The sequence below is a fragment of the Pectinophora gossypiella genome, chromosome 4 (genome assembly GCF_024362695.1).
Source record: "Pectinophora gossypiella chromosome 4, ilPecGoss1.1, whole genome shotgun sequence".
Classification (NCBI taxonomy): Eukaryota; Metazoa; Arthropoda; class Insecta; order Lepidoptera; family Gelechiidae; genus Pectinophora; species Pectinophora gossypiella.
This window is the reverse complement of record NC_065407.1, coordinates 10,247,782-10,391,960: the sequence shown is the minus strand read 5'-3', so window position 1 is coordinate 10,391,960 and position 144,179 is coordinate 10,247,782. Positions and strand designations below refer to the sequence as shown.

The following is a 144,179-nucleotide window of genomic DNA, read 5'->3' as shown; positions in this document are numbered from 1 at the left end:
GAGCCACAAGTAATCAAAGACGACTTGCAGCCACTATTTATACGATATTGTAAGCTGGATATGATACACCGTAAAGTGATAAGGGATCAGCCGATCGCCCATAACATTAGTCCATCATGTATGTGTATTTAGTATATAAATAGTTTTTGTTTTTATTAGGAAACCATAAATAACTGAGTTAGAACCCTGCCGAAATCCTTTTCTTTCCTCACCGAAAACTTTTGAGTGCGATGGAGTAGGCTACGGCTAGGCTACCCTCTCGATTCGATGTGAATTTATGTTAAGTATGAATATAGAGACTATTTCATAATGATATGTATGACCTACTTTACACACATAATTATATAAGCAGCTATCTTTTGAAGTGAAATTTTGTCGTTTTGCAATACAGTTTTTAATGTAGTTAGTCATATTGCTATCTAGACTACCTGAGTCCAACACAGTCATTTGAATTTGAATTTTCCTTTTCCAACTTTATCATTATCTTTCTACATACAAACATCTTGCGACTCCGGAGAATATTTTATTTCATACGAACCGAGCTTGATACGTCCAAAGAATGTTTTAATAAAGCTCCCAGTTGAATATAACGTTTATGTTCTTAGTAAAATTTCATAGCAATACGTACGAGTAACTTCGTTTCAGTTGAAGTTTAGAGTAGTTTTTTCCTAACATATAATACAGTAATGATAATCTAAGTTTTTATGTCTTCAGTACGAGTTCCGAGAACTAGGTAACTTAAAAGGAAAATAAGACAAACTAAGAGAATACCAACTTCTCAAGAACAAGTTGTCTTAACGTGCATTTATGAATACTTACGTAATTACGTTCCTATTGTGTTATACTATACTTCCAAAAATAAATGTTCTGCAGATTTTTTTTTTTCTAGAAAATTATAATATTCGAATTTCAACAAGTTAGGGAGGAACTTAGAACATACCATTTACAAATAAGCCCTATTATATATAGCTAGCCTATTATAAATAGCCCCATTGATGCAATCGTCTAAGGAATTAAATATATATACAGGTGTTAGTGACATCGTAACGAAAACTTTGAGGGATGATTCAGGCCATGAGTCTGAGTTAATATCAAGTGGGATTTTCCGTCGCAAAAATATGGAACTGAAAATAATTAAAAAAAAACGTAAAAGTCATGAATTTTCCGACAGAAAATTCCACTTGATATCAACTCAGGATCATGGTCTGAATCATCCCCCTCAGTATTCGTTACGGTGTCACTAACACCCATACCTACTTGTATGGCTACAGTGTGTACTTGTGCGGGGTGTAAGTGACATCGTAACGATTACTGAAAGGGATGATTCAGCTGATTACTCTGAGTTAATATCAAGTGGAATTTTCTATCGCAAAAGTATAGGTAGAATTGAAAATATTTAATAAAAACTAAAAAAAACATGAATTTTGCGACGGAAAATTCCATTTGATATTAACTCTGAATCATGGTCTGAAACATCCCCCTCAGTATTCGTTACGATGTCACTAACACCCTGTATATATTATAACACATACCCAAAAAATCAACATTAATCTGGGTATGTATGTGCCCATCACACACTTGACTCTACGACATTGTATTCAATAATTTATAGAAACATATTACATATTCAATGATTTCCTGCTACGATACATCCTGCCCGCTTTCCCACGCACTCTGATAAGGATACTGTCACGTGCGACACGTGTCCAATTACATATTTTGATAAAAATAATCTTTAATTTTTTACCTAATTGACAATTGAAATAATAAAAAATAGATAATTTAACCGAATAACGAAACATTCCGACAGGAAGATAGACAGTGAGTTTTCACGGAAGAAACCTTTTTTCGCTAATTAGATTGGGAACAAAAATACTTACCGAAAATTTTCCTCTTCTCAGAGGCGAAGCATTGTAAAATCATCTCAATTAATTTCGCTGAAACTTAATCATTTGAATCACGTAAAAGTTTCCTTACAACTTTTTCTTTCATTTAATTAAAGTTTCATAATCCAGGCTAGTGAGTATCATTAATTCAACAATATCCATTATTGGACAGCGAAGTTTGCAGCATTCCGGGAACAAGGAGGAAGACAAACTTGGTGTACAATAGGTAATCTGCCGGGAACAGAAGCCGTGGAGGCTGCATTCCCATTGCCGGCGGTACCTTGGCCAGGACAAATGAATTGGACAATAAAGCGGCAGACATTCGTCAACTTTTCCCAACTTTTTGTTAATAAAACAGAATGAGGGCACTGGAAACTTTTATGCTTTGTCTTTGATCAGTTGCGATTCTTTCAGTAGGAATTTTAACCGAGTAACAAAGGGCCGGACAACAATGGCGCTGCCACGCGCAAAGCGGCGCTCGCGTCGTGCATAGTTAGATTTTTATGGTTCCGTAGGCAACAGCGGAAACTATTACTGTGGTATCCTCATAGCTCGCGAGTGGAGCTTGCTAAACGAAACCAGACAATAAAATCTTCTTGGCAGAAAATGGGCACTGTTGTATGGGCAGGTTTGTTTAGTGTCCCGTACGGATTATTGTAGTAAATAAAGCAATTGCTAATACGTATTAATAATAATATTCAAGATTTAAAAAAATCCTAATCATGTTAATCCTGTTACGTTTTATCCCCCATCACTTACCTACTGATTTATCCATATTGACCAAAAAGGGTATGAGACATATGCCACCAGCACAACCAGTTTTTATTACTTATAAAATCACCCAGACCCATACAGTACGTTAGTTTCCAACTAATCAAATCAGTTACTTTTTACTAAACGTCAAAACACGAAATTACTATGGATTTTTTATGAAAAGCAACCTGGGACGTCATTTAAAAACAAACGTAAAACTTAAGGAACTCGGATTTGACGATCAATGTAACACTGCACTGGAGAGGTCATTTAGATTATTTTCAAAATATCATAAAGCAATAAAGTAAGCCAAGGTACTAACAATTCGACCGTTATTTATTCTAAAGACATGCATAATCAGCCACAAACATATATTAAATTCTGACACATATAAAGAACTGTTAAAAAACGCATTTACAGTGTGCCTTTGCCGACTGTTAACACGGTTTTTGCGAGTAGATTTGGAGAGTTTGTGAGATCTCGCACTTACAATGCAGTAACTAAGTCCTGCTGTATTATAGACTGCTTTATTCCGGTAGCAAAGGCCTTGTTAACAGACTGGTTACTCACCCTGGACTATTCCACTACTGAAGACCTCGTAAAATAAATGTTATACTTACCTCTTCCTCAATTTATACCTATGCTACAGTTTATTTTGTAATGCTTATTTTTGTTTACTTTTCTTTTTATGTTATAATTTTAGATTGTAAGTAAAATTAAGGCTAGTTTCTAATAAAAAAAATATCTGGTTCCCCAAGATTCAGGCATTGCCTAGTTTGGGGACCCCTGTACAACTCCTGAATTCTAATTAGTTTATAAGCACACCTTTAGTTTTAAGTAAACGTATATTTTTGTATTTCTCTTATTTTGTGCAATAAAGTTATTATTAGTTATTATTAAGCAAATAATACAAACATTAAAGTAATGCTCGAACAAGCAAAGCTAGAATAAGAAAAGGCACAAAACGTACTCGTCTCCTCTATAATTTCCAACATTCAAAACTACGGCAGTATCTAGTTCCAAACATTTCTTCGACTTAAAAATAGTGATTCACTGTAATTGGACGGAAAATTTGAAGTCTATTCAAAAAGTATGGCACATTTATAAATGGGTAATCCGAGACGAAGTTAGAAGGTTTAAAAGCGCCATTAATCTGATTTCTTGTTTTTGATGTGCCCAAAATATTGTCTATTTGAATAATTTAGTTATATGTTTATAATGGATTTGTCGTGATACCATCTAACTACTGCGAGGTGTTGTTAAAATTATTTATGATCTACTTACATAAGTTTACATCAAGTAGTTAATGTAGATCATGTTTTTTTAATGTTAAAAAAGAAATTCGACGCCACAGTAACAATACAATAACATCAAAAAAATAACTTACCCAAAATGGTGATAAAAACAAAAAGGAATGAAAATAATCACAATATGGTGGCGGCGGATGCTCCCAATAAATGGGCCTCATACCTACGCTGGTATACTATTGGCCCTGGTGATATTCAAGACGACAAGTCCAGAAACCTGCTAACTTAAGGGTTTACCCGTATTCGAAGCTATGATATCCGGCCAAGTAGCGAAAGCTAAGATTGCTAAGGCAACAAGACATACAATAGTAGATATAACAATTTTATTATGGTCAGTGGTTGGTAAGTAGGTAGATATTTTTGAGTCCAAAAACATAATTTGTGATTAAGCTTCTGGGGCAATCGTCAATTAAATAACCGCTCTCTTCTTCTTTTCGTGTCGATGGCAAAAAAATACTACTTAGATAGTTAACAAACGCTCTATGTCACACGAAGGCTTGAAACTTCTGTTTGTCAGTTCTCGTACCCATACTATTCATTACTTTGGTCAATTTTGCCTTTTCCCAGCGAATCACGGAGAAGCTCAAACGAAGTGTCATCAATGCCACTAAACTGTCAACCGCTGACTGACCGCGGCGAGAATTGCCCAACTTTTACGAGTTTTCCAATCGACAAGCGGAACTGTGCTACAAACTAGTCATATGTCTACAAAGGTTGTGAGAAGCTGCGGTAGTTATAGGAGGATGAGACATTCGTTATGTAAAAAATGACGATTCAAAGTATAACTATGTTACCTACTGAAATAAAAGTTTAAACGTTTCTTATGCTATGTTCCATATCAACACTGACTTGGACTATGATCATCTGTGCCATAAACTTCATCTCTTACCACTAAGTCTGCGTCGGTCGATTGCTGATTTATCATTTCTGCTGAAAATAGCCCAAAGTAAGTCTGACTGTCCTGATCTCCTCAGTATGATCCATCTTAGAGTTCCTAATAGAATTTTGCGACATAATAATTTACTTCACGCCCCTCTCAGTCACACTAATTATAGAAACAATAGCTTCTTTCCTAGAACATTAAGATTAGTTAATAAGCTCAATACTGATTCTCGCTTTGACCTGTTCTACAGTAGTACTCAAAGTTTAAAAACCTTGCTGAACAAGGAACCTTATTTAATTTTAGGTTAGGTAACTGAGCCCGTTTGACATGTAATATGTTTTAAGTTCACCTGTGGTAGCTTTATAATTGGCGTTTGTTTACACATATAAATATTTACTTTGTAAAAGGGGCTGTAAGCTACCCGAATAAAATAAAATAAAATAAAATGAATAAAGATATTTTTGAATTTGAATTTGAAAAGAATCTAAATCCTACAACATCAACAGCCTACATTTGTCCCACTGCTGGCACACCCAGCAGTGGATGCACCGGACACTTCATAAAAACAACCTCATTTCACACAGACACTACACATTCACATTATCAACACACAGAACTGTACGTGTGACGTCTGATGGCAGCCAATTACATTACCTAATCTAACCGTCATTACTTACTTAGGTAAATAGTACTATTTATTTATTTATCAGTTAATATTTATTTATTTATTTACCACAAAAATCAGAAACAAGAAATTTTGAACAAAGAAGGTTCACAATATTTTTACATTAAACACTTAGCCTAGGTTAATTTTTATTGCAAATTATTAGCATGTTTTGATGAACAAGATCTATGAAAAAAAAAATTTACTAAAGAACGTCGGAGACAATTTCAAAATTCGAACATAATCAGCGAGCAGCCTTCACGAAACTTATGTCCGAGGCGGGGTGAGGTAAACGTAGCTCAGACGCTGCGCTGGTGGGGAGCGGAGAGTTGCCGTTTCATACGTAGTTATTATTCCTTATTCTATGGCACAGGGGGGTTAAAAAGGCCACATCGAAGCAATTCATCTAAAAAAGTAATATTGCAATTTGACATTTGTTTGCGATGCGCACTTACTTTAATATGCACAAATGTCAAGTTGCAATATTGCTTTTAGAATTGAGTGTTTTGTGAATTGAGTCACAGGGGCTGTAACCGGACAGAGGGCAGGAGTAACTGTCAGTACTATTCAGAGGCAGAGGACAGGAGTCCTAGTATGGCTTTCTAATAGACTACTCTGGGCGCCATACCACTTGCGTCAGACAACTCAGACTGCGGGGCGGAAGGCAAGAGGGGAACCACTGCCCTATTTTTCCCTAAAAAAGTAGCAAGGATAATGCTACACCGACAAGAGCGTGGCTCTTAAATTGATGATGATGAGATGAATTGCTTCGATGTGGCCATTTTATCCCCCCACGTCTCGACTCAATCAACCGAAGTGGGTATGGAGCATCACCACCACACTGCTCCACTGCGGGTTGTTTAATCCTACTAAGTACTCTACTAAAATTATAAACGCGAAAGTTTGTGCGGATGTATTGCACTGAATAAATTTAATATTTTGCAAAACTTTGCTTATTGTTTACAAAACAGAGTGACTACGAAAATTTGTATCACTAAGTAACAAAACTGTTTCGTAATATTTTATCAAAGTTTATTGTTTGTTAACTAAACAATTACGTTACTTAGTGTTGCAAAGTTTAGTGGACCCTCTGTTTTGTAAATAATAAACAAAGCTCTGCTAAATATATTTTTTCAGTGTGCATGTATGTTTGTTAAGTCTTCCACGCAAAACCTACTAAACAGACTTTGATGAAACTTCTCGGCAAAATAACTTATATATCAGAATCTATAAAAATTTAAGTCGCAAGTGGCCGCTAGTATTATTGATTAAAATTCGATCATTTATTTCAGACTATGCGTCCGTATTTCGAGGCTGTAGCAGAACTAGAATTCAAAATAAAAAATAATAAGATAAAATCAAACAAACGAATAACGACGAAGACGAAGTCGCAGGCCGCTTGCCTTTTATTATAAAACTACTTACTCTTACTAAAACAAATATACTGTCGCTAATGAGATCGGAACGTGATCAAACTAAACTTGTTCAAAGACTGCTAGATTTTTTATTCCTTTAAAACAAGTTTTGACTAAAGAATGCACTTTGGAAGTCGTTAAGCCAATTCAGGGGTCCTTGGCTACTTACAAAACTTTTATAACTAGGTTAGCAACTACCCCAAAGGTCTACCTGGCTGCAATAGAGTGCTTTCCAGCTGGTAATTAGCCCAGTGCTGGGATTATCAGCTACACTACGCCACTGTTCAGATGTCCAAACTTATGGCACAGAATAAAGAAGTACGTTTAGTAAGGAGACTCTCCGTCCCGCACCAACATAGAGCGCGCGCGGACTGTCTGTCTCTCTTGCACGCACGGGTTAAGGTGGCACATGGTAATATCAAGATTTTTGTATCATCTGGGTACTTATGGCTCTACCAACAGTTCTTGATATAAATTATTGGCGTTAGTTGTGAGTACCCGTGGTCAGTCTGAAGAGATATAAATGTGTATTTTCTATACCGCTTTATCATAGAAACCTAGGTACCAATACAAACTCTCCACAAATCTAGTCTCGACGTTAAATGAAAACAAATTTCGACTTGTCTATCAGAGAGGCTGCATCGATGCAATCCTTTGCCTCCCGGAACGGAACGGAAAGACGGAACGTCTGCACTTTTTTTCTGTAACTATATAACTTCATCACGCCAACGTAAATCCGGGCGTAAATCAAATAACTTTCCACTTTTTGCAAAACGTAATCAAGGAAGTAAGTTTACTTTACGGCTTTTTAATCGTTACTTTTAATCTTTACTTACGTAAAATAAATTAAAATATTTATTGAATTAAAATGAAAAGTTTGAAGAAATTTGTCTTATTAATTCTTTTGAAAAACTTTGCATAACAAATCTGACACATAACATTATGACTAATTCTTTACATTAGCTAATTTGATACCAACACAAAATATATCGTCATACCCACAAAACTAAATTATGTTTCCATTCGACGTAAAAAATAATTATAAATATAAATTATGTACCCGAGTAATCACAAAATAGGTAATTATCACGTTAAAGCTATACAACGCCATCTATATTGTTTTTGGTGAACGTAAGTACACTTATTTCTTCTTATTTCGTTTCACCATGATTGCTACGGAACTCTAACAAGCGTCCATTTTTACGACGTCCTTTCATCTGATAGAAAATTAATAACATTCTTCATATTTTACGAGGATAAACTCTACACATGAATACTTAATAACAAATCCTACGCAAAATAGGTTACTATGCGCAAATTTTATCCACTTTTAAACCGGAAATTACCACGGGATTCCTTAGTAGCTTTACAGGAAAATATTTGAAGTTATATCTTTAAAGAGAGATTTTAGAAAACCAGAAATGAATAGAGGCATAGCTACTAGAAAATTTTATTGCATAATATAGTCACAATACTTTCTTTCACAGTATCTTATCTGTTGATCCGCCATCTTTGCCAGTAGGTGAGACGGAGACTGCTGACACCGCAGTTATAATTTAGAACCGGTACTGTCTTACAGAGACTCTCTTCTGAGATTCTCTTCTTCTTTTTCTCTCTTTCTTAAATAAAGAGAAAGCGAACGTCGTATCTGATAACGAACTCAAAGAATTGGCCTTTGATAGACAAGAATGGAGAATTTATTTCTGTAAATACAAGCAGATAAGCTATTGCAGACATGCCAATCGTCACACAATATTTTTGAAAGTTCACTGCCTAGTGTGTCGAGACCACTGGATTCAACAAAAACGTACTGTCAGTAATATATTTTTGTTTTAAAATTGAACGTAGAAAATACAAATTTAATGAAAATAAAATACAAACCAATAAGCCAATTGTATAAAATATATTTATTTAATACTAGTAGATGATATTACGAAATTCACAAGACGTGAAAAATAATGTTTGCTTACTATGTACTGAAAGCACATCAGCATTATTCTGAATCGTGTGCTATAACAATTTTAATTTTTGTATGGAATTATAGTTTACAAATCGACTTCATAGATTTTTATTTCGTTTACTTAGTAAAAAAATGAAAGTCACGCAGTGCGCGGTATTTAACATTACGCGCCGAATTTCCGAGCCAATTAATATTTGCGATGGAAATGTGAATTTTCATAAATGGAACTCGTGTCGAAGTATTACTGACTCTTCAAAGTCCTAATTGATGTTTACCTTCTTCAACCCCTAACAGGAAACCGTGACCAATACAAAATTATATCTGACATACTTTTTCCCTTAGCAGCGTCAACCAACAAACATCTATATTTGCTGAATAACCAACACGTACATGAATTATGATACAATCACGTAGTTTCTCGTGTATTTTCTCCGAAGTAGAGATATTGCTTGACAAGATTCAAGAGGATGTATCGAGATGTGCCGGCGAATCACGCGCGACCCGTGAGCACGTAACCTCACCCTCATCACTCACAACTAGTCGAGCCTTGCACTATTCTCAATACTTATCGGCCCGCGTCAGACAAAATTGAGGTAAACAGGAAGTCACATTGAAAAAATATTTTTTGCTCCAAAATAATTATAAGTTTATTTAACTTCCGATTTAAGTTTAACGTTCCATTGGCAAAGCAGTACTTAGGTATTTAATAAGTTTACAAACTCAAAGCAACTAGCTCAGTCCCTTAGCGGACTTTTCTCCGATTCAAATCAATGCATCCAATTACCACACGCTAAATCAACTGATAGCCATCTACTTATATATGTAGATCTGGACAGCGAAGCTCCCAAACTCTCATCAGTATACAACCAAATCAAATGGGTTTACGAAAGGAAGCGCTGACTGGAAGGGCCACAGGACCTTTAATATGGCCCTGTACAGAATCAGTTCACGCTCTATCAGAGAACAAAGGAATAATGTATACGCGAGGATATTGTCAATTCTCTGTAATGATATAGAACGTCCCGAAGCAATTTACTAACGCTATTTGGCTCCCAATACAATCTGAATCAACGAAACTATTGAAATAAAATGGAAATCCACTTACCCAGAAACGAAACGCTAAGGCGTCACTTGCTTAAATATTTTATTTAAGCTGAGAACTGCTTGAAATTACTGCCCCTGATTCTCTTTCAGGCGGCGAAAGGAACTTCTCACCTAAAATTCCTTAACCACCCAGAGTCTGTCGTTCAGTTGTACAGAGATGGTTTATAAATTTGCAAATATAAAACGTTATTTTTCACGCCTGCAACTGAAAACTTGACGACGCTAAATATAAATATCAGAGATTTATGACCGGTAAGAAACGTAACACCGGGGGAAGTAACGGGGAACTCTTTTGTCTCGTATTCACGATAGCAAACAATGGAATAAGGTTCTTAAACATGTCCCAAAACAAGTAATAAACACTATGTTTTCGTGCTGTTAGGAAAAGTTTGGACATTTTTACTGTCTATTGGAATCCTTTGAGGCGTTGGAGCGAGAGTGGTGGTATCGCGTAGATCTTGACAAACGGCCTGCGAGACAGAGATGGATGCTTCAATATTTTGTTATTATTCCCTGCGACTGATGGTGAATAGTTGAGCAGGTGCGAGCCATTATCATTCCGTAACGATCCATGATCATTAAGGCACAGATTTTCACTTAGTTCGATTCGTTTTACTCGTATTCATTTATTTTGCCAATTCCGCAGCACTCGATGACAACCAATTCGTTGGATTGATACTTTGCAAAATATTAATTTACTTTCGCAGTATTTCGAAGATACAATTTTCATCAATCCACAGTGCAGTCGCGTAATGAATAATACTCAATTATTACCAGAGTAGTAAAAGGACGCCTTTTCCCATAGAATCACCAATATAAATGAGCACACTGTTAGTGTTACGTAGTGATATACACATTTATGTTTCTATAGTATGTAAGGTACATTAATTTACAAGATACTTTTAGTCATGTCTTAGTTACCTGTAAAAAGTGTAGAGTAGTTTCATAAATAGACTTCGGACTTAAGGGGGGACGCTTTTTGACCGGACGAACTTACTCTCACCGTAAAGGTTCCTTCATACCATTTTCTTAGGAAACCCTAAAAAGAGTATATTTTTAATAAGTAACTAAATAGATCAAAACTAAATCGAAATCATATTTACATATTTTTAATAAGCAAATAAAGTATAAAGAATAAAGTACAATGAATAAAGTATAAGTTGTTATACTTTAGCTAAGGTTTTAAAGCTTACCTAAAGTAAAACAACATACCCAACCGCAGGTAATCCACAGTCAAGCAACATGAAGTCTAAGCTGCGATTTAGTCATCACATGTGCATAGTTGTATAATGGCTGTATATGAGTATGTGACCGTGCAAACCCAGTGTTCAATGGGCCGCGAGAAGCCGACTCGGCTGAAATCCACTCGCGGCTGTGAATAGTAAAGAAGGTTCTTCAAGGAACGCTCTACAATGTACCTGCCGAATAACAGTATGGAAACAGGACATCATTTAAAAAAAACTAAGCAACCATTGCCGCGTTCGGTTTATTGACAGGCAAAGATTTTGTGGTACATTTAGGACACGTCTTTGTTTCCGATATTACCTATACGATAGCGAAGCAATTCATCTAAAAACAATATTGTAATTTGACATTTGCGCATATAAAAGTCAATTTTTCTTCGAGGCCTTTTTTATTAAACGCGTTGACTTTGCGGACGCTTGAAAATTAGCAAATCGTGAAAATGGTATCTGCGGAAAATCTTGCGAATGCAAAAAATACATTAAGTAAAAAAAAGTTGAAAACATATAATGAAGATATAAACACAATATTTTTTAACAAAGGTAGTGGTAGTAGAAGTGGTAGGCTGACGTGAATTTGACACATCTTAAACCCATTATAGGTTTCAGTGTCGTAATGTAAGAATTTTATAATATTTTTGTAATGAATAAATAAATAAATGTATAAAGCCCCACAGACTTCAAGCATATATTATTATAATTATTACGTATTATGGGGGATAACCGATTAATTTAATAAAGCTAATCAACTAAATTCGTAACTGTCTTCATCTTGCTCAGCAAGTTTGCTGATAAGTACATTTCAAGCACGTTTATCTTTTGAAAATTGTTGGATCGGTCGGAGCATCAAGTCAGGTTGGCACTACTGCCAAGAATTTCCGTTTGATGACAGGGTCCATAAAAACCCGTTCAGAGAGACAATTTATAGGCCTCGGAACAAATACACTTTGGCTGAATTATAATAAATAAAAAAAACTATTGGTAGTGAATATATTTCATTTCAAGCATAGAACAGTCCTTGGCAGGCTACCTAAATTAAAAACTACAAGAGATGTCGCCATCGATACCGATTGCTCAAATAAATTTACCACACGTACTTTACTTACGTACGTACATATTTTATCTACACAAAACTTGTTCACATCCCGTTCCTTTCGACATGAACAAGTTAACAACAACTTCGGTTTTGTAAAGGGAAAATCTGAATTGATGCGAACAAACGTAGTTTACCCTTTACCTTTCTTAAATCTCATTGATGTGCTCCGGGTAAGATAGAGGCCACATGAGATTTACCAATTTCGTCGTAGCAACAGACTATCAAAAATGTAGTGGTAGGTACTGAATACCAACCACGTCGTCGTTACGTTACAACGCAAAGCGTGGCATGTCGTTGTAATTTATGTATAGAACAACGAAGCGGTGACGCTCTAACGTCGTGGCAAAGAACCCACAACGCACCGTGTGGCGTTTTTCTAAGTAAGTGCCTACATCTTTCAAAAAACAATACAATAAGTAAGTACCTAAGAAATAGAAAAAATAAAGACATTTAATGGGATACCTGTGCTCGGTAGAAGAACATTTAAAGGCTTTTACTGTAAGGCGCGTGAATCTTTACCGTACAAGGCCACTGTTCACGGGTCACGAAGGCTGACTCGACTAAAATGCACCCGCGGCTTTGAATAGTAAAGGAGGTGCTTCAAGTGAATACGGAACGTTATAACGTGCTACATGTACCTATACAGGACCATTGTAGTGCTAGTCAAAATATAAATAGAATACCACTCAATCGTGGCATCGTGGTAAGGTTTTTCGTGAACTATGACTAACTGCCAATAAGCCGCCTTAGCGCCTGTAAATTACTCACACTGCTGTCCTCCGAACTAAAATACTATACAAATGAAGTTTCATGGCTAAATTGAACGCTCCAATAGTATAACTCAGGTGACAAGGAAGGGCTCTAACGACCTTGGCCAGCAATACACAATAATGAAACGGATAACAAAAGTATGATTCATACCCATTGATGTATTAGTGACATCGTAAGGTGTTAGTCATATCGTAACAAATACTGAGGGGGATGATTCAGGCCATGATTCTGAGTTGATATCAAGTGGATTTTCTTGTCGGAAAATTCAAGAAAATGTTAGTGTTTTTTTTAAATTATTTTCTGTCCCATACTTTTGCTACGGGTAATTCAATTTGATATCAATTCAGAATCCTGGCCTGAATCATCCCTCAAAGTTTTCGTTACGATGTCACTGACTAGTAATAATGACGTCTGAACGATAGAAAATAAATTAGATTCATATTACGAATTATTTGCTATCATTGTTTCTTTTGTCTAGTCCAGAAGATAAAACAAGATAAGGGAAGATAAATTATTAAAGAGAGGTGCGAATCGCAAACGAATTGTGCTTCTAGCAGCATTGTTACGTAATCCAAGATCTTTTTCGTACTGTCAGAGTTGTTTTGTATCAGATATATATCTGATATAATGAATAATATTATTCCTGTTCATTTCACTGATATCGCTCTGTATGTTTTGTGTAGGAAGCATTAGATCAATACATAATATAGATGACAGTTTATCCTAGGTACACCCCGAACACTCCATTGAAAATAGTAAATTTTTCTTCTTATCGTGTGGGTTGTGAGGTGGATTACCAACCCCATCAACCCTGGTGTCAGGGTTATTATTGAGCCGCCAGAGGTCCCTGACATGGCTCAAATAGTAAATACACGGTTGTTTATAAGGGACAACTTGTTAGTTGTACAATGATGAATACTTATCTACTCCATTAGACGGAACAGTCATGAGGTTCACGGACAAGCTCAAAACGGTCACACACATACACATACATATGCACATACCTATTGGTATGTGCGTTTGATGTGATAGTAGTATTGGTTCAATAACCAATTAACCAAAGTCAGTAACACCCTATCCAGCAGGGGTAACGCGCGCAACGTGATAAAATTAGCGATCGATTCAATTTTGTCGAAATCAATTAGCTTGTTTTTTTTCCCTAACGTGCGTTGCACGTGATTTAATTCGTATTTTGATAGAATGACATGACTTATTTGGGTTCACATATTGGCGCCAATCGACAAAATGACATAATTATATCGTCAGAATCGATAAAATAACCGTAATAAAATATTATCATGTTGCGAATGTTTTCCCTACAGGTCATCGGCCCCTCAGTATTTCGTACGATGACAATAACTTCATTAGTTCTTATAAAATGTCAACAGCAACTCAGATGATGAAGTACGTAAGTACCTAATGTTTCTCCGGTATTTCTTTCACGAGATACCAATAAATAATAATATCAGCATTTGTTTAGCGACCTTTCTGATGAATAGTAAACTTTCCACCTCCCGCAGTGAAGCAGTGTAGTGGAGTACTGCAATTACTACTGCTAGTACTGTAATTCATACATGCATACATAAACTAGATTAGGGTAAGCAGAGACTATGAAATTTCATTTGCTTTGATCCTAGCACACTTCTCTTGCTTCCTCCACATTTGTCAATCGTTTTATACACGCACGCCGGTTCAGAGTAGATCGTACTAAACCTTTTCTAAGGACATCTCCAACTTGGTCAATGTACCTCTAAGTCTTCCTCTGTCAGCCCACTATCAACCTTCGCTTTACATACCGTTTTCGAAATCCTATTATCTTTCATCCGCTCTACGTGTCCAAACCAACTTAATATTCCCTTCTCAATCTCCCTATATTGTTAGACCACATCTCTCTCTTATCACGCTGTTTCTCACTCTTTCACTAAATTTAACACCGCAGATGCTACGGAACGACCTCATTTCTACGGCATTAATCCTATTTTCATGCTTCTTTTACCATACCCAAAGTTCACTACCGTACTTCAGCGTAGGGACAAGTACTGCATTAATTCAATTAATTCATTGTATCCTATTTACCTACTGATCACAGTTGATTGAACCAATCTTTGTAATTACATGTTAACTCGAAATTCTACCCCGAATGTGGCCCATTGGGCCTGAATAGTGCAGTTCGCAGTAATTTACGTCACACGAAGCGACATATAACCAAAACGGTTGACGTATAAGCATTCTAGGTACTACAAATTGATAATGCATCATTTTAACAGAGTGTACATGATTATAATTTAAGTGACAATCAATATTATTTTCAGGTTCATACTTTGGAGCCAGAAAATTCCACTTGATATGTTATTAACTCAGAATCAGGATCTGAATCCTCCCCCTCAGTATTCGTTACGATGTCACTAACAAACTGTGTAAAACATAACTAAAACGACACCCAGAACGATAGAGTTTATTTTTACATATCCGACAGTTATTCCGTTTACTTACTTATCCTAATCTTCAAGATCTAAAAGGCGTTCAATATTTAAGAGCGGGTTGTATCTGGTTTTCCTTGATCCCCCTCGCTTGTTCCTAAGCTCAGGACCTTTCTATAAGACCCTCTTTTTACCTTTACTACCTGGCTGCAACCCGCGGAATCAACCGACGTTGTAAGCCAGCTAATCCTAAGAGCAACTGTCGCAACACAAGTAAGATAGAAAGGAATAACCAGCTTATAATATGCCAATTTGAACCTTTTAAAATAATGTTTTAGAACTCCCTTTGACTGAATGAAGAAGAGTACTTCACTTGTCTGAGACTAAAGTACACCCCGGACACGCTATACAAAAGTAATTTTTTACCCGTGTGCGAGCGATAAAGACATACCGCGCGCTCTCCCTTACTCCTCAGTGGCCTACGGGCATTCAAGACTAAAGTAAGACCCAGAGGGGTTGAAGTCGACGCCTAATAACAATTGGTGCGGGACGGAGAGATACCGTTATATACGTAGTATAATTCTTTATTCTATGAGTAAAGACAATAAATAGTATGTGTTCAGTTGCTTTTCAACCAAGATGTGTCATACCGAAAAGTCTACAAAGGCTTCGTGCCTACTTACTCCCATCGTGATGAACTATAAGGGTGACAGGTTGATCTTCTGTCACCATACCGCTCAACATGCCCATCGGACTTCGTATCAAAACTAAACCCATGTTGTCAAAAAAGTTGTTATGTTAAGGCCGCCGATTGTACTTCTGTCATTATTTTGTAACATAACATAAGCTCACGACTATATATCCCAATTAGGGACTATATCCTAACACAGTTCGAAAAAAAAATCAAAAATATCTTTATTCAGTAGGTAACATTGTTACACTTTGAATCGTCAATTTTTATATAACGAACGTCTCATCCGCCTAAAACTACTGCAGCTGCTCACAACCTGTATAGCCGGGGAAAAGAAGCTGCGAGAAAAACCTCGGCACAGGGCCCTAGACGTTCTTTAAAAAAATAAACATAAAATATTGGTATATAATTGAGTAATTTAGCTGCCTTATCAGTTCGCTCGACCATTATAGACGGCGATACGGCTGACCACCTATAACGTTGGTTTAATAGAAAGCTAGGTGAGCTGTGGGTACTTTGTGCATCTTCCGATAGGTGCACCTCTGACTACCCTAATTGAGATATAGCCATGAGCTTATGTTATTTTGTAATTGTCCTATGTGTTTATGTGCAATAAAGTAAAGAAGTAAAATAAGTAAGTAGTAGTGAAGTAAGTACCTAAGTGTTTTTTATTATATTATTGTCTTCTGATTATTTTGTGGTTCTGTTTACACCAAACGGCCATGAGTTTGTTGTTATGGGGTCTCCTCTGCGGGTAGAACTAAAAGTTTCAAAACAATATTGTAAGTCTCTGATTAAGTTTACGAGTTGACACGTGTTAATAGCCGTGATCCGTTTAACGTATCAGAAACACGAAGGTCTTAAACTAGGTTTAATATTGTCTACAAAGTAAACATTGCGTTTCAAAACGCTCGTCTTGAACCTTTTTAACCCCGAGGTGAACGACATAGAACGACCAAGTATTTGCATCGACATTGTTTAATAAAACATTTCTAACGCTGAAAAAATATAAACCCTTTTTAACTCTTCAGAATTTTCTTGATTATACTCGTTCGGTATTTGGTATTTAGCTAATAAAACGTCAAAACAAATTCTTTACGAGAGTAAGGGCGGTTATGATAACCTAATAACCTGAAAACGTTGTGAGTGCGCTTTCATGACAAGACGCAATTTCACCGTGGAAAGTCAAATGGAAAGCGTAACCAATCTTAATGTCTTCGCTGCATGCACGGAGTACGTTCCACTGCAAAAATATACACGAGATACTGAGGGTGCAAATGAAAAGGGTTGAAATGGCCCGTCAGAGTTCAGGTGGACTGTTGTCGAACACTTGTTCCCGTTTTCAATTGCTTCCACTCCTATTGATGGAATGTACACAGATAAATGTAACGAGTTAGTATTTCCAGTATTTTGGGAAAAAAATGCATATAAAGTTGTTTATGCGTAAACTATTTCAGACTATGTACCTAATTGACTTTTCATTTTATCATAAACAGAGAGACTTATCATAAACATAGTATATATAATAATATTATAGTGAGTATACATTAATCTTACACAAACTAACATCAAATGATTTCCTCTTATCCGCTAAGAAGTATAAAACATCTTGTAGAAAGATCACAAATCGCTAATCAGTGCAAACTTATCGCTACTACTGGTGCAACTACACAAACTTCGGAGCTCAAGTTGCATGCTAAAAGTTTAACTCGAGCTCCGTTATCAACGGGAAAATTATCGCATACCAACTAATGCCGTGGTCGGGCAAGTGTCATTCCTGTTTACACCAAACTTAATAATTCCACCTGGGGTCCTGTGCTTATGTGGCACTTAATTGTATTAACGAGGGTTAGGGCTAGTGCGCGTGGGCGGGCGGCGCGGACGAGTGCTCGCGACGACGGAGCGGCCGCAACTGCCGCCCGGCGCCCGGCCCCGTGCATCCCGCGGCTCCTTCGTCCGCGCCGCCCGCCCTACGTGCACCGCCCGCCCACTGCTGGCTAGTGCTTCCTGCGAAACTGCTGACTGCAGCTAAGCACCAACTTATTAGCATAAACTAAATGAAGATGCACCGAGCTAAGCCATTCCGTACCAAGACGTTACTTACTTTTTATACCTAAGAAGCCTATGCTGCGACAATAAATGCGAAGATAGGAGTGGTGCTTTCGTTTTGTACCTAAGCAGGGTTGGATGTGTGTGTTGTCTAGACGAATTTTATTTTGAGCGCATTTTAATACTGCTGGGAAATCACGGGCTGAACAATCCGTGCTTGTATTTCAGATAAAAAGGTGTGGAAAGTTTTTCAGGGAATTATTTTGTGAGCGCCGCCCGCCGCCGCGTGCACGCCCGCCCTGCTAATGGTCGGCTTTGAAACTTAATCCTTCACTCAGCGATTATTTTTAAAAGTTGCCGACATCGTTTACCCAGTTAGACGTTTAGTTTATATTGTAACATTAATCCGTCATCATAAATGCGTTTCGTTTACTAATGCCAATTTAATTACCTTAATCGCCTTAAAATCGTTTGATAAGCATTCTTCATTCCAGGTGTTGTATATGATACTACACTAAAACGTTTATTAAAATTTGATTCAAATCATGAAGTCGTCCTTTTATTTGAATTTCTAATTCAAAGAATGGAACCCATTAGTACTGAGATCAAAAGATTTAATTGTCAACAGTTGTCGAAGCTAGCCCAAGCCAAGCCATTGACCCGGTTAGCCAGACAGTCAAAGTGCATCAGACGGGTGTGCGCCCGTGTTGGCGCGTGTTACCACGTATTGGCACGACTATGGAATGCACCGGAAGAGTGCTAAATAGGCCGCAACATCGCTGAGATGCACGAAACGATAAAATATCCATTTCAAATCGATTGAAAATATGTCTCAGAAGTCACGTAGACTTAAGAATCTTTCTGTTTATGTCTTCTCCGATGGACTGTCGAGAATATTTATCAACTTTGCAATCTATCGGCATAACATATCTCGAGGTAATCTTTTAAATCCCTAGGTAGGCAAAACTGTAGTTATTACTTATTGTAGTACGTCTAGACCTTAGTCAATTTCTAGGCAAAAGTAATATTTTTATTTATCCCAAATGATGCATGAAACATTATCTTATGAACTCAAAGAACCATGACGTAATACACTAAAGACATATACTTGAGAGATATATACCTGATGTACAAAACTTGCTTGTAAGTTTATTGTTATGTATGCCTTCTCCACTTGTAAATGCTCTCACCCTCTTCCAATACTTGGTAATAAAAAAAACTTTCTCGTATTATTGATAGGTTGTGAGGTCGTTGACCGACAAAGATACATGATATTCGTCGTCAAATGTGTAATTATCAAAAGTGAAGATTTGACATGTCCGGTTTTTACAGAAACAACTGCCTGTCTGACCTTTCAACCAGCGAAGGGAAAATCAGTCCGACACAGGTTAGATTAATATAAAGATATACATTAACTGAAATGTTCCTTTCATGGACCTCAAGTAATGCCAATCAATGTTATCATGAAATAACAACGGAAGCACGCTGTCGTCGTCATAAAGTAAATAAAATGAAAAAAAATTTCAACGAAGCATTGTAATTGGCATCATTTTTTTATATAAACGTCACATGATATTCCCGTATTGACGTTTATTATTGTTTACCGAACGTTGACGTCATGTCACTGAAATGGGTCAAATCGGAGGGACGGCGATATTCCAAAAGCTTAATAATATGAGGGCCGTATACGGTTGTAGTCCCGGGGCAAAAAATTATTTGAATTTTCTTTATGTACGTACCTTCCTGTCCACTATTGGCTGCTATCCAACAAATTCAACTTAACTACAGAGGGATAAGAAAAATGCTTGGTTTCACTTCTCGTGTTATAAAACTTTTACCAGTAATGGGTTAAATACCTACAATCTACACGACGCGTATACATCAAACATTGTCATATCATATACCTTGGGAGGCTTGGCCGGGCATATGGGGAGTGCAGAGTGGTTTCACTCTGTTAAAAATTTATGGCAATATGCCTGATTTTGCCCTCGTGGCTCTGGGCGTCTGTTAAAGCTCTAAATGAGGGAAAAGTCGATCACAACGTCTTGTGTTGGCCGGTACCTACCGGGGCCCTGAACACATAATCATCAAGTAGGCACAAGCATTATTTTATTCAAACTACAGAAATACACAGCATATCTTACTAAATCAATACGCTGCGATATATTTATAAAATCGCCTGAAAGTTTAGCTGTTGCTGTTCAATAAATCTTCAAAAGCTCGTACCAAACAAGTACCAGTAAGTACACTATTGTTTTGTAAAGTTCTAAAATTTGTTTAATTCACTATCCAGGCAAAACCTTCAAACTTCGTGTCGTGCCGCGGCATAATTCCAGAAGAAGCCATTCGGGAAGAAATATAAACTACTACAGTTTACAATGAAAACGTTAGCCTACAATAAATAATAATAAGTAATTGTAAACCTCATTAATTTCGCCGGCTAATGTAATCTGAAAAAATCGACAATAACTCTTCAGTGGATTTCATTTTGTTCCTTCACGAACCGTTGCAATATTACATTGCAAATAATTTCGAGCATAAAATGTACAACGAATTTATTTTAAGGGAAAAAATGGATTATTTTTCCCGCGTGGCCAAGGATCTACATTGTATACAGCCGTATTAATTTTGATACTGGCCACACTCATCAAACGGAAGCGGAAACCGCCTAAAGGGGATTGTTGACTACGCACATAGGGCACAACCCATCCATACAAAAATCTCTTTCTTACCGTGTGCTGCCACGCATAACGAGACAGACAGTCCACACACACTTAGACTAAAGCATGGATTAAGGAATAATACTACGAATGTAAAAAATAATGTGTGTGAATGTAGGTGTATGTGTGTATGTTGTGTGAATGAATAATACTACACTACTACGAATAGTCTATTGGGAGACCCAGCGGCCAGTGGCTGACGAGTGAAGCCGATGCGGGTGCAGGTTACTCTCCTCGAATCTGAGAGGCCTACAAGCTTTAGGTCTTTCAAGCTCATGTCTCCGCCACACTCGCTACTAAGCTGCTTCATCTGGACTTCTGGCCAGAGGGAGTGGTGTTCCGGCGCTTGAGGGAGGTGAAGACGAATAATAAATTCCCAAAATAGTTTAATATTTTAATCATCATTACAATATTGTATGTATTCTTAGGTTAAGGTATATATTGTTTGGGCCTTAGTTGCCTGAATTAAATAAATACCTCAAATCTTGATCAGCACCGATACGAATGGGTGCGGGGCGTAGAATGTCCGTTCTATACGTAATATTGTTCGATATTCTGTGATTTGATATAATAATACCTAACATACAATTAATCATATCCATCTTATGACTTTTATTATCAACTGTGGTTGCAGCTTATCATCTATTAACTGTTTCTGTTCACCCAGATACGAGACTTGACGAGCTTTTTTGTTTTCATAACAGCTGTAAGTGTTCTGGGCTAGGTTGAGCCAGATTCAACAAACAGCTTGACCAGTGAGTCTTGAAGCTCCAAAAACCTGTCTTAACTTAACGACTATTGACAGGCGCCAATAGCCAAAAGGTCATTATATAAAAATGGAAGACCAATAAAATTCTCGTTTAGAAGTTCAGTCAACTTAGATCGGGCTTTGATCCCATTTGCGTCGTCTATTTGAGTTACGTAGTAGGCAGGTGACGAATAAAATGGCTTCGAAAGCTTCCGTCAGTGCAATATTATAACCTCGTCATATTTATTCCACTGTCATTCTTTTTGTGCTGAGCAGTGGAGATGGAAAAATGTTACCATTTTAATCTATTAAGTTGCTCATTAGTTTATTGACTACTCAGCAACTAGAACAAGGGAAGCCGGGTATTTACACCATTTATAACAGTAAAAACCACATGCAAATCCATTCAGTGGTTCTCGAGATTATTCCGAATCTGACCAACCTGAATTTGAAAACTATGTAAGCATGGGTAAAGTTTAAGGGCCTTAACTCAACGAGACGCTATGGGTCACGTCACCGTCGACAGTCGGCAAGGAAGTTGGCGACGCTTTGGCAACGAAGCCATTTCAATATAAATTGTTTCGCGACGTTGCCGGCGACCCCGATACCGACCCCGCCGGCGTGGTCGACGATTTCCCTCATTCAGCGGTTATCGCTATCGACCCACTAGGGTCGATTAATCCTTTCAATATTCTTCCTCTCAGACGACGCCCTGAGCCGAGGTTCGCGCCCAACTGGGCACCCTCAGGCCTGTTGTCTTAAACGTTGTACCGGGTGAGAGCCTTCAGCGCTCCCCATTTGTCCGGCCAAGTAGTTAATGCCATCTGCGGCAAATCTACAACAAGTCACGTCAAAAAAAAAAAGTTGCCGGCGACATCACCATGTCTTCTCGGTGGGTGATATTATGATACGTTAAATAGGTAAGTAAATACCAACTCCGGCAATAAAATAACGAATTCCTAAAAAAAAGTTTAAGATATTATATACAAAAAGGACACCTGCATTTGATATTTACCTACCTACTTGAACCTTTTTCCCAAAAGGCAAACTTGTCCAAAAACATATTCACCGAAACAGTGTAAGGGGAATGTACGTAAAAATAATATTTTAAGGGATATTTTATTTTATTCCGCTGCAAACCGTAGTAATATTCTGGCTCACAAAATTTCGAGTATACATTTTATTGAGTAGCTTTATAAATGTTTACGAGGATTTTTACAACGTTTCGCACAATGAAACATTACCTAGAAGCCGGGACCGTTGTAACTGCTTTATGATCGACCCACTGCTTATTTACGTAGTTGTTGTAACTACAACTATAAAATCTGCTAGATAAAGTATTCATTTCGAAACACAATACAATTCTACAACATTAAGTGTATCGCAATCATACCTACGTGATAAAAATTGTATTAAATGTGTTACATTGATTTAAAAGATGTGTTGCTGTTGCAGTTTCTTGTTATTTCATCCCCTCGGCCACAACACCTTGCGAAGTGAAGTAGATTAAAAAATGTTACATTAACCTTCAACAAGTTTATATATTGGTAGGTAGTAGTTAAAGAACTACTCTTTGGGAGATCTACAGGCGCTTGCAGACGAACGATAATGGTCATAGAAACTACCGTACCGTTACTACTACCGTAGATTGAACATCAGCGCTCAAAAAGCGGGACGCAAAGTTACTGTTAATATAGTGACGTTGACAGTACTTTACCTCAGTGCGCAATTAAGCACCGAACTGGCAACATGAGGAAATGCGTGGTAAAATCTTGCAGAAATTAGAAGCTCAAAGTGAAAAAAGAAGGATGGAACATCATATTTCTAATAAGTAATGACACTGTACATGTTATCATTATATAAACATTTTAATTATCGCAGTAAAATCAACCAAAATTATTATTTTAGTTTAATATACACTAAAACAAATACTCCCGGTCAATCCGAGTCGCAGTATAACCCGATCGCGTGACGAAGCACTAGGCGCTAATATACGTAATAAGACGATGCGTACTTTCTTAATTTGACACGTGTCGATGACGTCGTTGCCTTGCGTCAACGTCGCTGGTCTGTAAGCGCACTAATAGGAAAGGTACATACATGAGCACATACATGAGCAGGAACAACACTGAATTTAAGTACATAAATTTTTTTGGATGTTTGCATGCACCATCGCCGGGGATTTGAAGGAATCTGACGTCTATTACGTTTTGTTTGTTTGAAGGTTGATGCACGATTATGGTGCGTTTTGTCACGATGTTTTTTAAAGTTTGTCGTTGATCTCATAATCCATAAACCAATTCATAATGTTATGATAATTCAATTCGAACGCACGACCACAGGGCTGTCGATGTAACTCGCGAAAGCCTGTATGGAACAGATGACAGAAATTGACAAAATATAAACCGTGGCAAATATTTATAACAAAATAATGTACAAGTTACAGGTTAACTTGGCGAATCGCAGGTACTTAGTTCATCATACTTCTGAGTACCCCAGTTAGGTTAGGTTAGGAATATAGTCGTGAGTTAGAAATATAATATTTTATTTTTACAAGTTAATGCCGTCAAGACACCGACGCGCGGTGCGGCACCACATCGCAGAACAATTGACATTCACGCTATTAAAATTTAACGTATCTCGTCGAAGGTATTATCGCCTTTAGTAATGTATTTTTAACGGTATAGCAGGTATATTTTTAGACAAAAGTTTGGTGCAATCGACCGTGGCACAACAACGGTGTCAACGCGGACGTCGAAAACAAAAGCTAACCGGAAAATGTCAAAGAAACAATTTTTAGAGAGTTTTAGCTCTAGTATATATTGTAATAGCTGTGAATATAATAAGTAAGTACTTACCTTTTTATCTGTTTTATACGCCTAGCCACACTCCGGCAATAAAATAACGAAGATACATAATTAGATACATAAATTGGTAACTATGGGATTCGAAAGTCAAAGTTCTCTTCTCATCATATTGCATTCAGAATCTATCATTATCTTTTATACCGCAATATTGAGTTAAGTATTGCTTTAATTGCAAATTAACAGTTTCAGAATATTTTAAAAAATAATACTAATAGTTGTTGCGTTATAAGTAAGTATATATTATTAATAAAGCAATGTGCACTTCACTGCGTCTGAAAATGCTTTGATACTTACACATTTTTATACAGCTATTCATTTCTTAAATAAAAACTGGCATTCTAATACTTACATGAAATGTTAAATAAACACATTGAATTGTTATATTTCGCCGCTGACCATGGTCTCATGTAGGGCTATATGAGGCTAACTAATTAACATAAACCTTGCTTTTTCATACAACCTTAATCTGAGACCCCTTTATGAGATGAAAAGAGGCACAAAGTCATCAGACAACATAATCATTTCAATCAAATGTGGTGTAACATGTGCAAATAATAAATAAATAAAAAAGAAACCGCAAACGAATGGAATGCCATCAAATGAAACCTCTTCATATTCGTATCAACGTTATGAAATGAAATAAATGGATTCCATTGTCGTGTTATTGAATTTCATCGTTAATGTTATATTATATTACTTCGCTTCATTCTACGATATAAGTTAACCAGGTAGTCCTTTTAGCCTACAAGGCAGCTCCGCACGATTTTAAAGATTAAAAAGTATCGATTTTGACTCGATACCAAAAAATCGATTACGATAGTTTTACTTCACTTGCCACCCCATCCTAGATTACTCATTCTTTTTCCGTGCGAGGCAGCGTAAACACGTCTCTTGCGTATCTATAAACATTATTTCAAAATGCCGAAACGAAGTGCCGATGAAAAGATAGCTCATTACCAACGAAAAATAAGAAAACTCGAATTAAAAGAAAACCAAAGGCGATTACAAGTATTAAATACTTCCCCTGTAGGCAGTTCTGGTAAGTACCAGTGTTCTATGATATTTTTGGTGGACAATAATATTACAGTGGTATTATATATATATTTTCTTTTTGATTGAAGTGTTTACAATCGTAAACAAAGCGTTGTTTTACGGAAAGTTATAAAATTAATGCCTAGATTCGTATATCGAACGTGGCTAGCCTGGGGGTTGTCCGTGAGCCAACACGAAGGCATTACAAAGCATAAAAAGCATTACAGCTTAATGAGAGCTAATGCTAGTGCAAAATTAAGCACCTAAGCCGGTCCGGGAGACAGGCCACGGTCAAAAATTTTTTTTTTTTATTTTTTTTTATATACATACATTTTTTTTACCTACCCTCATTTTATTTATTTTTAGATAATGAGGAAGAACCTTTGGAGGATGATATACCAAACGAGGAACAGCCGATGCAATGTCTGACAGCTATACCAAACCCACCTAACGTGGTAGATCAAACAGTTTTGATGGAACCAGTCTCGGTTTCAGTAGATCCCGCACAATCACAAGATAATGCGGCTGTACCAGAGTTAGACCCTGAAATTTTATCGGCTTTAGGAGAGGCAGTTGATGACACGCCCAAATTCGGCGAAAAGATTCATCCCAACTTGGCTCAACGTTGGTTACCTTTACTTCGAAAAGGCTTAACTAAAGAAGCGAAGGAGAACCTGTCAAAACAGTACCTAGTTCCGGAAAATTGTCCATTGCTACAGGCACCGAAACTGAACGTCGAAATTGCAGCGGCGATTAACGAAGCCGTTCGAAACCGAGACAAAAAGTTGGAAACCACGCAACAGCAGCTCGGTATCGGGATGAGCGCCATAAATCGAGCTGTAACACTCTTGCTTACAGGCGATGACAAAGTTGCAGCGATAAAACATTTAAGCGATGGTTGTCGCGTCTTATGCGACTTACATTATATGGAAACGCAAACTCGGATAAAACTCATAACACCTGGACTAGCCAAGCCTTTCCTCAACGTCATCCAAGACAGTGAGCGGGACGAGACCTTGTTCGGTAACAAACTTCCCGAAAAAATTAAGGCGTCCAAGGCAATAGAAAAACAAGGGCTGCAGATTAAAAAACCTGCAACCAATAATAATACCAAGAGTGCAACTCCAAATACACCGACAACTTCCCGCGCTCCCGTCTACCATTACCAATACCAGGGAAACTGGACAGGCCCTCCGCGCTACCAGTCGAACAGGGGGGGGCGAGGGGGGCAGAAGAGAGGAGCAGTAGGGCCGACCCGCAGAGCACCGCAGCCACAGTCTCGCGCAGCTGGACAACCGAAAACACGTGCTGCTCCCCAGCAATAAACGAGGTATTCGTACATGCTGGCAGACTTAAATATTTTTATCATTGTTGGCGTAATATCACTGATAATACAACTATTTTAAAATGGATTAATGAAGGTTTCACAATACCATTTTCAAAACCTGTAGTTCAACATACTGCCCCGATACAATCATGGTCAGATTTAGAAAGACGTGATATGAATTTGGCAATTAAAAAATTATTAGACCTGGGTGCTATCTCTACTTGTACAGCTTCAAAAGACCAGTTCTTATCAGGAATATTCTTAGCGCCTAAACCTAATGGTGGTAAACGGTTTATTTTAAACTTGAAAAGTTTAAATAAATTTGTATCGAGTCCCCACTTTAAAATGGAAGATTACAGGACAGCTATGAGGATGATACCTAAGGATGGCTATTTAGCCACTATCGATTTGAAAGAAGCATATCTGCTTACTCCTGTAGCCTCCTGTGATCGCAAGTATTTGCGTTTCCAGTTTGAAGATGGGAACTCGCAATTGATTACATATGAGTTTACCGCTATGCCTTATGGACTATCAGTAGCACCCAGAACATTCACTAAATTAATGAGAGAAGTTGTAGCTCATTTACGGTCACAGGGTTTCAGATCTGTCATATATCTAGACGATATTCTTTGTATTGGGGACAGTTATAACGATTGTTTACGTAATGTTCACGAGACAATCAAATTACTCGAATGCTTAGGATTCGTCGTTAATTATGAAAAAAGCGCGTTAGACCCACAGCAATTGTGTAAATTTCTGGGATTTATATACAATACATCAGATATGACCATATCCTTACCTAATGACAAACGATATAAGATTGCACAGCTAATAGAAAAGTTTTCACATTTGCCTACCTGTTCCATCAGAGATTTATCTCAACTTATTGGAGTTCTGGTCGCCTCCTGTCCAGCAGCTAAATACGGCTGGCTATATACAAAAATCCTAGAACGTGAAAAATACTTAGCCTTACAAATACATAAAAACTATGAAGCTAAAATAAAACTAAAAGGCATAATCCTAGAGGATATTAATTGGTGGAAAGAACATATTGCAAACACTTCAAATTCATTGAACATTCTAGAATATGAATTAGAAATATATTCAGACGCGTCGCGTACTGGTTGGGGTGCGTATTGTAACAACTCACGCGCACATGGTGGATGGAAAAGCAGTGAAAAAGACCAGCATATAAATTATTTAGAGTTTTTAGCTGTTTTTATGGCTCTTAAATATTTTGCTAATCAAAAAAGTAACTGCGCATTATTATTGCGAATTGATAATACGACGGCTATTAGATATGTTAATCGCATGGGCGGGGTACAGTTTCCCCATTTAAATAACCTTGCAAGACAGATTTGGCAATGGTGCGAAAACCGTAATATCTGGATTTTTGCATCTTACATAAACACAAAACAAAATATCGAAGCGGACGAGGAATCCCGAAGAGTGAATCCTGACACCGAGTGGGAATTGTCACAGCCTGCTTTTCAGCGTATAGTCGATCAGCTTGGCCAACCCGAAATCGACTTATTCGCTACCCGAGCCAATGCTAAATGCGTAGATTATTTATCGTGGAAAAAAGATCCAGATGCTATCGATGTCGATGCATTTACTGTAAAGTGGACTGACAAATTTTTTTACGCGTTTCCACCATTTTCAGTTATGTTAAAATGCCTACAAAAAATTGTTCATGATGAAGCTACGGGAATAGTAGTATTCCCGTTTTGGCAATCACAAGCTTGGTTCCCATACCTTAAATCTCTAGCTGTGTCTAAAATCTTAATAATGAAACCTGAACAACACTGTATTTGGTCCAATTACAGGAGCCAGCACCCGCTTCACAAGCAGCTTATCCTGGGTGCCGCGGTGCTCTCCGGCTCTCATTCACGCGACGCTCCGTGCCGCCGGTAGCCTGGGAACTGATGCTTGCATCACTTTCTGACAATACCATTATGCAATATAATGTCACACTCAAACTTTGGTGGACATATTGCCATGAAAATAAGCATAATGTATTTGAAGGGTCCGTAGCAATAGTTTTGTCTTTTCTTACGGAACAGTACAATAAAGGAGCATCTTATGGCTCCTTAAATAGTCACCGATCAGCCCTTTCACTATTTCTTGGAGACAATATCGGTTCCAATGAATCAGTGAAGCGGTTATTGAAAGGTGCATACAGAAAGCGACCTAATTTGCCAAAATATAGCTTCACGTGGGATCCACAAGTTGTGCTCAATTGTATTGCAGAATGGTATCCAAATGAGGAACTTACATTAGAAAGGATAACTAAAAAATTAGTAATATTGTTAGCGTTGTGTACTGCGCACAGAGTACAAACTTTTTCATTAATAAAAGTTGACAACATTGTAATTTCCTCAAGTGGTGTCAGAATATTTATAACTGACATCATAAAAACGTCAGCGGCAAATAGAGAACAGCCACGGTTGTTTCTTCCCTTCTTCACGGACAGACCAAATATATGCCCTGCTACCACTTTACGGGACTACCTCTCCATAACGAGCGATAAACGCCCAGAAAGTGTTCCGAACCTCTTATTAACTGTGAAGCGCCCTTTTAAGAGCGCGTCAGCACAGTCAATAAGCAGGTGGATAAAACAGGTACTTGCAGAAAGTGGGGTAGATGTGAACACCTTCAGCGCTCACAGCACACGTCACGCGTCCACGTCTGCTGCGGCAGCCAGTGGTCTCAGCGTCGATATTATTAGGAAAACCGCAGGCTGGACAAAAGATTCCGAAATATTCGCAAAATTTTATCACCGTCGAGTTATCGATGAAAGTGATTTTGCCAGATCAGTGTGTAATCAGTAATGAATTATTATTGTTAGGGCAAGAAGCCCAAGTTTTTTGTTATGTACTTACCTTTATGAAATAATCAACTGGAACTAAAATTATTTGTACTATGTAAAAACAAGACTGATTGATTGGTAAATGTTTTCTGAATAGTTATAAATATCGAAGAATAAACATATATTTAAGTTATCTATCGGCGTTAATTTCTTTATGAAAGCAAAACTTTGCTCTAAACATCTACCTGGTTAACTTATATCGTAGAATGAAGCGAAGTAATATAATATATGATCAAACGAACTTCGTAAGTGAAGTTCGATCAATATTATATAAGTCGCTTCATTCGTAGATATAAGTTCCCACCCTCCCATCATCCCTTTCGAAAGTTTTGCATCATCTCTTTAACTCTAAAGAATGAGTAATCTAGGATGGGGTGGCAAGTGAAGTAAAACTATCGTAATCGATTTTTTGGTATCGAGTCAAAATCGATACTTTTTAATCTTTAAAATCGTGCGGAGCTGCCTTGTAGGCTAAAAGGACTACCTGGTTAACTTATATCTACGAATGAAGCGACTTATATAATATTGATCGAACTTCACTTACGAAGTTCGTTTGATCATATATAATAAGCGCGAGGGGACTGTTCAAAGTCTTTTGTTGTCAACCGATGGCGATACTTTAATCTTGTTTCGTTCAATGTTGATAATATACTCGTACTCACTCGTAATCCATGTCGAGGCAGGCAGATAACTTGCAGACACTTTTCGCATTAATACACCTATGACATTATAATCAATAACAGTAGCCGTTACATGAATCCCGTATATCGCACGCGACGCGACATTTCAACCAATGGAATTAGTTTATTTATCGTGTATCCAATATCGTTGGTTCATATCCAAGCTATTGTCAAAGATTACCTATTCACATCGGTTACATTAAACCATGACATTTGATTTCCGTTGCAATTATATGCTGTTGTATTAGCCTTGTATTAATTTTATTGCATTCCAGATTGCTTATACACATACTCGGACACATCGTACACATATACATCGTAACGAAAACTTTGATGAGTGATTCAGATTATGGTTCTGAGCGGATTCAAGCGGATTTTTTCGCCGCAAAAGTATGGAACTGAAAATAATTTATTCTTATTGATAATTTATTTATTTATGAAGGGATTAAAAAAATAAATAAAATTTTCATGAATTTTCCGTGAGGAAAATCTTGTGAGCCATACTGTTCCCGGCTTTTTGCTGTCAAACGATTGCGTTTCTTTAATCTTGTTCCCTATCAAAGTCAAAAGGCACAAGTCTGTTTTAGTTGAGTTTTAATAACACTTACCTAGGCTCAGACTGTAATTAGAGTGTAGAAGGTCGTCGGGGCAGACTATTCTATTAAGCCACTCGCAAACAGTGCTATCTCTAGCTGAAGTTGTCTGCTACAGAACACTAAGTACCTTTAACGACTCTTTGACAAATCACATTAGATAACAGATGAACGCAAGACAGTATGAGCGATATTTAATACCTATTTTATTACCGACTTCAAAAAAGGAGGAGGTTCTCAATTTGATTTTTTCTACTTTTATTTAAAAGAAATATAGTTCACATCTATTTGAGAGTAAGGTTTAGCAATAAGTGTGTGTGACCCAAGGAAGTGTGGATAGATTGTGTGAAGAAGGACATTATGTTCGTTAAAGATGTGAGTAAGTACTTAGAATACGACTGACAGAGAGGAATAGAATAAAAATACATTTTGTGCCAACACCTTCATAGAGTGGTATAAAGGCAAGAGGATGATGATGATGATCACAAAATTGTGTAGATAACACATATACGAGTATTAACCTCAAGACTGAAGAAGAACGAAAAAGAAGAGGCATAAAGTTGTGATTCAAACAACAATAGGTAGTTTGAGGACTTTTTTATCATCATCATCATCATCAGCCCATTAACGTCCCCACTGCTGGGGCACGGGCCTTCCCTATGGATGGATAGGGAGATCGGGCCTTAAACCATCACGCGGGCCCAGTGCGGATTGATGGTTATTAACGACTGCTAATGCAGCCGGGACCAACGGCTTAACGTGCCTTCCGAAGCACGGAGGTGCTCGAGATGAAAACTTTTTTTTTGTGGTCACCCATCCTATGACTGGCCTTTGCGAAAGTTGCTTTACTTCAACAATCGCAGACTGAGCGCGTTAACCGCTGCGCCACCGAGCTCATCATCATTTTCATAATATAATTTATGATGGCTATGGGTTGTCTTCTGATAACTTATGGCGCTGCCCACCCCATTAGGAATTACGGCCCAGAGAATTTGTGCGTTAAAGCTCACATAAGAACTTCGACAGTCTCTAAAATCCTCCAAAATCCAATCCACTGAGGGGGGGTCACATTTTCACCCTAAATTTCAAAGTAACGAAAAAGCCGTTCAACTTTTGACCTGCTTGTATTTAAAATGAGGTTGTTCAATAATGTAAGGAGACGTTTAAAGTACTTCGGCCCTTTTCGAAGGTCGGAAGGCACGATTAGCCGACGTTTGAAGTCTTTACCGACGGCCATTCCCACAATATTCCGAATAAAGTCAATTTTCAAAGAGGGGGTTTATCAAATATCTTACCTTAGTCCCATTGAACTGTTTGAATGGTCTACATTATCGTAAATAATCAAAATATTTCAAGGCGGAATGAAGGGAAATAAAAAAGATTAAGTAAGTATATCAAAAGACAATAAACCATTCAACTTTTATGAGACCTGCATACAGTAATATTCCCAAATGTATCCGAATTATTAAGTAGGTATTTGTATACGTAAGGTGGCGAGCATATTTTAATGTAATTATTCATAGAGGGAAAGGTCGTGAACCCGTTTTATATATGGATGAATTTTAATAGACAATGATGAGGTTTCCTACGAGAGAGTAATTTTATTTGGTCCCATCATAATAATATTAATTGCGTCCGAATATTTTAATATTGGTTATTTACATTTTTATAAATTCATGTTTTACAATTAAGCCGTAAAGCTGGTAGTACTGCAACCAATAAAAGTCATCATCATCAGCCGTACGACGCCCACTGCTGGGCATAGGCCTCCCCCAAGGATCTCCACGACAATCGGTCCTGCGCTGCCCGCATCCAGCGGCTTCCCGCGACCTTCACCAGATCGTCGGTCCACCTTGTAGCGGGCCTACCCACTGAGCGTCGTCCGACGCGTGGTCGCCATTCCAGAACCTTTCCGCCCCATCGGCCATCGGTTCTCCTCGCTATGTGTCCTGCCCACTGCCACTTCAGCTTTGCAATTCTCCGAGCTATGTCGGTGACTTTAGTTTTCCTGCGGATCTCCTCATTTCTGATTCGATCGAGCAGGGAAATACCGAGCATAGCTCTCTCCATCGGCCGCTGAGCGACACCGAGCCTCCTCACGAGACCCATAGTAAGCGGCCACGTCTCACTGCCTTAGGTCATCACTGGCGACACGCACTGGTCAAAGACTTTCGTCTTGAGACACTGAGGTATTTTATAAATAAAAGTATTTATTATTATTTATAATGTTTTTTTTTCCATGGAGTCCCGGACTTCTAGACGGCGTGTATGGGCCGATATTATTGTTATTACTAGACCATTTGATCCCACTGCCACAACTACCTATTTGAAATATAATTGGACACTTGTACCTACTCTCATATAGGGAGACATACAGAAAGAGACAACCCCTCTATTAAATATACGAAATATGAAACATACTCTGTTAATGAAGCATCGTAAAACTGTGTAATAAACAGTGCCGTGTTTATCAAAACTTACAAGTCTACACGTGCACAAGCTACAAGTTACTCACAAGTGCGTGTAACGTTTTACGTTTATCAGAAAAGTAGAGGGATTGTAAAATATACTTGTGAAATAAATGCTGACACTTGTAACATGTAATTTACATGTGTAGTTTTGATAAACACATACTTGTAATAATGAAAATGTTTACAAGAAAATTTCTTGTATACAGGGCTTGTAAGTTTTGATAAACAGGGCACATCTCTACCTCTGTTTACCACGAAATGCTCATGGCATGAAGATGCTTTAGGTCACCATTTTATAGATTCATGTTTTCCAATATTGAAGTGCAGAACTAACGTTATTCAGTTGAATATATGAAATAACCTCGGGAGTCCTGCCAAAGGGGTTAATCTGAAAATCCAATCTATCGGTACCTCGTATTTCCAGGACTTGTATCGTTCTTCAAGTAAATTGCATTTCTTACTTGTATGAAACTCCTTCTTCTTACATCTATATAGGTAGTTAGACCGGTAAGTAAGTAGATAGCATATTGTTTGTCATAACATGTATGTGTAGAAAGATTTCCGCTACATTTATTAAAACAATTTTTGTAACTTACATACGCTCATAATTCGGGTAGACAGAGGTACATCCATCGCAAGATTATCACCTCCCGAGCTTCCTGTTAGACCAACGTGACCAGGTTTTCTTATTTATTATTAATCTATTACTCAGTATATAAATCTCCTACAATAATTATTTACTGTATATGAGGCCGAATGACTATATTCCATTGTCTGCTTCCATGGGAACTATTCGAATATAAAAGTAAAAAGCTACTTTACCTGACAAGATATTAAAACGGGATGTTACTCACTTTCTTCTTTATTTTTACGCAAGTTTTTTTTTTTTTTGACGTGACTTATTGTAGATTTGCCGCAGATGGCATTAACTACTTGGCCGGACAAATGGGGAGCGCTGAAGGCTCTCACCCGGTACAACGTTTAAGACAACAGGCCTGAGGGTGCCCAGTTGGGCGCGAACCTGGGTTTAGGTCGTCGTCTGAGAGGAAAAATATTTGAAAGAATTAATCTACCCTAGCGGGTCGATAGCGATAAGCGCTGAATGAGGGAAATCGTCAACCACGCCGGCGGGGTCGGTATCGGGGCCCTGAAGTATCGGAGCCCTGAAATTTTTACGCAAGAAAATCCTTTTCGTACTGGAAAGGTGAAAAAGGTAAGTTTCCTTGAAAGCAATGATTATTATTTCACTGGTAGCTCGATTCCGTACAGCAGAGGGGAAAAGTCACCAATATTTGCGACGGTCCCCGGAACACACCAATACAGATCGCATTGCTATTTTACGGCAGACTTACACCGAGCTTCCGGTTCCGTTCCACATTTCCTGTCGATTCCGAAAGTTGTAAACATGCCGATGATTAATGTTTGTGTCTTGCTTATTTGCGGTACTATAATCTTTGTCAGCGGGTTACGACTTTTAATCGAACTTGGTTTGACATTTAAAGTAACTTTTGTAAACGCGAGTGTTACACGAGAAAAGTGAAAAACAGTTTGGCTAAATAAGGTAATACGAGACAGTAAGAACGTTATAAATCGCAGTTATACAATCTGTTGGTCATTAATTTATTTTATATAGAATTGAAAACTTATAGGACGTTTATTTTGGAGAGTTTAACAAGTACTAATAGCTTTTAAAGCTTTCCGCATGGTTGCTCTCATTCTTGTTAAAAAAAATTTTGGCACCCCAAGAACCCCACAGCCAAACCGTTATCTTACCTTACAAAAATATACATACATATGTAAAATCACGTCTATTTCCCACCGGGGTTAGCAGAGACTATGGAATTCCATTATTTATTACGATCCTGACACACTTCTCTTGCTTTCTCGACATTCATCAATCGTTTCATACACACACGCTGGCTCAGAGTTGCACGCCGGTTGGTTCTCCACCATCGTAATATACCGCTTTCGCAAACATATTATCCTTCATCTGCTCTATGTGTCCAAACCAACATAACATTCGTTCATTTCATTATCTTATAAAAAATACGGCAATAATGTGATATTGACTTAGACTAGTAAGTAACCCACTACAATTAATATCAAAACTAGATTGGCAGGTAGGTAAGTAAGTACTTAAAATAATAATATGTAAAATATTGACATCAGGAAATTGGGCGTTCGAATTTACGACAAAATTTCAAAATTATTTCAACATTACGTCGTCGTAGAGACAGATTTATATAAATCAATCATGATTGTAGTGACCAGTGTCCATGTAATCTGCCAAAATACGGGCGCGCGTGAAACATTACGCGTATTAAAATTTAACGGGTACATGCCTACACGATCGTGCACCTGGGTCGGGCTTTGATACGATATTTTAATATTTGTCGGTGACAACACGCACACAGCCACGCCGGGTCGCGACGCCAGCCCGCCCATTCTCGCCTGCATCTGATATTTTTATAGCCCCTCCACGGTATCATGAGATATTGGCCAGCAATTTAAATATGAATGGTTTGACAGTTCCGTGACCCCGCCGAAGAAAATGTGAAAAATTCAGTGTAAGCAAATATTTTTCGCAAAAATTGAGCGAGGGAAGCAGATTCCGCTGTATTGATACCTTTTTTATATAATTTAAAAATGGCTGGCAAAGAAATTTCGTTGAACTGCTCTAATGAAACGTTACAAATTCACCTGAATTTCTATAATTAATGAATAATTAGATGATTATTCAAAGTGATACAAGATAAACTGCGAGAAGTAAACTTACTTACTTATGCATAATTTTCGGTTTCAGACCAGGAGTTAATTCCAAACATTTTGAACATCAGACGAGCGCGTAACTTACGTCATTACGGCATTTGGACAGGAAAAGTTCCAAGGGAAAATTCCTGCAGTCAAATTTGTTCCGGTGAAATATTTGACACCACTCATCATGATTATAAATTCCGGACAACGTTCATTCGATAGCAGATTACGGAAGAATAACTACGCTCGTCATAGCCGTGTCATGCTTATTTTCGTCCGTATAATATAATTTATAGAGCTCCGGTTGTTATAAGTGCGAATTGTTCAAAAATTGGGTAAAATAGTCCATAAAAAATAAAGGAAGCTTGTACTCTATGAATAATGTTGGCAATAAACTACACGATTGTGAAAATATTTTTTTCGACTTTTGATAAAAACTCGTTCGCCCGCTGGCACAATTCCACTAAATTAGCACAGTATGTCGCGTATTTCTTTTTAAAAAGGATAAATACTTACCCTGGAACAACATTTTGAATCAGAATTTTTCGCCAAATATTTGTTTACTTTAAATTTCAATGATTATAACAAATTACTTAAGTACTTAATAAGTATTTATTTTATACTTAATTACAAAGAAAAGAAGACATTTCATGATGTAAATTCATGTAGCTCAAATAAAATAAATAAATAACTGAGAAAGCAGTGAAAGAAACGTATTCAATAATTTGAGAACAAACCCTCCCGAACAAAGGACTGTCTAAACGGATTATAACATTGATATTCTGTTCGTATACCGAACATTAACGTCTCTAAACACCTTACGATATCATTTTAAATAATACTTTATCGCGTTGACACTTTGCGAGCGTATAATGCTGAAACGGGCCCAAGTTGTTAAGCCGAAAGGGTTCGTGCATTATGATTGTTATAGGCAAAGGTCCACTTTATTGTCCTAATGTTGTGCCTTTTACGTGATCATCATTTAAGGCCTCGGTGGCTCTGGTTTTCTGGGTTATCTTATTGTAAAATAGGCGATAAAACTCAGTCGATATTTGGAATAAATTAAAAGGGTTTTGTATTTATTGACTATTGAGGATTCCGGTCCTTGGAAACGTATTAGAACGGACAGAAAGATTTTAAACACTTATGAAGTAGGAACTTACTTCATAATTTTGTTCGGTGTGAAGTAAAGGAGGCACTCTCAACTTCCTACTAGGAATAAAGGTAACGTTTATGCATGTTTATATATATAGGTGTATTTTAGATGACTTACATAACATAACAAATACTTTATTCCACAAACAGGAAAATACAAAATACAAAAGAGAAATAGAAAGAGTACAATAAGCGGCTTACATATCGAGGGTTGAAAGGCAAATGGGTTTAAGCGACATTTTGGGCGAAATTGACTTATATATATATTCGGAATCAGCGATTTTTTCCGCGTCGACTGATCTTGGTTTCAGATCAATCGAAGCTACTTTTTGGCGCTTCAACCAATTAGCACTTTGGGTACATTTTTAAAAACCCGTGTTTTAACCGACAAAAAAATGCACAAAATTCTGGGCGGGTGGCATATCAGTCGTATTCCGGGATATGAGTCGGTCACATAAGCTGTTATGTCTTTTCATTTTCATGATTCGAAGTCTGTTAAAGCGTTTTCCCTGACAGTGTTTTGTTATAGATAAGTCAGTTAAATCATTTGTCCTTAGACGAAACGAAAATAGATTTGGCGCTTAAATCTTTTTGCTTTAATCCAGATTTTATAAATATTGTCGCTTCAACCGTTTTGCCTTCGACAGTTTAAAAGTAAAATTGGCACTTGAACTGTTTTGCCTTTACCGAAAATATTCATAGAATTTGACTTCAGCTATTTATGCTACATTTTTTTGTCGTATAAAACAACTATCATTTTCTTTTGAAAGGACTTAAAACGTTTTTCCAAAACAAAAAAGAAATAATGTTAACATTTCAGTCATCGCAATTTTGTATGAAACCTTGTGCCCGCATCACTTCAACATATCAAAATAAGTATGGGCAGGTCCTGGTTGGGCGGTTCACACAGCTAAAAATTACGATTGGGAAGACCGGGAGTGTGCGTGTCATCATGTCACCCAAGCCGTATCCGTTGATCGTGACTTCTATTTGTGTCTATCCCAAGTCGTTGTTGTGGTAGACTTTGACGTAGCCCGAACTTCGAATTGAAGATCTGGTCACATGGCATACAATGAAGCTGGCCAGCCGAGATTACCGTGTAATTGTAGGAAGGTTTCCGTTGAGTTTTCCGTATTTGGCGTCTTTGACTAAGATTTTCGAGGACTATATCACGCGCTGTTCCAGGTTCAGACACACTCATCTGAACTATCAGTTGGCATGTTGAAAGCCACATGGTTGCGCTTGAGTACGTCTTTGTACCGCGGGTATTGTCCACCTTGTTTACAGTTCCTTCTAGACACCTCGAAATAGAAAACCTTTCTGTCATCCATTCGCATGACGTGACCGCACCATCGTAGGTGACGTTTTATGATGAGAGCTTCTATTCCGAATATGCCAGAACGACGTAATACTTCTGTTATTGGAAAACCATCTTGCCGCTTGATGCGAAGGATGGACCTTAGACATTTAAAGTGTTACGTATCAAGTACGCCGCTGAGACTTTGTACACTAATATTTTAAGTTTTCCAAAGGCTGCCACCGCACCTGTTATCCGGGCTGGCAACTCCGATGACTTTGGAGTCATTTCATATTTGAGAACCCAAATATTTTAATTTTGAAACTTCCTCCAGCTCAGCGCCCTTTAAAGCAACATTGGAAGAAGCTACATCCCCGGAGCATCCTCTGGATGTTTATTTTAAAAGGGTTTTGCACAAAACTATAAATATTCTGGTGTGTGACTTAATTGAATCGGCCATTCCTCGGCAAGTTTGGTTAACTGACGCATAGATGTGAGACGTGAGAGATCAAAAATGATCTTATTCATTTTAGCCTTAATTTCAATTAAGCTATAAATAACAATTCCACAGAGTATCCCACTTATGCGTGATACAGAAGCGATATATAAAGAAAATAGACTAGGAACCATGGCTCCATGTGTTGACATAGCCTTGTTTCGCGCCGTAGGTAACGACGAATAGCTCTGAAAAGTTACTTCTAAATCAAACTGTCGTCATCATGTCGTCATGATATTGTCGTATCAGGATAAGTCATAACTTTTCAGGACAATCTGTTTTCTTTAGAGCAATCCACAAGCCGCGTGAAGCCTCACGCAGCACATAACAAAGGCCGATGTTGTTCAAGCCTTTTGGCCTGAATCTGTTTAATAACAAAACCGTACCCCCATATCTCTGTCCGGACAAAATCATCATTGGGTTTCCGGAAGTACCTTTTCTGCATCACGGGATAGAATAACGTTAAGGCTAAAATTTAATATCGATCGCCATCGACTCGCAAAGAGGAAGAAGGCTAAAATCGTTCCAGCAGCTGACTCCCATATCTTCAGGATGAGTTTGTAGAACCAGTTATTAATGTGTAGGCATATTATACAGTTCAGATGGTATTTTTGATGTGTTGGTATTCGTCATCCTTCTTAGCGCGGTAAGAAGTTCTTCAAAGGTCGGGGGACCCCGCTAGATCTTAAGCGAAACCCCTGACCTTGTTGCAACAAACTCGACCGATATGTTGTAACAAACAAGTCACTGGTATTACTATTGAAATTTAAGACATCGTTAAAATGTGTCCAAGGCGCTGCTAATAAGTCTTTCTGATCAGTGAGGCGTTGGGTCTTTTCCTTGTTGTAGATTGAAACTCTCTTCAAAGTTTGTGGCCGAAAACAATCTTGAAGCTGTCGAAAATCTACCGGAACTGGATTGATAGGAATCAGCATAGAGCTGAATTTCACAAGCTTATTCCACCTGGCATTTGTTTTTGAGACATATGGTGACAGAAAAGCCCGCCTGTAGTTCCCCACGAGCTGATTTTCTGATCGCACCAATCTTAGTTTTGCGGTCTGGTTTACCAACCAATAACTTCGGTAGAGCAGAGCACAGCTATAAAAATGCTCGGCAAAGGAACACCATCTATTTATTATTATTATCATCTATATTATCTCATCGACAGATGTGTCTGCTGCGATGTCCGACGTATCTCGGCTTTAAAAGCATGATCGAGTTCTGTTATTGTTTGTCAACTTCGACGGTATCTTATGGCCAGCTCGAAGTGGAGGTCTTAGGCGCAAATGTAACAGAAATTTTGATCAAACAAGTCGGATCAGTACTTCACTGCAGTCTGTCCTAGTACCGCGTACCATCTAATAGGAGCCAGTGCTTGGAACTTGCATCCAGCCACGTGGTCTTAAATTTTTCAGTAAATCGGAAACAGGTTGTGATAGTGACATTAAACTCAGCAGAGAGTATAAGCATATTAAGACTTTTTCAAAGCTATTTGTTTCTTTTATTGCCCGCATTCAGTTGGTGACAGTCATCTGTCATCCGCCATCATACGCGGTTTACCATATACTTAAAAAGTCGAATTGCATGTGTAACAATCTTTATGGTTATATTCTAGATCCTGTTTCTTAATGAAATCGATTTACTCATTCTATCCGCCGTGATTTTTCCTAATATTGTAAGGTACAAATATCTGTAAATGCCTTGCCCGGCTAAAATCTCTCCCAGGAAAAACGGCTTAAGGACCGACTTTATTTCCGATCTTACTAATATTTGGATTTCATACAATTGAAATTAGTAGCGGATGGTCACTTAAGATATTTTCCTTCCCTGTCATATAACCTTTTATGGAGGTTAAGCTGATTTGCCTCTAGTCTTCTTTTTTTAAGAAGTCGTTTAACTCATTTAGCTTTAGTCAAACTAATAAGTGAGAGGTCTCTTAAAGCATTTTGCTTTTAGCCAATATTTGGCTCTAGTGGATATCAACCGTTTTTCCTTCAACTGTAATTTAGTTCAATTGAGGCATTTTGTATTAAGCGACTTCTAAAATCTATAACTGATGTGTTTTTCGAACCAAATAAATACAGAATTGTGCAACGTTTAATTTAAAATAATTCTTAGCATTTTGAACACTTTTGATTCAGTAGTTTTTTTTATATGAATTTTTTTCGAAAAAATAAAACTTTAAATGGCTCTCCTGTAAAGTTCACAAAATGTCGCTTAAACCCATTTGCCTTTCAACCCTCGATATATAGAGCTAGGTATAAATTTTAGTTATGACATAGAATAAGGAATATAACTACGTGTTATGAGTTGTTTAGCATTATCTATTATAACCAAGTTTTTATATTTTGAGGATAATGGCAGTTTTAAAAAGTAAGAAAGGGGAGTCTTTGGTGCGATGTCGGTCGAGTGAGAGGATTTTGGTTTTAATATAAAGTGTGTGTAAAATAAAGGGAGTAAAATATATCCTGTGTTATTTCTACATCCAACATACAATGAATCATTTTTTTCAGAAATAGAATGTTTCCCATCGCATATACTGTCATAATTAGTTGTCAACGCTAATTACTCGCTAATCTAATATCAAATTACTAAACTAATCTGGAGTCAATTACTCTATAAGATAATTAGTTCACTGTTCGTTGTCATGTCAATTACGGATAACACTATAGCGGACAGCGCAAATAACATTTATGTCGTGTTATTTCGTATTCATACACATTATGATTTTTTTTAACGGCGAAGAAAAACTATCGTAAAACCGCACGTCACATAAAATGTAATAATAACTTATATGACACGTCACAAATCGTGTTAAAGGTTGTCTGGAAGCGATTGCTACCTTAGCAATAAGGCCGCCTGTTGTACTACCTATCTATTTATAATAATGTTATTTTTAAGTGCAGTAAAGAGATTTGTATTGTATATTTTAGATAACATTACATAATTTAAACAGTTTACAGTACAGCATCATCATAATTATACCATAGCATGACTAGTGTATAGTATATATTATATCCTCTATTTACAAGCCATGTTTAAGTCCCATGTAATGGGGGCGAGGTGGAAACCACGTAATATCAATTACCTATGATCCAAAGATGAATACAAATTCATAATGTTGAATTAAGCGGTTTACTCGAACCCGATTTAAATCACGCGTTCTCCGAACTGACCTATCACGGATTCCAATAAATAGTTATCAAATATTAATAAAATGTAAAAGCTCAATGTACACAGAGCCGGAATATGCTAGTTTCCAACTAGTCAAATCATTCACTATTTACTAAACGTCAAAACACGAAATTACTATGGAATTTGTATGAAAAAAGCAACCTGTGACGTCATAGCAAAACGTGACAAAATTCCGCACCCATTATTACATTTTTCTTTATTAAAATTCATAAGCAAGTTAAACAGAAAAAAGAAAACGTTTTTTGTCACCTTTATTACTTTATTTAGTAATCAGAATTTTATAATTTATCTTTGATAAGTAGGAAACTACCCAATTGGGTGCAGTCCAGGCCAGAAAACAAACTCATAAAAGTGGAGATGGCTGATGTATTTATTTTTTTACATTTCTTCTAAGCAACACAGTTCAACTTGCAATGGATTTATGTAGGTACCTCTAACTGTATACAATGGAATTATACACTAATTTATGTATTCTAGATATTTATAACCGAATTACAACATAAAATCACAGATTACTTTGTAGTTACTACGTAACGCAAACAAATTGTTTTCGTCTTTCCTGTTACATCAGCTGAAGCAAGTCTTTTGTTCAGTGTATCGCGTCACAGTTTTTAATTTCCTCCTTTATATCCCCACCGTACTTGAAGTATATGCTCTGACAAAGAACGTTTTACTCTCTTTCGTAACAGTTTTCATAAGCGGATGGCTTTTATAAGTATACCACAATATTTCTCGAGGAAAAGGGCTCTTTTCATTTGATATTTTATCGCATAAAAGCTAATGCTTCCCCTTAAGATTCTCATTACGCCACTTCTCTCAACAGATATGTTATAGGTACGAAACTCCATGACAAATTTTGTAGGAACTGAAAGCTCATATGTTGAAATTTCTACGAATTGCATCTGCGAAACGCTGACTGAAACTGTATTTTAGAAAATATGTGCAAATAACTCGACTGCTCCATCAGAGGAAACTTAATCGAAATGTGAGACATGTCACGTTGAAACTGAAAACCGCAGTATTCGTAAAACTATATTTATATAATATATAAGGTAATGCGTTTGCGGATTTATCAAATTGTTAAATGTCCAAGTATTCTATTCTTAACAAATATTTAAGATTTTAACATTTTAACCATAATCAAACAACCAAAACTGGAGCTCACAAACTACAAACTATTATAATGGTGCTAATTCCTGTAAAGACCATCTAATTTTATTTTAAGTTATATCTGTCTTTTTCTTGTCCGCCGTAAAGCAAAGGGACGGGTAATCGACAAGCATAAAATTTATGGAACATACGTCAATTTTAAGCACAATTCTAAACCAACTGTCTAAAAATTTTACATTGGCCAATAACCCGACAGAATTATGTTGACAGCTCACGTGAAACGATTTGCATACCAGCGAGATACCTTTTTAATTCGCCCGCATTATTCATTCTTTACTCATCCTTCCTAAAATTAAGAGCTGTCAATCATCAGTCCCTTTCCTTTTCGGCGGATAAGAAAATGACAGTATAACTTAAAATAAAATTAGGACGTGTCTGCAGGAATCGAGGCCAATATTCATCTAAAAAGCAATATTGCAATTTCACATTTGTGCATATAAAAGTGCGTAATACATACAACTGTCAAATAGCAATATTGCTTTTTTTTTTTTTTATTAGGTTTACCAACAGTTACAACATTATTACTACGCTTATTCAACAAACATAGGTATTATTCTAAATGCGTAACCAATTAAAGGTAAACACAGCTAACAATTTGTATAAACTTATCAAGCTAAAAGTAACGTGTGTGTGTGTTTAAGTGTGTTTGCATGTATATGCGTGTTTACGTGTGCTACAATAAGTATATATATGTATATAGTATATGAACATAGATACATACGATATAATATACATAAATATCAGCCGCCTTAAAATCTGAACCCTGTTGATCCTGCATTAAATGATTGGAATACTTGCGACTTTAGCCCCGATTTACTAATAGAAAATTTTTTTAGATGAATTGCTTTGACGTGGCCTTTTTAACCCCCCAAACATAGACTTTGTTTAGATGCTTATCATCCCAAATAAGTATATTCCAAAAGTTAACTCCAATACGATGAACCTTCCACATGGGCTATGGGCACTCGTACATTAAAAATGTACATAATAGTTAGAAATTGATACGGTTTTCTTCGCAACTTAACGATCAAGAAATAAGCTTATTAAAATAATAAAAAAAATATAATTAAAGCATAAGGTGCCAATTTAGGTATTTAAGAACGATCTTTAACTTCATCGAAATAGAAGGTACCTGAAGAACCTTATCTAGTTTAAACTAGACATAAAGTCTCACAGTCGTAAACTAAGTAGTTTCGTTCATTCACATTGCATTCCATTTTCCAAAGTAACGGAGTATCGATTGGTGAGGGTACAGTCGCGTCCCAATCACTCAGCGTGCACGACGTAATCAACAGCAATGCTTTGTCATCGTGCTTGCTTGACACACCTCCCTACAAGAATACTCATTGAATACTGAACAATGCAATCCAACTATGTCACCCACTATGATGCGGCGCCGTTTTATACGGTTTCCTTTAAATCTCTCCTTGCTATTGATATAGATATAATATTGAAGTTTTTTAAACCGACGTAGGTTCTCAATGTTATGTAGGGAATTACCAACCACTTATCTCTGCCTGGACGATAGTTGCGATACCATATTTGCACGCGTGCGTTCGTACCCCATCCTTGTCGCCAGTTATTATGTCGGGAATTAGGGTGCTCCAAATAAAACCACCATCTCGTATCACCATTATTATCCAAACTGAACTGTCGCTTTTTCTTATATCGTGTAGATTGTGAGGTGGATTACCAACCCCATCAGCCCTGGTGTCAGGGTTATTACTGAGTCGCCATAAGCCCGTGACATGGCTCATATAACGACTACGTACTTTCATCAGTAAGTAATAACCGGGACCAACGGCTTAACGTGCCTTCCGAAGCACGGATCATCTTAATTTTTAGACTATCAGGTGATCAGCCTGTAATATCCTAACCAAACTAGGAATCACATTCGAACCCTGGACCTCCGGATCGTGAGCACAACCTCAACCACTGGACCGCGGAGGTTACTGTCGCTGGCTACCTACATAATACAATATATTATAAAAGATATTTAACCTAATACCTGCATTACACTAAATTCGACTCGCTTATTTTCACGGCAATCCATTAAACAAAATATGCATTTTAATTAGTATTTTAATATGTTTCATAATTACTTAGTTATTGCAATTTTGTAACAAATATATCTGCCAGTGTATTGTATTTACATAAAAATCTGATTCTAATTAATTAGGTACTTAGATTATTATATTGACCACAACGTAGGTAAGTACTTACAATACCATGAACACGGTTGATGAACTCACACAGAAGTAACGCAATTGTGTTCGCTACCTCATTTATTACTACAATCTGGAATTCGTACAGAATTGGTATATGATTGCAATGTTTTGCGTAACTGTCAGACTCGGTTGGACAGTGGAACATTATCTTTGTCCCCGGGGACTGTAAATATCCCTGCAGATTAGCCAGCCCCGGGGCGCGGCAGCCACGCCGCCGCCACGCGTCGCTGAACTGCCGCCAATAGGCGTAAACTTTACACTACTGTCACTATATTTTCAAGTGTGTCAAGTACTTTATGTACAGGAAAATGCTTTTCTGTACGGGTACGACCACAAGTATCGACGCAACAAACCGGATTTTGTAAATAGTTTAGATTAGTCCATCGCTGAAATAGGTAGCCGGTTGTCATCTTCTGATGACGTCATTAGAATTTTACAAATAAAGAACACAAAAATCGACCTTCTGTTCTGTAATAATGCTTATAATCCCTAATAATATTATTAATGGGAAAGTAACTCTGTTAACCTGCGTGTCTGTTACGCTTTCACGCCAAAACTACCTTCAAAACTGATTTTGATGTTTGAGATAAGCGGGGTAGAACTCACAACTGCCAGAAAACTAATATTTAAATTACATGACAAATATAATAGTAAATAAGTAAAACAAAAATTGATGTTTGGTACAGATAGATTAGGCCTTAGAAAATAACATATCATAGTATTTTTATATTCTTTACGAAATCCACACAACACACAGACAGACAGTCAGACAGGTTTTTTAAAAGAGTCGCTAGCTGAAAGCTAGTTCCATATAAAGTTAAATAATCTGGCAGCGCGTACGTTTTGGATGAATTTTGATCTGCTTTCAGCTTTAGCACGAAAAAGTGTGTCGCCTACAGTACGGATTAAAGATCCAAAGCCGCCCGTGACTATAATACCTACAAAGAGATTATGTGCAAAACCAATAATATACAAACGTACACACATAAACTTACTTAGACAGCGGCATAATCCCTTCTGGGTGGAGCCACAACACAACTCAACTGAAGACAACTTGAAGGCGTTTGTTATTTTATGTTTTAACACTGCGTAATTTGATAAAGTGGGCCCACGATGTGATTGAGCGAGACCACATATTATTAACTTATGTATTTGAATACCTATTTCACCACATCAATGATGTAAAGTGGCATAGCCGAGCTGCATTGTGTGACGGATGCGGCAGAGACTTGATTGAGGGAGCTTAAGCAAGATACATGATCCACGCAGGATATTATTACATATATTATTTTATTTATTTTATAATATAACCGCATCAATAACCAAATTGTATGAACACATTCCCGTAATGCCTAATGAGTTGGTCAGAGCCACAAGTACTCAGAATTCAACGTGCACCCACTTTTGATAAGACGTCATAATTTGAAATCATAAACCATATCCTCCTGGGGCCCAGATTTCCAAACACAATAGTTAAACAATGAAGTTTAGGCCTTAAGACTGTATAGTGATAGATGTAACCAGCCCATAGTCCAGCATTACCTGTTGGAGAAATTATTATCATAGTGGATTGAGGGAAATCGGTAACCCCTAATAGAACGTATAAGTAGACGGTTTATATACAACCAGTAACTATGCTCGACAAAATGTGATTCATTAGCCTAGTTGATAAAGCAGCACGAAACTTTAAGCTTTTGTTTTCCCCACTAACGATGCGTGAAGCGAAACAAAACCAATAACCATGTTCACAATCCGTTAAATCCGACTCATGTGCACAGAAATTTCAGTGTTTAGTCGCTATTTTATGAACAGTATGCCAGTAGTCGAGAAACGGAGTTTTTTTTTTGCACACGCAGTGTATTAAACCTGTTCAACGCGTTTCAGAAGTTCACTGGAGCAAATAACAGCGCACCGACGGAGCTAAACACAAGCTAACATTATCCAATTTGTATTAAAGTTTTCTATGACGGACGTTATCGAGAGCACAATGATTCCACCAGCCCTGGGGGCAACAAGTTGATGAAATATTTGTTCAATCGCGTGTGTAACATAGTTTCATTTATTTCACTTCACCCCAGTCATTCGACTGAAATAACAACAGTACGTCGGACGTGAATCAGCAATAAATTTCAATGGCAATATACGGTTCATTGTTGCCACAAAAAGTCCAATAGAAAAATTACATTTCTATGAAAATTACATTTGTAACCCGTAGTTACTTACCTAACAAAACATTATTTTACTTCAGCCGCGTATTATTTTATTCCGTTGGTTTAAATTTGGTCTATTGTACGGGGATTTCGGTCCGTTGTCAATTATAAGTTAGATTAGCAATTTCTAGAAGTCTAAATTGTTATGCGGTTGTCAGAGTGGGATACGTCAAATAGGAAACTATTGTGAAGTGTCAGTGGTCGGGGAGGGAGCGAAATTAGCATCGGACTGGGCTCTATTCACGGTGCGAAGAGTCATTAATCTTGTTCAATGTGATTGCGGTCCAAATTCCTCATCATTATTCAATCACCCGACAGCACAATCGCAGATTTTTATGCTTAATGATCATATTTCCGCTGTAGAAAGACGCTGATAATTAGCGCCGGTTTTGCTATGTCAATATCAAACGCAATATCCTAGTTATAATAGGCACGTGCTAATGGATACTTATAACTATTTATATCAGATATGGATTTATCTTGTTCATTATTTCCAACACTTTTTTCCGTGCCGCAACACTTGAGACACTTCCTCACGCTTCGACGCTTACTTCACTCGTGTGAAAGTGTTAATGAGCCAAAATATTTAGATCAAGAACTTTTCTCACTTGCCAAGAAGTCCTCAGGGTGTTAAGTAAGATGATGGCATTATGGGGCTGACGATACATAATTCATCGCTGTAGTGTTGCAAGCCGTAACACGTAAGAGCTCTTGATCTCAACTTGAGCATCTCTTAGGGACATGCTGGCAAGAGTACACATGTTCAGCTTCAGTCGGGTTTCAGGTTACGATGGTCTGCCTATGACTTATCGAAAGAAATGTGGACTTTGCATACTTATTTGAAATTTATAATAAAACCTTGTAAATCAGGTACGAGTAATAGACCGTTATGTCCTTGGTTATGTAAAAGAGAAAAGGACTTGTAACAAGATTGTTTAATACGGGTGTTAGTGACATCGTAACGAAAACTTTGAGGGATGATTCAGACTATGATTCTGAGTTGATATCAAGTGAAATTTTCCCTGTACTTATACTAAAAATCACTTCGGTTTCGGTTTAAAGATACTTTATTCTCAAAAAGACATACAGTCACTTACATGAGAAGAGAACTTATAATTTAACTTAATAACTAAGTTATTTATGCTGTGTCGTACGCACCGCCATACTTAATAGGTATCGCTCAATAGGTATAACTGCTTAGATCAGAAACCACCGCGCGAATAACATCACAGAAAACCACATAGCCATTTACTTATTTTGTGAAATATGCTGAGCTAGTTTGCGTTTGAATATGTCGAAAGAATTACTATTTTTTATAAGTGAGGTTAGATTATTGTATAATTTAGCTCCATCATATGTAAACATTCTTTTACCGTAATTTGTTCTGGTCGTTGGAAGCACAATATGGCTAGCACGACGCGTAGATCGCTTTGTTATTTGTTTTATTTGTGTAAGTCTCATTGACGTGTGAATGGATTTGCCTAATACTTTGCGAATAAGCATGCAGGTAAGTATGGTATTATATAAATATATAAATAGGATAAAGCTGTTTGATGTCCATCAGTCCGGTTTGTCTATAAATTTTTGATGTAGATGTAAGGTAAGGATAATGGAAGATTAATTTAATTAGTTTATTTTGTACGGTTTGTAGTTCCGATAATTTAGTTTTAGATGTATTGCCCCATATCTCTATTAAATATATAAGGTGAGACTTGATCAGTGCATTGTAGATTGTCATTCGAATTCCACGTGGGATACAGGAAACTATGGCACGCAGTGACCCCATCATGGAAGACAACTTCTGCTTAATTCTGTCAATATGAACGTGCCAATTTAAACGGGAATCCATATGCAGACCAAGATATTTTTCATTGTTCTTCTCTTGTATTGGTATATTATTAATATACTTAATAATGAAGTATGAGGTTAATTTTTTTTGTTTTTATCTCTAAAAATAATGTAGCAGGTCTTTGATATACACTTCTCATCAAAAAAATCGAAACACCTTGCAAGTTTACGTTTTGTCAGGATTATCAGAAAAATGTGTACATTTAGGAATAAATGTTAAATGTCGTTTAATAGTGAGTAATATGAGCTTATCAAATCTTAATGTTAATATTCTAAATTTAAATGAATTTTTCATAGGTTTCGTATTTTGTTAAATGAGTCATTTTTATTCCGTATGGAGTATAAAGGAAATGGATAAAACAACACACGTAAATGAAAAAAAAAGCTAAAAAACGTTTATTTAATAACTTGTATTCCCTCCCCGAGCTCTAATTACTGCTTCTATACGGTTCTTCATCGATCGGATGAGAGTCACGATCACATGCTGTGGTATATTGTCCCATTCCTCTTGGATTGCATCTTGCAGCTGGCTAAGTGTTTCTGGGGCAGGATCTCTTGCTCGAATTCGTCTCTTTAATTCATCCCACAGATGTTCAATGGGATTCATGTCCGGGCTTCTTGCTGGCCATTCCATAATAGAGATATCGACTTCGTTAAGATAATCTCGTACGACGCCCGCGGTGTGAGCCCTAGCATTGTCGTGCATGAATATGAAGCCGTTGCCAATAAAATGTGCATAGGGCATCACATGAGGCTCGAGACACTCTTCGACGTACCGATGACAGTTTAGTGCAGGCAGACGTGGCCCAGACACGAAAGCAAGCTCTGTCTTACCGTCGGCGCTGATTCCTCCCCAAACCGTCCACGAACCGCCACCATAGCTGACCTTTTCTTCAATGCAGCATTGTGCATAGCGTTCTCCGTCTCTTCTGTAGACCTTGTTCCTTCCGTCGTTACCATACAGCATAATTTTACACTCATCAGAAAAGAGAACTTTGCTCCACTGTAGGTATGACCAATTTAGGTGCTCACGTGCAAAGTTAAGGCGCGCTCTTCGATGGTCTGCAGTTAATTTCGGCCCATTTGCTGGCTTATGCGGTACCAGTCCACGATCCTTCAACCTTCTTCTAATTGTAGAGTCACTTACAGCCACCCTTCGTACAACACAAAGCCGCTGCTGCAGTTGAAAAGCGTTAAGGCGTCGATTTCTTAAAGAAGTTGTTACAATAAATCGATCATCTCGCTCAGAAGTGACCCGATTCCTGCCAGATCCTGAACGGCGCGTGAACAAACCAGTCTCCCGATAACGTTTATAGACTCTATGAACAGATGACAGGCTTAGATGCAGTCTTGCAGCCACAACACGCTGACTAAGGCCAGAATCCAGCAATGCCACAACTTGGGCGGCTTCTGTGGGCGAAGTATCCATACGTTTTAGAAAAAAAACCTTTTTTCAGACGTCCCAAAGTCACAGTATTGAAATAAAAAACAAAAAGTTTAAGGATAGGCGCCAATTTTTAGTTTTTAAACGCTAAATGTACTCCAACCCTAAACACACATTTGTCTCAAAACAGTGATTCATTTCGTTTATAAGATAAACAAATGAAATTCTAATTTTGAATTTTCGCTTATTACTGTAATGGCCAAACTGCCAGCTATACATTTATGTATTTTTTTTCATCGTATGAATTCTTTTTTGTGTTAAATTCGGACAGAAACAATGAAAACGGAAGTGTTTCGATTTTTTTGATGAGAAGTGTATTTATCGTCAGCAAGTTTGACTTCATTTTTAAATACTTTTCTACTCCTCATTTTGAAAAGGATCCTCCGTAATCTTATTTCCGTCTTAATAAGGCGGAATTTTAATAAGATTTATAAAAAAGATGGTTACTTAACTGAATAATCTGTCGGGTGCAGCGTGAATACAGGGGCGAGTGCGGCCTCTAACGACTCTCCATGAGAGGGCCCTTACTCCGGTTGCTTCGCGCTCATGCACTTTTCAAGTACGCACTGTTTATGCTCCAGTTCGGGTCGGGGAACTTTTTGGCGGTGGTGAACATCGTATGTTTTAGGTTTTTGAAAATCGAATTGTGCATTATATCGCTTGCTTTTTTATTTTTATTTGTGATTGAATTTTGAAAATCGAATGTTGATTTTCATTTTGTTTTTGTAGTCGAAGTTGTTAGGATAATAGGTAGGTACTTATCATAGTAGTATAATATGCTACTAAATAACGGATCTACTTTTTGGGATTTGGGCTAATTTCAAATACCTGAGTACAGTCATGAGCAATATAATGCACCCACTATAGAACTCTGTCGCACTAACATATTACACATTTAGTGAGACTTACAGTTCAATTTGTCAGAAAAGTTAATGTGACATGGTACCAATGTGTATACATATAATGCTCGTGACCGTACATTTTCTTACGTCTGAATTCAGAAATGAACAAAATCAATGGATATTCTTACGCAGAACCAAAGAAAACTACAACACGTAGGTACTTAAACAACATATAAAATATCTAGATATAGAACTTCGTTATCTTCTCAAAACAATACAATTTAATTTCTCAGTAGGTGTATTGGGAAACGGTACGGCATAATTTTTTTTTACAATTTTGGAGCCACTACGAACAATATAAAATTCAAAATTCGCAAATAAAATATTCCAAGTAATTAATATTTTCTAGTATTATATTTCAACGTAGGTAGTTCCACAAATAATGAATCGTGATGCACTGTGAAATACACAAAGTAATATCCGAATTTACCGTCCATTCATTCCCAATTTCACTAAAAGCTTTTTAATTCCTGTACTGTTTTGCTGTGAATTGTTTTGTACGCAATTAATTATTCTGTTAGCTAAAACTCGAATATTATACAAAATATTTATGGTATCAAAAACCACAAAATACGTGCGTATATGTTATGTACCGCGTTGGAACTCGTGAACAATGATAAGCCCTAAAATAATTAAATTATGTACACGGTGTGACACAAACCTCATTAATAATTTATTTTAAGGCTAGTAACAAAATATATAAAACGTACTTTTTTAATGAAAATAACCTTTGCCTCATATACACTTTAGACGTTTCTAAGTTATTTAAACGAATAGGTACTGGTAAATAGGAACTGCTACCATATAAAGTATATAAGTAGATATTTTATAGCATTTTTAAGCCAAAAAATGTACAATAGGCTACGAATAAATAATAAGTCAGGAAGAGTAACTATGAACAAACGCCGGCGAAATATTGGCCCCACGACATTCTAAAAGATCGTAAATCCATAAAACCAATCAGTAGCGATTCCGTGACGCGCTTCATTGCGACAAGCGCTGTGATTGGTTATCAATAGCAACCACAATAGAGGTTGGTGCGTGTGTTTCCGGGGTTCTCAAATCAAGGATGTTGTTATGCAATGCATGGATGAGTATAAGTAAAAAATGGACGAAACTAACGGTGGATTTAATAATTTTTAGTGTTTTGTATTTCGGATGAGGCGTGTTGCTGAATTATGTATTCAAGTAGTATTATTATATTGCATGTTTTGTGTTTTGAATTAATTGGTATTTAGTAAAAACAACTATTCAATACTTTAATTTTTTACTTGGACGATATATAAATATAATTACAATTTTACTTATTATTTACTGGAATAGGATGCAAGCCGATCATCCTCTCTTCTTTCGTAACGAACTGCTTTTATCCATTTTTGCAGTCGTTTTTCATTTTTGGGGAAAATAAAAAAAGGAAATTTCGACAAGACTAAATAACTGAAAAACTTATATTTTGCTGGAAATTGATAATATTACTTGACTGCATAGTATTAAAAATTATAATTTACCTATCTGAATATTAAGCTAGGAACTTCTTGAATAATGCGGACCAAAGTACAATGTGTTTACGAGAACAGAAATGTTATATTTACCGATGATAAGTTATTCCAATTATCATTTACTGCGCTTTTTTCGTTTCCTACACCAACTAACTACACATGACGACATTTTACATAATATTTCACTGTTTTTTCCATAGAAATATAGCATAAATCGAGCAATGACATACGTTAGTGACGGCGCGAGGCAGATTGAAGTAGGTGCGAGTAGTCATTTTAAGCCCCGCCCACTCAGTGTACATTTTAGTGGCGTCAAATTGTGAGCGTTGTTACTCTTCCTGACTTATTATTTATTCGTAGACAATAGGGAACAAAGAAGAAGAATAGGGTACTTTCCAACTAGTCAAATCAGTTACTTTTTACTATACGTCAAAACACGAAATTACTACGGAATTTGTATAAAAAAGCAACCTGTGACGTCATAGAAAAACGTGACAAAATGTCGCACTTATTACTTATATCTAACACTTTACTTTATTTAAAATTCATGAACAAGTTTAATAGAAAAAAGAAAACGTTTTTTGTCACCTTTAGATATATCTTTATTCAGTACTTAATAAGAATTTCATAATTTATCTTTGACCTACGAAACTACCCAATTGCATACCTACAGAATTAAAAAACACCGGAAGGAGTCAAATAGTCCTGTACTCTGCTTTTATGGCTATTGTTTATTCATTTTCTATTAAAAAAAACTTGACTACGATTTAAGGGCGTAAGTACCTACCTATATAAGTTATAATAATATAAACAGCCGATATACGTCCCACTGCTGGGTACAGACCTCCCCTCAATCAACCGGAGGGGGTATGGAGCATACTCCACCACGCTGCTCTGTGTTTTTACGGCTAATAGCCCAGACCAACGGCTTAACGTGCCCTTCGAAACATGGAATCATCTTACTTTTTCAGACAATCAGGTAATTCAAGCCTAAAAACCTTGCCAAACAAAGGACAGACTCACAAAGTGATTTCGACAATGTCCCCATCGGAAATCAAACCCGGACCTCCAGATCGTAAGCCTGATGGCTATATAAGTTATCTATAGTATATGTCGAACATACTGATGGTAAATAAGGAATGTTTTACAACTAAGGATTTCATAAAAGTACTTAGAAAGAAAGTACTAAATGTTAATTGGAATCGGAAACGGGAGTATCGGTATCAGTATTGAAACTAATTGGTAGTCAAAGTCAGGTAAAGCTTAGATAGACCGACAGGTAGATAAGTCGCTTGTATTGAACGGATCGGAAGCGAAACCTGGATTAACTGAGCATAGGACCAACAGATCGGGGATAGAAGGAAAATAAATCTTAATATCTACTGCAGTGGGTTCATCGAAACACGAATTTAAGCCTTATGTAAACATGAATAGTCGCGAATTATATCCATCTATTTTATTTATTCAAGTTGAGTTTTATGAAAAAAAAAACTATAAAATGTTCAGGTAACCGTGGATGCTCTAACAAGTATATTGCTTTTTGGATATTCATTGAAAGATAACTGACACGATTTAATAAGTATGTAAACTAAGATTTTTCACCTAAGTATCGCCGTAAGATTTTCAAATAGGTACGAACTCTTCGTTTTTGTGTAGAGTATAAATGCGGAAAACAGCCCACTAACTTACTTAATTTTTGTATTTAATAGTTAGCAGTATGCTTATTTAAAAAGATGGCGAAAGAGAATATTCTGCATATAGATAACTCACAGGACGCTATTGTAGAACCAACAGGAACAGTAGTAGTACTTCCTTTGTTCCTCGGTATTGAGTGGAGCGAAGTTTGTACCAATGTGACATTGAATGTGTAGTGGGTGTACCGCCGCGCTGGAGTGTATCCGTATCGAGAACAATATTCGGTCGTGTATCGTCGGTAATTGGCCGGGAGTGGGCGGATCGATCGCTCCATGTGACACAAATACCTCGTTCCGCTACGCAATCAGCCCCAGTAATCCACTATCGACCTAATTGTTTCTTCTAATGACGATTGTACGAAACCAATTATTACGGGCCATTACTGCATCATGATACCGCTGATTAGTGGAATCTATTTATTAGTTTGTTCAATTAAACACACCTCACGCGTCTGTTTTGATGAAACTTTTCCATCAAAAGTTTTGGCGACGATTGTTATAGAGGCGAAAACAACTAAAGATACTCTTGTAGCTCTCGGCACCACTCGCGTTGTAACCCACGCCATTATTTTCTTTCGAAGTGATCAATCATTCAACGTTCGCACGTAATTTCTTTTTATCTTGCGAAAACAAAATCTTGCGCGAAATGTAACAGTATCTTTAGGCAGTTTGGCTGCGTTACCAGCTAGACAAAGCTATAGTAGAACGAACATTCAAATGGCTTACTTTACCCGGCAGTATAGTGCCTGCAGCAATCTCCTAGGACTGCACTTGACCCGCTATGCAAAACGACCAACAAAGCTAGCAGCCATACTCGCAGGCCCGCCCGGCGCAACGAAACAACGATCTGAAGAAACCACAACTTTCATTCCTATGCATCTAGCTTGGTAAATATTTAAATGGTGCCTAGAGGATTCTTCTTCAAATGTAGGTTACTCTGTGAAACTAGGTCGGTCCTGTTATTCATATTGTGCATTAGGCATCAGGACGATAACAGATGGGGATAAGCTTTATGAATTCACTGATAGATAGGATCATGACCACTTCTCTTAAAGCTCAAAATAGCTTCAAATGCTCAAATTAGCTTCAAAACGTTTTTTGATCCTGTTCCGCACCACCTAAATCCCCTGATAGTTGCGGCTTCCAAATACATCCCGCTTAGGGACGGTACTGAAAAGTATCGGCGTCCGAAGGACGTAATATACAATGCCGACGGCCCGATTACTCTAGCCATAGCTGCTGCCAATCAGCTCAGCTACAGGTCAGGTCGCGACAACCAACACTTCAGAACTCCGATACTAACCCCGCCGGCGTGGTCGACGATTTCTCTCATTCAGCGCTTATCACAGTCAACCCACTGAAATCGATTAAATCTTGACACCCCCTCTTAGATATTCAGAGGTTGGACCCGCGCCTGTTGTTGTAGTGTGGTTTTTCATATTTTACGTTTTCAGACATTTAAATTAAATACATAGGAATGAATTTTAAGTCTGAAATCAATGTATGTTAACTGGGAGCTAATACATAGCAAGAAAAGAACTTATTTGGAAGACTTATTTATATTGCAAAAGAAATGCATTAGAATTTTAATAAGTATAAAACAGACTGATACGTGCAGACCCTATTTTCAAAAACTAAAAATTCTTACACTAACGGGTATATACATTTTAGAAATTTCAAAATTGTCCGGCAAAACGAACACTTATTCCATAAATCCAATAATGATCGCTTCATGCGCACGACTCGACGTACAGATAAACTGATACTTCCCAGAGTAAATATGAAGTTATACAGTAAGAATGCACATATTATGGCGATAAAAATATATAATAAGCTTCCAAAAGAAATATCGGATATTAGTAAATATAATGACTTCGTGCAAAAATTGAAAACTTACCTAATTAATAAAAAATATTATAATCTGCAGGAGTTTTTAGAATCGAAATAATTATTTTGATCCACAAATTCATTTAATTAAGTTAAAATGCTCTTTGTTATCATGTCTGATGCTGTTGTTGTATTTTGTATTTTATATTGTATGATTGAGTTACTTCTATTTTTTATTTCTATTTTTTTTTGATATATCAAAGAAAGAAAATTTGCAGTGCCCCGACGGGGTGTCATGTTGTAAGTGCTAAATAATTAATTTAAGAACCTTTGTACACATGATTGCACCAATAAAGAATTAAAGAATTAAAGAATTAAAGAGCTTTATTGCAGGATTAGAGGCGGAACATAAATAACGGTGGATCACTGCAGATGCATATTCATAAGTCGCTCTTGAGATCAGTTCTCCTGCGACTGATCGGGAAGTTATTGGCCCTTTAGGAAATGGTTATCTCAATTGGGGTAGAATTACCGTTTTAAAATCAGCTTTCGTAACGTATGGAGCAAAAAGAAAAACTAATAACTAACCATTCCTTCCCACCATTTCGTAAAAGTTTTATATTAACTTGAGCGGAATTGTAACTTTTAACCTAGCTAGTCAGTCATTCAGATTATAAAACGCTAAGTAATTTTGACACAGCATTTGATGAATTTTCATGAAATAATACTTTCATAAGTATACTAAGTAATTTTACCTAAGTACCTATTTCTAAATAGGCCTTTTATATTGAACAAAGGCCTTTCAATGGTGCTGTCTGGTATTATGTAAAATACAATACAGTATAGGGAGTGTAGATGTTATGTGTAAAAGTTTCTATACAATTTGATCAATACCTTTGGAGTGGATAGTGTAGCGGTGCTGGTGTAGCGAGCGAGGCCGCGCCGTAAACATCGCACTGCGCTCCATTGAAATGTTGTCTCTGAGGACTATGTTTTATTGAAAAACTTTCTGCGCTCTCTTCGACGCCCCAGCGCCCCAGCGCCCCGGCGCCTTCGCTGCAAAACTTCCAACTTCCGTAAATAGAAAGATAATCTCCAAAGAATAATATTATGAATGCTAACCTAACACGAGATCCAACTACGATCTTGACATAAACAAGCGAGCAGAAATTAATTATCCAACGTTATCTGCACAATTCAGCGTGTTACGGGCGTGCTGCGCCGCCGTATAAACAGTGGAGTAGGCGCAAGGTGGTTGGAGTAAATCGCTCCATTAGGCAGTTAAAAGCTCGTCGCTATCGTCGGGACATAACTCAGGCACCCGTCTCCGCGCGGCCCTATAAATTACGCCTTTGTGCGAACGGGGCGTGCCCGCTTAAAATATGTACGACATTGTCTTCCCGGCGCACCTCCCCTTCTCATATCTACAGAAATCCACTGAAGGTCATCTAACAGTAAATTATCCATCCGAACGTTTTGTCAGACGGCTGAGCTGAGCGTAATCCAAAAGTTTATGTAGGTCGTGTCCGTGCAGTATAATATTCGGTGGGCGAGACGATTCGAGGGTCCAACTATTTTTCACACTTGTGGACTCTCGTTTACTCTAAGTCAGCATATATGTACGTTCGGGTTTGAATGACCAAATTTGATATTACACGTGGCGTCGATCCTATAAATCCTATATTTTCGTGTGAGAACATGATTTTAAGTCCGAAATTCAGCAACCATTAAGGAAATATATGTCGAAATAAATAAAGCAATCCGGAGTTAACCAGAATTACAGAAAACGATAGACGATGTCCCAGTTCTAAGTAAAATGCTGATCTCCTCCAACTGGCATTTAATTTCATTCGAATCCAAGAATTTGCTCCGAGCAAGCAAAGCACATTTGCTCTTGCATACAGTTACATAAAATATGCCCACTTCACTGCTCTCGTGTGTGATCAAAATTTAGCAAAGCTTTGAAGTTATGGTTGCAAACATTGAGAATATGATAAATGTAAGTACGTAATCACTGAAATAAATAATTTATGCAGTTAACACGTTTACATCTAAATAAGTAGGTATAATAATATTGATCGTGACCGTGTGATAGTTATCAAATATGAATACCTAGGTAATCTCAAAAATAAACAGCCAATTTACGTCCCACACACACAGCCCTTCCCTCAACCATCCAAAGGGACATGCAGCATACTACACCAAGCCGATGGCACTGCATCAGAATTTTCTCTAGAATTCATAATATTCATGGTCTAGAACCAAACGAAAAATTTTCAAGTGTGATAATTTTTTATTTATGATAATTATGTTATAATTGACGACGTTACACTTCGTTCTTGCGATACTTTCATTTGCTTAAAAATGTGAACACAATATTGTGTTATAAACATTTCTTTACAATGCCGATACAATGTGGGGATTAAGTTTTACGTTCCAAGGAAAAAACCCATTTGGCAAATGTACGTAGATCAGATTAGGGTGTGAAAAAAACACGAAATAGTCCATAATTTAGTGGCGCTACCGCTCCGTCGGGCGCAGGCATTTATCTAGTACCCAGCAGGAGTGTAGCCGGCGAGAACTCCACTTTACAAAAGATTTAAGGACTGTTAAAGCAATTATTTATAAATATTTATACGTAAGTACTTCACTTGGAACGTTGATGTGTGTATGTTTACAACGTGGTCTACAGCTGGGTAATCTGTCACTCGCGAACTATACCCACTTGTAGATAGACAGTTAGGTAATTTAATATGTTGCTTTAATGGGGAATAGCGCGAGCGCTATTTACTTGTTATTCATCATTTTCCTATCCCGGTATCCCGATTTTTCACAGGGTCCGCTTACCTAACGACTTGCTGTCTGACCTTCCAACCCGCGCAAAGAAAACCAGCAAACCGAAGTTTTCCTTCACCGCTGAGCACGTGATAAACATTTATGATCCAAACAGGCATTTAGTCTGCCTAAATGCCTATTTGGATCATTTAGGCCTGAGATGAATTCGAACCTGAGACCTCAGTGTGCTATTTACTTGTTTTATGATTGTATATTGTACGAGTAACTTAACTGTCAAGATATTTTCAGCACAATAGCACGCTCGCTGTGAGGGTATGTCAATATAATATCTATAATAATATAAATAATCTTGGAACTTAAGTGGCAATCGGTACCCAAAAAAATAGAACTCGACATAAGTAAGTGAGGAGCTTGACACAAATAACACGATTAAGTGCGTATCCATCGAAGCACTGTGATAAACCCATAAGTATGTATGTGTGCATATTTTATTTTATACATTTTAATCAATTTTTTAATAGTTTTTCTAAATATAGGTATGTATTCTTCTAACCGACGACGACTGTGCAACTTTTCTTATCATTCCGATGCCGAAGAATTAGAGCGTGAAAGAAATAAACTGTTTCACACTTTTTGTCCAATCTGTTATTTTTCGATTTTGCCTGCAGTTGGCATAAAACAGTTAAAAATAAAATGTAACAAACTGAACATAAAAACATCCACCCAAATGAACGATTTTTCTATAACGTATCATCGGCTGTCGACTCGAATAAAATTCTCATCTGCCGTAAATATTCCAAACATGTTCACTATGCGGCACACGCGCCCGCGCCCGGGGCGAACTTACGACGCGTCAGATCGCCATACTTAGGTACATTTAGTTTAGCCGTGTTTCACTAAATATACTTAGCCAGAATTTTGGTTATAATTCGTCTTGCGTCTTGCTATAGTGACTTTTTATTTATTTTTATTGTTAGGGACAAATTATGACTTTATTTACAAAATATCAATCAAGTAAACGTCAATTACAAACTACGACAAATATTTGTACTTATAACAGAAACAGACGATGCGACAGAGACTAATACAAAAAGAACCCGAAATTAGGTACTTTATTTGGAAAATGAAATGAACTTCTAAACTACAAAAGACAGAAGGATAAGTACTAACTTATTATCTATTACGTGCTCTGTACTTACCTAGTGGTAAGTAACATTGATACACGGTTTGTTGGTTTATCTGCGATCATATTTATAAGTAATTGTTTCTACAATTCAATATGTAAGGGAAAAAAAGTTATGCTAATCCTAAAACCATTTCGAGATTTCGTCTTAATTAGCTTTATTTCTCTATTTTTAGCTCACAAATCAGCTGGATGATGTTTATTTTAGCAATAATCTTGTATCTATTTTCATGCGACCTCTAGAGGTTCATAACATCTTGCGAAATGAAGTAGATTCAAAAATGTTAAATTGACCTTCAACAAATTAATCCATGTAATTACGTTGAATAAATGATTCTGATTTCTGATTTCTAGTCTGTTTACCCAAATTACCGTTGCCAAATGATATGAAAAGCAAAATATTTAAGTTACTTAGTTTTTTTATAATAGCATAACTTTTTATGTAAAAATATACAAAATATCTTTCAAAAATACCTTATATACCCAATTAGGATAAGTTAAGGAAAAAACAAAAGAAAATTTTCCAATATTTTTTTATTATACAAACGATTTTTAATTTTTCCGATAAAAGTTCTATTTATATCTAATAAGAAACAATTTCTGGAATTCTTTTTTTACCGATAATTTGTGATCATTCACTCTTAGAAAATGTACATATACTTACATTTGTTTTTTTTTCAAAACTTTTTTACGTACTCGTGTATAGGCTTTTCCTTAGAGGCAAAATTGATCATTCAGTATAATGAACTCTACTTGTCCACGCGTAACTTAACTTTAACTTGTAACGTGTAACTAGGAATCCCGACTTATGTGGATCGGGGGATTCCGTCTTCTGTAGAACGTGGGATTCCGTCTTGTTTAGAACGTGGGATATCGTTTTGTGTGGAACGTCTCAAAATCGCTATGTCAATATTGACCAATTCTGCACACCACTGCTTACGTCACTTCCGTCGAAGATCTCTCAAATATTCTCTTAGAAAACAAAACAATTGATTCAAAAACGTCGGCTTAGGACTGGTATCCTTTCTAAGATGATGAAATAAGTAATATTTATACCTATCATATTCGGCCTGCCTATAATATCGAGGAGCTCGGTGGCGCAGCGTTAAACGCGCTCAGTCTGCGATTGTTGAAGTTAAGCAACTTTCGCAAAGGCCGGTCATAGGATGGGTGACCACAAAAACAAAGTTTTCATCTCGAGCTCCTCCGTGCTTCGGAAGGCACGTTAAGCCGTTGGCCCTGGCTTAATTAGCAGTCGTTAATAACCACCAATCCGCACTGGGCCCGCGTGGTGGTTTAAGCAGTGGGAACGTTAATGGGCTGGTGACGATACCTATCATATGTGATGGACGAGGAAATCGTCTTAGGATCAAGTGTGATTTGCGTCGGCGTTAGCACTTTACTAAGTAATAATAATATTATCGTAAAAGTATTAATTTTTTGATATTGGTTCCGTTTTAGTGATAAAGTCCCTAAAATTTGTAACTACACTCCAACTTCACCTACATCTCACAAACACCTGATACTTACCTGAATGTATGACATTATAAGTAAGAGGTTTTCGGGTTCCCGAATCATTAGGCTTTAACAAGCCTTTGTGACTCGTCGAGGAGTGATCGAAGCGCGGTCAAGCGTGAGAGATAACACCCTCACCCCCTCCATATCCGCCTAACGGTCGCGAATCAAACGTTTATTGTCCGAAAAATAGGTAAACATGGGTATTTTACAAATAAAGAAAACAAAAAAATATAATTTGGACTTACTTAAACGTAAACCTACCTAAATATAGTAATATTAATGTTTATGCTTGTACCTCAGCATCTTAAATAATAGATAAGTACATAAAATAGTACTCACATTATTCCAATTGTATTTCGCTCAGCCATTTATTCAAAACCTTAAAATCAAACCAAGGACTAAGCAAAGTTTTAGGTCGCAACGTAGCTTTAAAAGCAAATCTTACGCGAGAATACCCTTAAATACATTTTGGTGACAATTAATTCGCGTTTCAAGTCGAGTGCAGAGCTTCGCGTTATCTGTCACCAATTACAGTGTTCGTCAGCACTTTATCTCAAGCAACGTGAACGGAGATAGCTACGTGTGTTGAGTGTGTATGTGTGTCAAGTTCAGCCGTATTATGAACGGTGCTTTATGCCAGTCGCCCTTAGAATTCAGTTTCGTACGAATTAGTCTCTTACGTACAACGTACGAACGCGCAAGAATATTTCGACCAAATACTATGGGAGCGTGCATACTAGGTGCGAATTGGTCGTCGTAGACAAGTCATCATCATCATCAGCCCATTAACGTCCCCACTGCTGGGGCACGGGCCTTCCCTACGGATGGATAGGGAGATCGGGCCTTAAACCATCACGCGTGCCCAGTGCGGATTGATGGTTATTAACGACTGCTAATGCAGCCGGGGCCAACGGCTTAACGTGCCTTCCGAAGCACGGAGGAGCTCGAGATGAAAACTTTTTTTTGTGGTCACCCATCCTATGACCGGCTTTTGCGAAAGTTGCTTAACTTCAACAATCGCAGACCGAGCGCGTTTACCGCTGCGCCACCGAGCTCCCCCCGCCACCGGGCTCGCCGAGCGAATTGGTCGTCGTAGACAAGTATTCGTAAGAAAACCCGTACAATGTGCGACCGGCCTTATACGTACGTACTTCGGGATAGCTTTCGTTTACCTCGATCGTGGCAAGGATTAGGTATTTAAAGCGAAGGAGATTATGACTGTGATAGCGGTACTATGTAGGTGATATATTAATAAAACAGACGCATTTTTTTTTAAATGCCTGAGTAGATATATTTTGTGAAATCAAAGTATTTGCCTTTCGGAAACTAAACATTTCTTAAAGAGCCCTACTGACTTATCTCTAAACGTAGAACACTACTCTGCTTAATAATTATATGCACTGTTTCATTCCGTATGTTATAAACTTCCCGGTAACACTAATTTGAAAACTTATAACGACTACTGTAAATAAATTTTGAGGTCAGACACATAAACTGCAATCTACAATACAATCACGAGTCTACATAGCGAGCTACGAAGCGAAGTGTCCAACTGAAATACTTAATTGAAATTACGAGGAAACACGAACAATAAAGCTCCATTTACAGTGAAAATGTTAACATGCTCATTGCATCGAATATCGTGCATGCATGCTATAAACATTCGATTGCTCGGTACAAATGAGTTTTTTTTCCATTCCCGTTAATCACATGCTACGACGAATTTATTTTCCTCTTAATGAGTGGGTGGGTAATGAAAACGTCACCGGGTTTTCAGGCATAATTAAAATTACTTGTGTCATTCCCACGGAAACAGTCATATTATTTGCGTTTGTTCGCTTTGGCACAACGTTACGAAACGTCTACGTTGCTACGTCCTGGCGTAGCACAACACCTACGCAAATAGATACATTATTTTTTTTCCTAATTCATTCTCTACGCAGTATTTCTGTATCTATCGCTTATCTGCCCTTATTCCACGACCTCTATTTCAACAGAACAGTACTTATACCTACTATTAGAAACATAAAGTTACGTGCTCAAGCATCGTAACTGGGTGGAGCCGCATCACAAGTCTCATCTAATTAATTGTTAGACGCGTTTAACGACAGGTATTTATGTCACAGCTGGCGCCATTCCGCCACGAGCTAGTAGGCTTCTGCAGAATAACCACAATTGCAATTTGACTAACCTCGTATATTAGGCACTTTTTTATAAAACATATTTTGTGTAGGTTATGTACGAATACTTAAACGCATGAATTTTCATAACTGTAACCCCCTACTGACACAGATGAGTGTACGCTCATTTAACTAGTTTTAGTGACTTAAAATAAATAAGATACAACATTCATGTTATCAAAAAACAATACCTGAAACCATTTTGGTAATTTTTTATGCGCTTTGTATTGTACTAACCCGTGCCACTTTCCCGCTCATACCTAAGTAGGTAGGTTAGGTTATATAACATAAAAATGTTAAATAAGGAAATGATTAATTCATGATATTAATATTATATTACACATAAGTACCTACTTATGTTTTTTATTTGGTACTAATTATATTAACATTATTTATATCTGAAAATAAATTAGACTGTAGAATTATGTGTTGTTTTGTATTAATAATAGTACAAATTTTACCGATAAGAATTGTACTAAAACAGTTTATTTACTATTTTTTATTCAAAACAGTTTCTCGTTCTCAATGTCTCATGATATAGTTGGTTTATTTATTTTATATAAACATGTAGTACCTAGGTAGGTACCTACCTACCTGTTCATCTATTAGCGGTAGTAATTGGTTTACAAATTGCATGTAAGCTGAGAAATTGCTTTACCTGTAAAAGTAGAATACGGCTGGGGGCTAATTCCATTTCAGTGTGTCTCCAGGCATCGATTAGGCCAACAGTCTTTCGGCTTGCAGCGTCAGATCGTTAAGGACATTACCAGAATCGAGTGCAGTTACACTCCGCTTACCTAACCCACATATATTGAAAACGTATTTCATTGCCAGGCTTTTGTTACCTTTGGAATGTTTAATACAAACGAGTTAATTTGTATGAGAATAATTTATTCAACGTACTTAATTATCATGGATAAGCTTGTTGAATATCAATTTAACATTTACGAATCTACGTCATATCGCAAGGTATTGTAGCTGAGCGAAAGAAATGACAAGAAACTGGAACACATCTTTTCAATCAATGTAGGTAACCTACACATTAAAAGTTTAATAAGTAGAAAAACATATTTGATACCAAGATTTTTTGGCATTTAGGTTTTTACCTATCATGCATTGATTAAAAGTACCTTTATGTGTGTAGTTTCTTTAAATAGTCCTACCTACGCAACTTTAATGAAGAGGACGTAGCATGGTGTCTGGAGAAACTGCTAAATGGAGAGGTCCGGCCAGTTGTTCTATTTTATAATCGAAATATTTATTTGCCCCACTCAAGATGTTTCTGATTTTAAATGATATTTATATCAACTACTACAAAAGAAAAAAATCATCAAAATCGGACTTGTCCCTGGCAAATAAGAAGTGAAACCCTTCATTGCCTCCGCTATATTTGCCCTGGTGTACGCACTGCTGGGCCGATAGTATAGTAATCACCCCACTGCTACTATCTACTCACGAACTAGAGTGAATAGGATACTAAGGAAGCGACTATCACCTTACGCCGCATCTTAACTAGATTTTTAGACGTGACTTATTGCAGATTTGCTGCAGATGGCATTAACTACTTGGAGGGACTAATGGGGAGCGCTGAGAGCTCTCATCCGGTATCTTTACTTCAGATTGTGGTCAACAAACCTATTTTAATAAGTAGGTATAAAAAAGAACTAAACACACTTATACGTTAAAACAACCATTAGTTGATTCTAAATCAACTTACGTACGACTAGATACTCGTACAATCATGATCAATAATCAATATCGTGTACTCACTTTAGTACCTACCAAGTCGCGTTAACATGTATGACATTAAGTGAGATTTACAGTTCAATTTGTCAAAAAGTTAATGCGAGACGGCACTGAAGTGCTCGTGACCGTACATACCTACTCTCCCTCAGTAATACGCATAGAGATGGGTAGAGTAACAAATCGTCATAAATACCTTTGGGGCTTTATTCAAAATCCCGTGCCCGATCGACTTGACTCGCTTTCCTGGCTGTGTACTGTGAGCAGTACCTACCGATACATATTATTTATTTATTTAATGGATCACTCACAGCTATGCACATTATAATGTTAAGCCAGGTTAAGACGTAAATAAACTACACTAAAAGTAAAACTGTACTAATGTGTAAGCCAATCAAAAGCGAGTACAACATTTATCAACAGGGTGTGCATTAGTGACATCGTAACGAAAACTTTGAGGGCTGATTCATACCATGATTCTGAGTTGATGTCAAGTGGAATTTTCCGTCGCAAAAGTATGGAATTGGAAATTATTTTAAAAAACAAAAAAATTGCAATGGAAAATTCCACTCGATATCAACTCAGATCCATGGTCTGAATCATCCCCCTCAGTATTCGTTACGATGTCACTAACACCCTGTATGTAAATAGATAGCTGCGTAGATAAATTTTCCACTCGAAAGCTTATAATCATACTACTACCGTCGAAGGGGAGACGCCACAATGCCTCGTTGATTACTCCGCCGTATTATGTAATTCGGTTAATATCCCGCTCAGCAGGCATGTCAACGTTTGCAGGATGCGGCTGAGCAGAGGTGGCCGTCACCCGCAACGCACAACCTGCGGTTCTCTTCCATTAGTATGCCTAAATCCATTAAGGAGACATCTTGTTCACCACACGTTATGTACGTACCTAACATACGTACTCTATCCATTGCTTCCTGTCAGTAATGTAGGTGCGATGAATGATTTGTGTGCAGTGTCGTGTTCCCCGGTATTGCAAGGCTTGCGATACTTGACTGTATGTTTGATTCTGAATGCATTAGTGGGTGGTGTTACAGTTTACTTAGGCATAACATAAGATAAGCTCACAACTATCCCAATGGGGTAGTCAGTGGTACATCCAAGACGAACTAAGTACCCACACCTCACCGAGCTTTCTGTAAAACCAACGTGGTGGTGAGCCGTATCGCCGTCTATAATGGTCGAGCCAACTGTGTTAGTGAAAACTGCACTTACTACGAACGAACGGCTACGAACCGGCGCTCCCCGTTTGAGAGGCAAGCCACACCACAGGACCACTATGACTATATTATATAGTTAGGCATATCTGCTGAAATATGAGTGATGGATTAGGTACAACCATAAAGCGAAAACTGAGGAGCTCGGTGGCGCAGCGGTAAACGCGCTCCGTCTGCTATTGTTGAAGTTAAGCAACTTACGCAAAGGCCGGTTATAGGATGGGTGACCACAAAAAAAGTTTTTCATCTCGAGATCCTCCGTGCTTCGGAGGGCACGTAAAGCCGTTGGTCCCGGCAGCATTCGCAGTCGTTAATAACCATCAATCCGCACTGGGCCCGCGTGATGGTTTAAAGCCCGATCTCCCTATCCATCCATAGGGAAGGCCCGTGCCCCAGCAGTGGGGACGTTAATGGGCTGGTGATGATGATACAAGCGAAGGTCAGCTAAATCGAGTACAAACCTATTGAGAGGAATATTTTTAGAAGCATTCTAAATTATAATCCATTTTCCTAGTACGAGTAGATAGACAATTAAAACATTCGCCCGTTATGTCTATAGGGGTGGGCCTTATTCTTACAGAAGAGTCTAAAAGCATTGGGGTAAATGGATTATGATAATACATTTGATGTCAATACATTATAAATATTTTCTTCTTTTCAGCTGAAAATCAGCGCCATAATCTAGCTACAGCTAGGGTATCGCATTTGCTGAGCTGCAACCGTTTCGGCATTATTTATAATTCTATTGTTAATTACTAACTACCATTTAACAATAAGTAATTACATTACCTATGTATTTTTTGCCGAATAAATGTATTATTTCTTTCTTCTTTAGTTTCCCTCCAGCAGAGAAGACACACTGTGCGTAAGTTACACAACCTTCGGAAAATACTTTTTAAATATTGAGAGATAAAATTAGTTACAAAAGTTTCCGCAAAACACACGGCTAGAGCACAGACAGCTTCTCCAAAATGTTTGTATGTAGATACCTACCTTAAAAAGATCAGTCAACTCGACCCGTACTATCATAAAAGTTTCCAATCTGCAAATTGAGTGCTTCTTCTGATTACGATTCCATTGTAATTTATCTGTAAGTAAGTAGGACTTCATTTCCTTTTGAAAAAGGTCCGAACCTTATCTAGATTAAGTCAGATAAGCGACTCTATTACAGACCCTTTGGATTCAGATTGCTTATTTTTTGTACTTTTGCCATAGAATAAACAATAATACTTACGTCTTTTACGACAGTAGATAGGCAGTAACTTCGAGACGTATAAGTTTCTTGTACTTAAATAAGCACATAGAGTATCGAGGTGGGCATTTTTAAAATGTATTATTGTTCTTTGAAACTCCCGGTTCTGCGCCTTATGCATTGAACTGACTGTAATCATCATCTCCCTAGCATTATACCGTTTTTTACACGGGGTTCGCTTACCTAACCCGAAGATTTGACTAGTCCGATTTTTTACAAAAGCGACTGCCTGTCTGACCTTCCAACACGCGAAAGGAAAACCAGCCCTATACAGGTTAGGTCACATACTTCATTTGTTTTCCTTCACCGCTGAGCACGTGATAATCATTTACGATCTAAACATGAATTCGAAAACAAATTCGACATTCATTGGTTTAGGCCTGTGCTGGATTCGAACCTGCGACCTCAAAGTGAGAGGCAAGCGTTCTACCAACTAGGCTACCACGACTCAACTGTTAACTGTGACCGTACTAAGACACATAATTTACGTAGGTACCTGCCTACAATTCAACTACATACCTTTCAAGTATTTTCTGTTTTTAAATTCAAAAATATATAGTTACACTTTGAATCGTCAATTTTTACATAACGAACGTCTCATCCGCCTAAAACTACTGCAGCTTCTCACAACCTGTATAGCCGGGGAAAAGAAGCAAAACCTCGGCACAGGGCCCTAGACGTTCTTTAATAAAATAAAAATAAACAAAATATTGGTAAACAATTGAGTTTGGTATATATTTTAGTTAAAATTGTCAGTTTTATTTTGAGTCATCGTTATTATGGAGTTGACTATAGTACAGAACCTTAATTAAAAACTTAATCGCTGTGCTTTGTGTGCGGAAGCCTTGCGTCAACAGACGTGATTCGTCTGGGTCTCAAGAGCTTTAGTTTATCATAGTGCAAGAGTAGCGTCGTGACTTGGATCTAACTGAATATTTTCATTCAATTTGCATTATATCCACAGCTAACAAAAGAACAAATTTAACTCACGACTATATATATCCCAATTGGGGTAGTCAGAAGTACATCCATCACAAGATGAACTAAGTACCCACACCTCATAGAGCTATCTGTTAAAGGAATGCAATAAAAATCAAGGAAATATGCTAAACTTAGTGTTTATTCTTGGCTAGCGTCAACATTCTCTGTCTGCAAGCCCTTGATGGAGGCGACGGGGACGTACGTGACGAGTGTGAACAGTTTGTGGGCTGAGTCTTCGTCGTCGTTACGTCTGCGCGACAGCCTCACTCTGACGCGGAAGGGGACATTCCTGGAACAAGAAAAAGTGGATATTAGAAAGATTAATTAAATTTTATACATCCATGAAACTGGACAGAAAGCTTAACTCCACAAATTAACTGAAGACCATTTGCAGTCACTTTTGATATGAAGTCCTAAGATGAATGTGTGAACAACATTTATTTAAAGTCTCTTCTCAGATAAGTATAACAATATCCTCCAAGACCCAGATTTACAGAGACAATAGTTATACAATGAAGTTTGGATTTAAAATGGAATGGGCCATAAACCATTTATATTGCTATGGTAACTAGATTCAATTTAGCTTATTTTTATAATCTGTGTGTGTCTGGGCAAAGACCTCCCAGTATTCTCCACTCCCCCTTTTCGAGCACTAAGCTGGTAATGTCAGTGACAGGTAATCATTATTTATAGGTGGGTAAAGATTACTTGAGCATTGAAAAAGCCATATTTTTTGATAATTGTATAATAGGATACTTGGACAAGTTGTTTCTAGACCCTGTTCAAACAATGATAGATGATGTTCCATACAAAATGGGAACACCACTATTATTACCATGTTTGATAACAAATATTCTTCAAATTATTACACAAATTAGTTGATAGCAATATTTGTTTTCTAAAAATCAAATTTCCTGTACAAATATTTATATTCCATAAACAACACATAATATTATTAATTATTATGATGGAAAACGGGAAACTCACTAAAGGGGCCTTAGGTAGGTAGGATCGATCTGATGAAAATCGTGACGATTGCTCGCATCGCAAATGGCGCTCATACATGAAACAATTGGTCGTAACAATCGATCATTTATTTATTTGAAACTGAAGTATAAACATGTGTTCTAATAATTCAATATGTGCCTAATAAAATGGCAAATGAACTTCTTTTCCTTACCTGTGTGGTGGTAACTTTGATTCGGCTACAAAACAAAAAAGAAAGCCTAGAAAAACGTGGGTTAAGAAATGGCTATTAAAGCGAAACCAGTATTCATGAGACAAAATCGAATCGTTGTTCGTAAAGAGCCACACACTGTCTATTCATCGTTACGATATTCATGATTGCATGGGTTTTTGTTGCGATTTCCGATATGGTCTTCGATGAAGTAAATCGTTAACGATCTTAATATACACTATCGATTCGTTGTTTCGATCGATCTGAAGCGACGGATCGTACAGACCAATCGTACCATATATGGGGCCCTTAAGAATGAAAAATGTGCCATTGCATACAAGTTACTTGATAATAAATCTTCTAATAATACTTAGGTAACTAAAAAGTTTTAAATTTAAAAATTCTATCAACATTTTAGGCGTTTGTTCTGTAGAACTATTGTAGAAACTGACAAACCACTGAATAAAGAGTGTAATTGAATAACAGTCATGTAAATGAAAATAATATCTTGTGGGTCTGTCTTCCTCAATACAATTCATTGAGGTAATGCAGGCATCGTAAAAAATATTTCTTTATTTTAAAATTACATGCCCTATGCACAAATATTTTACCTATCATATAACCCTAATAAATCGCGATAGTGTAAATTAAGATTTCAAATGAATCTAGTCAGCACTTCACTCAGAAATTGACCTGTCACTAGGGTACTTTCAAGTAAGGTTAACCACATAACCTAACAACTAAATGACAACAATGGGAAAATGTTCAATTTTAGAGCATTTGTCATAAAACTATATTGTAGAGAACAAATGTTAGTAATTACCTGACACCCTTGGACCACAGGTATTTGTTTAGACGAGTGTCTACTCGAACATCAGGGGTTCCCATTTGTACTTCGGCAAACTTTCTGATCTCCTTGATGGCTCGTGGAGCCCGTTTCTTGAAACCAACTCCATGAAGGCGTTTGTGAAGGTTCACTGTGTATTCACGCGTAACAACTTCGTTGATCGCGGATTTACCTTTCCTCTCGCCTTTAGGTTTTGCCATTGTGATCTGAAATGGTATAAGTCGGAGAGTCAAAATAAGGTTTTCTGTAAATTCTTTACGTATTAGGCACGTTGTAAGACAACAAATAATTGTATTTAGACACACAATCACTTGGATTTTATTCGATTTTTATTCAATAACACACACCTTAGCGTTTAGCGGCCAAAATCGACACGAAAAAGAAACGTCAAAAGAAACTGACAGCTTTTGACAGGGCTGCCAGATGAAAAAAAGGCATGATCGTACGTCAACTACAAAAAAATCGTATTCCAAGGAGATTTTGAAATGAAAAGATAGTACAACTTAAAAGTTCAAAGTTTTTATTAAAAATGAGAATAATTCGTTAAGAATCAGATAAATAATGCAATAAAACTATTTATTAGACTTATACTAATTTTCTGAGGTTAATTGTCTTTTTTTTTATTCGGAAAACTCCGCTATTCGTCATCTATCGCCTGCATCACTTGCATGTCCTCGGGTTTTATTATTCTTGGAACCAGTATCATGAGTGGCAGTAACGTCGGTACTTTTTACTGTAATTACTGGAAACAGCATTGGTAGGTTCAAGACAGTCCAGTTCCGATAGAATGGGGTCATCTAAATCATATATTTTCTAATTTCTTCTGCACTTGTGATTAAAAAATGCCTGCAGCGTTGAAAAAAATCAAAGCTGCCGGAGGGACACATTTGTTTCATTACGAAATGTTGCCAGGTACCGAAAAATCGTACACTTTCCGTACGATCGTAGTCTTGCGATCGTACATGAGTAGAAATGCCAAAAAATCGTACGAGTACGATTTAACCCTTTACCGCATACAGACCCATATTTGGTACACGTCACTTACTGATTGAAATATTCGGATACATTTCACCTTTCTTGCAAGACATTTATTATTTGTATAGAGTATCGTATATCCGAACACATGATCACAATAGTTTTTCCAATCGTACCCCCATCTTGCGTATTTTTCAGTTAGTAGTTGAAAGTTCGGAATAAAGTGCGTTTTTGAGATTTCGGATAGCAAAAAGAAATATATCTGTGAAATTTATGGAGTAATAAATCTTCTTTTTGATAATTTTTGAAGAAGAACATTCCTTTTGCGTAAAACCAGCAAAAAATTTATGTAAGCTCAACTAAAAGACAGGTTTTTATCCATCCAAACATTGTTCCAAATTTGGGACACCATGCACTTATGGTAATTTTCCCTTGGCAAATTTGGTACAGTATGCAATAAGGTAGTTTTTTGTCTTTGGTCAAATTTGGTACAGTATGCAGTAAGATAGAGCAGACATTTTAGGTGTTTCAAAAATATTTGCTACAACTTTAGGTGTCCCTATTTTAAGTTTTTAAGTTTTATGAACATAATCACCACATGTGGTGGCAGGTAGAATATATCAAGCGACGTCGCCGACTTGAATTACCTCCACTAGAAGTAGCTCTAGATGGCATTGGACATTGGCCAATATGGACTGACGACCAATGTCCGAGATGTAAAAGCGAAGGATGTTCTCAAAAATCACACGTAAACTGTAGCAAATTTATGTTTTAAAAAAACATAAGATAGAAACTCCTTTCAAAGTTTTCATACACAATGATGCACAAATTTACAGACAATTCTCTCAACACATAATAATCTCGTTATTAGGTACTTACTTAATAAACGGCATTTTTTAATACTTTAGTTTCTATTAAGTTTTTAAAAATAAAGTTGATTTTTGTAAAAGAAATATTATCTGGCTATTTTTCATTTCATTTTTCAAACAAATACTTTGCAAAAACAATGCAACAGACATACATAAATTTTTATTACGAAATATATATATAAATAAGCAGTTTTTTTTACATGAATGCATATTGTATCATATTTGGCCAGTCAACTTAATACTACGTTACTGCATGTTGTACCAAATATGGTACACTGATATTATTGGGATTTTTCTCAGCTTTCCTAGTGTATTTAATTTTTTTCTTATTTTTCCTATGTTCTAAAAAGTACATTTTACCTAGTAAATTAATTTGAGCTTAATCAAAAAATCCATGCGGTAAAGGGTTAAATCGTACATCTGGCAGCCCTGGCTTTTGACAGTACCAAAATTGACAGCAAAATTTTGTAGGGTAACATCTACGCCATGCTACTCATATTATACTAAACAAGTTCTTTGTAATAGCGGTGGTATAACTTACGTTTAAAAATTAATAGATTCGTACGAATCTTTATAAACGTGTGGATAATGTCACTTTGTGTCTTGTTCGTTTCATCGTACCTATTATTATTTTTTAAAACATGACTATTCTAAGTTACTATTCAAGGTTATACATAATAAAATTAACTTAATCGATATTTTATTCAAATTATTATTTCCATTTCATAATATGAGACGTTAATTATTGAGGTATTTAAAATTCAAAACCACTCTGTCATGCATAATTAAATAAGCTTGTGAGAAAACGAATAGGTTCTCATGTTTAACAACAAAAGTGCATGCTTGCGGAATGCAAAATATCTGTATTTTATAGAATTTTATTAAGTTTAGTGAGATATTTTCATTGGTACAAATTATGGCTGATGTATACAGGTATATCATTTACTTAATTAATTTTTGTTATCCCTAACAAGATACCCAACTAACCAAATCTTGCAACTATTTTTTCAGACTGATCCATCCTGTGAAATACTTCAATGATTATGTATCTCGCAATATTCGTCCAGATGGAAGAAAGTTTAGCGAGCAACGCAACATTAAATTAAACGTTAATTCGATAAAAACTGCAGACGCTTCTGCAGTTATAAAATGTGGAAATACAACAGTTATATGTGGTATCAAATTGGTTAGTATCTCCTCAATTAATATCCTTTACAATCCAACATAATATTAGTGTTGATTCCGGTAACCACAACTTAATTTGACAGAACTAAAACTAGCTCTATCCCTTTCTTGCATGTCCTGTAAGTGAAAGACAGCACTAGTTTAAGTTTAAGTCCATAGGAATAAGCACATTTATATGCTACTTACTTGTAATGTTTTTCTTCTTCTAGGAATTGGCAACACCAAAAGCAGAAGAACCAAACTTTGGCTTCTTAGTAACAAATGTGGAGCTGCCTGCTTTATGTTCATCCAAGTTCAGACCGGGCCCACCATCTGACCATGCTCAAGTTGTCAGCAGCCTCGTATCGGACATTGTTATCCATTCCAAATGCATCAATTTGGAGGACCTCTGTATTGTCCCTGACAAGTTGGCTTGGGTGTTGTATTGTGACATGGTGTGCATTGACAATGATGGAAGTTTAGTTGATGCATGCATTATCACACTGTTAACCAGTCTTAAAACTTGTAAGTTGCAATGAGCAGTGTGTTAATGTCCACTTTCCAGTATTTGATACATCTTGTTAATCATGTTCTATATTATGTGAATACTGTAATGTTTCAGTATCATTACCAAAAGTGACCTACGATCCGGAGACAGAAGTCATTGAAGTGGATGCAAATACTAGGACTCCGCTAAAAGTTCATGGGCTGCCGGTGGCAACCAGCTTTGCTGTTTATGACTTACTGAAACAGTAAGTGTAACCACATTTTATTATTTAAAAAAACAATGACAATTACAGGCAACAATAAGATCATTATGAGATATACATTTTTTATATTGGCCTGCACTAAAAACCGTCTTAAAGAGTTGTCCTTTCAACAAAAATAATCGTCATTAGTTACGTAGAATGTACTAACTATTTGTAGTTAATGGTGAAGCTTGCCTCTGCTCTCTTTTTCTCAGTTTTTATTCATTTTTCAGGAATGTCATTCTTGCTGATCCATCATCCTATGAAGAGGAAATGTGTGGTGGTAACGGCGCCAATTTAATAATATGCTGTAACACAAGTACACTCTGTGGATTGCAAAAATTTGGTGGCAGTAATCTTACAAATGAAAATCAAGAAGAAGCATTGAAAATAGCACAGAAAAGGGTTAAACTTATAGAGGAAGTTATAAATACTTGTATTAAAAACGACCTAAGTTGAGCAATAATTATTAGTTTTACTTTCCCAATCAAAATTCATAATGCTTATAGTTCCAAAATCCAACAGTGGATATTTTGTTACTTTACATAGTTGGTATACCAGACTAACTACTTAGTCAAACTATAATACGCTTGCTGGGCACTGGCTTCTCCTGTATAACCGGAGTACGCTGGTCCAAATCTCCAATGCAGGTTGGTGTATAGATTTATAGAAGAAAAGAACGGGTTATTTTTTTATTTCTACCACTACGGTAGGAAAGTTTCTTACAATGTGGCAACTTTGTTCACAAATCCCTTTGACAAGGCTTTTCGGCGGGAAACGGGAACGGGACAGTTGCTTTCTTCATTGAGTAATCTAAATAATTAATACGAAGTGGTGTTTTGTGGTTAATGATCGCATTAAGTTAGTCGGAAGACATTCGCGAGTGTTATTATATTGGAGTATTCAATAAACAAAGTGTATCTGCCTATTTTCGCTTCGTGTCGGGAAGCCGCTTCATAACTCAAAAGTTTATGCGGACTTTTGAGTTAATTCGTTTGGGGTTCGGAGTAGGAGTCTACTCCGAGGGTGGGGGCTTAGGTTTCATCATCATCACCTTTCATCATTTCATTAATCATCAAGAAAAAAAAATACGTCAGACATGGCTGTATGGGCATAGTTCCCTTTGCCTTACCCTTCGGGGAAAACCAAAACAAAAAAAATCCCTTTGACAAATCCAAAACAAATTTATGGTAACATTTGCTTAAAATGTCACCACGTCTCAAAATATCGAGTTATGTTATTGAGGTAAACTTTTAATTATTTACGAATATTCCATTTTCTAATCCTTTACATTACATAGATATAGGACAAACAATACATTTTCTATATAAAATTAGGTTTTTCTCTTGTGAGACAAGGCGCTATTTGCAATAACCCCATACGTCATCAAGTTGGTCGTCATCAATTAATTTTGACTTATTTTTGTATGCATTTTATTTTTCCGGTATTCTAATACAATACGGTGTACATTTTTAACAGCGGTTGTCTAAAATAGACACAAATGAGAGCACAGGATGCGTGTACGGGCTGATGTACGATGGCACTCTCCTCGTCGTAGGCTTGAGTTTAGAATTGTTTGAGAATGAAAAGAATACGTACAGTCAACTCCTGCTCAACCTACCCGCCGAGATAGAGTTATGCGGCGTTATAAAGTTTGGCGAGACTTTAACGATGGACAATAATATCAAAGAAATTCTGCAGGTGAGTTACGCTTGACCCAATTACATTATTGTTTGAACAATTAATGTTGAACATTAATTTTTACGTATCTACCAGTTGTTCCGCAACAGCAACAAGTGTCATATTTACCATATGAATTTAACATTCTATTTAAAAAAACAATTTCATCTTTTGAAAACTTGTCTAAATTCCCAATCACAATAGGTATTGTAAAATAAAAACAATCACGTGATAACTACATCATTTATAATCATTCATTTTTAGGATGTAGATATAACGGATAATCCCCTTGTGATCATAATAAATGAGAGGAAGGATATGAAAGCGCATTTCCTAGTGCATGATAAGTTTGAAGAGACTCCGTATGAGGTCCTGGCTGCCGAAGATTTATGGAAACAATTCCTTCATGTCCGACTGAGCACAGTTCTACCATTAAGCTGTGAAGCCACAATCGCTGGTGTAAAAAATATCATGCAGAATAAAAGGAAAAAAGTATGTTGATTTTTTTATTATCTAATATCTTTCTCCTTTAGATTTGACCTGAAAGTGTAAATTTGTTTTTTATTAACTATTGCTTGTTAGTACCATACATGGAATTACTGTAAAATACCTTTTTTGCATATTACAAGATTGTACTTGTATAAGATATTTAATTATAATAATTTCATCTCACAGATTGCTTCAGGGCAAGTATCATTTCACATTGATGGTACATCGGTGTATTTGTTTGGAGTAGCATCAGACGTAGGATTGACTGGTACAAGTACAGAAGCCACTATCGGAGAACTTGTGGATTCCATGAGCCCAGAACAACCTACCAAGAAGAAGAAGCATAACACAAACAGTGTAGTGAGTATGCTGTAGACTTGGTCATGTATGAAACAGATACAAAAAACATATTATGATAACTTGTTATTATTAATTATTGTTTTGCAATAAACCAAAAATAAATAAAATACAATGTGAGATTTACCTTTTTTATAAGGAACTTGAGTTATTTAAATCTTTCTTGTCATCTGACTTTCATCTGACTAACAAGTAAATAAAGTATAAACCCTTTCCTTCATTTTTTTCAGGAAATAGTACCTGTTAATTTAGTTATGAAAACAACAAAAGATATCTTATCTGATAAACTTGTAAAGACTGCTGTGAAAATGATGACAACGCAGAGGAAACGTAAGTTCATCAAATGCACTAGCTAAATTCTATGAAGTACATACCTAAAAACAGCAATAGCAAGTTGCAATACTTGGTATGCATTCTTCAGTAATTATGTAGTTTGTACCCAGCATAGATCACATTATTTAACAAATAAATACCACATTGCATTTAACCACACTTTTTACGTATCTATTAATTGGTAAAATAAATAATGTACCATTTTTAATTTTAGCTGCCTATTGCATCAGCATGCCTCTCAGAGTAGACACGTTGGCTATGACACACCGCAACACTAAATTACTGGATTTGTACACGGTATTAGTAGAAGCGGCCTGTCGCTCGCTCAGACTGTTGGAAAATGTGTTACTAGAGCAACTAGGTTGGTATCAATCAACTTATTATTATGAATTTTATGTTTTTTGTGCTTTTTGTTATCCACCTGCTGAGCAGAGCATTCAATATCTTTAAATCTACTGAGCCCATTATCTTTTCCTACATCCAGGCTTTCATATTTCCATCAGACTACATATTTATTTCTATAGATTCACTAAGGCAAAGTGCTGTTTCGCATAATCTATTGCGCGTAATCTATTGTACGGTTTCGCCGATCAAACTAAGAAACAAATTGTCACTGCGTCACCAGTACGGGTCGCTCACGTCAAGGTGTATTTTGGCCTATCGAGAGATGTGTGGAAATAAATTAGCTAAAATAACACTTGACTTATATTTGACATATGATAATCATAAATCTATAACACAGGTCAAGAAGGCATTGGCGATGGAGCTGGACTCCGTTTACCAGAAACCTTCCACTATATGCCACAAGAAATTGGCCACTTCATCACTAAAATAGTACCCAAAGGGATTCCAGATGAGAGCATGGGTATGTAATTTTATATATTTTGTTAGGACCAGTAGGTCCTAACAAAATATAACAAGATAAGAGTTTATGTTTGTGAGTTTGTAGGAAGTAATCTCGGGAACTACTGAACCGATGTTTAAAATTCTTTCACCAGTAGAAAAAGTACATTATTCCTCCCGAGTAACTATTATATTTCATTACCTAAAAGGATAAACAAGAGTATGAAAGTTTGTATGAAGCCCACGCGGACGAACTCGCGGGCGGAATAGATATAAGTGAATAGATTATTAGTTATAGGTGTATAATTTCAGCTTTGTGTTGAACTATTTACATTTTATTTCAGAAAAGGAACGGAGAATGCTGCATGAGCAATTAGCTTTGCCTTTTGACAGACCTATATTTCGTCGAGGCAATGCGTTCACGAATAAAACTGGTGGGAAGTTGCTAAACCCCCACGAAGCCATTCCAGTCTCGGTTATGAAGAGTGATGCTATAGTAGCGTTGGTTCGCGGAAGATATACGTACCATCACTACATGCAAGACAATTTTAATGACGATGGATGGGGTTGCGCGTATCGTTCGATGCAAACTATATTCTCGTGGTTTAGGTATGTTATTCATTATTCTTTTAATGCCTTTGAGCCGGCTCGCTTTTCAATTATAGCACTACTTGTGGGTTTTAAATTGTGTTCCATACAGTACCATTTACTTCGAACGCAGGTCTTGTATCCGCGCTGTTTTTTGGCACAATAATGGCTACAAATTGCTTTATACGTTTTTATAGCTCTGCTCGTCAGTATATTATTTAAAACCCACATTTCATTATAAAATTCTGAGGCTATTAAATGCTGGCAATAAACATTCTGCAAACATAAACAAGTTAAGACAGACTGTCATAACAAACTATAAAAATGTTTTTTCTCTTTTAGGTACCAGGGATACACTAGTGTAGACATTCCAACTCACAGAGAAATTCAACAGTGCCTTGTTAAAATTGGAGACAAACCGTCTTCATTCTTAGGATCTAAACAATGGATAGGATCTACAGAAGTTATGTTCTGCTTAGAAACTCTCCTTGGAGTACAGTCACGGATCATATTTGCTAATAATGGGGCTGAGCTTCAAAGCTATGGACACGAATTAGTTCATCATTTCCAAAAACATGGCAGCCCAATTATGATAGGTAAGTTTCCTTTCTTATTTGAATCGAAATGTTTCGGAGACTATGGGGCAATCCTGCAATCGTGCTTCGTGTTGCTTGTGTGGGTTGAAACTGCCCTTAGCAAACCCTGGTGTCAGGGTTATTGCAAAAGCCAAAGACCCCTGACATATCAAGTTACATTTGAATAATGATAAGGCTGAATTGAGCAGAGTACACACGATTATATCAATGCCATTTCAAACTGTATACTCCTGCTTGTCATGCCGGCCATATTATCCATGTCGTGTTAAGATCATGTTCGTTCAGTTTACGCTACGGTCTAGACGCCAGTATCAAAGTTGTCTTTTGCCGACTTGTATGTATTTGAAAAGCGACTTCAGATGTTAATGTATTCCAATGACACTCTGGATTGTTGCAGGAGGAGGAGTTCTAGCCCACACAATCCTCGGCGTCGAGTACAATGCGACGAGCAACGAGATCCGCTACCTTATCCTGGATCCCCACTACACTGGCGCAGAGGACCTCACCACAGTCATCAACAAGGGCTGGTGCGGCTGGAAAACTTCAGACTTCTGGAATAAAACTGCTCATTATAACCTGTGCCTGCCTCAGACGAAACCTGGCATTTAATATCAGCTTCAGTTTATCTATATTTTTATTTATATTGGAAAAAACAATCAGGTATGTCGCAGAATTTACATCTTAATTAGGCACATTCACAACAAAGGCAATCCAGGCAATGCGCAATTAGTGTTCCCGATGTATCCTCTACCCTACGCCATTTATATTTATAGTAATATAAATGTATATGTATATCTATAATTCGAGTAATATTATGAGCTGTGATAATTGGCATTTAAAGGCCTTCTTTCCGCGTGGTTGCATTTGAGTTTTCAGAATTATGCTTTTATCATACTTTTAAGTTTGGTTGTAAATGTTTTAAGTGGATTTTTAGGATATTGTGATGGTCTGGGATATTATGAACTAGTTTGTACGACTTCTTCATTCTTCGCTCATATTCACTCGTCTGTTATAGTCTGCGCGCAAGTTCTAGTGCCGCCTGAGGTATGTGAGGCACTGATGTGCGGACTGAGTCACCTTGATACTCAGTCCGCCAATCAGTCAATCGCGCTCTCTTAGTATTACCGCTCACATACCTCACGCGACGATAAGAACTTCCGCGCAGCCTAGAACTTAACGAGTCAATCAATTAAGGAGTAAACACTGAGTTCGTAAAAGTTTGTGTTGATTAAGATGCCATTGCCTTATTACGCTTTTGTTTGTACATGTAAATACTATTGAAGCTATTTTAATGCTGGACAGGTGTATGTGTTTATATTATAATACTGTTGTGAATGTAACATCACAATTGTTGTAACAGCACTAATATCATTTATTTCGTGAGTAATTCTTTCATTGGTTTAGGCACTTCCTATTGTGACTAAATAGCAGAAGCATTAAATGGAATTGTTATATTTTGTACAAGTGAATTATAATTCCAGTAAATATTACTTATGGTTTTATTTTTTGATATTGTTGGTATTTTCTAAACGTCAATGAATTAGCGTTTTATTTATTCGTCAGTTATTTCTCTTTCGTGTGAATTCGAATAGAACACGAATTTCATGGAAGGATGTGCCATGGATAATTCCATAATTAGTTTTGAACGCGGCTTGGTTATCTCAAGCCAGTATGTTGTCAGTTACCTAAGTAAATTCAATTTGTGGACCTAAAATATGCGAGTAGTTTATACGCTGTTATTACTGCAGATATCTGCACGGTTTACCGAAATCCAAGTAAGTTATCTAACAATAATAGGTCTATACATGTATTAGTGACTGATGAGAATGGAAGAAGAAAAAGTGATGTCTCAGGGTCGTAGGAAGTGGAATACCGTGGTCTCTGCCTACCCCAATGGTAAATAGGCGTATTCTTGCGTATACATGTATGTTTCTTACGTTTCCGTCTTAACGAGTTGTGTCTGCTCGCAACAGCCTCTTGAGATATGGGTTTATGAATATTATCCAGCTAGATACGAAATGCTAACATGAAAAAGTAGTATAAGGATGTCTAGCAGCTCCCCGGTCCGGCTGAGATCCGTGTTGCTCCAGGTCTAGCAGTGGTCACCTACACGCAAATATGCAGTAAAGTGGTAATGTCAGTTTCCAGACAGTTAGGCAATTCTCACACTGCCCCGCATGATGCAGCGTAGCGCGTGGATGCGTGTTCTTCCGTTGCTTGTAAGTATCTCCGTTTGTATAGAAAACACGCACGGTCTAACACACAGAAAATGCATCCACGCGCGTTCATGCGGATGATCCCATACATTCATATCTTCTAGATAATCACTAATCTTATAATAAAGTAGAATAATTTATTTAGGATGTGATGTATTTCAAATATTGGTTATAGACATGTTGTGGAAGTGATGAAACTACAACGAGAAGACCACGGCGATTGGGAAGAGCTACGGCTCCACCCCCAGAGTTTAAACCTCCAGAGAAAAAACACGTGAAAAAGAACGTGGCTAAAGGAGAGAGTCGTGTGAATTTTGTACTTTACGTAAGTGAAATAGATCACATAATTTAATCTTTGTCCATACCCCGGACATTCAGTACAAAAATTTGGTACATAGCCACTACACATACTCAATACCTAATATGCAGCGTGGCACCGCCCTATGCAGTGCGTGCGAACGAGACAGAGTGATCCCGCAAGTAGGGATGGAGGTAATCAAGCTCATATCTGTGCGGAGCGGAGAATCCCTTCTGTATGACATTTATATTATCGTTTATTCTAGGCTTTTCAAGTTAAGAGTTAGGTACTGCTATTCCATTCCCACTTTGCTTTACATATTTATAGCGGGTTGATTGTGACTAAATGAGACGTAAATAGGTAGTAAGCCACATCTCTCTCCGTTGCATTATTCCACATGATGGTGGGGCCTGCTTTCCGCGTCTTTTCTTTCCAATTCACTCTGACGTGTCGTCTGCCGAAGCATTGCAAGAACTCGGATCTTTTTTGATGACACCACAAAAAGTAATTAAATGTACCTACTGCCCTCGTATTATTTGAGTGATAAAAAATTATGATATCCCGGTACGCATTAGGTACCTACCTATGATACCATTTATATTTCAGAATGCAGGAATCAAATATAAGCAACGAGACCATTCGAAGAACAGAGCGTCACATATGGTAAGAAAGTCAATTAGGTACTTCCTATTTTGTTAATTAAGTATTTTCATAGCTATCTACTTAGAATTACCGCAATTCAGAATACAATCGTGAGCTTATGTTGTTATTGATTTACCTTTTTTATTCTCACTTACAGAAAGCGAGATTTAACTGTGTGTTGTTCGTGGCTCATAATAACAAATGTTATGGATTTGGCCCGCCTGAACCGGTCTGTACATACCTACCTATCGAATAAATTATTTTTTAAATCTAAGTTATTTCGGACAATGATTCAGCCTGCAATGCCCTTAAATTTCTGGTATCGAACAAAAAAGGGCAGACTCACAAAGCGATTTCCACAATATTTCGTTCGGGAATCGAACCCAAACCACGAAATCGTGAGCCAATGTAGACCACAGTATCGGTAAAATAGTTCCGTGCTTCGGAAGGCACGTTAAACCGTTGGCCCGAGCTACTAGCCGTAAAACACCTCCAACCCGCAGTATGCTTCACACCCCCTCCAGTGTCGACGCATATTACAGGCTATTTATATTTTATGTAAGATATAATATTTTATATTAGGTGTTACTAATATTACCCAATATTACGATTCTGAATTCTGTCGTTCTGTTTAGTTTTCACGACGTTAATTTTAAATGAAATTCTTGAAATTGCAGGTACCTGAAGAGAGTAAATCGGAGTCGTCTGAATCCCCACAAAAACCCGCAAAACCAGACAAGTGCGACCCGTATAAACCCGCAAAAAAGCAATCCAAGAGTTGCAGAAGAATGCTAATTATGGAACATGTGAAGTCTCTACCACGAGTAGCATATTCCTTGGTCTCTATTAATTACTAGCACTCCTGTGTCCAACATCGTACTAAATTACGTAAATCTCTATTTATTAGATAATTTTTATGCATATAGCGCGGCAGTTTGGAAAACGGGTGAAAACTGGGAAAGCTATTTCTAGTTGTTATCCCGTGGCGTAAAATAAGAAATAATACTACGTATACAACGGAAACTCTACGCTCCTCACCAGCATCTGAGATAAATTTAACTCACCCCCCCTCGAACACAGTTCAGACTTAAATCGTATGGCGTCAGATGTCACACATACAGATGCGTGTGTACGATAACGGCAATGTGTGGTGTCTGTGTGAGGTTTTTTGTATGAAATGTCCGGGGTGTACCCGTGGAACCATTCTAGAGGAAACGAGTCCGCACGGAAGAGATCCTGCGGCCACGGCATTAGTATCGTAGTATCCATTAAAATATTTTTTTTTATATTTCATACTTTTATTACATACTACGATGCTTCCTGTTAGTTGAAGGTAGTCGGGCTGAATTCAAACACTTTATTCATGTATATAACAGGTTTTATTTACATGAGTTATTATACGAACTGAAATTATAATTACAGAATATTAGTTTATACTTAATAATAGATTACAATATAACTAAATCACAGAAAAACGTCAATTGAAACTAGGTTTTAAGAATCGTAAATTATGTTAGTTATTATCCCGTTGATAAACATAGTTTAGGTACATAATATTATATTGGGAACAATAATTTAATCTTTAACTTTAGTTCATAGTTGTAATTATGTAATGAAATATACGCCGACTCGCCCGGATCTCAAAACAACTCCTTCCATTGCACACAAATCAAATTACACCTTTGTATAATAAGATGTGTTCATTCTTCATCAGCAGTAGGTGTGACTGCATACTTAAGTAAGTCACACCTGCTGAGCTAGAAAAAATACCATCGTCGAAGTAACTTACTTAATTAAGTAACCAGGGCAAAGTAAGCCACAGGGCCCTTTGGAGGCTCAATAGTAACCCTCTCAGGATAGTATAGTTTAGGGTGGTGTCAGAACACCAGGGTGATACGATCAGTCATTGGTCTTACAACCCAGACGAGAGAAGAAGTAGGTATAACCGGTATCGGTGAAAATATACGCAGGTACATTTTATTAATTGCTCTTACATAAGAGATAAGTTCCAGAAAGCTCCAGAAGTTCCAGAAACCATAGTTAAGGCAAAACCAGCCCAATACAAGTCAAGCCACATACCTCCAAAACGCATTTCTCGGGTATGAGGGTTCCCTCGGGATATTTTCCTTCACCACCGTGCACGTGATAATCATTTATGATGCAAACATGAATTCGAAAACAAATTATATAAGAAATGAAAATAAATAACAACAGTCGGTTATTCGAGACGGAATTCTTTCAATTAGGTCTTTAGAGCGTAAGAAATATTTCAGATCGACTGCACGGAACGTTAGCTGGGCACATGATAATTAAGCATGCATATCTAACATCAGTTCTTCAACATAGCGTAACGAACGCGGGAAACCACTTCCAGTAAAGTAACACCATTAGAGAGAGACGTGAGAGTCAACATGGAACCTCGTACAGTCAGCCGTCCTCCCTCGCTCCGGGCGAGGGAGTGAGACAGACGATTGCATTCCAACGAGGTGTCAAATCGAGTCGCACGAGTAAAACGTACCTTCATGTTTAAAGTATAACAATACTAAAGAAACGCGAAAGCTTTGAAGCGTTTGAATACGACATGACAGTAACATTTCGCTCAATATATACCGTAGCCGATTATGTTATCGCACGCCCCTAATACCTAATTGGGTAGGCAGACCCACAAGTAATCAGAAGACTTCCAGACACTTTTCAGTCGAAGTCTTAAATTGGATATGATGAACCGTATGGTGACAGGCTGTATAACAGTCATATTTATATACGAGGCTAATGCCTTATGGCAATGCTTGTATTTACACGCTTCCGTTCCGTGCCGTAGATATGAACAGCGCATATATAAAGGCATATTACTTAAAAATTGTTTCTTCGTCTGACGTCATACATTGTTATTTAATTTGGTGTATATAAAATTGGTGCCGATACAAGCTTAAAAATTTAGCTTGACAGTTTAGCTGATAATATACCGGAGGTGTTAGCGTGTAAACATAGGTAGGTAGGTAATTTATTAACATTATTTTAAGTACCTAGTACTTATTCTATTTCTAAGAACCTATTCGCATGTATTTTTTTGTACAAATTGACGACGTGCGTATAATGCATTTAACGGGGGTAGTAAAAAGTTTATATTTTTATATAGGGTCCCGTCACGTTTGTGTCGCTATAATTTGCTTCTACACGTGTCATCATCGGCGTAAACGTCATGGGAACAGGCCCTAAGCCTAGCTAGAATAGTTTAATTCACGAATTGGTTTATATTCCCAAGTCCTAATATTGTCTCAAACATTTATTATTATAAAAAAATAATATTCGAAAAATGGTATTGCAATGAACAGCATTCTAAGTTTAAATTTTTAAATAAAAAAATATAATTTTCAGCCTGTGAGTAACTGTTTACACTGGACGTTGTGAAAGATTCCAAATTAGCCTTAGAGTACCACGCACTTCTAAGAAGCTTGACTATACAACTTTTATCTATTATAATAACTCCATTAACATACCTACCTAACAATTTATAGAATTTCTAAGTCGCAGTGTCGAATTTGCGGGAACTTTTTCTGTAAGAATAAAACAAATACGTTAGTGTATGTTCGTAAGAATACTTATTTTATGTAACAATATAAAATATAGATTCACCCCATCATATTTGGTGTCTCGATATTTCGATAAATGGTCGCTCTAAAAATGTATTAAAGTCAGTTGACTTACCCTTAATTTCAGTTCTATTCTGTCAATCTCTCCTCCTAACATGTCGACAATATTCTCACCATGCTTCAATAAAAATGCTTCTACATCGTCAATAGTATCTATTTTCTTTATGTCCTGGAAATGTACCATTATTAATACCATAATTATATTTTATCGAGAGTGACTAAGTATTATATTCACATATTAAAATGGTTATTTACCTGTAATAAACTATTTAAATCGTGCTTCTCTAAATAGGATCTCGTAAGCGCTCTGCCATCGAAATCTACTTCCGCCTGAAATTAGAAATGTTTACATAAGAATATATTTTTTACTAAAGTCGAAATTGACAAAATAAAACTATAGCCGTCCCTCGAATAAACATTTTCCACCAATGGGTTGTTTATATTTTCCACACTGAAGATAAAAAGAACAAAACTATGGCGAGCGGTAAGGAGGTCGGACAGTGCGCTTATTTGGCGCACGATTAGCACCAACAGGTGGCGCGCTTATTTCACTCGCTATATGTCTTCATTCGAGAAAGCAATGCCGTGGCAAACTACTGGCAGTGATTTGTAATACTTTGTCTTAGGTTTGGTTACTTGGGTAATCGGTCGAAAGCGTAAAACGACGATGCCCAAATAAGAGCGAATGTTGACTCTGGGCCTTATCTAACGACTTAGAACCGAAGGTATAGACGTTGATTCTAACCCTAACGTCAATTCCGTTTTTTTATTATTCCAGAGAACCACAGCAATACCTTACCTTGTATCTGATAAGATTGCTGCCAATGTCGATACCCTTGACATCATGGATGGCTCGAATCATAAAGTCTCTCTCTAAGACACCGTTTATCTCGTCTAATTGTTCTTGTGGGATCGACCTGTAAACGTGGTACGTAATATAAAGTTTAGGCGTCTTTATTTAAACAATATACAGGGTGTTAGTGACATCGTAACGAATACTCAGGGGGATGATTCAGACCATGATTCTGGGTTAATATCAAGTGGAATTTCCAGACAAAAAAAATCATGATTTTTTTTGTATTTTTTCTATTTATTTTCCGATCCATACTTTTGCGACGGCACATTCCACTTGATATCAACACAGAATCATGGTCTGAATCATCCCTCAAAGTTTTAGTTACGATGTCACTAACACCCTGTATTTTAACGGGATTCTTAAAAAGTTAGAATGTTCACGGGTTTGGACTGAGGATCTTTCAAGCACGCTTTCATGGTATTTTATCCTAGTTGAAGTCGCAGAAAGCGCATTTCTATTTGTTATCATAAAGAATGATACGATATAGAACGATAACTCTCCGCCCCGCAACAATTCAGATCCGATGCCGACCGCACCCCCTCTGTCTTACTTTAGTCTTAAATGACCGTAAGCCGCTAAGGAGTAGGGAGAAGAACGCGCAAACTATCTCGCTCGCACTTACGCATAAGGCGACACAATATAAGAATGAGATTTTTATACGGATTTTCCGCGATCCCAATTGGGATAGTCAGAGGTACGGTCACGAGCATTAATATGTATACACTTTGGTACCATGTCACAAACTTTTTTGACAGATTTAACTGAAAGTCTCACTAAATATCAAATATGTTAGTGCGACAGAGTCCTAAAGTGGGTACATTATATTTCTCATGACTGTACATCCGTTGCAAGATGAACTAAGTACCCACACCTGACCGGTCTTCCTGTTAGAGCAACGTGATCTTCTCTCGTGTGGGTTGCGAGGTGGGCTACTAACCTCATCAACCCTGGTGTCAGGGTTACTATTGAGCCGCCAAAGGCCCCTGACATGACTCATGTAACGACTACGCACTTACATTAGTAAGTATTTATTTATTATTACTTTGTGTTCTTTAGTTTGGTTAGGACATTACAGGCTGATCACCTGATTGTCCAAAAGATGATCCGTGTTTCGGAAGGCATGGTAAGCCGTTGGTCCCGGTTACCAACGTGATAGGGTAGCTGTATTGTCGTCTGAAATGGTCGAGCCAACTGTGGTAGTGAAAACTGCGCTTAAGATAAATTAATAACTCAAGTCCGGTTCGCGGTTTGGGGTTATACTTTAATAACCAATGAAATTAAGATTACCTTCCAATCAACGCTCCAACATTACTAAGTATGATGAAGGAAGCTACGCCCCCGAGCAACGTGCCCACTAATATGCTTCCAATCGCGTCTGCTATGGGGTTGCCAGTGTACTGGGCTATGGCCATACAAGAAGCGGCTATGACAACCCCGCCCACTGCCGCCGTGTCCTCCATTAGTACTACGTTCACTGAAGGATCTGAGCTGCGGATCACTGGAACAAACATGGTCAATTGGGTCACGAGCATTAATATGTATACACTATGGTACCATGTCACATTAACTTTTTTGACAAATTGAACTGTAAGTCTCACTAAATGTCAAATATGTTAGTGTGACAGAGCCCTAAAGTGAGTGAGACTGTACGAGGTCATAGAAAAAAAGAACTACGTATATAAATAATAAATAAATAATAATAACGATACACCACTTTCGCTTCCACTCTCATCACGGGCATGTCGTTAAAACCGACAGAGTAATTTTATCCTCTCCAACATGTAGAACTGTAGGGCGACGAATGAGCAGTTATCTTTTGAATACGTGCGGCTCTGCCAAGCCCCAGGCATTTGCGGGTGTGAGTTTATGTATGTATGTTGATTAAAGTATATACCATAGTCATACAAAGGCACGTTAGCCTCTTTAGCGCCTTTGCGGATAGCACTTAGTGCTACCATTAGTGTGGCCCCTTCTGATACCACCGCTCCGCCCAGAACGAAATAAGCCTGAAACAAAATTCAGAAGCTCGGTTACATAGTCGTCATTAATTTAAGAACCACGCTTTTCTCGGCGTAGCATTCTTCATTTTTTTTTAAATAAGTTTTTTTCCGCCAAAATCACGGACACACTCACTCATAAATGATTATCACGTGCTCAGCGGTGAAGGAAAACATCGCAAACCCACTTTCCTGAGAAATGCATTTTCGGAGGTATGTGACCTAACCTGTATTGCTAGTTTTCCCTTCGCGGGTTGGAAGGTCAGACAGGCAGTCGCTTTTGTAAAAAACCGGACCTGTCAATTGTTCAGGTTAAGTAAGCGGCCTTCACTGACACTCATCACTTGGGGATACCTAATTAAATAACACATGAGTAAATAATAACATCGTCGTATCTTAGCAATTGGAGAGGAAAGTTCTAATTTGCGTCATGCCTGACACATAACCCCTACCAATAGTGATGGGCACCACCTGAAATGAAAGGACAAAAACATGTAACTTACCCAAAAGAAATCATGAAGCGGTTGCGGGTCCAATATTCCAGTAACACCATGATAGAACGACAAGCCGGACCCCACACAAAATATACCCACACCAGATATAAGGGAGGACACATATCTCATGTTTGTGTATCCATACGGATGGTTGGGGTCAGCTATCTGAAAATATAAAACAAATGATAAAACTTTATAGCCGCACCTACAATGGAGCAGCGTGGCGGAGTATACTCTACACCCTCTCCGGCTGATTGAGTAGAGGTCTGTGGCCAGCAACGGGATGTATAAAGGCTATTTACGTTATGTTATGTAATATACATACATACATACAGAAACTCACACCTATTTCCCACCGGGGTAAGCAGAGACTATGTAATTTATTTATTTATTTATTTATTTATGTAATTGCATAAGCTTCGATCTTATGAAGATGTTATGTACTATAACTTTATAAAAAAAACATACATAATTACACAGGGTGTTAGTGACACCGTACCAAATATAATGTACAGTCTCACGCCCGTGTTACTAAGGGGGTGGACCATAGGTATAATAAAACAAAGATAGACATTATGAGTCGTAATGTGACAGGTTATCAGCGCTTATGAGATACACAGTTACCGTGGGTCCTTTGGCCACCGTCTTGCTGTTCAAACCCCGCTACCAAACTTGCACCATGTAGTTATTTATTTAAGTACCATTTTCACTTTTGGGGGGAAGGAAAGAGGGGCAACCACAGCCCTATTTTTTTAATGCTACACCGACAAGAACGTGGCTCTTAAAACATTAGTGATGACAATTTTCATAATTTTAAGTTCCTTCATCATACTGAAGATGAAAAAAAAAAACAATTTAAGCTATCTATCATAAGCGTAAAATTATCGAATTTCAAAGCAATCGAATAATTTTAAATCAAATTTTCATTTGGCGTTATCATTTAGCGGGATCTTATGCCGAGACAAATTTTACCACAGTCGCAATACCCATAGGCCGTTTATAATTTAGTGATTGGAAACCTTTGATGGCAATTTCTAATTGACAATATGACTGATTTATCCGCTCCATAATTCAAATAAAAACATCATGAAAACATGGTTAGTTCTGTGGTGTGTTTTGATATCTAAAACGGTGCCAGAAAACACGAAACCAGAGGTATGTAGGTAGTATAATGCGTGACTGAAATGGTAAAAGACTTAATAGGTAACATAAGAAAACTGACAAAAGCAACAATTATGTTGAGTATTACTTGAAATACTTACATATAATACAACAACAACATAAACAGCCTATATACGTCCCACTGCTGGGCTACAGGCCTCCCCTCAATCAACCGGACATATAATAATTATACTAAATTCCATGTATTAATCTCGCATGACCATGATATTTTTAAGTTGACATTTATAAGTATACCTACAGTTATGATACGTAAATAATAATTTGTGATCTATTTATTTTGTAAGACATTCCAACACAACCAAAAAATTGAATTTGGAAGGGATAATTTCGAAGAACTTCGAAATAGGAACAAAAAGAAAGAAATCACGACACACAACAACAAATAGAAAAATAAATAGGTACCAGTATGTCGGGTACTCTACTAACGACTCGCCATTCTATCAACGGACAAAAATGAGAACAGACGTCTGCAGACGAATTTCATATTTTCCTTTTGACTTTTGATGCGAGTGTTCTGTATTATATCCTAATTTTGAGTTCATCTTTAACGCGCAAAGGAAAGGTCGAACACAAACCCATGTTAAAAACTTCACCGTAGTTGCGTCGAATAACATTAGTTAAATCAAATATACTTTATTGTACACAAACAGAACATACAAAAAAAAACTGTTCTTTTGGTTTATGTAACAGGCTGAACGGAGACAGCTTGGAAAAGAAATTTTGAAGGCTTTGCGAAACGGATTCTACAATAACCATGATAGCGATGAACCTGATACTAGTAGACCTGTTAACAGTATCGAGGAGCAGGCAAAAAAACCTTTAATAGCCAACGTACCACAGCCAAAACCCACCCAAAGACCGAACAATAAAGGAAAATTTGCAAATATTTCGATGTCAGATAATAATGATAAAAAAGAAGAAAATGCACCGGGAAAATATACGAACGTGAATTTTGTATTATACGTAAGTAAATCCTATTTTTTTTAATATTTTTGAAATTAGAAAAGCGTAAAGCGCATAAAGAGAAATAAGAATGATTTAGTACACATACCTACACGTATTTTATTATGTCCATGTAACAGAGAGTTGTTTGTTCTTCTATCATGTTATAAAATGTACCTGTCCAACCACCCCGTACCCTCCCTACAGTACCCCCCTACCCCACCCTACCTCTATAGTAACCCTACCACCAGTGTTGATAAGGTTGCAACCACCTTACAACCCACACGAGAGAAAAGAATGTACCATTGTACCTATAAGTAAATTTATGTTATTTACAGAACAGGGGCATCAAGTTTCAAAAACAGGACGATTCAACAAACATACTTAAGAAACAGGTAATTAAAAAGCAAACAAATAATAAGGAAATAAAAATATAAGTTTAAAAACTAAAACCCGACTACGGAAAAATCACATGTGAAATAAGAAAATAGGTATATTTCTCTGAAATTCTTCCGAATAATGATTAATTCATAACCATCATTCTGGCTTTGCCACGGTTGGGTAAATAACTATTTTACTACAAGTTTATAAGATATGAGGACTCGAAGGTACAGTTTTAAAAGCTTGTTTGGTACAGTGTATTACCAACTCCATGTCCCAGATTTACCGTTGTTCTTTGTGAAATCTCCTCAGAAATAGGCAAAGAATAAAGAACCACTCAATCAATAATTCTTTATTGCACGAAGACAAGTATAGGACATGTACGAACGAATAAAATAAGCACAATAGGCGGCCTTATTGCTAAACAAATGGTCACTCTTCGACTCGCATCCATTCGTACCTTCGTACGAATCATCGTTATACCGGGTGAGAGTCTTCAGCACTCCCCATTTGCCCGGCCAAGTAGTTAATGCCATCTGCGGCAAATCTACGATAAGTCACGCCAAAAAATAAAACACTTCATTCTAAACACCATTATAGAGTAAGAAAGGACGCGCAGACTCTGTCTCGCTCCCTCTTACGCGGTAAGGTGGCAGTCATGATAAGAACAAGATTTTTGTATGGAGTGTGTGGGCTTATCGCATGGAGGTAAATAATAAATGTACATAATTGTAAACCTAAAATTGTACAAATCAATTTTATAAATAAATCAATTATTATTATATTATATTATATATGATATGGTAAATTCATATCTTTTTAACAGAAATTACGATTCAACTGTATACTGGTGGTAGCGACAGCAAACAAATGCTACGGCTGGGAGATGGGTTCTAAAGGCAATGTGAGTATTATAAATAATAGAAAATAATATTTTCTATATTATTTCAGTAAAATATGATTATTTTTGAGCCATAATTTGATGAATTATGAAATTCTGATTAAGTACTTAATAAAGACAGATCTAAAACTGTCAAAAAACCTTTTCTTTTTTCTATTTAACTTATTTATGAATTTTAATAAGAAAAAATTGAATAATAAGTGCCGATTTTTGTCACGTTTTTCTATGACGTACAGGTGCTTTTTCATACAAATTCCATAGTAATTTCGCGTTTTGACGTTTAGTAAAAGTAACTGATTTGACTAGTTGGAAACTACCCTATTCAAAGAATATATTTTAAATTTTTGTTCATTTCGTTTCAGAAAACACATAATCATAGTCCAGACGGAAAGAAGAAAAAACACAAAACAAAGAAGAAAAACAGAAAAGATAAAGTCAAAAAGGAGAAAGCGAAAGGTGCGAGAATATCAGCTCGGCGACAGTTAGAAACCATGCCGCAATTACCGACTTACAATATATATTTATAATTTGTCAATTTTACGAATAAGAAAAAAACAAATGTCCTATTATTACCGAATAATTACAATGTAATTGACCACAGGAGAGCGGCAAAACCGAACTCCACAAAGGTGAATATCAAAATGTCAAGTTTGGTGGCGAACTTTAAAATTATTTTTTCGTGAGAAATTGGGTTCCGACATGAAATAGGATAGTTCTAGCTACTAAGGTAACTTGTTCCTCGTACCTAGAACTATCCTACGCTAATATAGTACGCTAATACCCACAAAAGGTATATCCGTAAAGCAATGAGGGACTTTCTATACAGCGCCATCTATATTGTTCCTAAAGAACGTAGCCTGGAAAGTACCTCATTATGAAATTACCCCTAATCAGACATTGCCAAATATGCAGGAAATTATCAACTAAATTCTTTTGGAGTTCTGACTCCCCCCTTTTTATGGCAATGGGAAAAGGTATAATAAAAAGTGTCACACACTTACCTGCACAGACTTGTGTATCCCATAGGCTAGAATCAACTGGTTCACTGTATCTGCGAGAGAGTGGATGCACTCGGAGAATAAACTGTGAGAACCGGTGTAAAACCACGCGCAGAGTTTAAACAAGAAATTACATCCATTTCTGAAAGAAGAATAAATAACATGTACCTACTAGGAAAACCTAAATTAGGAAACCGAAAAGGGTAAGAGGGCGGAGAGATGAACGCCTGTATCTAGTGGCACAATATAGACTAGTAAGGTAAGGTTTACAATTGTAACGGAGGAAGGTATACTAGTTTTTCAATTGAACACTATAATGGGCGGAGGGAAATAGTAGAAACTTACATCGCTATTGCTGTAAGCACAACGCGGCCGGATCTGGTTTTCAGGCCCATTTCTTCGTCTTCTGCCGGTCGCCGATAACTCATCTCTCTCCTATACGTTCGCAATCTCCTTTTCACCGTAAATACATCTGAAAATATACATTCTCGTAGATATAAAGTAACAAAGTCCTGCGGCCGCGTCTGTCTGCTCGCGATAAACAAAAGCTACCGAACGGATTTCATACGTTTTTTACCAATGGATGGAGTGATTCACGAGGAAGGCTTTAGTCTATAATTAATTAATGTATATTGAAAATTGGTTGAAATATGAGAATGACTATTGCAGTGGTCGGAAATATCAAGCCAACAACCAGGAGCTTTAAACAAAAACCGTAAAAGGGATATAGCTCTTTGAAATATGACCAAAACAATGATTGTAAAATACAATTATAACTTATGGATGTATACTCGTACCTCGTACTGTCCGAAATAAATGATTTTGAATTGAATTGAATAACTAATTGTTAGGTAATTTATTGAGAGATTGAGATTGTAAAATTGTTTCAGTAAACAGTTAATGATTAGGTACTTACCCCGACACCACACAATTTCAACTAATATAGTAGGAATGATCGCAAAATTGATGAATGTTATCGCGCGACAAAATAAAACCAGGAGGCCCGAGTATGACGCGACAAAATGTGGTCATGGAATACACAAGCACTGACCCGCAAATTATTTGATACGCGGTGAAAGGGGAACATCATCGACCACGCCTAGGATAGTGTCGTAATCGGGAACTTGGAGTGTTTGTCGCGAGTTGATTGGCCACCTCTATAGCACAACAAATTGATATGAAACTATAGCAGTTAAATATTACCTTGTTCATATCTTCTCCTGTCTAGTTCTCTTCTTAATAGTTCTTTGTCAAGTGCCTCTCTGGATCCCCATACCTGGATATTAGAAAGCAAATAAGTTTTTCATATAGCTGTTTTAATTAACTTTATTTTACATTGACTTACAATATTTGAAAAGTGGTGACTAGGTCTAGGGCATTTACTACCTTAGTGCCTATTAAAACAAATGCTGGGCAGTGAACCTTGTAAAAAATACTTTTATTTATGTCTTTCTAAGACATTTTTCTATCAAGTCACATATAATCCATTTTATGGAAAAGCTTTTGTACTGTTTATTATAATGGTTTTAATTACCAATTTTTTTATTAATCATGTAATGCATAGAAAACTTTAAGCTACAAATTAGTGCATACCTCAATAGCTTTAGCATCAACATCTTTCCGGTAGAATACAGTGATTGGTGGCGCTGACTCATAAGGTGATCTCCGTAGCACTTTGGGTAATGTCTCCAGATCAGACTGTTTTAGCAGGTACTCTGTCATTGCACGCATAGGAGTGATAAAATTGCGTTCAGTGTATGACGCAGAAAAGTCGATCAGAAGCCTTTTCTTCACTGTAACAAAAAGTTTATCATTTTTAATAAAATATATCTTTACAATTTTTAGAATGTTTAGAATGTTTAGTAACACAATATTAGTAATGAAAATTAGGAAATTCATAAGTAAAACGGGTTTATTGCAATTATTTAGTTCTCATTACTCCAATTGGGATACAGTCATGAGGCCGAGATTATTTTTAATGACATTCAACAAAATGATTGAGAGATCATCATTGTATCAAAGACACAAACACTTGGCAAATGTTTCTTATTTCATATGTGTCAAATATTGGTATATTTTGAAGGATCTCAGAAGTGAATCTAGGATTAGTTTTGGGGAGCTTGACTTGAAATTTAGCAGCAGTGAAACTAAATGCTTCTGGTGATGGATAGCTTAGAATAACCCCTCACCCCACCTTAGATGTCCACCACTGCAATCAATTATTATTGAGTCTCAATAATAGTCTTATATTGAATATGCAAATATTATGCTTACCTTGTTGCTTTTCTGCTTCTTTAGCAACAGGAGCAGCAGCGGCAGGGGCCTTTTCAATACTAACTTTAGTTACAAGTTGGTCTGCGTTTGTCTCAGTTTTCACCACCACATCACCAAGTGCACTTTGCGATACCATTTTGTTCTGCTCATCTTGTTTGTTATTTGGTAACGGTTTTTCTACATTCTTAGGTTTTCCTTTTTCTTGTAAACTTGTTGATATATTAAAGTACCTTTGTAACTGTTTATTGGTACAGCCCACATGTTTCCCCAAATTGATATGAGTCTCAAAACATAAATACCTAAATTGGGTTGTCTTTCCACTTAATTTCTTATAAATACATTTAGCGGCAGCAGAATACAACAAGAACATTTTTATGGAACTTATGTTACAGTTAAGAACGAGAATAGCGCTAGCTTTTTAATAAATTACGCTTATAAATTGATGCAAATAAAGCGCCGCCTTGAAAACATATTCTAGTTCTATAAAACTAACCAAGACATGAACAAAATTACTTAAATATTTATTAATTTATAATTAAAAATCACAAATAAGCATAATAAGAGCCCGGGGCAATTTTTTTACTTTGACAATTCACTTAGTTTGACAGATGTCGTCATTTGTCAAATAATGACATCAATTTATTACCACATTTTTTTCTCAGAATCTACCAAAAATTAAGGGTTCATTGGTTCATGGCACTATTATACTTCGGGTGAATCTATGGGGTGAATTCATTCGGCGTATGGCATTACGTAAGAAAATCGTGCTTCGCCCACTGATGAGCTGAACATAGTATGCGTCTTTATGTCATTTTTTTTTGTTTTGTGAAGTAATTAAAATGGAGAATTTTTTTAGTAATAAAAAGTACCAATGCGTGCCAAATATTTGTTTTGTTTTGAACTTTGGTATGCGTTTATTAATAGATACTTTTTTCTTATCAATTTCTTACGATTGTGTGGCAATGAGTAGATGTGTACGTACGTATATTTTACCTCCCTCAAAAAGTGGCGGAAAAAATGTAGTGTAAAGCTAGCCCGAAGGAAACGCTCAGCTATAATTTCTATTGCAATGTCTTTGCGTGATATCAACGTGACATTGACAAGACTCTTCCCCAAAGCTCTTCCCTTGCTCTTCCCCAACTCTTCCCTAATTTTGTTTTTCAGATTATGGATTATGACAACACTCTATCTGTCAAGTCAAGACAGTGTGGTATTTTTTTTTTCATTTCATTGGCAATGGTAGATTTACTTGTTGTTGTATTTGTATATGTAAAATGCGATGTGTAAAATTAAAGAATTAATTACATTTGATAACGTATAAAATTATATTGATAACGTCGAATAAATATTTTTAGTGGTTTCCAAATAATATAATGTGTTTGATAAAATAGTGCAGTTTTAACCTTGACTTGCACAGCTGCTGTCAAGTAACATAACCAAGATTTGACAACGATGAAATTAAACATAGTTTCGGTTCTAAATTCTTCAATATCTTCATCATGAGGAACGTGGATGCACATCTATTGGAGGATAAGATGGACGAGGCTGTGACACACTATATTAATTCCCACCAAACAGGCGAGGTAAGGAGTTTGTTTCCATTTATCGTAGTTCCTTACTATCTATTCAATCCATCTTGAATTCTCGTAGGAAGAAATTAGACAACGCTGTAGTTTTGTTTATTTTTCATTTTCTCAGTAAATCAATAGATAAAATCATATTAGGTTTTGGAGCCTTTGTTTTTATCACTGTTGCAAGTTTGATTTTCTTATCAAAACAAAAGATCTTTAATCAGGGCAACAGCCAAATTACCTGTCATTCTTATTGTACAAACATAAAAATATCTACTGGGATCAAGTGTATAATTCTCTGCTATGATATTATTATAAATACTTCTATATTGAAATTTAATACTAACTTAAACATAAAAGGTAATGTAACTGATTGATTTACTATCAATTTTGTTTTCTTACACTTGTTTTTATTTAGTAATTGTAAGGAAATAATAAAAAAAAAACACAAGCAAATTACTTTCTACTAATACTCCAAATCCAGTGAAACGCCAGTATTTTTGATTGTTGTCAAATCATGTTAAGTTGGTAGGTAATAGCTTTACATGAGTGTTGATTCCTGCAATTACCCATCCCTTTCCTTTTCGGCAGGTAAGAAAATAACAGGTATACCTTAAAATGAAATTAGATGTCTGCAGGAATCGACATAATAGTTTAATTAGTTTCTCTATGGTAAAAAGTATTACAAATATGTACATTATTTCTATATTATTATTAATTCTATGTTAATTTATTTTATTACAGGCAGTACATGTTGATACCAATGCCCTGTCACTCAATGTTCAAGATGAAAATGGCAGGGTGGTTACCATCATGCAAGGCCAGGGATTCGCCTCACAGATGAGCAGGTAAGGTTTCACAGCTTACACATAACACAACACATTCAAGTAACATTACCCAGTAAACTTATTGTGAAAGTTACAAATACATATCTTTCGTTGTCATCTTGTTAAGAATTACAGACAAATTTTATTTGATCATCAAATTATTTGATTGGGCTTTGTTGGCTCCATTTTATGTTAGCTTGATTAGAATCAATAGCAGGACCTCAGAGCAGGACACAGGTATAGTATACAACCCAGTGTGAAAAATAAAAAGGAGAATAATGTTCTGGGAGGTTATAAAGCTTACATTGAAGCAATTTATCTAAAGAAACAATATTGCTATTGGACAGTTGTTGATATTGCATGCTTGCTTTTATGGGATCAAATGTGAAATTGTGGCCTTAAATATATAGGCTTGTTTTTGACCAATATCTCAGCTGATGATGTGGTCTAGGGTGAATCATGCTTACCTAGCAAATGCCTATTCACTCTACTCTTGAAGATTCCCAGATTACCTTATTAGACCCTTTGTTGTGGCAGCTGTCATTTGCATCAAAAAATATGTTTATACAGTAGGTAACTAAGTTACACATCATGTTATATTTAATTAAGTATATTCTAAAAAGTGTGTTAAACACTTTTCTTGTGGTAAAGACTTTATATTTGCCACCAGACAAGTATCAGTGGGCGAGCAAGTGGAGGGGGGACCGTGGAATGAGGAGCTTCTCGACCCGGAGATGAGGTTAGCTGCCCTGGTGGCACACCTCGCGCACCAGTCGCGGGCGTCGCATCATCAGCCGCCTTCACATCATAAGGTACCCAAATACCTTATTAATATAATGCAATTTCTATTGAACTATTCACACATAACACACAAAAATAATGTTGTTGTAATATTTATGGCGATAGGCCGATAACCAACCACAGTATGGTTCATCATATCCATCTTGGGACAAATATTAGAAGCCACTGTGGGTCTTATGGGTGATTTAAATAACTAAAACATTTGAATTTTTTGATTTTACTTCTTTTATTTCCTGTGTATGCTATAAAGTATTTGTTATTTTATGTTATGATTTGTGGCTCTGGCCACTCGGATAAAGCTCCTATATGTGTGTATGAAATAATAGGGTAGTATTTTAAACTTTGTCTAACATTGTTTATTATTTTGTAGGTGTCTTCGGTAAGGGATGTAGATTCTTCAGTCATCTTGGACACTCCATTGAGGCTGTTTAATGGACAGGCAATGGTAAGCTTTCAAAAATCGAATATCACAATTCTATCTCTGTGACTCCCCAGAGCGGCGCGACGCGGTTGCATACAAACACCCGCTTCCCGCCTCTTCATCGATCTTTCGAAAGGTTTAAATGATACAAGGGAAGTGTGTTCACAGGATTCACAATCAGAATCGATTGTGGTGCAAGTGCCTTCGTTACCGCCCCTGCCGCCACTGCAAGAGATGAAGAGATGTCAGGAAACCGACTGGTTTAATAATAAGAATAAAAATACGCTTAAGGTAAGGAAATGGTGGTGATTCTGACAGGCTAAATTTGTTTGATTGACAGTTCTAAAAATAGTGCCGTTCTTTTCAATACGATGAGTGTCAGAAAGAGACAGAGGTAGCTTTCGGACTGCCATATAAATTACCAGTGTTCTATTAGTGTAGTATGTTTTCAAATGAGTACCTACCTTACCCTTCCTTATTCTGTTCTCTTCTTTTTTCTTCACTTCTTTCCTAACCTTTCTCTTTTCGAAATTTGAATTGTATGTGTTGGCATTTTCTTCAAAATAACAATAAATGTTTTCACTCCCAGGAGGATAGCGAACTACTGACAGAGTCGGACGGTCCGATGATGGAGCTGAGTGCGGGCGCGTCTCCTGCGCAGAACAAACAGAACAAGAAGAGTCTGCCACACAAGAAGCGCATCTCGCGCAAGTTGAAACGCAACAATGGCGGCAGTACTCCCCAACAGGTAAATATATACAGGGTGTTACTGACACCGTACCGAATACTAAGGGAGATGATTAAGCTCTTGATTCTGAATTAATATAAAGTGGAATTTTCTGTCGCAGAATCACGGTTTGAATCATCTTGCAGTTTTCGGCACGGTGTCACTAACATAGCTTATAATTTCACTCACACTTCTCCCATTTGTAGACAAAACCCAAAGAATTCTTCATGTCACGATGCTGACAAATTACTTTATCTTCTTCTATTTTCGTAAAAATGTTATACATGCGATCTGGACCTGGCTGCACGGTGTGTTCGCCTGGGACTTCCTCTTTTGACTTTACAACTAGGACTTCGTATCAAAAATGTATGCAAGATATGTTCGGAGTATTTGTATCTCTGCTCAACCCATTAGGGATTACGGGCATGTTTCTATTAGTTTTACGTCTAAGTATAGTAGAACCATTTAATTAGAGACTGTTTGAAATGTAACAAAGAAAGATTTTTAATCATTTTTATTTCATATAATGTAGGGTATCTCAAGAGTCTAGACCAAGTTGTCACAGAAAATGTCAATGTCTTATTGCATATATAGGGTATCTCAGAGTCTAGACCAAGTTGTCACATAAAAGTCCATGTTTTATTGCATATATAGGGAATCTCAGAGTCTAGACTAAGATGTCACATAAAATGTCCATGTTTTATTGCATATACAGGGAATCTCGGAGTCTAGACCAAGTTGTCACATAAAATGTCCACGTCTTTCACAGGGCATTGTTGTTATAAACTACAATGAAGAGGTGCAACAAGAAGAAATATTGCCGGATAACTTCGTGACGGGGGTGCAGCATCAGGAACATTTGACGGAGGAAACCCATCATATCACACAAGAAGTAAGAAATTTTAGTAATATTTATTATGGTAATTGCCTGACAATTCCCAGGCTATACACCTCTGTCTACTCCTTCGGGCATACAGGCGTGATGCTAATTATGTCATAAGTTTTCCCAGTAAGTAGTCTGACTTTGTATTTCACGTTACACATTGCGCTTTTGGAAACTCTCCCGGAAAGTGAGCCCCCTTGAAATCTTAAGCCTAAGTAGGCTAAAGATAGAAAAAGTTGTTTTCGCATTTATAATAAATATTATTCATACGGATATGTGGTAGTAACAGGATTAAAATGTCATAGGTACGTCCGATCCTGCTCTGTCAACTATGCGGAGAGTTCTACGGCGAGGATCAACTGAAGTTCTACCAACATCTGAAGCAACATTACGAGCCACATTCCACCATCATCATTGAGAATCCTGTCTCAGACCTTACCATAGATAAGGTATGTAATTTTTCTTCTTAACCTGACTAATTTTATCTATTCAGGATAGCTAGCTCCCACGGCACAGCAACCGCGCCGCGCGCGAATTATATCGAGGACTTCGACCGATAGCAACTTCAACCAATGCAGCGAACTATCTATGCGGATGAAATTAAATGTCGTACGGCTATTGGTATAATTCGCGCCGCACGCAGCGCCGTTGCTGTGCCGCGAGTACTGGAAATGAAAAAGTAAAAGTTTACAGAATTGAAATGTATTTTTTGTACCCTTATTTTTTCTTTTGGCTGTACCTTTTGTGCAACGGTACACGCGTAGACACGAGAATTCATACGAAAACGCGTCAAAAGTGCGATATGAGCCGATAAATGTGATGTTATTTTCGCAGATGACCAATACGTGCATAGTGGACAACGGTGCAGCGCTTCCAGACTCAATAGTGGAGTTGTCTTTAGAGAACACGGTGCCAAAGACTACGTATCAACCCATAGACAAACATATCTTATACACTTCCAGTGATAAAACTTTATACACTAATAAGGTAAAGTATAGTGTCTTCTTCTATACACTAAGAATTAAACTTCTCAATCAATCAATAATACTTCTCAGTGTAGCATTTTCCGTCAATCCGCATCCATAGCTAATTATTTGATTTATTTATAATACACTATTCCTGCTTTCTATAACTTCACTGACAATCTGTTGCTTTATTGAAATTAATGTAATATAGAACGAAAAATAAATTTGAGCTGGCCCCTTGTTGGGCGCCAGTTTATATTGAAGTTTCCGTCTTCTGAAGCCATTTAAAATTGGACGAGAAAAGCTACCGGTAAAACTTTCTTAAACGATGTCAATAGTCTAAGCTTCGCTACAAAGTTTTTAATTTTTAGGTGCAATATTCAATGGCGAGTATGGACAAAGAACCAGTGGTGCCTACGTCAGAGGCCGAGAAGACTGATCTATACGATACTTTAGATAAGCTCGAGCTGTACAGCTGTGTTAAATGCAACAAGTCCTTCAGGAAACAGAAACAGTGTGAGGCTCATATTAAGGAAGCTCATTCTAATTCTAAGGTGAGTTCAGTGGTATTTTGTTGGACCCCCGATTTCTCTTCAGAGCCGGGAGCAATCTAAAAGGGTAACCAGAAGTTTGTATGACACCACTCTCAGTTTTCTATACAAACTCAAACTATACAAAAAGAACTCGCTCCAAAATCCTGAGGGTACTGCCTCAAAACATTTTATTGCTTTCAATGTGATTAAGTGTAATACTAATGTATGTGTGTGTGTGATGTTAATGCTCTTAGCTACCAAGTTTATATTTATTAACTTTTGCTTACTTGTGGCATTTAATGTAGATAAATGTACTAAAGCTTGGAAGAATATTCGTCAAAATTTCACTTCGCAAACAAATATTAGCATCATTTTATTTGCCAAATAGTTCATCTGACAAAATCTATAATACGCGCTAAGTATCCACTAGCTAATTTATCACCTTGTTAATTTTATAATAGGGCTAATTATTGGTTTGTTGATGATGGTAGGAATTACAGGTGAGTTATATTTTTACGCGAAACGTTATTTGGCAATCATAACATTTTGGGTAATGAAAATTTTCATAATATATGATTGTTAGGCGAGTAGGCGGTACACCAAATACATACATACATAAGATCACGCCTATCTCCCGTTGGGGTAGGCAGACACCACGGAATTCCACTTACTACGGCGTGAGTTGAAAATCAGTGTTGCCCTCTGGGTAAATTTTCACTGAACCCTGGCCTTTTTTGGTGAGCTGCGGCACCCATATACCTTTATGTTTTCCAACTAAATATTAATGTGTGTATATTTTAATGTTGTAAATGTATGTGTGTCGTAGGTTTTACCTAAATAAACTTTTTTATTATTATACACACCACTTTCCCTTCTTCCACCCTCGCATCAGATAATATATAAAAAATGATATTGATGAATTCTAGTTGGACGACATGGGTGAGTTCAGTGAGCCGGAGGACTTAATGGAGGGTATCCACGTGGCGGTGGAGGAGGGCACGGAGCAATACGAGTCCACCTTCCTGCCACACCTCACCGTGGAGAACGGACAAGTGCATCAGGAGCATGTTCGACACTGGTGAGTCACTGGGGAGAAGTTTCCTACTAGTTAAAGATGTATTTGAATTTGAATAGAAAGAGATATTACCGGCGAACGATTACATACATACATAAACTCACGCCTATTTTCCACCATGGCAAGCGGAGACTATGCAATTCCATTTGCTTCGATCCTGACACACGACAATCGAAGCGAATGAATGAATGATTACACAACATATTTTTTATATACCCATATGTGGTATTGGTCTATGTCGTCTGTCCGTGTGTCTGTCTTGTGGAATAGTTTTTTTTTTAATTACTGGCCGTTACCGTGTCACTGAAGTTCGTTTTGTTCGAAAAAGGTAGCATGATTAAGAGTGACATATCTCTCTTCTCTCTCCTACCAAGCTGTATAGTGCGAAAGACACATATCTGTCGTCTCTTTTGCTAGGCGATATACTATAATATCTCTTTCTTGCTATCATTCATGCGACGTTAAAAAGGGTATAAAAAGCTGTCTAATTTCCAAGCGTGTTTGATCAATATCATATAACATAATATAGCGTCGCTGAAGGGTTACCCCTTCACCAGAAGTGTATAATGACGTCAGGTGTGTTTGTTGATAAATACGTGTAGACTTATTAGCTATTATTCGTCAGGTACATGCGAAACGGATCAGCCAGTGGAGCGGCGGGGCTCGCGGCGTGCGGCGCGGACGGCGCTTACTGCCCCGTGTGCCCCGCGCCGCCGCGCCCGCCGCCTGAACCGCATAATAACCTCAAAGGTATGATACCAGACACCCATATTGCTATTTGACATTTGTTTGCAATGCGCACTTACTTTACAAATATTGCTTTCTTAGATGAATTGCTTCGATGTGGCCATTTTAACCCCCCCTGATGTTATCTATCTAACGTGGCGGACACAAACTTTAGTTTAGTTTGACAACTCTTAAATTAGTGCAGTCCTTCACTTGTAATATGTGTAAGAAAGAGATGGAGCTACTTTTAGTCCTCTTGAATTTAAAATGAAGTTGGCGGTTGTCCGAATTGATTCCGTTATTTATAGTTGTCATTTTTATACGCGCGACAAAATGATAAACGATTTCATTTGGCCGTCCGTATTTGCGATGAGTTATGAAATGTGTTTCTGGATGAATTGCTGCAATTATGTGGCCTTTTTAAAACACCAAATATAATATCCACTAATGATAAGAAATATGTAGCTTCTTGTATGTATGGCAATAAAGAGTCCCGTGTTGGGCGCCACAATTCACCCCACCATTTTTCACAGAGGAAGTCCTTCAAAGGATACTAGACTCGGAAGTGCCCACGGACCAGAACTTCTCTGAAAACATCATACAGGAGAGTGAAGTGCCTCCTGAGCCAGAACCTCCGAATGAAAATAATGATGATAAGCCAAGCGAGTCATCAGATAATAAGAAGAAGTCAAAGAAATGTGAATGTCCGCAATGTGGCCGGGTGTTTTATCATAGAAACAGTTTGCTGTACCATGTGCTGTCGCATAGAGGCAAGCAGCACGAATGCCGAGAGTGCGGCAAGGGATTCTACACGGCTAATGCTTTGAAGGTTAGTATCTACTTCTAAAAAGTTAATTAACAAACTGATGATATTATCTTAATTTGTTTTGGCATTTTCAAGCCATATCGCTGCTTTAGACCTGGCTGGATAGTAGTTAAACGCACTCAAATCTTTTGATAATAAAAACTCTTTTAATTTCCAAACAATGCCTTTTTAAAGTGCCCACAAAAATATGTTTTCATAACTAGTATTTGAGCCTATTTTAGCTGTCAAATAAATTAGTGTTGCGTAATAAGGACTAGTTCTTATAGTTTTTAAATATTTATTTTTTATTTTATTTTATTTATTTATATTTACCATAATTAGGTAACGTAGGCCCAGTTGTTAGTTACAAAAAAATAAACTTACAAACTATGTTAGTAGAAATAATAATAATAAAAAATACATTACAAAAAGAAAATATTTACAACAAAATACAAATATTTTCTAAGAAGCATTACGAAAGATAACTAATTCATCTTATCAATGGCGTATTTTTAGGTATTATTCTCAGTGGTAACGCATGGTTCTTATAGATCCACAAGCGGGTGCACAACGGGGACAGGCCGTACAAATGTGAGGAGTGCGGCCGGGAGTTCCGACAGTGGAGCGATCTCAAATATCACAAAGTTTCACTTCATTCTAACCAGGTATGTTCATTGTTCAGGTCATACAAAAATCTCATTCTTACCACGAGCCACCTAACGGTTAAGTGCGAGCGAAACACAGTCCGCGGGCTCTCCCCCTTACTCCTTTAGCTTACGCCCATTTCAGAATAAACTGAGACCCTGAGGGGGTTAGGTCGACGCCCGTTTCGAATTGGCGCGGGGCGGAGTGTTACCGATCCTATACGATCTAAGTTTACCTTCTGCACGCATGCCTTCTATGTAACTAATGGTAGGTGTGTATGGCCCGCAGGGAGTAAAGAACTTTAGTGAGTAGTTTGATATTGGCTTCAAAAAGACAACGTGGAGTGCACTTGTATACAAACTTAGGGGCACTACAGAGACGGTCCAAGTTGATTTACAGGGTACGATATATCGAATGCAAACCCAAAAATACCCTTAGACCGTATGTGTCACAGGTTATAATTCCGCGTCGGGCCCTAAACCATTGAAATCCACTTTGTCAGTTTGAAGTTATTATTGATATCACGCGGTTTCGAAGATGTAAGATTTGTGCCCGGTTAATGGCAATAGTCTCTACCCATATTACATAGGATTGGAACATAATATAGCTGGCGAGGAGTGGGTGTGTAGTGTATTGATATTGCTATCCTTGTCTCGGGCGCATAAGTCATCTGAATACAGAGCAAGACAAACAGTCAACAGTCAATGCAGGATGGTCTGCCTGTACAGAGTGGGTGTGTTGGCGAGTCAAATCATGGCAGTATACAAAAGGTGTACTCTACAGGGTATATTTTCTATACACCTTTACCTACCCCTTCGGGGATACAGGGAGAGGCTATGTAATGTTATACATGATTACATTTACGTATTCTCTAACAGAAACACTTCAAATGCGAGTATTGCGGTAAGGAATTCGCTCGGAAATATTCGCTGAGCGTCCATCGCCGCATCCACACCGGCGAGAGGAACTACAAGTGTGATTACTGCAACAAGACCTTCCGTGCCTCCTCCTACCGCCTCAGCCATATGCGCACGCATACAGGTGAGATATCATATTTTGTACCATATTATCTGCTAGATTGCTAGTAAAGTTGGCCTGAAGTAGGCACACCTAAGTTTCTTTTAAGCCAGTAAGGTTTAACTAAGAGGCATCCAGAATTGAACTTCCTATCTCTATAATATTATAGACTAATTTCCATCATCCTCCTGACCTTATCCCACTCAAAATAGGGTTGGCACAAGATGTATCCATCCATTAATTTCTGTTAGTCGCCATCTCAGTACTAACACTTTTCACTCACATATCGTTCTTCACACAATCCATCCTTACTTTCTTGGGTTGTCCCGTACCCAATACCCACCCACATTCATATAGATATTTTTGCTATTTTCGGTTGATGACTCCCATATATGTTTCCAGGCGACCGACCGTATAAATGTACGATATGCGAGAAAGGTTTCCGCGTGGGAGCCGACTTGCGTCGTCACATGCTCACTCACGAGAAAATACGCAACCGGTTCGATGAACAAAAGACAGGCAAATTGAAAGAGGACAAGCATTCTCCTCTTAAGGAGCCTAAAGTCGAGCCAAAGGAGGATGATACCGAAAAAGCGGCGGCTAATGTAAAGAAAATTGCCGTCGCGTCCACCACTAGGCCGCCTTTACCGAAAGTTCTAGAAAAGAAACAAAGGCCCACAAGAAAGGCCCCGATTAAAAAGGGAGGAGCTCCTAACGTAACCGTCACACAGAGTAGAAACAGCGAGCAGTTCAAGATGAACACAGAGTACGCAAACAACGTCGAAGTGTACGACACGCGACAAGATTACAGCAAGTTCAAAGAAGTGTATTCTGATGCTAACGTTGAAATTGTAGAATACAGCAAAGACAATTCCTACAAAAATAAAGAGTATAGTGAACAAATAATAAATTATAAGGGTACCGAGCAAGTGCGTGACTTCGCGACGCTTCGACCAATGTACAGAAATAATATATGCGAAGAAAGCGAAAAACCAGTATATAGTAGGACTGAGAATACTGACGGAAAGATGCAGGTGTTTACACATGTAGAAAAAAGTGAAGCTTTGACAAATTCAGTGGCGCTAGGTGATATAAGGAATCTAGAACGAGAACGTGGTGAGTTGCACGGGGAGGCGATAGAAAACGGGTTTTTAGAAAATTTGACTGCATTATACAATATACCGGCCGTATGAAAAAAGTTTTACAATGCTACGTATAGTAGTAGACGTTAGATCAATAGACAATACAGCGTTTTAAAGACTGTTTATAGAATTTAAAAATGAATGCGTCTCCAACAAGTGAGGACCAAAATATAGTCAAATTAATTTTTCAAAATATTGAGTGCTACGATTTTTTATTTGCCAGGTGCATAATTTTCTAATAAATGTTTTAATAGATTGTGTACACCTTTTTAAGTGCTCGTAATTTTAAACCACATTTTTTGTCTGAATTCTATCTCAGATATTATGTAACCCGAACGAGTATATCTATAAATCTAAGACGTGCTATTAGTTAACACGTTGATTGAATAATAATTGACCAATACATACCAAATAACTATACCATATAGTCTACTATATTTTGAAATTCCATTTGTTCCATCGACTTCGCTCTCTAAAATTCTTGCTGTAACATTCGAATTAAAAAAAATTAAAAACATTCACAAACACTCTTAAATAGAGATTGATGGAATATTCTAAACTCAATAAAATAATATAATTTCCGAGTTGATACCGACGGACCAATTTAAATTTGTTTATTTTGACGTCACAACAAATTCTAGCGTTTTTCACTTACGGTTAGTTCAAGACAGAAATATTTTAGAACTCTACTAAAGTTAATTTCTGTCCATCAGTAATCTGATTACTGAGATATTAAAGAGATGTTAAATCTCAGCATATATGTTGCCAACTGGTGAGCGATATTAATTCTCAGTCAAGCGCGATTTTTACGAGCGATGCCTTGCCATATTCTTCCGTCTAAACGAAGCATCTAAAGTCTACAAGTGTAATTAATAGACAAATTAGTACTGCTGAAAGTTAAACTTTAAACAATTGTGCCAATTAAAGTAAATAACTAATCCATCGTTATTTACTTAAGAAATAAAATAAAACGGACATATAAATATTGTATATAAGTAATTATTACTCGTACCTTGTACTTAGAATTCGAAAATAAATACTTCTATATTTGTAAATATAAAAAAATTATCTGTATAAACCTATCATTCAATTCGATAACTAAGTTGTTTACCGAAATGTACAGGTATTACCGATATTTTATAAGGGTGATTCTTTAAGTTCAAATTGTTCGTGGATTTCTCTGGTTACAGGTCTGTAACAAATTATCAAAATAATTGGGTACTTACCTTAACAACTAGTGTTACTATCCTTACATTTATAATATAATAAAATCTTCGTACCTATTTAGAAAATACTGCCAGGGATATCAAAAAACAATTAAGAGCTTGAAAAACCATCCGTCAATTTCCTCTAAGTATTATTAATTATCAATCACACTAATGTAAATATTCTAGGTTTAAAATAAGTTCTATTATAGTTCGCTAGAATTTTATACTGTTTGAGTGGTGTCATGGTGTAATATAAATCAAATTAGTATATTCAGTGGACCAGCTCGTACGATATCACTGAGAAGATAATAACTTCTAGCGAATTAACAATAGTACTTCATAATATTTGTTATTTAAAAAGGTGAGTTGTCACGAGTAAGGTATATCGATCTCTTCGCCTTAGTCTTTGATATTCCACTACTATACTCATTGCAGCGCAATGGGCTGGGTTACTGCCCATGAACCATAAACCATGGTCTGAACCATCCCCCTCAGTATTCGTTACGGCGCCACTAACACCCATACGTACTCGTATGGCTACCTGTACGTACTTGTACGGAGTGTAAGTGACAACGAACGAATAGTGAGGGGGATTATTCTGAATTAATATCAAGTGTATTTTTCCATCGCAAAAGTATAGAATTGAAAATAATTTAATAAAATAAAGACATGAATTTTGCAACGGAAAATTCCATTTGATATTAATTAACTCAGAATCATGAGTTGAAACATTCCCCATAGTATTCGTTACGATGTCACTTATACGCCGTATAAAAAATAAACTTGTTATAGTGTAACTCGTAGACTGCAACTTCCAAATTAGGTACCTAATTTATTATTTTGAAGACTAGATTATTTAAGGTTACAGTAGGTATATGTAACGTTGCACATTTTCTGTATAAGTTATATACTATTGTACATAATGATTTAATTTATCGTAAATTAAAAGTCGAGAAAAGGAATAAAAGTTTTGTTTATAAGGTGAATATTTTGTTTCTCTTTGATACTAATCTCTTATTTTAATAGTGGAACATAATTAAGTTTGTTAATAATGAATGAAAACCCATATATGGTTCTGATGATGAAACTTGCAATGTTCTTTAATAATATAAATAACCTATATACGTCCCGCTGCTGGCCACAGGCCTCCCCTTAATTTACCGGAGGCGGTCTGGAGCATACTCCACCACGCTGCTCTACTGCGGAACAATCGTTTGGTATATTTTAATATACCGACAATACTATAGATGTACGGCGGGAATCCGTTTAAAATATTAAAAACCAGAATCTTGTTCTCAAATATTAAATAATTAAAAGAAATGTGACTTGCACTTCATTTCACTTTTAGTCATCTGACGTCGCATTTAGTTTTAATTAGGTAGATTATGGAATATTCAATGGAATGTACTTACCTACATTACCTTGTCTACGAAAATTTACTAGAGAAGTGCGCCAGGAGCAAAACAAATGAAATTCCATAGTCTCTGCTTACTCCGGTGGGAATTAGGCGTGTGTACGACGTCAGATAACCAAAATTCGTTCACAATGAAGTGTAAATACATTTATTTTTATAGTCGTTTTCAAAAATATTAACGGTTTATTTGGGGTTTTTAAACGGCAACATTTGGTTTGAAACATTTGAAATCGGTTGTTTTACATCTGTAGATAATACTCTAACGGCAAACGAGTACTTAGAAGTGGTTAAAAAGCGTTGAAAAAATAACTGTGGCTCATATCCGAATACGCCAACAAAACGGGAAATAGTTCCGGCCTGAGTTTCCCGCTTAATCACACTTTTACGAGTAACCTTTACTATTCAGTGCAGATATTTTGGCATAAATAATATCTCGAAATTTGAAACGTTTACTAACAAACGAATGGGCTGGACGCCGGATGATTCCTGTGCTTCCGTTTGATTTCCCGCCAAGAATTTCATATTTCCCTTGTTCAGTATCACACATTTTAACGTATGTTATTCATGCTACAGTATATTTATCTGTTGTGAAGTTCTTCCGCCATTCATTTTGTTTCTGTTAAACAATCAGTTCAAAGTTTAACGACTTATTTTCTGCGAAAAATGTAAGAAAGCTCACATTTTTTACTGTATACTTAAGTTTTATTTGTATGAATTTAATTGTTTGGGCTTCGTTTTATTGTTTGGGATAATCACATCCATAAATTAATGACCTTATCTGTTTTATAAGTTCAAACTTTAGGGGTCGTTAACTACGTCTTTGACTGCGGTATTGTCTGAAATATACATAGCTCTGTGCTGAGCAGGGTAGCTATGATCTAATTCAAGGTGTTATCAAGATGTACTCTGTCGGTAGATTTTTTTTATTGGAATAAAAAAGTGAAAAAAGCATGGTGGTTAGAGCATACTAAGTCCGTTCTTTATAGAGAACTCAAATACTTACTACTAGACAACCACAGGCGAAGATATGGTAAATAAACTAATTCGTTTTTGACCACCAGAGTTCACTAGGCCACTTAGACTAGTCATCGTCTTGGTTACTACGTAACTGAGTTCCTACTTTTCGCGTTAGATTCGACTCGACGCGTGTATCAGTAGGTCAAACAGAACCAGCCGTTTCTTTACCCCATTTTAACACTTTTCTAGAGCTATTTGTGTTATTCACGGTTCTCATAATACCGTGTTGTTTTGACCGTACCCTGAAGGTACGTGGGCGTCGTATAAAATTAATTCCAGTTCACGTGTACCTATGTGTTTACCTGGAATTTGGCTCTGGTGTACTGAGTAAGTACAGAGGTATGCCAGTGTGCAAAAAATATATTTTCCAAAGGTATTTTTCCATTGAAGAGAATGCGTGCGAAGCGATATGCGTCGTAGCACAAGATCCACTTGTCAATAAAATAATAAAATCTAGACGTGAAGACATTACTTAAATATAGCATTTATTATTATTTATTTGAAGTGCTTCGCGGATATCACTTGAATCGTTTTAGAAGACGTGTGAGACCGTATTGATCAGTAGGGCTAACATGCACAACGTGATAAAATTTTGTCACGGTCATTTTATCGATTCTGACGATATAATATTGTCGTTTTGTCGATTGGTGCTAATATGTGAACCCAAATACGTCATGTCGTTCTGTCAAAATACAAACAAAATCACGTGTCACGCATGTGTTAGGGCAAAAACAAACATCGATTTCGGCAAAATTTACTTTAATCGATCGATAATTTTATCACGCTGCGCATGTTAGCCCTGTAGATCTAGCATATTACCTAACTGTTACGTTCTGTAGGCGAAAACAATACAGTAGCACTAAACAATTATTTAAATATATCAGTTATTTAGATTGTATACGGGTATTTCTTGTCCATGTCGTGGCCAGATCATAGAATTGACCATTTCATGAAATGATCGACCATTTCATGAAATGGTCGTATTTCATGAAATGGCCAACTTCAACTGACCATATCGTTTAAACGTCAGCGTTTAATGATATTTCCATCCACGTTTGGCCATATCATTAATGTAGGGTGTCCATGATAAGTGGTGTAATAAAAACGCGAAATAAGGTAGGAAATAATGTATTACTCTAGTACAAAGTACAAAAATGTTTAACAGTCAAATAAAAATTAAAAAGTCATTTTCGATTAACGGAGTGTTGATGTAGTTGACATACGTATACGCCGTAACTGCATCTCGCTTTGAAGTCGTCGTCATATTTTTTGACACTATTTCATGCCATTGGTCATCATTCAGTATACTTTTTGTGTGTAAGATAAACATACTGGCGGCATAGGGGTGGCCCAAGGGCCACCCCCGCCGCACCCTAACCTACTGTTATGCCTTGTAAAAATTATAAAAAAAAGGATTATGATAATTTAAATTATGACAAAAACATTTATGCGTTTTAATAGAATCCCGTTTCAAGTAGTTAATGCCATCTGCGGCAAATCTACAATAAGTCACGTCAAAAAAAGAAACTTTACGGACAGTAGGATCGTCTAAATTTTTCTTTTTTAAAATTAATATCTCTTCATTCGCAGTTTTAATTATATCATATTTTGAAATCCAATAATAGACCATTGATTTACGTAGCGTGGTCACTCGACCTTCATTATTTGCCATATAACCTAAAAATAAAAATAAAGTTGCTGTCTACTGTTAATTCGAGTTTTTCTTTTCACCTTAATGTCAAAACATTGCTTCACTGCACTTTTATCTTGTATTTGCTCATTATTATTCATATTATTCGCGTTCACACAAGAATAATTATTGTCCGCCGCCATTATGCAAAACAAAAACAAAGCGACACCAGCGCCACTACCGGTGGATAATGTTACTATTTTACGATATGATCGCTAACTAGGGATGCAAAACTTTTAAAAATATCGATATATCGATATCGATATTTATCGAATTAAGTCGATATTGATATATCGATATATCGGACTGGTGGGACGATATATCGATATTTCTTTATTTATTTATTTTATTTATTTATTTATTTGTACACAATGACACAGACACAAGAAACATACAAATAAAACAGATAGTACAGGCAAGCTTATCTCTAAACAAAGAGATTTCTTCCAGCTGACCTAAGTGACAAGAGAGACTTTCAACGTATAATATTATATAGATAGACATACATACGCGTACAAATGATTTAGAAATTACTCAATTACCTATACTAATATAAGACACAATATTAACCTAAACCTACAAACCACATTTAAATAAATTATAATATAATATATATTTCATAGATATAGAAACATATTATATACTTTCTATATTGGTTTATAAAAATACACACTATATACAATATATATACCTAAATAAATAAGTAAATAAAATGCATACAAATACGACTAATGCAACTCAAGCAAGACTCAAATAATAATCCTTCAAGTTCCTTTTAAAACTACCCACCGTGTCACATTCCCGAGTGACCCTGGGTAGCGCGTTCCACAGTTTGACGGCCTGCACGGTAAAAAAGTCACCGTACATTTGCGTAGAATAGGGGGGAGTTTTCAGGTGCAAGTTGTAAAGGGGACGGTGAGTGCGACCAGATGAGGCGAAATACGTCTTTTTCTGGATGTTTGTGTTTCATATGTGATGCTAGATTGCTTGTATTTCCAGATGTTTTAATTCGTTTATTACAAAGTGTGCAAACGGCATCACTGTCTTCTTTTTTGAAATACGACCACAGTTTACTTCTCTTCATATTAACGGTAAATCAACAAAGTCAACAAACAAGTACAACAACCAACCGCCGTTACGACCAGAGACAACTTTTTTTTGTTATTTTCGTCCACTCTGAAGAAGAGGCAAAGGCACATAACCCATACAGCCTAAGACAGACTACAACACAACAAAATCGGTTTTAGATAGTCAGTGTTGTGTCTTTTAAATTGGGTGGGGTTTTCGATATTTTTTTTCGATATATTGATTTTTTCGATATTGATATATATCGATATCGGCGTTCGTCGATATCGATAAATATCGATATTTTTAGGCGTCGATATATCGATATTTATCGGTTTTCCGATATATCGTTGCAACCCTATCGCTAACGTTTGGCCATATCATGAAGTAATCATGCATTTAGTTGGTCATATCGTTAAACGTTTTGTGTTCATTGATCTGGCCAAACCACATCATGATGTGGCCAACGAATGTTGTTCTATTTCATGAAATACGACCATTTCATGAAATGGTCGATCATTTCATGAAATGATCAATTCTATGATATGGCCACGATATCCATATTAGTTCTGAATCCCTTTATTCATCTGCTTCGATTCTGTTCTGAATTTAGAATACTACGTACGTAATCACATAATGTTGCTAAAATTCCCAGCACTCCCTATAAACTTGCTAGTCAAGAAGCAGTTGATCTCATAAATTCATTGCAACTGAATTTAAGTTTCCGGTCGTATTGCATGTACGCATTTGATTCATTTGTAAGACTTGCAATCCGGCTTGGTTGTATATTTATTCGCCGTTTTAGATATGAGTATTAGGTATTTCTACGAAATGCAAGGAATTTGCATGCGCTTCTCTCGTTTAGTGCCGATTGTGATGTTGATTCACACAGGAATTAAAACCAGTGCAATCACCGCCCGATTTCAAATAAAAAGCTCATAATGAACTCAAATGCGCACTTAACATCTCGAAATCAACAAGTCTGTCAGCGTGTGTAGTGAATTTTCAGTAAATCGAACGTTAGAAAACAAACATGTCCGAATTCCCACAAAAATGAAAACAAACATGGCGCGCATCAATCTTGCCCACGCGCGTGCGTAACCGTTGAACCGAACCTAATTAAAGTCTGTGTTTACTCTAGGCCAGATATAACGGTGGTGCAAGCCCAAAATACTCTCACGTACGCCGCGTGTTCGCGGTTCGCGCAATGGTGCGCGTGACCATCATTGCCTTTTATGGAAGTCCTGGGAAAATTGCACTTATTATAAGCAAAGGTTTTCTTGTCCTTGACATAAATCATGTGTACCTGTAATGCGCTGTTTTGATGCTAGAACATCAGTCTATGAATGCACATATTCAGCAGCATATGCCGTCAGAAGAATCCGACAACTCACAGATGTACCCACTGCTAGACTTGTCTACTTCAGCTACTTCCACAGCATAATGTCTTACGGTATTTTATTGTGGGGTCGAGCCGCTGATGTAGAAACTATTTTCATTATTCAAAAAAGGGCAGTTCGCGCTATTTATAATCTGCGTTGTCGGGACTCTTTAAGGGAGCTGTTTAAAGAAATAAATATACTGACGGTCACAAGTCAATATATTTATGAAAACATTATGTATGTGCGTAAAAATGTATCTCTCCTTCCGAGAAACTGTGAAAGGCATACTTACAATACAAGGAATAAAAATAAAATTGTTGTTCAAAATTCTAGATTAAGTAAATTAAATTCATCTTTTTTGGGGTTATGTATACGTTTTTACAATAAAATACCAGATAATACATATTTTAAATTTGTCAGAGAACAAATTTAAAGCTCACGTGAAGCTTACTTTATGTAAAAAAGCCTATTATAAGATTAATGATTACCTAAATGATAAAAATGTCTGGTATTGAATGTGTTCCTCTAGTTATTAAATAACTTGTAATGTACCCTCATTGATTTAAAAGATATGTTGCTGTTGCAGTTTCTTGTCATTTCTTCTCCTCAGCCATAACACCTTGCTAAATGACGTAAATTCAAAAATGTTACATTGACCTTCAACAAGTTTATCCATGATAATTACGTTGAATAAATGATTCTGATTCTGATTCATTAAAAAAATAGTATCCTTCTTCAAGGAGAAATGTAGCATGTGTGTCTTATACTTCATTGGACGGGGTTGGGCAAATACGGGTTACACTTGGGGCGTGCCGCTCCGCCCATCTGAATTGTCTAGATTGTTCAGTCCAGATAGTTCCGTAGTTTCTAGACGATTTTAGTGCCGTTGTTTATATTGGACATTCTGTTACTGTTTGTGTATTCAGAATCAAATGAGTAATTTATGCGCTTACCCACGCTTGGTTGGTCTAAGGTAATTTTCCACCGGCCAGCAGTCAGGCAGCTTGCTTTTTCTTAGCTTAACAAGGCACAGAGGGCCAGTAAGAATCAGGAGTCATCATATTTATTTTTATTTATTTATTCTTCTGATAATCAACAAATCAAAAGCTAAATGAAACGAGTACCTATCACTTAATTTAAGTACAAGTTACAACAAAGGAAACTAACAAAAATTTCACCTAGTATAAATTTCTTACTATTCCTTGAATTATCCCAGTAGGTACAGTATTCTTATTATTCAGAAAATTATCTGAATCCGCAAGTTCCCGGGTAGGATCCCGGAAGTTTACCATCTGGGATCTTAGAAGGAAGACAAAAAGCGAATGGAATCTACCGATAACCATATTAGGTTAATTATAAACAAAACATTAATTAGTTTGGTCACACGCAGTATATTTGCCGTTCCCGGGAATGGTCCCAGCAGTAAAAAGTCGCAAAACTTATATAAAAAGAACTTTATTACCTAACTTTAAGGCTGTAAAAATACAACAAAGAAACAATTTGAAAAAGACAAGCTGCCAGTGCCCTTGCTTTTTTTTTTGTACAGAGTTTTTACAACGGGAACATTCTCACTCTGGGAACATTCCCGGGAACGGCACCTCACTGGTCACACGTCACTCGCGTCACAGCTCCTCCCAAATCCAAAGATAACGACGCGGATGGTACAGTAACGCTTCGGGAATGTGGGCCTACGTAGTAGTAAAGATTTTACGAACTTGTAAATCGCACTTTATAAACAATACGTTGAGTCACTACATCATGGTGACGTGTGCTCGTCGTGAGACATGCCGACGACGAGGTGGTTTCCGAAATCAGATAACAAAGTTAAAGTATGATAAAGATATAGGTAGTTTCGTAGAATATTGAGAAAACTTGGAATTTCCACTGCATTGGTAGGTACTAGGTTGTATTCATGAACAACGGATGTATGATTATCACGTGCTCGACGGTGAAGGAAAACATCGTGAGGAAACCCACATTCCCGAGAAATGCATTTTCGAAGGTATGTGACCTAACCTGTGTTGGCCTGGTTTTCCCTTCGCGGAAGGTCAGACAGGTAGTCGCTTCTGACAAAAAACCGGACCTGTCAAATTTTAAGGTAAGCGGACCCTGTGAAAAACGGGATAATGCTAGGAAGATGATGATGGATGTTAGAACATGTCATAAAGATTAGAGTGGAAAAGAATATCAGTGACATTTTCGCTACATATCGTCGCCTTACGAGGCGCAGGACAGGAGTCCTAGTACGGCTTTGAAATAGACTACTCTGGGTGCTATCCCACTCGCGTCAGACAGAGTGCTGCGGGGCGGAAGGCAAGAGGGAAACCACCTCCCTATTTTTCCCTAAAAAGTAGCACAGAGAATGCTACACCGACAAGATTAGTGCTGATCGTCGCTGTTAGGACACCGACCATGAATCCCTTCCAAAAACTCCTTTGGTTCGCGCCAAAAACTCCCGCCACCCCAAGCCAGGAAAAAAGAAAAATAAAGTGGACTCGACTACCGCCGTCGCGCGTTTCTATACAAGAAATTTCTAAAATAACATAAAAGTGTATTAATTCAAGTTGTGCTGTTTAAACTTAATCTGAAAGTGCACTAGCAGTCTCCAGAGCACCCCGGGGTCAGAAGAAACCAAATTCAACAATCCTGTAAGTACCTTTCCTTTGGTCGGTGTTTTGTATGGGCAAGTCTACTTTTCAGATTCAAAAATATCACTAATCTCAGTTATCCAACAGTTATGGTCCTTCGATACGGATTCAGTATATCAAAATAGGTATTAACAGACTATTTCATATATAATTTATGTTATTTTATTCAAAATATTAAATTTACAACATCACATTTCATTGTGCAAGTATTTGTTCAATAGTTCTATTTGTCACAGTGTAATATCATATTTAATATATTTTTTATACGTAGTCAAATACTTAGAATCTATTTCTACAGTGTAAATTACTTTTTGTTCGGTTTTACATAAACAGGCAGTTGTAGGGACGCGTTGTTCTCGAAGTTTCTAGTACATTTTTCTTCAGTTCAAAATGGCGAAAGAAACACCTACAACTCCATTTTTGACCGATCTTGATATCAAAATAAATACGTTAATAAATAGAAAAGAACGTTATTTTAGGCGTGTTCAACAGATGTACGATTTATCTAAAATTGTCGAAAGTGATTCCACGTTAGTTAACAAATTGTTGGTGCGGGTCAGTGAACTCGAATCTTCTCGCGAATCATTCGAACGAATTGTTGATGATATTTCTGCGCTGGAACTAAAGCGTAACCCGGCGTATATAATTAACGACCAGGAAATAAAGGCTTTCGATGACTTGTATTACGAAGTTAAACGTATTTTTCATCAATACGAAACTGTTTCGAATACGTCAAAAAGTGGCGGTGAATTCAAATATGAGCGAAGCGGCGGCTCTCAGCCTCGCTTACCTAAAATTGAACTTGTTCATTTTGACGGAAGGTTAGAGAATTGGATTACATTTCGCGATACATTTATGAGTTTGATTCATACAAATAATTCGATAGGTAATGTCGAGAAGTTCCATTATTTACTTTCCGTAGTAACCGGGCCAGCACTTCAAATAGTGAAAAGTTTGCCTGTATCGAGTGACAATTATAATATTGTCTGGTCATCTCTGTCGGACAGGTATGAAAATAAGCGTGCTATAGCTACCCGCTATTTGGATAAATTGTTCGCGTTCAAACCTTTGCCGAACGAATCTGTTAGCGGATTGAATTCCTTTTTAGAGACATTTCAAGAATGCGTTCAAGCGTTAGAATTATTAAAAATCGATGATTTAGCGGGATTTATTCTTTGTTATATCGGTTTACGTAACCTGGACCCGGTTTCTAGACGAGAATTTGAACAAAAAATCGGTATAAAGGAAATACCTATTTTTAAAACATTAAGCGAATTTGTATCGAATCAGGCGCGTATGTTGGAAATGTCTAATCCTCCTGTTTCAAAGCCCGTTTCAAATAAACCCATTCTAAATGCGGTTCAAAACAAAACTAATAATAATAGTAAACCTATTACAAAAAATGTCAATTCAAAAACCTGTTTGGCGAGCAATGCGGGCCCTGATAATTCTAAGAAGGCATGTTTGTATTGCAATAAGCCATTTCATTCGATTTATAAATGTTACGAATACATTGCGCTGTCTCCTAAGCAGCGAATTGAAAAAATAAAAGATTTGCGTTTATGCGAAAATTGTTTGCGTCAAGGTCACACATCTAATGAGTGCCCATCGAAGATAACATGTACGGTGTGCAAAAACAAACATCATCACACGTTGCATTTAGATTCCAATGTAACTTTGATAAGCACGGGCTCTGATGACAGTTGTGATAACGACTTTAATAACGATCAACAGAATCGGGTCTCCTTGGCATCGTCATGCTCGTCTGGGTCGACAGTTATGCTGGGTACTGCGGTTGTACACGTTACGGATGTTTCAGGCAAATATCAACCCGTGCGCGTAGTGATCGACAGTGGTTCTCAAACCAGTTTTATCACAAATGATTGTGCACAGCGATTAGGGCTTCCACGTCAGAAGTGTAACACTCAATTGTCGGGCCTAGGCGGAACAGTAGTTCGCGATCACGGTATGGTGTCCTGCACTTTAAAGCCGACCATGTCTAATGACCCTGTTTTTAATATAAAAGCTGTGATCATTCCGAAAATATCTGGCGATATGCCATCTGTCACTTTGTCACAGGATTTAGTCAACGAATATAAACATTTGGTGTTGGCTGACCCTACTTTCTATCGCTCGAGTCGCATTGACATGTTGCTTGCCAGTGACGTGTTTCCATTCATTTATGATGGTGGCAAGTATCATCCGTCACGTCAAGGGATACCGCTCGCGTTAAGTAGCATTTTCGGGTATGTCATTACAGGCCAGCTGTCAGTGAATACCGGTGCTGGCGGTGTGTCGACTTGTATGTTCACTAGTAGCACAGTTAAGGTGGACGATTTAATTAAATCTTTCTGGGAAACCGAAAGTTTATCCTGTGACGTACCTAAAAATCCAGATGACGTCATCGCTGAACAGATGTTTGTCAGTGACCATAAGCGTGATAATACCGGTCGATACATTGTGAGCTACCCATTCAAACCTGACGCGAAACTGGGCGATTCTAAACAAATTGCATTAAAACGATATCAAAATTTGGAACGCAAATTATCTCGTTTACCCGATCTAAGGGGCGAATATAAAACGTTCATGGACGACTACGCGTCGCTCGGTCATATGATCTGTGTCGGTGACGTATCGGAAGTGGAATCGGCGTACGTCATTCCCCACCACTGCGTTCATAAGCCTGATAGTAGTACGACAAAACTTCGCGTAGTTTTCGATGCTTCGTGTCAAACTACAAATAATCAATCTTTAAATTCCGTTTTATATACGGGGCCCAAACTGCAAGCTGATCTTGTGGAATTATTAATACGTTTCCGTTTACGTAACGTTTGTTTATGCGGTGACATATCAAAAATGTATCGTAATATATTAATTGACAAATCACAACGTCAATTTCAACACATATTGTGGCGAGATTCGCCCAACGAGCCTATAAAGATGTACGAGTTGTGCACAGTCACTTACGGGGTAGTCAGCAGCCCGTTTTTAGCCATTCGCACGTTACAGCAGTTAGCCGCGGATGAAGGCGATCGTTTCCCTGATGCCGCCCGTGCTCTGCGTGAAGGTTTTTACGTTGATGACTTGCTTTGGTCAGTGGATAGTGTAGACGACGCGCTGACACTTCAACATCAGTTGGTAGAATTGCTAAAGCTTGGCGGTTTCGAATTGCGCAAGTGGTCGAGTAATAGTGCTCAAGTTTTAAATAAATTGCCTAGTGATCAACTCGAACCACCTGTTCAGTTCGATGACGGCAAAACTATGGCTATCAAGATTCTCGGCCTGCACTGGCTACCTGAAGAAGACGCTTTCTCCTTCCGTACCACACAGATGGAAAGTAACGTGACGAAGCGCTCCGTGTTGTCGGAAATAGCTAAGTTATTTGACCCTTTGGGGTTCGTTGCGCCTTGTACTTTTCTCGCTAAAACTTTTATGCAAAAGTTATGGTGCGCCAATTTAGGTTGGGATGACGCGCTGCCTAATGCGCTTCTCAATGAATGGCGTTTGTTTTCATTTCAAATACCTTTATTATCGAAACTAAAACATGACCGACATGTTTTTGTGAAAAATCACATTACAGCTCAAATTGTGGGTTTTTGTGACGCGTCGACGAATGGTTTCGCTGCCGTCGTGTATATTCGCAGTCAGGACGGGCATGGCAATGTCAAGGTTAGCCTACTGTTATCAAAATCTAAGGTTGCGCCCTTAAAAACAGTATCGATTCCGCGTCTTGAATTAATGGCCGCTCATTTGTTATCGAAAACCCTACAATATGTCGTATCGATATTAGCCAAGGAAGTACTGATCAGCGAAGTACTGGCTTTCACCGACAGCTCAGTGGCGTTGACGTGGATCAATACACCTGCATTCAAATTAAAAACTTTTGTTGCGAATCGTGTGGCTAAGATTACTGAATGTTCAGCCGGTGTTCAATGGTATCACGTCAACGGCACTGACAATCCTGCCGATGTATGTTCGCGCGGCGCCACGCCGGCCCAGTTGCTGCACATCGCTGATCAGTGGTTCCGCGGCCCACAGTGGTTGTACGATCCACAACATATGTGGCCAGTGAGGTCTCTAACTGAGTTCAAAGGAGAACCCCTGGAACTAAAACCTGTAAAGGAAAGTACGTCATTACTCACTGAAGGTGTCTCTCTAAAAAATAACTTTGATAATATAATAAATAAATATTCGAATTTTAACAAACTGCATCGCATAGTCGCCTGGTGTTTCAGATTCTTACACAATTCCAGGGTTTCTCGGCCTGATAGAATCAGGGGCGCATTGCTCACCGCAGAGTTAAATAAAGCTCACGATAAACTTATTCAAATAGTTCAATCCGAACATTTTGGTGATGACATTGAGTCATTAAAACGAGGTAATCGATGCTCTCAAAGCCTACGTAAACTCGACCCGTTCATTGATAGCCGTGGTCTTCTCATGGTGGGGGGTAGGCTTTCACACGCAAACTTACCATTTACTCAACGTCACCCTTTAATTTTACCGAAAAAATGTCATTTTACGAACATTTTAATTGATTATTATCATAAAGTTTATTTACATGTCGGACCTAGGACTTTACAAAACATATTAGTTCAAAAATATTGGATTATAGCCGCTCGCTGTGTTATACGGTCTCGCCTTTCCAAATGCGTTACATGTTTCAGAAATAGGCCCACTGTAAATCAACCTAAAATGGGCTCTTTGCCTAAGTGCCGCTTACAGGACGTTTACCCGTTTCACACGGTCGGTGTCGATATTGGAGGTCCATTTTATACAAAAGAAACAAATAGACGCAATGCTAGAATCTCAAAGTCTTACTTATGTCTATTTGTTTGTTATTCGACTCGTGCGGTTCACCTTGAGGTCCTTTCGGCGTTGACTACTGAATGCTTCCTAGCTTCATTCGATCGGTTTACGGCTAGGCGTGGTCTTCCACATACCATGTATTCGGATAACGGTAAAAACTTTGTCGCGGCCGGTAAACACTTAAACGAAGTCGTTCAATTTTATAATGCAAGTCAACGGCAGCTTATTGACGGTTTTACAGTCAGAAAAGTGACATGGAAATATAACCCCCCGACAGGTAGTCATTTTGGGGGCATTTTTGAAGCCGGAATAAAATCGGCAAAGTACCACTTGAAGCGCGTAGTAGGTACTCGTGCTTTATCTTTCGAAGAGTTGGGTACTCTTTTTGCTAACATAGAAGCGATTTTAAATTCGCGCCCTTTGTGTAGTTTGTCTAATGACCCGAGTGAATTCGACGTCCTTACGCCAGGACACTTTTTAGTCGGTCGTCAATTGGTATCGGCTCCCAATTACGATCTTTCAGATATACCGTTGAATCGTTTAACACGATGGCAGTGCATTACGCAGGCCGCTCTGCACTTCTGGCGCCGGTGGAAGTCGGAATACTTGCACACATTGCAACAAAGGCAGAAGTGGTTTGTTGATACACCTAACTTAAACGTAAACGATTTGGTCTTAATTCATAACGATAACGTACCGTGTCAACAATGGAGTTTGGGTCGTGTAGAACAGATTCACCCTGGACGTGATGGTAGAGTTCGCGTTGTTACATTACGTACACAAAATTCACGGTTACAACGGCCTGTTTCCAAATTGAGTCCTCTCCCAAAAGAGCAGGACCAATAACTTTGTTATTTATTTCTATCATAATAATATCATTCATACACTTAATTATTTATTATACAGTCCATTAGCTTATCTTATTATAAAAATATATAACTTAGTTTTCTTTGTCAACAATAAAGTACATTATAAGTAGTATATTTAATAATTCTACTCTTGTGATGTTATTACCTATTTTGAAATCACTGTTGATTTCGGTGGGGGGTAAATGTTAGGACACCGACCATGAATCCCTTCCAAAAACTCCTTTGGTTCGCGCCAAAAACTCCCGCCACCCCAAGCCAGGAAAAAAGAAAAATAAAGTGGACTCGACTACCGCCGTCGCGCGTTTCTATACAAGAAATTTCTAAAATAACATAAAAGTGTATTAATTCAAGTTGTGCTGTTTAAACTTAATCTGAAAGTGCACTAGCAGTCTCCAGAGCACCCCGGGGTCAGAAGAAACCAAATTCAACAATCCTGTAAGTACCTTTCCTTTGGTCGGTGTTTTGTATGGGCAAGTCTACTTTTCAGATTCAAAAATATCACTAATCTCAGTTATCCAACAGTCGCCTTATAGTGAAACCCACTTATTTTGATGTAATTTTATTCAACAAAACCCCCGATTTCTTTCAATTGATTTCAATCCAGAGAAAAATCATTAAACCACAATTTTTTACCTGGATTGAATACCCTTTCTAATGCGAAGTTTTGTTAAAAAATCACATCCCAAAGTGACTTTTCAAAAAGACGTTTACTTGGTTTCACTATAGGTGATATCGATGATGTGAAGTCTCAGAATTAATCTACTTACCTAATTCTTTACTCGATTCATTTGATCATTACCCTATTGTACTATGTAGATTTACACGTACTTACTAATTATAATATTAAAATATTGGTAAGTACACATAACTGGACCAAATAATAATAAAAGAATAATAATATTAGACCTTGACAAATAACATAGAGGATAGTTTTTATAATAATTTGGAATGTATGGAATAAACATGCCGCGTGCGTTAGCCGAAATCCACGTGGACGGTGTCGCGGGCGGAATGCCAGTAATGTAATAAAGTTGCAGTTATTGTTGGTTGTCGCAAATAACATTTTGGTACACGGTCATTCCGTCTATTCTCACTAGGTAACCAAAATCGTAAATATAACAAGTAAGTGCGTAAATGCATCTTAGACTGCTGCTGGTGATCCGTAGCCACCTGACTGTTGCTAGCAACACAAGTATAAAATATTCATATTTTTTGGCATGGCAATGTTGTACGAATCGAATGGCCGACGCCTCCCGCGAAAGTGTATATTAATAAGTGTATTTTATTTTAATAACAATTTAATTAAATAGTGATAAGAAACAATCTGGTATTTTGCTGCAGTTGGAATTAGAACCCTCGACCTCTCACCATCTACTACACATACAGTCCACACACACCCAGAGCCGAACACTGACGACCTGATTACAGTATATTTTTGTTTTTATAGCACTTACTGGTGCTTAGGGAAACTCGGCAGCATAATGACGATATCAGATCGATTTTTTTTAATAAAGGTTTAATGGTTAATACACTCGTCCCGGTTGCACAAGAGCTACGGGTTCAAGTCCGAGCGAGTGAGACTTTTTCTCTTTATGATTAACGTTTATATGTAAAGTACATCCGTTTGTAAATATCACACCCGTTAGATACAATGTCAATGCACTCGGGCGCGACAAATGCCGTAAATATTTTAAAACGCTATAAAATCGCCCATGATATTGTTAAACTTTGGTAATTATTTTTACTTTACTTAACAAGCTGGTCAAATGCTAGTCCGACTTGCGCTGAGGGTTCTGAAGCATTGCCTTTGCCGTTGAAAACTATTGTCTACATACACTGAAAAAACCCGTGGTTAGTTTACCAACTGCAAATTAGTTTGTAATCGCATAAATACCCCTACTTCCCCTAGATTCGCCTATGAAATGTTAGAAAATAAGGCTAAAAATATCTACATTTTATGGATTGCGTTGATTTAGAAGCTTTACTTTTTACTGCTTCAAGGGCCTGCCAGACGTAAGAACCTATTTGATGTTAATTTCAACTTGATCCCTCGACGTGTATGGTCACGAGCATTAATATACACTTTGGTACCATGTCACATTAACTTTATTGACAAATTGAACTGTAAGTCTCACTAAATGCTAAATATCTTAGTGCGACAGAGTCCTAAAGTTGCCCGGCCAAGTAGTTAATGCCATCTGCGGCAAATCTACAATAAGTCACGTCAAAAAAAAAAGTCCTAAAGTGTCAGTGTAAAGTCATTATATTGCTCATGCAAAAACGTCTTGACAGACAGACGGACAACAAAGTGATCCTGTAAGGGATCAGTAAGTAGTTTTAAGCGGATGAGACGTTCGTTAATGTAAAAAAATACTATTCAAAATGTAACTATGTTACCTACTGAATAGATATATTTTAGAATTTGAATTAAATTGAATTTGATCCGTATTTCCTTTTGAGGTTCGGAACCCTAAAAATTGGTGTTTATTACCTCCGCAACGGTTTTTCCAAGATTAAACGCCAGAAAATCTTCCTATTGTATCAGCTAGATAAAAACCGATAATGTGTCTCGTTTTTGTTCGAATCGAAGGTCATCATCATCATCAACATCAGCCCATTAACGTCCCCACTGCTGGCGCACGGGCCTTCCCTATGGATGGATACGGAGATCGGGCCTTAAACCATCACGCGGGCCCAGTGCGGATTGATAGTTATTAACGACTGCTAATGCAGCCGGGACCAACGGCTTAACGTGCCTTCCGAAGCACGGAGGAGCTTGAGATGAAATCTTTTTTTTTGTGGTCACCCATCCTATGACCGGCCTCTGCGAAAGTTGCTTTACTTCAACAATCGCAGACCGAGCGCGTTAACCGCTGCGCCACCGAGCTCCTCGAATCGAAGGTAACCTTGGTTTAAGCCTTTATTTGTTTTTCTTCACCCGAAAGATGAAGAACTGCGAAGAACTATTTCAAAAGGATTTAGTTCACAGCGCGCGTGAGTCTTTGTACCTACTTACACAATTTCAGCCTATCGATATTGAATTTAAAACTTAGGTATATTTTCTAATAAATTATAGTGGGTATACATACATACTTACATAAACTCACCCCCGTAATGCCAATTGGGGTGGGTAGAGCCATAAGTAATCAAAAACAACTTGTAGCCATGCTCGCTGTTGATACGAAGTCTTAACACGTTCACTGTGTAATTAAAAATTTGATATCGACCCTTTACGTGTATATTTTTCGATAAACACATTGGAATTTATGTACATGGACACAAGATGGCTAGAAAACAATCTGAAAAGCCTCATCCGTTGGATTTTCACGTTTTCCCTAGTGCCCCCCATATGGGACATGCACATATGAATGCCTCATATGTGGTTCATACACAGTGAACGTGTTAAGATGGATATGATGAGTCTTATGGTGACAAGGGATTAGCCTGTCGCCCATAGGTAATGACACAAAATTCAAATTCAAAATGTTTATTTCGGAAACTAGTCCATATTATGTAACAGAAAGCTTAACCTAGTATTAGTAACAGAGTATCATAAAAATAAGCTACATGGGACAGGCCCGAGTCACCGATGCCGTGGGCAGCTATATGACTGCGTGCAATCGCACCCACCGGTTCAGCAGCGGCGAGTCGTACCAGTCCACCAATGCGCTTATGCAGGCGCGCGCACGGCGCAACAGAGACGCACAGCGCTTATGCATGATCGCGTGAAAGTCGTCTACACGCGGCTCGCAGAACATACCGGGGGCGCTATAGCGTCGCGGCAGCCCCAGCAGCGCCCTGAACGCATTGTTGTACTTAGTATATTTTTTATATTTCAGGGAGAGTTACATAAGAATAATCATACTAAAAACATACAAATTTATTCAAAGTGTCCGCCGTTCTTTTTGATACCCGTCCAGGCCACACGTCAATGGCGGCACGCACCTTTTCTATAGGAATGCGAGCCGCTTCTTTCACAATATCTCGTCTCAAAACTTATGAACACACGAGGTATATATGCTTCATAAAGCTGATCCAAAACCGCATGTGTACATAGATGTACAAAATGCTTTGAAAAACACAACAATCCCAATCCCTCTGCTGGATTTTACGACATGACCAGGAAGGCAAGCGGCTGAACGTTAAATAATTTTATTCTTATAAGTTATTTTTCATAATGTCGTGTTGTCAGAAAAAGCATGGACGGGACAGGATGAGGCCTTAATGGTGCAATGGTTATAGTTTACACGATCCTCCGCGCAGCCAGCTGTAGATTCGAATCCAGTCCGAGTCAAGAACTTTACTCATAGGTACACCTCCATATATACATAATGAATGAACTTTGAGCCTTTCGAATACCATATATGAATCGATTACCTATTATAACGGAGTCCATAAAACTGTAAAGTCATCATAATTATTTATAATTGATCCTACAAGGAAAAAAGTATATAAATAGATAATACCTTGAAACAAAAACATGACCTTTGTACTGTTGTTTTATTTATTTCTTTTTTTAACTTGAAGTTTCTTACCTAATGTTTATTACTTTTTATACTTAAGTAAATAGATAAAGTTTCAGGTCATCTTGTCGGAGTAGCATTCTCTATTCTTGTCTCTCAAAGGACAATTATTTCACTCCCTTATAAGACATGACCTTCACCTTCTTTTTAATCTGTTCCATGCAAGATCTTCTTGGTCTTCGCCTTCTCTTTCCCACATGACTCAACCCGTCCGTTCAATAACCAACCTCAATAAAATTGCTAAAAAAATAAAATATAAAAAAATTACATACATACATAAATAGCCTATATACGTCCCACTGCTGGGCACAGGCCTCCTCTCAATCAACCGGAGAGGGTATGGAGCATACTCCACCACGCTGCTCCACTGCGGGTCAAAAAAATTGCTATTCAAAATAAATTAATCTTTCTTGGGGTTATGTATACATTTTTACAATAAAATACCAGGTAATATTTTGAATTGTCGGAAAATAAATTCAAAGCTCATGTGAAGCTTACTTTATGTAAAAAAAGCTTATTATACGATTAATAATTACCTAAATGATAAAAATGTCTGGTATTAAATATTGTGTTCCTCTAGTTATTAAATAACTTGTAATATATACATACTTACCCTCATTGATTTAAAAGATGTGTTGCTGTTGCAGTTTCTTGTCATTTCTTCTCCTCAGCCATAACAGTTTGCGAAATGACGTAACTTCAAAAATGTTACATTGACCTTCAACAAGTTTAACCATGACAATTACGTTGAATAAATGATTCTGATTTCTGATTTTATCACCCGGTGCCAGAGTGATGAGGTTGGTCATTGACCTCACAAGCCAGTTAACCCGGGGATAAGGGTAGGTAATTAGGTATCTTTATTTTCCACTTGGGATACTTGGTGAATACGTCAGAGCGAATGTATTTACTCCATATAGATGGTAGGTACCCTTCTACTGTATACCTAGACATTAACTGCCTATTGAATGTATAAAATAAGTATTATCTATTAAATACATCTTTGTTTAATTATATTATTAGCATACTAGTTCCGTTTGGGGAACTCCCTTTTACGGGAACAGAATTTATTACTTTAATTCTCATTTTGATTAGATATTACATTTTTATCTACTTAATCAAAAGTAGTACGGAGAATGCAAAGCGGACAAGAGTGTGGCTCTTAAATTAGTGATGATCTCTTGTTTTAGTTTGTCAACATTGGTATATTTACAGACTAAATTGTTTGACTCATCTCTGGCTCTTACATTTTAATTTCATACCCGGACATAAGACGCCCATACGTAATGTATGCTAAATAAATCTCTTTCAACTAAAAAAGTTCTAGGCTAACCGCAACCACGAAACCGCAAAGAAATCGAACAATAACTCAGTTTAAGTACAGTCATGAGCAATATAATGTACCCACTTTAGGACTCTGTCGCACTAACATATTTGATATTTAGTGAGACTTACAGTTCAATTTGTCAAAAAAGTTAGTGTGACATGGTACCAAAGTGTATACATATTATTGCTGGTGACCATAATCAATCATCGGTAAAGCTCACATACACACTGGTGGGTATTTTTGTAATCTTAGACTTTACATCAACGGTTGCGGCGGAGATGGAAGCCATTGGTTCGGCAATACAGGGCGGAAGGGGCAAGTCATAGCGATTGCAACCTGGAACCTGACGGCAGCAGTAACTGTCAGTAGTACTCAGACGCGGAGGACACGAGTCTTAGTACGGCGAGTCCTAGACTACTCTGGGCGCCAAACAGAGTACTGCAGGGCGGAAGACCAAGAAGGAAACCACTGCCCTATTTTTCCCTAAAAAGTAGCATGGAGACTGCTACACCGACAAGTGCGTGGCGCTTAAATTAGTGATGATGTGACAGTTTTAGTAATATAGATCCCGACTATTTACCATTCGGATCGGAAGATACTATCTAGATACTATGTAATCCCACGTACTTATAGCAATACTGCTTCTTCCATCCTCGTCAAAATCACCATGCATTCGCACCGAGTCTAGTCCTGTGTGTAGAAAAGTCTTTAAAATGTACTTACATTCGCTTCATAAAATTTCGTTACTCTTCTATCGTCTACTTCGTTCTGTTTCATAAAATCAAAAAAAGGAAAGAAATAAGTGTATCAAACTTAAAACAAAACATCGATGCTGGCCGGAATGCTCATAATAATATGGTGGCGATAGACGTCGTCATAAATGGACCTCACCCGTATAAGTGACCAAATGCGATGATGTTTCATATACTAACTTTCTACCCTGGACCCGGCCTTTGTACACTGAACTTTAGGCATCGGTCTCATTGTCTAACTAATCGGAAATTTCCTCGGATCACGCGGATGTAAAAAAGAAAAATAAAACGCGTTTTTGCTCTCGTAGCCTTCACGGACATCAGTGTCAGTGGGTTATCCCTAGAGCGATTGACTTGGTCGTTTTAAGCAGTGCTTAATCATGAAATAATTACTACTTATCATGTCTATTATCGCTAATGGGGTGGATCCACAAGTAAACAGAAGACAACTTACACTTTTGGGACGAACTTATAATAAACCGTCGAACTAGAGTCGGTTGGTACATTGCATTTGAAATCAACATTGTCACGTTTCTAGTGTTTTCAAAAAGGAGATTACAAGCTTACTAAGAATGGTCGAGCTTTGCGGTGATTATTGTACTTAATAAATATATAAAAAATATTACCTACAAAATAAACAAAATATTAATAGAACAACAACAAAATACAGGCGGTCTTGTTTCTTGTGCTTTAAAAAATCAAGATCATGTGAGTCCTTTAGCTAGATATTATGACTTGACTATTCCCTTGATCTTGAGATGAATATCAGGAGTGGCTGCAGGTTGTCTTGTTAATGATTTATGGCTCTACCTACCCATTAAGTTGACAACCTCTGACACTAAGTAGGTAGCTACTTAATGGGCATTCTCTGCACAAGCTCAAACGGCCGAATTTTAATTCTAATTCTAACCTATACCTATATTATAACTCTGCGACTTTTTACAGTCACTACTGCATCCTATAGTAGCACAAATACAAATATAGAATACCAAAAATCCCAAATTGTCTTAAAATTGATACTTTGTGTAAATAAACATAATATTTACTACTTCTACAGTGCTTAAAATCTAATAGTCTGATAATGAGTCTATCTAATAGTAACGGAAGCAAACTCTATATAAAAAGTCGGTTTTACCTAATGTCCAAGGCGAATAAAAACCAGAAAACACCGGTCAAGTATGTGTTGGACACATAAAGCTTGAGGTTCCGTTTATTGACAATTTTCAAATGTAAGTAAATATCAAATGTCAAAATCCTCTCCCGTAGGTATTTCAGTGTCGGCCGAAACCGAAATTTACTTATAACGCAATTATTTTGTATAATTTTCTGCGGGCTTAGCACCGTAAGCGCGCGACTCTTTCTCGCCTCGACATACGTCACCCGTCACTCTCTCACAGTACTGCACAGAAAGAGATAGACAATCTCTGTCGCGACGAGAAAGAGTCACGTGCTTACGGAGCTAAGCCCGCAGAAAATTATACAAAATAATTGCCTATATATAGGCCCGCTGGTACGGGATACGGGTGCAGACCTCAACGGTTGCAGAGACGAAGAGCCATCGGTACTTACGGCAATGCAGGACGGATGAGGTGACTCACAGAGGCTCTAACCTGGAACCTGACAGAGGGCAGCAGTAACTGTCAGTACTATTCGTAGGCGGAGGACAGGAGTCTTAGTACGGCTTTGAAATAGACTACTCTGGACGCTATCACACTCGCGTCAGACAGTACTACGGAGTGGAAGGCAAATGGGAAACTACTGTCCTATTTTTCTGTAAAAGTAGCATGGATAATAATACACCGAAAAGAACACGCTCTTATATTAGTGCTAAAGTATTTGTAATTACCTACGGTGTTTGTATTCATGAAAACAGTTACTTTAGCCCTGACTGTTCTGCTTTTGAATTTTGTTTATTCTTCTTCTATCGTGTGGGTTCTGAGGTGGATTACCAACCCTATCAACCCTGGTGTCAGGGTTTCTATCGACCCGCCAAAGGCCCCTGACATAACTCATGTAGCGATTACATAAGTAAGTAGTAACCGGAACCAACGGCTGAACGTGCCTTCCGAAGCGCGGATCATCTTACTTTCGGACAATCAGGTGATTAGTGTGTCCTCACCAAATTAGGGATCACAAAATGATTTCTGTGATATGTCCCCACCGGGATTTGAACCCGGGACCTCCGAATCGTGAGCCCAACGCTCAAACCACTGCACCATAGAGGCCGTTCATTTTTGTGTATGGAACCCTATAAAAAGACTTCCCAATCCGTGAAGGCGGTAAACCACTTTAAATTAAACAGTCGAATTAATCGATTGACTCGGATAAACTGACAGGAAATGGGAAATTGTCGTTTAGTTTACTTAAGAATAGGCTAGTTTCCCAACTAGTCAAAGCGGTTTACTTTTTACTAAAATTGAGTGATAAAGGACGCTGTAACGTCATGGGAAAACGTGACTTAAGATTGAAATTATAGTTGCGTTAAATAAGTCAACTAAGAAGCAGATTTTTTTTTTGACGTGACCTATTGTAGGTTTGCCGCAGATGGCATTAACTACTTGGCCGGACAAATGGGGAGCGCTGAAGGCTCTCACCCGGTACAACGTTTAAGACAACAGGCCTGAGGGTGCCCAGTTGGGCGCGAACCTCGGCTCAGGGCGTCGTCTGAGAGGAAAAATATTTGAAAGACTAAGAAGCAGAACATATCTCTATTTAGCAGGTAGTCAGCATTTCAAAATTTATTTTTTATTTAGGACACTCATTTATTTATTTATTTATAGGAAAACCAACAGCTACATCAAATAGTATAAACATAAATATAAATCACAAAAGATTACCTAATTCAAGTCACCACGTCATTCATTGAATAAGTTCCACACCAACACCAACCCCCCCAGTAAGTAAGCATGCCAGCACCCGCATCCATCCCCCTAAGCATGCGCATCAGCACCATGCCCCCAGCTAGTACCAGCATCCACAGCAGCAACAGCACCAGCACCAGCACCCACATACCCTCTAACACGCACCAGCACCAGCCAGAACCCGTTTCCGCACCGATTAAATGACCTCTACCGGCGTCATATTGTCTACTAACTCATAAGGGTTTCCTTCATACAAAAGACATCAACGAGTTCATTGTTTTTCTTCCATATTATTTTTTTACAATAACTATAATCTCTTAAGGCCGAGATTTCCAGACACATAGGTTAAAAAAATGGGTTTCAATTAAAAAAAAGACATTCGGTTTTACGACTTTAAAACTACTGAGCCAATTTTGTTGAAACTTGCAACATTTTCTAAACCTATATACGTCCCACTGATGCGCATACGCCTCCCCTCAATTAACACTGGAGGGGTGAAGGGGGGGGGGGGGATATGGATCATACTCTACCACGCTGATCAAGTGCGGTTTGACGGAATAATACTTAATTTATAAAAAAATGCAATATTTGAATGCTTGCAAGATTTGTAGCTTCTGTAGCATTTCGAGGACAAACATATACATATAAACATACATACGTACACAGATAACATGTCAGGGTCAGACACTGTACGGTTCAACATAATTTTATTATTATCCATCCCAGAAGGAATATTTATAGCTCTTCCCAACTTTCGGTATTGTAGGCGTAACTTTATTTAGATACCTATGTAGATACCTTTAAATAATTTACTTACTTACTTACTTTGATTTTTCGATTCTGGTTTATAAACCGATTGTGTACCTATGGTACACAATAATAAGTTTACTAATAGGTATATCCCAAGTAGCATCGGTCTGGAGGCTTAAAACGAAATTATCTATTGATAGTCTATTCGTGGTTTATTTCTAGACAAGGGCTTTCTACAGATGGCTTCTATAAAGTATTAGTATTCTTATAGAGTATCTTCACTAATATTTGATTATTTTTAGATAATTTGCTCTATAGAGCACTTATTTTAAGTACATTTCTAGGTATGACGATTATCTTAAGACAATATTATCTATAAATAATGAATAAAGCCTAGAGGAACCTATTTTCAAGATATTTTATAGATAAGATGGTATATTTTAAGATATAACTTTCTACAAATATTCAATTTTAGCTAGTGGTACTCTTATCTTTGTTTTAGAGAGACACTAAAGTCTAAATAAACTACTTTTATAGATATGTTATAGTTATTCTAAAAATTTGCTAGTGAAACAGTGTTTCCAGTGTTTATTTGCCTAACAATAGCATAACTAAGTGCAATTTTACTAGATCGATTGGCTTTATGCAACGGAGGCAGTAAAAATTTAAAGATCACGATCTCATTTTTTGGGGTTCCCAGCTGGTCCTGACGTGAGCGTTTAGCCGATATATTGCCTCATACTCAAGATATAGTTCAAGAGGCGAGAGATTAAATGCTTTGGACCGACTTAGAGGTCTTAGAGGACCTTGGATGTATTAATTTCTTAGATCGTAATGACATAATATTTTATATTATTCATGGATGTGTACAAATTGACGCAGCGCCGAGTATAAAGGTGATCTTTGTGGTGGTGCCTTTGAGATGGAGGGGGCTGGTGAAGCGATTTGCCACTTATATCTGTAAGAGGGGTATTAATCTATCCACCAATTCAAATTTAAAACTTATTTGCCAATCATGACTTTTATTCAAACAAAAATCGACTTTATTATTACTTCACTGTGATTGTTATTGGTATTTGTAGGGTCGTATGCTGATTGACGGATTGCCATGGACAAACCACCAAACCACCACCATAGACAAAATAAATGCACAAAAATGAAGTTTAGAAAAAGCGACCTTATTATTACTGCACTGCGGTCACAAATCATTTTAGGGTCGTGTGCTGATTGACGGAATACCACAGGGCCCCCAACTACCTGCGGTCGGCCACCGGCAAGACCGTGACTCGAATCCCACTACCCTCCAGAGGGAGCTTCCCGGCCTGACGTCGCTTAAGGAACCAAATTGGTTCTAAGCAAAACAACTGATACCCTTACATCCCCCAAAGGCACTGGTACTCCCGCGCACAGACGGAACGCAGCAAGTGGCTTGGCGCCTGGCTCCGGCGGGAGGGTGGTAGCTAACCAGGTGGCGGGGTCTACCACCAGCTAAAAGAGGTGTTATGTTTGGAATTACCCTTAGTCAACTCTTACGACATCCACGGGAAGAGGGGGGCGGCGACAATCGTATTCTTTCTCCGTCGCCGCACGGATAAAAGTGAATTCTATTTTGCAATAGCGAGTTCTATTTTGGAAAATGAATAATATCAGGAGAAAATAACGGACCTGTGTCATAGTCATTATATACCAGTAAAAAAAAAAAGAAATATGCTAGATTTGAAAAAAACTAAAACTCTAGGAATCTCTAATATTGCAAGTAAGTCCAATAATAAAATTCACCTAAGAGGTAGAAAAACGTACAGAACGTCTATCATTAAATTTCTTTATATTTCAATAAAAAAAATATATTAAAATACATACATACATAAACTCACGCCCGTATTCCCTGAAGGGGTAGGCAGAACTACAAATCAAGAAACTATTTGCAGCCACTTATGATACAAAATCCTAAGGTGGATAATGATGACAAAAATTTGAAAAATGTTACAAATGGTAGGTTTATTTATAAAAGAGAATTCAATATCGTTTTGACGCTAATATCACAGGGTTATGCATACGCACGAAGTGTCTCCACGGGAGTTAAAAACAAAGTAACTATGTTTATATACAAGAGGTTATCGTCTGAGCATTTTTGGATAGATGTAATACCACTCATACATTTTATCGCCTTCTTTAAACCATACTAGACTGAATTTAACGAAAGATCTAAATGACTTAAGATTATATTTCGCATTGTTTACAAATAAAAATATTTTACTTTCCCTCGTCAATTAATGCAATCGATTGCTTCTGCACAATTCCATCCATAATTGTTCACAACGTAAAAAATACAGTTCTCTGATGAATGTCTAGAAATACTCCGAGAAGATAAAACAGTATACAAAAATGACAGTTTATAGGCAATCTTAAATCACTCATAAACCTGTTTTTTCTTCGACTAGTAAGTTTAGTATGTAACAAGTACAAATAGTCTTGTCATTATCTAGAGCCATACTACAGATAATTCTTTAGAATGTTTGTTCTAAAGGAATCGATTTACTAGACAATTTTAACTAGACGCCATTTTTATTGCTTGATACGTTTTTACATTATTATAACGAACTATTTATTCGTGTTTTTATGAATAAATTATGTGTAATAAATCATTCTACACGTTTTAAAATACTATATTATGAATGAAATAAATGGTTAAAGCATTTAAATCTAATTTAAAAAATATTATTTTTACAAAATATTTTTTTATTTGGTAAATTATTAATTAAATATTACATTTAAAGCGGGCGCTCTTATTTTAAGAGAGTTTTACACAAATTCCACGAGAGACTTTCATTCGCATTAGGTTTTTCATGTCTAGGTGACAGTATCAGCCCGTATAAGCGGTAAATAAATAGGAATTTAGAAATTTGTAACGCCATGTTGTAATATTAACTTTTACTCTTGTGAGATCTGCGCCATTATGAATCGTTGTCTATTTCAAATAAAAATTATCTTAAAGCTGTTAATGTTAAGAAAATTCGGTCTTAAAACTTCACATGCAAAGATTTCTGTTTAGCTCTTAACATTATCTATAGACTATCTACTAGTGCACATTGTGGTCTATAAACAGTTTAGAAAGACTCTAGAAGTACGCCTTTAGACTTTGAAAATTTTCAACTCTGAACTCTATCTATTCGTGCGTTCTTAACTCCTTCTTATGAATAGCTACAAGGTTGTGCCCACTTGGCTAGAGGCTATCTATAAGCGTTCTTGAAGATAACTTGAGGGATATTTTACTCTAGAGGTAGACAATCAAATCGCATTCTATTAGATATCTAATATCCCCTTTTTAGACTCGCCAATGCTACTTGGGATACTTTAGTTAGTGCGTTTGTGCTCGGAGCTGTTCCGTAGAATAGGGTAGTTTCCAACTAGTCAAATCAGTTACTTTTTACTAAACGTCAAAACATGAAATTTCTACGAAAAAGCACACTGTGATAAAATGTCAGATTGATTAAAATTTATTAATACGTTAAATAGAAAAAGAAAATGTTTTAGATCTGTTTTTATTTAAGTAGTAGTCAGAATTTCATAATTTATCTTGAACTCAGTACACTACCCAATTTGCTACACATATATATTATAAAGATTATACATAAGTACTTGTACTTTCTTTATATTTTTTTAAAAAGTAGTCATCATTTTTCAATGCATTGGTTTAAGTTAGGTTAGTAGGTATATAAGTGTTACTATACTTATCCACTTCAATCTTCAATTTGCTTCTGTATTTGGATAAACGCAAGTTTTCAGTTTCGATTGTTGATTTTAATGATCAAGGAAAGCAAGAACTTTAATAAAATTATTGAGGAAAATAAAAAATTATATTTAAAATATTAAGTACAAATTATATTTATTCGGTTTAAAATCAATACGTACGTTGTATAGTAGGTATTAACGAGTTTCAATCAATTACGTAAAGCACATTTTATAAATAAAATAAATTAATTGGAAAATAAATATCAACGTATGAGATTCCTCGCCTTTGGCACAATCATAGACTAGGTCCCTTACTAAAAATAAAACTAAACTCATACAAATACTTCAAAATACTAAGGCAGAATAAATTAATAATTTACTAGGTACTTATTTACAAAAATGAGAGCTAGATTCAAAAATCGAGTTACAATATTTACAAAAACTTATTTAAATTAAATAAATTAAAATATCGCTTGACTAGAATACTAGAAGCAAATACTTTACGATCTAGAATATTTACCTAAAAGAGTTTCTTAAGTACATTTTCCTAAATTAACCTACTGGAAATGGAATATCTATATCACAATTTAGGAATTGCGTGATTTCCACGCGGACATACTTTTACAATACTGAACAGTGATGTCATAGTTACAATGATCATTAATACTAATTTAACTATATCTAATAGACAGCAAAGTTACACAAAAACACCTAACTTCGAATCTGAGAATTAACATAAACTGAAAAAATCTAAAAACCAAAAAGTTTTCCAACAGTACTCACAGCACCTTTTGGCCCCATTTTTCCTTAAACTAATAAAAATAAATAACTTATTACTATAATACTGTTTAGATTTAAATGCTTCTTATAGCTATAGGTAAGACACTTGAGTCAGTCTAGAATCAAGATTCTATAGGTCACAACATTGTTCATTCATTGTCGTACCGCAAATCACTCGAAGAACGGACACTACACATTCTTCACAACAATTTCTTCATAACACATTTTAAGTTCATATAACAACATTGAAGCTTATCTTATCCGTTTCTTTTCTTCACAAGCACATTTAGACGGATTCCACCTCATAATCTGGTTCAGCTGTAGGCAAAAGAAATATTTTGTTAACACTAACATTTTTACAAAAGATCACAACAACATCGAAAGACAATAACAAGTGAAAAAGCTTTTTAGATACACTGAAAATGTGACAGACGTGAATAGAAAGTTTACGATAGCGTCTGATTGATAGAAATTCTTTCAGTTGTACCTAACACAGGCAAGTTTGAAGACAATGGATGTCGGATCGATGACGCTGACCCTTAGCACTACAGCAGACAGACAACATACGAAGACACTTTTGTTGATATCAATTTTGATAAAACAAAACACCTACGAAGTGAATTTGGAGCAAAATAAAACATCAAGAGTGATAGGAAGCCAATGTTAACAGCGGACAGTGCCGTATGCGTCATGCGTGCCGAGTCGCGTTAGTGATGCCGGGGAAGACGGGACAAGGTGACGAGAGCGAATAAATGACAATTTTATGAGTAAGTACTACACTCATCTACTTTTAATTCTACTGCTAAATACTTAAAAACGTCCATAGACTTTACTTTTCATTATTAAATGTTTTCATCTTTTAATCTAACTTTCATGGAATTTACGAATTTTAGTTTTATCTTTCCAAGGTTAGATGATTATCTACTGATTCGCTCTCGTTCCTCAAACCCGTCTTCCTTTATCACAGACATCCTTTATCTTACAAACCTTGCTGCGGCAATTCCGCTTTTCCTTTCTGTTGGGGCAGCGACAGGCGCACTTACGAGGGTCGTATATCCGCGGCGGCGCGCACTGGTCCGGCGTCCCCGCACAACAACCACAGCTCAGGTGCTCTTCTATCGCGTATGTCGAACAAGACTCCTTGTTCGTCTTCACGTTGTATATCCGTACCTGCGACAATAACATCATCTTTATCAGTTTTATCGTCCTCACAACGACAACATAGGTACAAGGACAAGGATGCTGCCCTCGTTATTATTGTGAACGGAAAATTTCTATTAATAGAATTAAAAACAAAACATTGGATGTCTCATCTAATCGCGGTGTTGTTAGCTGACTCACTTGCATAGTTCGTATTGTAAGATCTAAGTTATGTCATTATTATCGTTACAGCTGACCGTCGCTTGCGCAACGCTGTCAAACAAACGAGGCGAACTGTGTCAAGGATTCACTTGAATTAGCAGAGATAAACAGATAACGCGCGTGCCGCGATCACATCCATGAATCCTTACTAGAATGGGTAAACGACTGTTCGATCGTTCGTTACTATTGAGACTTCGCACTTTCGCATATACGATCTTTTACGATTTTGCTGAATAATGTTTTGTTTTTGTCGATGAACTGATAATTCATTTTATTATTATATTGAAATACAGTTCATCTTTATAATTAAGTAATACAATCTTTAGTAACTTTAAATTAAGGTCAAAACAGGAAGTGCTCACTTATTATAAATTTATGTGCATTCAATAAAATACTTACAGGAATATATCTGATTTGCTTCTTCAGGGGCACGCATTTGGACCCATAAGTGTCATAGTCGCATAGTCCGACACATCTCTTGACCCACACGGCACCAGGGGAAATCTGGGGAAATACGTACACGTAAGTATAGGTACGAAATGTACATTTGAATCGCATTGTTGGGCGGATCTTCTCACGCGGTCTTAATGACCCAAGCTTCGCGGATGTAAACGACATTGCTTACATATTCAAAATATTGTGTTCTGTCATGATTATTATCAGTAGGAAGACACTCCTTATTAAAAAAATACCAATTTCATTGAAGAGAGTAATTTGTTCACATCGCCATTAATGTGATTCTCTTAATGTACTTTCTGTTTGAAGAAAGTGTGATATGAATCCAGTAGAGATAACGCTCGGATTAGGCTCTAAACCACTAAAGTCGAATTTGTTTTCGAATTCTTCGGTGAAGGAAAACCGATAAACCTGTCGAATCTTCAAATTAGGTAGGTGACCAAATTCCGTGTTCGGTGTTACGGAGACGGTGCCTCCTACCTTCGGTTTGAATTGCATTAAGGTTTTTTTCAAGTCCGTTTCGATTGCCTATTAATTGTTAAATTAAATCGTCTAAATATGTGTAAATAGCTCACGTATATTGTAATGTCAATGTGGAAAGTCGTCCGCAAATATTTTGTTATGAACACAAACAGCAAAGCAGTGGCGCGATCTAGAAAGGGAACAAAGTCCCATCTTTATCGGTCATTTTACGAAATACCTTTCAAACATTGTGAAATACGAATATCATAGAATTAAATGGAATAGCGGCATCTAGGCTCTGGTTAAACTGTGATAGTATAGCAGTGAATGAATGGGGTCACCAGATAGTGATAATTAGATACCATAATATACTGCGTTTTACAATTTTCTAATTCGAGAACTCTGACATTGCGTTAATTAGCAAGTTTTTGATAATGGAATGTCAGCCAATCACAGCCGGGTAGCGATATCGTACAGGCACGCGTACGCATGGAATTCCATATAAAAGGAGATAAAGGTTATTACGATTTAATTAAGCCGAACATTCGGTGGAGGAGTGAACTCTTGGTGCGATAATGTCAGAATAGGTGTTTGAACAATGACCGAAAATCTTTGAGAAGCGAGAAGCAAAATTCTCTCAAAATTCTTGATTTTTTTAAGTATATTAAAAAAAAAATAGATTTTACCTGTTGATGTGCCGCTTGGGATTCAAGATACTCGAACACTTCCTTGGGGGCTCCACACTTGGACTGTTCTATGATGTCATTTCGTATTCGTTCATTCTCTGACGAACACGCTACTGTAGAAAAAACAATTAAGTTATTAATAATGTGAGTAAAGGTAATTGATATAATTTAAATATGGTATAGTCAACTCCTGATTCATTTTATTAATATCGTCAAATAGGATTACTTGTTATCGTTAAGGTATAAAATTGAATCATTTTTATAATTGACGTAAGCATTATGCAGTTTCATAAAGCCTATCTTAGAGGATACGATAGAGTTCGCAATGAAATAATTGGTTTAAAAAATATTTGTTACAAAAGCGCTTTTCTGGTTAAAATAAGAAGGATATAATTTAGGAGCCACGACAGACAACATCTCGTCAACACATCGTCTAACTAGGACACAAGTTGCATCAGAAAGCGTCACGGCCCTAATTAATCACTCACTTATCTATCATCTGTCATCTACTCTCTCCGCTTGGAGGTGTGACTTCATTCACTAATTTTATCTTTACGTCACTATTTTTATACTTTAAATAATAGTAT

General features: G+C 37.1%; 8 protein-coding genes across 10 annotated transcripts in view; 5 read left to right on the top strand and 3 right to left on the bottom strand.

Annotated features, from left to right (window-relative positions):
- The first annotated feature begins 26,716 nt into the window (after nucleotides 1-26,716).
- On the top strand, nucleotides 26,717-29,765 carry LOC126366441 (uncharacterized). Its single transcript, XM_050009548.1, has 2 exons — nucleotides 26,717-26,937; nucleotides 28,761-29,765. Exon 2 carries the CDS (start codon nucleotides 28,860-28,862, stop codon nucleotides 29,763-29,765), a length of 906 nt encoding a protein of 301 aa, XP_049865505.1. The 5' UTR covers nucleotides 26,717-26,937; nucleotides 28,761-28,859.
- A 40,516-nt stretch (nucleotides 29,766-70,281) lies between these two features.
- On the bottom strand, nucleotides 70,282-72,592 carry LOC126366100 (60S ribosomal protein L31). Its single transcript, XM_050009037.1, has 3 exons — nucleotides 72,532-72,592; nucleotides 72,161-72,390; nucleotides 70,282-70,449 (listed from the first exon to the last, which is right to left on the bottom strand). The coding sequence occupies exons 2-3, from the start codon at nucleotides 72,382-72,384 to the stop codon at nucleotides 70,299-70,301; spliced, it is 375 nt and encodes a 124-aa protein (XP_049864994.1). The 5' UTR covers nucleotides 72,385-72,390; nucleotides 72,532-72,592; the 3' UTR covers nucleotides 70,282-70,298.
- Nucleotides 72,593-74,808: 2,216 nt separating this feature from the next.
- On the top strand, nucleotides 74,809-76,407 carry LOC126366078 (exosome complex component RRP43-like). The gene is made up of 5 exons (XM_050008999.1): nucleotides 74,809-74,961; nucleotides 75,040-75,214; nucleotides 75,423-75,717; nucleotides 75,815-75,944; nucleotides 76,175-76,407. Exons 1-5 carry the CDS (start codon nucleotides 74,945-74,947, stop codon nucleotides 76,398-76,400), a joined length of 843 nt encoding a protein of 280 aa, XP_049864956.1. The 5' UTR covers nucleotides 74,809-74,944; the 3' UTR covers nucleotides 76,401-76,407.
- A 717-nt stretch (nucleotides 76,408-77,124) lies between these two features.
- On the top strand, nucleotides 77,125-82,317 carry LOC126366047 (probable Ufm1-specific protease 2). The gene is made up of 10 exons (XM_050008948.1): nucleotides 77,125-77,186; nucleotides 77,421-77,642; nucleotides 77,886-78,113; nucleotides 78,297-78,470; nucleotides 78,698-78,797; nucleotides 79,015-79,161; nucleotides 79,543-79,665; nucleotides 79,988-80,252; nucleotides 80,574-80,827; nucleotides 81,225-82,317. Exons 1-10 carry the CDS (start codon nucleotides 77,148-77,150, stop codon nucleotides 81,434-81,436), a joined length of 1,764 nt encoding a protein of 587 aa, XP_049864905.1. The 5' UTR covers nucleotides 77,125-77,147; the 3' UTR covers nucleotides 81,437-82,317.
- A 225-nt stretch (nucleotides 82,318-82,542) lies between these two features.
- Nucleotides 82,543-84,851, top strand: LOC126366439 (uncharacterized). Its single transcript, XM_050009547.1, has 5 exons — nucleotides 82,543-82,602; nucleotides 83,219-83,368; nucleotides 83,948-84,004; nucleotides 84,141-84,212; nucleotides 84,661-84,851. The coding sequence occupies exons 1-5, from the start codon at nucleotides 82,543-82,545 to the stop codon at nucleotides 84,838-84,840; spliced, it is 519 nt and encodes a 172-aa protein (XP_049865504.1). The 3' UTR covers nucleotides 84,841-84,851.
- A 1,214-nt stretch (nucleotides 84,852-86,065) lies between these two features.
- Nucleotides 86,066-98,262, bottom strand: LOC126366050 (zinc transporter 9). The gene is made up of 12 exons (XM_050008951.1): nucleotides 97,662-98,262; nucleotides 96,981-97,180; nucleotides 96,591-96,663; nucleotides 95,733-95,859; nucleotides 95,391-95,529; nucleotides 90,993-91,148; nucleotides 90,387-90,498; nucleotides 89,780-89,990; nucleotides 88,436-88,553; nucleotides 87,892-87,966; nucleotides 87,692-87,805; nucleotides 86,066-87,540 (listed from the first exon to the last, which is right to left on the bottom strand). Exons 1-12 carry the CDS (start codon nucleotides 98,029-98,031, stop codon nucleotides 87,496-87,498), a joined length of 1,740 nt encoding a protein of 579 aa, XP_049864908.1. The 5' UTR covers nucleotides 98,032-98,262; the 3' UTR covers nucleotides 86,066-87,495.
- Nucleotides 98,263-98,948: 686 nt separating this feature from the next.
- LOC126366032 (uncharacterized) lies at nucleotides 98,949-111,993 on the top strand. The gene is made up of 16 exons (XM_050008916.1): nucleotides 98,949-99,244; nucleotides 99,977-100,080; nucleotides 100,730-100,871; nucleotides 101,231-101,305; nucleotides 101,450-101,572; nucleotides 101,871-102,029; nucleotides 102,778-102,900; nucleotides 103,197-103,340; nucleotides 103,726-103,878; nucleotides 104,228-104,410; nucleotides 105,316-105,467; nucleotides 106,090-106,214; nucleotides 106,724-107,019; nucleotides 107,547-107,660; nucleotides 108,519-108,681; nucleotides 109,060-111,993. Exons 1-16 carry the CDS (start codon nucleotides 99,161-99,163, stop codon nucleotides 109,848-109,850), a joined length of 2,931 nt encoding a protein of 976 aa, XP_049864873.1. The 5' UTR covers nucleotides 98,949-99,160; the 3' UTR covers nucleotides 109,851-111,993.
- Nucleotides 111,994-139,969: 27,976 nt separating this feature from the next.
- Nucleotides 139,970-144,179, bottom strand: part of LOC126366087 (uncharacterized) — a 4,839-nt gene continuing 629 nt past the window's right edge. The window contains exons 2-5 of one of the 3 annotated variants that reach the window (XM_050009017.1): nucleotides 143,593-143,702; nucleotides 142,388-142,492; nucleotides 141,614-141,796; nucleotides 139,970-140,944 (exon numbers count right to left, since the gene is read on the bottom strand). In XM_050009017.1, the coding sequence (XP_049864974.1) occupies nucleotides 140,879-140,944; nucleotides 141,614-141,796; nucleotides 142,388-142,492; nucleotides 143,593-143,702 (464 nt within the window). In that variant the 3' untranslated portion in view covers nucleotides 139,970-140,878. Of the gene's footprint in view, nucleotides 140,945-141,613; nucleotides 141,797-142,387; nucleotides 142,493-143,592; nucleotides 143,706-144,179 lie in introns of all 3 variants that reach the window. The other 2 variants (XM_050009016.1, XM_050009018.1) reach the window with 2 other exon arrangements.

Coding starts and splice junctions, on each gene's coding strand:
- LOC126366032 (XM_050008916.1), top strand. CDS start 99,161: ATGAGGAACGTGGATGCACATCTATTGGAGGATAAGATGGACGAGGCT. Junction 101,573..101,870: donor AGAATAAAAATACGCTTAAG/GTAAGGAAATGG, acceptor TTTCACTCCCAG/GAGGATAGCGAACTACTGAC. Junction 106,215..106,723: donor ACCGCATAATAACCTCAAAG/GTATGATACCAG, acceptor CATTTTTCACAG/AGGAAGTCCTTCAAAGGATA.
- LOC126366050 (XM_050008951.1), bottom strand. CDS start 98,031: ATGTTCTTGTTGTATTCTGCTGCCGCTAAATGTATTTATAAGAAATTA. Junction 89,991..90,386: donor CGTGCCTTTGTATGACTATG/GTATATACTTTA, acceptor TGTTTGTTCCAG/TGATCCGCAGCTCAGATCCT. Junction 88,554..89,779: donor GTTGGAGCGTTGATTGGAAG/GTAATCTTAATT, acceptor CCACGTTTACAG/GTCGATCCCACAAGAACAAT.
- LOC126366439 (XM_050009547.1), top strand. CDS start 82,543: ATGCGAGTAGTTTATACGCTGTTATTACTGCAGATATCTGCACGGTTT. Junction 83,369..83,947: donor GTGTGAATTTTGTACTTTAC/GTAAGTGAAATA, acceptor TTTATATTTCAG/AATGCAGGAATCAAATATAA. Junction 84,005..84,140: donor AGAACAGAGCGTCACATATG/GTAAGAAAGTCA, acceptor TCTCACTTACAG/AAAGCGAGATTTAACTGTGT.
- LOC126366100 (XM_050009037.1), bottom strand. CDS start 72,384: ATGGCAAAACCTAAAGGCGAGAGGAAAGGTAAATCCGCGATCAACGAA. Junction 70,450..72,160: donor CTGTGGTCCAAGGGTGTCAG/GTAATTACTAAC, acceptor TTCTTGTTCCAG/GAATGTCCCCTTCCGCGTCA.
- LOC126366078 (XM_050008999.1), top strand. Junction 75,215..75,422: donor TTATATGTGGTATCAAATTG/GTTAGTATCTCC, acceptor TTCTTCTTCTAG/GAATTGGCAACACCAAAAGC. Junction 75,945..76,174: donor GTTTATGACTTACTGAAACA/GTAAGTGTAACC, acceptor TTCATTTTTCAG/GAATGTCATTCTTGCTGATC.
- LOC126366047 (XM_050008948.1), top strand. CDS start 77,148: ATGTCACCACGTCTCAAAATATCGAGTTATGTTATTGAG. Junction 79,162..79,542: donor TGTGTTACTAGAGCAACTAG/GTTGGTATCAAT, acceptor TCTATAACACAG/GTCAAGAAGGCATTGGCGAT. Junction 79,666..79,987: donor GATTCCAGATGAGAGCATGG/GTATGTAATTTT, acceptor ATTTTATTTCAG/AAAAGGAACGGAGAATGCTG.
- LOC126366441 (XM_050009548.1), top strand. CDS start 28,860: ATGCTTGCATCACTTTCTGACAATACCATTATGCAATATAATGTCACA.